Source organism: Dryas octopetala, chromosome 3 (genome assembly GCF_963921425.1).
Source record: "Dryas octopetala chromosome 3, drDryOcto1.1, whole genome shotgun sequence".
NCBI lineage: Eukaryota > Viridiplantae > Streptophyta > Magnoliopsida > Rosales > Rosaceae > Dryas > Dryas octopetala.
Window position 1 is genome coordinate 18866403 of NC_141368.1, and position 136262 is coordinate 19002664.

Genomic DNA, 136262 nt, shown 5'->3' on the forward strand with positions numbered 1-136262 from the left:
GTTGGTGACGGTAGCGGTTCCGAATCTGGTTATACCGCCGATGGCAGTTCGGTAGTAGATGGATTCCACCCCTACATATATATAGGGAGTGATAAATATTTTTTTTAGAAAAGGGGCGAAAGCAATCAACGGTTGGAATTTTCAAATTTTTTACTGTTGGTTGCCACATGTCCTTCAAAGATTGGCTTGATAAAAAAATCATCCACCAACGATCAAAAAGCACAAAAAAAAATGTATTCACACGAGCCCAAAAAACAACCAGCCAACTGGCCCAAAAAGCAGCTCAACATGTGTTGCTGTTGTAGTAATCCCGCGGGGCCTACACACAGTGAAACAACCATTCACACACAGACATTTGGCACACTCTCTCTCCTCCTATCACTTTTGTCCAATGGTAGATCCCTCCACTACTTTGATTCAACTCTAGATTAATTGGCAATTGTCAATTCATATTTTTGATCCCTCATTTGCCATTTCAATTCATTTATTGCTAATTGACACTCCATTGCAAACTATTTTTGTTTTAAATTGTCAAATGATCTCCATTGCACATGCTCTAAGGCCTTCCACTATTATGCTGGAAAGGGTAGCTCATACTCATATCTTTGGGCTTGGTATCACCCACCACCTATAAGCCAAAATTTGATACCCAAAAGTTCTTGAAACCCAAAACTATGCCATATACTGGCTACACTAATACTCAACCCCAAAATAAAGCTGGCCCACCATGTTAAGATGTAGAGTAGAGGTGTACAATGGGTTGGGCCGGCCTGGATCCTGCATGAGCATGACTTGCTTAAATTCCGCTTGGCCCGTCATTAAGTGGGCCGAGTTGGGCCAAGATTTTCTGTCCAGTAGGGATGGCTCGACACAAGTTCGTCTTATTTTGGGTTGGCCTGTTTTTGAAAATTTTAAAAACTAATTTTTGTGTACATAAATAAAAATATTTGTTTATATTCAAGAATTTCCCAAAAACTAAATACACACATTATATATTATATTCCAAAATTATTCATTGTTAATTGCTATCATAATAAATTTTTTTTTATCGTTAACATTTTTCTATAAAATTGTTTCTTTATGTGAGAATATTTCAACTGTACAACTAATACTTATAAGTGAAATATTAATTTCTCTCTAATATTATTGATATGATGTTGATCAACTTAAAATAATTAGCATTTATTTTGAGTGAGGGTAATCATTCTTTTAAACAAGTGTGATTTAGCATTTATTTGTAGCTAGCTAGACGTGTGCTCATTTCACTTAGATGTCAATCTTATGCATGTTGCTACTCTCACTTTATGTAAATAGTCACATACTACATTTTATCATTAATGCCTAAGTTTTGAGTAGTATAAATAGATAAATGTACCCTAGTCAGAAACTACAAAAATAACAGAAAAGAAGAGTGAGAGGAGAATTTGAGAGAGAGAGAAAGAGAGAGAGATAGATAGAATGGAAGAGAGAAAGGGGAGATGTTATTGAAAGGGAATTTTTTTCATTTACGACACATATTTTGGTGTCAATCATAACTTAGGACACACATTTAGAACTGTATTGATATTGGACACTTATTAATAGTTTGTATCAATGTGGAACATTATGTCACTTATGTCAAGACTTCCGTTAAAAAAAGACCACGTGACTTTTTTTAACGGTTAAAATTGTCATTTCCATTAAAAAAATTACATTTAAAAATAAAAATAAAAAAGATTAAAACTAAAAATAAAAAACTAAACGAAAAAAGAAGAAGAGGAGGTGCAGATCCCACCCCTCCCCAACCATCCCTAACCTACCTCCATCTCGTTCATCTCTCCTCTATTCTTCTCTCTCTTTCTCTCTCTATCTATCTATCTATTTATCTATCTCTTTCACTCTATCTCCATCTTTGTCTCTTTTACTTTTTTTGGGGCTTAGGGATTTGCTTTTTTTTTTTTTGTTGGGTTTGATCTGGGAAATTGATGGAGACTCAACCGGAGCTAAAAAAGCGTCGTCGCTGCTAGGAGTTCGTCCATGCCACCTTCTTGATGTTGGGTCTCTTCCCACAGTCAACGTTGAAGGTGGGTTAGGTGGAGTGGGGAGAGGGGTGCGATAGAGGGAGAATGAGAAAGGGAGAATGAGAGAGAGGAGAGAGAGAGAGAGAGAGAGAGAGAGAGAGAGAGAGAGAGAGAGAGAGAGAGAGAAAGTGAGTAATAAGAGAGATGGAGAGGGAAAGGTGTCGCTGGCGGGTAAGGCCTTCGTCGAAAGTGGGTTGGGGCAGAGTGAGGAGATGGGTGCGATCTGCATCTCCCTCTTCTTTCTTTTTTTATTTTTGTGTTTTTAGTTTTAACCTTTTTTTATATTTTTTTGGTTTTAATCTTTTTTGTTTTTCTTTTCAATTTTAATCTTTTTTAAATTTTAATTTGGTTTAGTTTTAATCTTTTTTAATTCAATTATTTTTTAGGTTTAAATGTTTTAATTTATTTTTAGTATTAATCTTTTTTTTAGTTTTTAGTTATAATATTTTTTAGGCTTTTTGGCACAAATAGCACTTGGACTATAGGAGTGTGCTCCCGTACCACCCAATCTTTTTTTCTTGCCAATGTACTACTCATAGTTTGTTTCTCATGACAATCTGCCACCTCCCGTTAGAATACATCCATTTGAGCATTAAAAGCAAGGACATTATCGTAAAATCAAGTTAGATTTGTGTTTCCCTCACTTTTCCTTCCACCTCAGCCATTTGAGCGCCAAATTTGGTGATCCCTCCAAAAACAACAGTTATCTTTCCCTCTTACCTCTTGTTGGCTATAAAGGTAAAAGGTTTTAGCTATTTTATGGCTCACCAAGAGATAAATAAATTGGCCAAAAAAAAAGAGACAAATAAAAAAGGAGCATAGAAGAACCATGGTTTTGCAGCACTTAATGGTATATTTTATCTATAATATAACAGAGAAAATAAAAGCAAACAAATTCATACAGTACCATATGTTATCAGAAGAAATCAATTCATAGAATATGTGCAATACAACCCAACTAAGGTATTCAAAGCAAACAAATTTCAAACTCCATGAAAGGACCAAAACATTGCAGAAACAAGTGTCAAACTCCAACACTAATATGCATAAACAATTACATGAAAGGACCAAAATAAGGTAGCTATACCTGTTAATACATCAAGTTCCAAAAGAAGTTTACATAATTAAACTCATTCATTAGATCCAAAAGAAGGTCCTAAACCTTGTGCGCGCAAAGGACCAAAATAAGGTAGCTACGCCTATTAATACATCAAGTTTCAAAAGAAGTTTACATAATTAAACCCATTCATGTAGATCCAAAAGAAGGTCCTAAACCCTGTGCAAAGTTCCATAAGGGCCTCAACAGCACCAAATTAGATCATTAACAGCACCAAAATACAATAAATTCAGCTCCTATGGTTTCCAAATCCTTATTTTCTTTTGCAGGTGACTTTATGATCATTTTCTTCAATCGAGTGGTTGTCATGTAGGACTGTGTTGGAAATGACATGTAGGCATTTGGTTGGCTGCTTGAGGCAGTTGGACTGACTGGATGGCTGCTTAAGGCAGTTGCATTAACTGGTGCACTTGGTCTTGCATTGACTGGTGCACTTGGTGGTTCATTACTCCCTTCAACCTGAGAAGTGGCATGCACCCATATAAATTCTTTATTTAATCAAGTAATGGCACACCACATGTATCACAATCAATTCATTAGTTAATTGAACTACCTGTGGAGTATGGTAAGTTGCATTGGTAGGCTACACAATTGAACTTGATGCTTCTGAAACGCTACCATTCACTTGACCCTGTAGTTAAAAGTTTAAGACTATTAAATTAAATTAATATAATTTAATTGCTAAAAAATCACAAAGTGTAGATAATATTCCACCTGAGCACTTATGCCTTTTCTCCTCCCACATGTCCTTTGATTGTGACCTTGTTCCCCACACTTTGTGCATGAAATGGTGATGTGGTAGGTTCTTGGCAGCTTGTTCCCAGTGGGTGGTGCAGGTGGTTCACCAGCCTCTCTTATCCTATTTTTTTTAGGCCTGCCAGGTTGTTTTTTGTAGTGGGTATTATTTCAATCCCATTTTTTTTATTTTTCCCATTGATCATTATTGGCCCATATGCCCTTTTCCATGCATCCTTCTTTTAGCAAGAATGGACATATAGAACATGGTCTTCATGTCTTCTTCCAATGCATGCAATTGCATGTCCACAAGGTATCCCTATGAGAATCCATCTTCTGGAAGAGCAATAGTGCCTTGCCAAGTCTACCTCATATATTCTATTATGCATATGCTCCATTTGATATTTTTTCTCACCTACATAATATGCAATGCACAAGCTACTGTCAACCCTATTCTTCTCAATGATAGCTCGAATTCTTGGTCCAATCTCACCTACCCATTTGTCACAAAGCTGCTCTCTGATTTGCCATCCTTAACATCAAATACATCCTTATCCACTCCAACATACTCAGAATTGGCTTATCTCTAGCATCCAAGATGGATGCATTAAAAGCCTCACACAAGTTGTTCAACAAAATATCACATTTTGGATCCTCACCGAAGTGTGATATGCTCCAATGGGAAGCATTGGTATCCCTCAACCAATTGGCAGCAGGTTCATCTAATTTCTCCATTTTCTCTAACTCAGTGTCAAACCATTTTATAGTTGTAGCCCTTGCAGCTGACCATAAGATTTGTTTAAGCTCCAAACCTTGATATCTCCCTTTGAAATTGTTATAAAGAGGCCTAACACAATGTCTATGTTCAACCCTAAGCATTAAGGACTCCACAGCTCCTATCAAACCCTTTTGATTGTCACTCATAAACACCCAGCCATGCGCATCTTCAATATCTAAGTCCTGCATCAACAAATTCAAAAACCAAGACCAACTGCTCTATCTTATTCTCAATTTCAACTACAGCATAAGCAATGGAAAACATTCCATTGTTTCCATATATGCCAACTTCTATTAGAAGCTGTCCAGGATGAGGTCCCTTTAAATGACGCCCATCTACTCCCACAACAAGCCTACACCCAAGTAGAAACCCTTGCCTAAGGGCTGCAAAGCATACATATAGTCTCTGAAACCTAGCCTTTCTACCCTCCAATGTTGTTTTCATTTTGATTGTACTAGTAGGGTTATACTTCCTAAGAACAACAATATAGTCCCAAAGCTTCCTATACTGCTCCTGATAAGAACCAACAAGCTTTAGATTTGCCTTTGACCTAGCTTTGTATGTCTGCCATCTAGATATGTCACTCATATAATCTTTCCTCACCTTAGCTTTAATTATGCCAACATCTATTGTAGGGTTCATTCTCAAATCGTCTTCATACCTTTCAGCCAACTAAGAACTTCAAATACAATTCTTGTTCTCATCCCTATTACATAAGTGAGTCCCAACAAAAGTCTTCACGCACAAAGGCTTGGTCCTACTCGGCTTCCCATCCATTGATGCATGGATAAGCCAAGGGCAACCATCTGCCTTGCACTTGGCCTGTACCTTATAATAATCATTGATTGGAAACTTGGACAATCTACTTTCATTAATGAAGTTTTCCTTCATAGCTGCTCTATAATCATCTGCACAGGTATATGATTGACCTAACTCAGGCTTCACTATTCTTAAATTAGTTGCTCTCCTAAACTGTTTGAATCTTCTTCTTTTTTTTTATTCACAACTTGGTTAACCTCATCATCACTAGAGCTATCATTTAGGCTTATAAGCTCATCAGTGTTTGCATCATCAGACAATGGATCCTCTAGTGGGAGCTCACTGTGAATTTCTTCCCTACTAGTAGCTTCAACATTCTCCTCGAATGCAAAATCATCATCCTCCACATGTATAGAAGTATCTGCAGGATGCTGTTCATAATCAGAATCTACAAATTCTGAATCTTCTTCATCCTCTCTCATCTCTATATTCACCAATTCATCATCCTCATGTGTAGCTTGTGGTTGAGGCAGTGGGGATTGATGTCGCTCAAGTTCAAGCACTGGTGAGTGAGGTCTCTGGGGTGGTGGGTGGTGTGGTTAAGGTATAGTCATAGAAGTCAACATCTCATAAACTTCAGATGTGGAAAAGTGAGAATATTGACCAAAATAAACAAGTTATACAAAGTGCAACTCATGGTAAAATTTATACAAGTTATAGGACAAAGAATAAAATGAATTAAAAAAATACAATGTAGACTCTAACATTAATTTTGTGATTAATTGAACAATAAGTTTTTGCTGATAGTTGATTTTATTTGCTAATTTTGTGATTAATTGAACAATGAGTTTTTACTGCACCATTTGGTTTTTGCTTATAATTGAATCAAAGGTAGTTTATGTTATTTGTTGCATGCAGACTCCAAAATTAAAATAGCATGTTTGGTAGATTTCTTAAACAAATACTAACTTCTCAAATCTCAATGTAGATATTTCTACACGGTTGGACTTTAGCCTGGTGCCAATAAAAAATAGCATGTTTGCTGCATATAGTATTTGGACTTCTCAAATACTAACTAGCTTTCATTTTGGACCATTTGGTTCTTTTCAGCTTAGTGCCAATAAAAAATTTACCAATCACGGTTGGACTTTAGTTTGGGCTTGCATGTTCTTCACTCCTCTATACTAGCATGTTCTTCCTATACCACTCATCTTTAAGCTAACGTAAATATGCCTTAAGCCTAGACTTTTAACACATAAATTAACCAAAACTCAAAGTAAAAAGCTTACTGTTAGCGGCAATTTTTTTTTTTTCGCAGCAATTTAGGCAATAATAATAAAGAACAAAAGTTTATATTATTGTTTAATAAATCAAATAGTCTTTGATGTCATTCTATTTTTTACTGTTTTCATTTCATTTTCTATCCAATTTCACTACCAAAATCAAAATTAAAAATTAAAACAAGGCTAATAATATATATTTTTTAGTTTTAAAATACTAGTATAAACGGGCCAACCCGAACCTATTACCGGCCAGCCCGAACTTGTTACGGGCCAAACCCTAAACCCGTAACGGGCTCAAGCCGGCCCGGCCGAACGAGGTAAAAAACATTGGCCTAGCCCGGCCCACTTATTAACTGGTCGAGTCGTGCCGGGCCTACTTTAAAGTGGCCAGGCCCACGCCGGATTCGGGCCGGCCTGGCCCATTGTACACCTCTACATGGGAGGTTGTCAAGAACAACCATGTGTCGATGAAGAAATTTTGGGTTTGTGATTATGGAAAGGAAATTCTTTTTGTGTAGTTGAGTCTAACTGTTCTAAGGGGCCAACATTGAGGGAGCCCATTGTGCACTAAGGGCTATTCCGACTGACAACCAACTGTTATAATAAGATGACTAGCAAAAGGGGAATATGGGTTTGTTGGTTTATGGATTAACGGGAAGGGCAATACTTGGACCAATAAAACACTTACACTTCAGTTACACGTGTCAAATGACTAGCAAAAGGGGAATATGGGTTTGTTGGTTTATGGATTAATGAGAAGGGCAATACTTGGACCAATAAAACACTTACACTTCAGTTACACGTGTCTTTTTTTAAATGAAAAAACAAATTTACCAAACAACCAAAAAAATCAACTTTAGACAAATTATAAACTCAAGAGTCATTCATTCACCTTCAGGAGCACGCTTTTGTTATTGTATCTTTGTTATCGCACCTTCACGACTTCACTCCTGACCGGAGATCAGAAACCATCGACGACGACTAAAGCTCATTCAAACATTATAGCAACTTCATCATGTACCTTCGTCTTATGTATCATTTTTCATTTTTAATTTAATTTTATGCTAGAAAAGGGATGATAACATCAAATGGGTTATTCTTCTTCTTTTTGTGTCAAGAATAAAAACTTATTTTGATCTCTAGTTTTTTCACAAATGGTAAGCACTATCACCTCTATTGCACATAAATTTTTAAGGGTTTTTTCTCCTAATATCGTAAAAGTCTAATTTGGGAATTTTTTTTTTTAATTTCCTAGTTTTTTAACTGCTGGGCAAAAAAAATGTTTTTTTTTTTTTTTTCAATTGATTCTATGCTATGATTTACTATGACATGTGTAACTGCGTATTTTTTATTTATAAAAGTAAGGATAATATTTGAACAGTGAAAACTTGTTTTGAGTAAACAATATAAGGGCTTGTTTGGATGGATGTATTTCATAGGAGGAATTTAGATTTGGAGAGTCCAAATCCAAATACAATTGTTTGGATTTAATTTAAAGTAGTAATTTGGATTTGGCTCAAATCCATGATGGATTTGAAAGGGCCAAAATCATGGATTTCAAATACCATTTGTAACTAGGTATTTGAAATCCCCCACCCCACTTCTCTCTCTCTCTCTCTCTCTCTCTCTCTCTCTCTCTCTCTCTCTCTCTCTCTCATATCACCTCCGGCGACTTTTCAGACAATCGTGTCCAGCGACTTTTTCGACCACTACCTCCGACGAATTTTTCGGCAATCCTCTCCGGCGACTTTTTTGGCCACCATCAACCAACTAAGCTAAACCTATATTTATGTTTGATTGTCTATTTTGAATATATGAAAATTAAAATTATTTTTTTCTTAATTATATGTTTAAGTTCTTAAACTGTCAAAAACAATTCTTAAATTAAAATCCTCAATGAAATCATCACTTTTAAATTTTTGTATCCAAACAATAGAATTTCAAATGCATAGATTTGAAATCCAAATCCAAATCCAAATTCAAGAATCCAAACGGGTCCTAAGTTTTACGAGGATCAAATATTTCCCACTGTGGTAAAAAGCTATATGTTCTACAAGGAAATCCTTTTATGCAATGTTCATGAACAATCAATTGTTTTTATCAACAAAATGCTCACTTTATTAAAATAATCTACTTAATTTCTTTCAAGATTTGAATTGCAACATAATTTGTAGTCAAGCATACTTAGATTATAAGCTGAAATTTGAATGTAACTTTTAGTCTAAAGTTAACATTAGTTAAAAGGAGGCTTATTAGTCATTTACAACAATATTTTTGGACTATATCACCTTAATTTCAATATTGTTTGAGATATTAGGATTGGATAGTTTCTAAGCACATGTGAGTGTGGACCCAAGGTGAAGAGTCTAGGGATAAGGAATTGCAGGCTTACTTGCTAGAGCCAAGGAGACCATTTCTTGCTAGAGCTAATGGAATCATAAACAAAAATCCTAAATTCCTAATTAATGATTAATCCTATTTTTTGTTGGATGATCTCATTTAACTTTAAGTCCTCTCAATTTCTTATTCCTCAGCATGAACAACATAAATGATTAGTAAAATAGGATTATAAGTACTAAATTTAAATAATTTTGTCTAGACTATAATATTTATAGGCATAATTTTTTATGTACTTCATATCAGCACTTAACACCCTCCTCATGATCATTGGTTAAACAATTAAACTTGTTAAATTATGTAATTGTAGTATTATATTTTTTGTTTCATTTTCTAACATTACTTGCTTACAAATTAATAATTTGTGATCCCTAAGAGATATCCATTAATATGTATAAAGTATTGTTGTTGTGTAGAATACCAAGCACTAACAATGAAGTGTGATGAAATTATACATGTTGAGACATTGTGATTGTGGTGGAATTATGCATCTAGAGACATTGTGTGTGTGGTGGAATTATGCATCTCAGAACGTATACAAGAGAATGAAACTCAAATCATCAATTTTGGAACTGCTTGAACTATGTGAATGTTTCATTTGGGGAGAAGGAAAAAGCATTCTATATATCTAATGAAATATGTAATTATCCTATTTCCATGTGTAATTTAAAAGAAGTCTTTTTTTTTTAAATGTATTTTTAAGGAAAATGTCTTCTGGCTTTTTTGTATGTAAAAGTCTTTTTTATGAGATTGTTATTTATTAGTCATGCAATAATTAAACTGATGGGTTCATATCTTGTAAATTTTTTTTTTATGAACTATATTGTCATGTTATTAATTTTGCTTCAATTAGGTCATTGTGATTTGTGTTGTACGAAAACTATTTAGCACTCTCTAATGATCAGTATGGAAGTAGATAATGGAAGAGGCACTGATATCTATCTTGTTTAGAATTCATTCATTGCATATTCACGATGAGTTTTCAAAATAATAGTAGCACCAATGAAAAATTCATCCTTTTACACACAAACATGGTGGAAAAAAATTTGGAAATTGACACTATCAATATAAGGTCAACTCTAAAAACACTATCCTTTCAAGATTACATATGTGAAGTGACAGGACCGCCCCCGGATTCCACCCTGAAACCCGGAGAGGTCCTACGGGAATCCAAAATCAAGGAAAATCCTACCGAAAATTCGGCAAAACCTCCCCTGAAAATGGATAACCCAGAAATTTCAAAACCTGTTAAAAAACACTTCTAAATAACAACCACCTCTACCACAAACAAAAAGGGTCTCATACCCAACAATTTCACAGAGAAACCAACTAAATATTTAAAGTGGTTATCAGAGCCTCTATTCTATTACAAAAAATTTTACACCAAAAAAATAAATGACGCCTACTGGTCCGAGTAGGAATATGGATGTGACTGCCTCGACGTGATTGGCTCGACCTCCACCAAAGCTACTACCTGGGGGGACAATTTAAAACAAACAAGAAAAACCCTGAGATAACTCAGTGAGTGGACAGTTAATAAAAACGAAAACAAAAGTAAACTTCATGTTTCAGAAAATCCTTCAAAACCACGTTTAGCTCTAAGACCTCACGTCACTCTTTGAAATCCCCCAGTTTAAAACCATAAGGTTTATTTAAACTTAAGAAATCCCATAAAACAATATATATTTCTCAAATAACAATTTCTTAAAACAAACGAACTGTAAAACATCGTAACAACAACCTTGATAGAATTCAAAAGAAATCCCTCACTTAAAAACATATTTAATAATTTCTAAAAATAACCAAATTCATTTTCCACCATGCTATATACCCTGAATAACCTGGCCATACACCTGTGCGGAATTCCTGCATCACACAGGCAGGCAATATCCTGGCCATACACACGCGTGGAGTAAATCCAACACGTGCAGACAATATCCTGGCCATACACACGTGCGAATAAAATCAGCACGTGCAGGCAATCATGGTCATTCGTGCACGCAGAGCAGCCCCCAAAGGGCGAAGCATCCTAACACACGGCCTAAAGCCTATATGTGTGCCGTGATGGGTCCCAAAGACCTATGTATCTGATAACCTGGAGGGTACTGCAAAGGGTGGTTTGAAAACCATTTTTACATAACCCCAAATAAATCCTTTTTCCACCAAGAATAGAATAATTGTACTTTTCCAAGAAACTTTAATTTCCATAAAAACTTATTGCATAATTCCAACTTAATTTCAAAATACATAAATCAAGTCACTCTTTTCGACCAAAAACTGAAATAATAAAATAAACCATATGTATAGAGTAAGAAGCTGAAGTAAAAGGACTTTATCAACTCCAATAATCCATCAAGTAAAACCATATTTTAAAATTTATATACGAGGGAAAATGAAAGATCGAAATCCGACATTTAATACCAATGATCAAATCCCAAGATAAAATTCCCAAAGTATTTAGTGTGAAATGATTGATGAAATTTTCATGAATTCTTTAGAAAACCAAAAGCCCATTCAAACTTCAATTTCACAATTAAAATTTATATAACTAGAATAAATCACGAATTTTATAAATCATTTAAAGAGACAAGAGTCCACTCACAGAGATAGCCCTAGCTTCGATCCTCCACGGGATCGTCACGAGTCACAGCCGTGTCGCCTATAGGATAAACAATCAATGAAATATAATTAGTTCCGACTCAAGGCACTGAAATGTAAATGTGTGCTTAACTTAACGTCACACCCGCCTCCCATTCTAGCTCGACGATTCCCAACCTCCACTCATAGACCCCAAACCCCTATAAACACTCTGGAAGCTCCCCGGCTCAGCCTAACCAAAAACGTCCTAACCAAGATCAATAACTTACTCCACCATTGCCCAAAATTAATCCTTTATTCACGAATGGCAGCGGGAGTTCGGACTCACTGCAGGAGCCGTCCAAAGTGGCTGCCCCAACTCCAAATTCAACCAATTTTATTTAATTTCAACCAAACCCATTAATTTTCTCACTCCTAAACAACTATTGAGTTTCCTAGGGAAGGAATTTGTCCTAGCCCCCAAATCCGAAAACCCAAGCTAACCCGAAATGGCATCAAACCCCCAACTCCAACTTCCCCAAAAACTCATAATTTCACAAACTTTAACTTAAAATCTTCAATTGGAGTCAACAATTCTCCAAAAATAATCCCAAAAACCAGATTTCAAAAAAAACCCGAAAATAGCCTTAAATCCCATAAATTCAAGTTTCAAAATTTCAAGATTTCTGAGCTACAAAACCAGAAGAAATGAAAGCCCAAAGAAAGAGGAACAAAACCCACCTAAGATGGAGGTGATTGGCGCCGAAAAACTGGTCGGAGAAGGGAGGAGAAGCCGGCGGTCAAGACTGCCCTTTCCAAGCTGGATTCGCGCGCAGAGGTGGCTGGGCTGGCTGGAGGAGCGCTGTGGGAGGTCGCCGGTGGTCGGGGTCGATGGAAAAGTCGCCGAAAGTGGCTGGGTTGGTCCGCACAGAGAAAAGGGAGAGAGAGGGAACTCGGGGAGAGAGAATCATGAGAGAGAGTGTGGGCTCAGGAGGGTGGTCGGCGCTTGGAGGGTGTGCTCGCCGGAGGCAGAGGCCGGGTCGGCGAGGGGTGGTCGACAGTGAGCTGGGTTGTGGGCGCAGAGGAAGGGTGCCGGAGTGGAGAGGGAGAGAGTGCGGGGAGAGAGAAGAAATAGAGGGAGACAGAGTGTGTAGAATATTCTAGAGAGAGAGAGAGAGAGAGATCCTCTTAAAAATCTGATTTTTAAACCCAATTTGTCAATTTTACAAAATTGCCCCTCGCTTCAAACGTCCATATCTCTCAAACCGTAACTCGGATCAACGCGTGCTACATGTCTATGAAATCGTGGGATCGAAACCTATCTAATAGACCCAAAGTCAAAACCAAAAGCCCATTTATTTTAAAAGTCAATTTTTGGTCAAGCTTAAATTAAAACAAAAATAAATAAATCAAAACCCTTTTTATTTTCCAAATAAATATCAAAATCTTTAAAATACAATCCAACATCCTTAAAAAAAATTTCTAGAAAACATAGTTAAATAAAAATTTAAATTTCTAGTGGAAATTTGGGTCAGGTCGTTACATGAAGCACTAACAAAATCAAGCATATTAATCCTTTCAAAAGTGCTACACCAATTTGGCATTTTTCATGTGCTTAATTTTTCAAATTATATGCCTCCTTCATTACTTTCTAAAAGGTCCATAGGATATATTAAAACTTTCTACAAAAATTACACCGAAATTTAATATAGCACAACTTAGATTAAACAATTTTCAACATATTTTCAATTATGCAAGTTACATGTAGTAGTTGAGTGAAAGACATATTATCTTGCAAATTTGTAATTGCACTAAAAGTTTGATTTGAAAACAGTACTTGGCTTCCAATATCAATTTATATAAATATTATTTCATATCATTTTAAACTAAATACCTGCATTGGTAGCCGTTTATTGGATGAAGCTCTCATGGCTTTTGTATTTGGTTTGAAAAATGCTTGCCTCAGTTCGGAGTTGGAGGAGTTCCTTAGTCCGGGCCGTAAAAACTTACCGTTCGGCAGTGCCGACTCAAGATCGAAACCATTCAATTTTTAGATCACCTATTCGAGATCATCTCTGCAAAAAATCAACTCAATCAAAAATCTTTTGGTCATATAACTGTTAATGAATAAATAGAATAAATGGACAGTTTGTATTTAAAGAGTGGTTTATTCTCCAAACCGTTCATTTATTCTATTTATTTGATAACAGTTATACGACCAAACGATTTCCGATTGAGTTGATTTTTTACAAAAATGATCTTGAATAGGTGATTTAAAAAATGAACAGTTCTGATCTTGAGTTGGCAGGGCCGAACGGTGAGTTTTTACGATAGGGACTGAGGAACTCCTCCTACCTCGGACTGAGGCAATCAATTTTGGTATATGCTTATGTTTTTTCAGTGGGCCTTTGAATCTACCTTGTGGGCACCCAACAAAAGCTTTTCTTTTAACTCGTTATAGGTCTTTCATCTTTTCCACTTGCTCACTTCCATTGAGTAAAGTTTTCTTTTATGAATATTGATTAACACATGGATTATTTTGAAAAATATATTTCTTCATTTCTTTCCAAACTTTTAAGCAAATCAATAAAACCCTTATTTGCATATGTTGTTAACTTTTCATGCTATGCAGCAAAGGATGCAATCTCATGAAAATTATTACATAAATGGCTATACCTCTTCCTAACAGATTCTTTCGGATTTTCGTTTATCTCAATTTCATGGTAATTAGAAATGCTCCTAGCCTTTGCATCCCTCATCCATCTGCTTAATATTTATATATGTTGAAGCTTTTTAACATCCTTCTTATCTAACATTTTTAATGCATGTAAATGAAAATTTCAACAAAAGAGAACTTCATGCAGCTACAAGTGACTATTTGTGTTGAAGCATAAATTTTAACCAAATTCTTGAGCTTTGCCGTTATAAGATACCTTGTACTCACAAGCTAGTCATCCCAAATTTAATTATCAACTTTATAGATACTACAATTCATAATGCCCATATACTCTTTTTCGAAGAGTTTAAAAACTTCTGGGGTATATACCTCAACTGCATATTGCAACATATCTGTATGAATTAGTTAAAACTGCATTTGCAGTGCACGTGTGAAGAAAATTGTCCTTATGATCAGTGAGTGACTAGTCAAATAGACACAAAACTATTTTCGTGAAATACATAAAGTGCATTATACCTTAAAGACTTTTGCATGTAATGGCTTTGGCAACTTAAGCTCTTTATTCCAAGACTGATCTAATATTGTTTCCATCTTAAATCTAGCTTAGAGCTTGTAGTGTGATTGACAAATTCATAATTTATACAATGTTTTAGTCAAGGAAAATGCCAATATTGAAAAGCCTAAAACTAATAGAAGTTTCCTTATTTTTTGTATTTCCTTTTTGTCCTTTTGTCTCCTCATTCTCTGTATTAGGTGGCAATCGACTGTTTTAGTTGCTATTTGGGCTTGGGCCGGTAGGCTAGTCTCTTTCCTTTTTCTTGGCCCGTTTAATGAATTTGCATTTGACAAAAAAAAAATTCATTTTGGGCAGGAATATTATACAATTAATGGAGAGGCTTTGGTAAAATCGTCTATTATGCTTGGAGTTATTTTTCCTATGTTTTGTGAATGATTCTATTAGATCATTATGCTTGTTTGGATTCCTATTTAATCTTGATGATGTTGAATTTGATATCTTTATAAATGATAATTATGTATGATGACAGTTATTATTATTGTTTAGGTATATTATATTTTTTATAATTTTGTGTATTATAATATTTTGATGCTCGAAAGGCTTACGCATAACGCGTCAAGGCCTACGCCTTGCCTTATGAGACTAAAAACGCCTCGCGTTCGTCTTTTGCATCTAAAAACACTGGCAGGCACCATATATGGATCTTGGAGGATGCCATGTGCTTGCATCTAAGACTAAAAATGGAAAACGTGTGCATGTTTTCTTGTTGATAACTAATTAACCTTAACCACTTAAAAAACAAAAAAAAAAGTTGTTTCTTTCTCTCCAATCGCAAACTTGTTTCTTCATTGCAATCTCACAAAGACCAATAGTTAATTCCAAACAATCTCAAACAACCAGATTTTAAAATATCAACAGATTTTCTAATTTTAGGACTATCATCTATACCAAAAGTAAGATTGCATTGGGTGTTGAGAAACTTACCCTTACTATGTGGTCTTCGTTGTTCTCCAAACGTCAGCTACTGGTGTTAGAATTTGAGATGCTAAGTTTGACTAGAGAATGGAATGGGCCGGTTTGCTCGAAAGAAAATATATACCAAAGTTTGAGTAGCTGGAATGTTTGGATGAGAGTTAAATATAAGTGGAGTCATCGTCAGCGGTTCCCGCTCTCCGGTCGTCGTCATTGGGATTAAAGTCATGAAGGCGCGATAGCGAAGGCACAAGAACGAAAGCGTGCTCTTGAAGGTGAACGACTCTTGAGTTTCTAATTTGTCTGAATGTGATTTCTTTGGTTGCTTGGTCAACTTTTTTTCCTAAAAAAAAAATATAGATGTAAGCGTTTTATTGGTCCATGTCAATTGGGGGTGATTAGGAAGTTCCCCCTAGGTGTGACCCAAGTATTGCACTAACAGAAATAGAAGAAGAATTGGGGTTACATTCATGCATTGTTATTATTATTCCGACTTGTGATTAAATATTAAATGATTGCTTGTCACTTGGTTTAATTGATCAAACTTTCTCTATATGAAGAATCATCTATTGAGTCGTGTTTTTGCTCACCTTTTTTTTTTTTTTTCTAATATTGTTAGTTTTTAGAATTTTGAATTGGTTTTTCCTTGTCAAAATCAATGTATTTATTTTTAATTATTCATTCACAAGCTCTAGGCAAGAATTAAGGTTAAGAACACTTGGAATGAAGAAATTAAGATTGAAGTTGTAATGCAAAAGGCTCTAAGGTAGAATGCATTTCATGCATTTCACAAAATCAGTTTTGTGTCTGTTTGACTAGCCACTCACTGATCATAAAGACATTTTTCTTCACACGAGCACTGCACATGCATTTTCATCACTTAAATAGCTGTTGATACACTACAACAAAATCTAGTAAAGGCAACCAATTTTTTTTGGTAGGAATAGATGCAACTGCCACTGTTATTAGTTTGTATTGCCCATTGCCACGTACCATGCAGTCACCATAGAGCATGTTGGAGGTTGGTGTTGGGGTGGCAAGAGAGCTAAGCCCGCCCACATGTAAGAATGGTGGAAGAATTTGACAAAAACTGTCATGACAGTCTGACAAGGCAGCTGCTCACTAATTCTGCAATTAGTTGGTTTTTTCCCTTCACCATTAGATGTAAGGTTGCTGTATTGGTGTTAGAATTGATATCATTAAACAATGTCTCCATGAAGTTTTGTGACTAATTAATTAGAATTCAAAATACATTTTCCCAAACATATCCTGCAGTGGGATTGAATCTTACATTAAAACTTATTTCATGCAAGACAACATTTCTAATAAACAAAACAATACTAAACATGTGTGGTTTGTGGGATAAAGAACAAAAAAGAAATGAAGAGGATGGGGTTATTGATTAAAAAAGTGAAGGATGAAAAGGAAGAGAGAAGAAAAGTGCAAATGAAGAAGAAGGTTTCACACTTTCAAGCTACTGGAGGTTCGGTCTTCTCTCATGAGGTCCGGTCCTCAATCTTCTTCTCAGCTTCTGGAGGTCTGGTCCTCTCCCATGACGTTTGGTCCTCAAGTCTTCTTCTTGATCTTCTTGTCCTACATCGCAACCAAGCAAAACCACAAAGTATAAACTCACAAGGAAAAGGAACATAAGTTGAAAATGAATTTTGTTTGGTCAAAGTTGAACATAAGCAAAACCATATTTTGGAGTTAGAAACATGACATAATCGAAGTTATAATTAATAGAAGTGAAAACATACCTTTCACTACAACAAACTCAAATAAGCTTGCAAAATGTAAAATATAATGAACTTTGATAGCACTGACAAAATGCCTCATGCCTACTGAGAGGCAATAGAGAAACTATTACTTAATCATGTTGAAAAAAGAAAAAGAAAGACTAGTTAAGAGAAACTCATGCTAGTATTCAAGTCACATATGAGGTTTAGACAGATACCTTCCCCATATGCATGTTTGAACCCCATATGTGACTCATTCTCCTGTTCACCAGTGAACTTGAAGGCAATACATATAGATTGAAAACACACACACAAGGCATAGATTAAAAGAAAGTTTAAGTTAGTACAAATTAAAATAAGAAACTATAAGTATGCTTCCCAAACCCAAATAATGAGCAACTAAGAAGCACACCTTTTGTTTGAAGGAAAGTATCAAAACTTTCTCATATTTTTACTTGGAGAATACCTTGACAGCAACATCCTGTAAATAGCAAAGATATAACTCAACGACACATGAAAATTATATATGCTCACAATACTTTCATGCTTCTCTCACTTCCATAACCTAAAGATAATAAATAAAAAACAAGATAGATCCCACGATGCACTATCATTGTTACACTTGTTCATATAAATAAAAAAGTTGTTGACTTATGCTGCAGACACATAAATTAGACTTTTGAGTAGTATGTTATACACTGCATTTCTCTTCATTAAGGTCATTGAAAATCATCACTAGAGCATATCACTTTGGTTAAATCGGGAAATTTCATTTTTATGTATCCACTTAAATTTGAAGTTAACTAAAGAAAGAGTGAAATAACATATTGATCCATACCACAGAACATGGTATTTATAGTTCCACATGAACCTGCAGAAGGTTGGAAAATGGCAAAAAGATATCAGAACAAATATGAACCAAGCAAAACCACAAAGTATAAACTCACAAGGGAAAAGAACATAAGTTAAAAAGGAATTTTGTTTGGTCAAAGATGACCAATTATGCAGTTACTGAACAATGACCATTTGATGGACATTTTGGTTATCACTGCAAACAGTTGATGATTCAGGAAAGATCAAGTACATACTCGGGACAAAACTATGTCAAACAATGCAGTATGTCAATAAGAAAACCATTGAACTATATTGCTTGAAGGAGTTAATGAATACACGAATCAAGAATCACAGCTATATATTGACTGCTAACAGAATATTTAAACCAACTAACTAATCTCTTAACAAATTACAAGCCACATGGCACACAACTATAGGCTATAGACTAACTAGCATAACTAATAACCATAATCACTGAAAATACAGACACGTGTACAATTTAGCACAACCATGAAGCAGAGGACCAGACCTCCACCTTGAGGACCAGACCTCTAGGAAGCCACCATGAAGCTGAGGATTGGACCTCCACCTTTGAGGTCCGGACCTCCAAGACCTCCAGCAATCAACACATTTTACAGGTTACTTGTTTTTATTTCTTGGGTTAAATACAAAAATGGTCCACAAATTTTATAGTGAATCTCAATTTAGTCCACTAACTATAAAAAGTGTCAGTTTGGTCCACGAACTTTTCAAGTTGTATCAAAGCAGTACAAACGTTAACTTCTATCGAAAAATTTAACGAAAAGTGATCATGTGCACAACAAGTGACCATATTTTCAGAGGTATTTCAGTCCGTTTATCACATTTTTATGTGACCAATTCCGTTAATTTTTGGATGAAAGTTAGCGTTTGTACTGTTTTGGTACAAATTGAAAAGTTTGTGGACCAAATTGACATTTTTTATAATTAGTAGACCAAATTGAGATTTACTGTAAAGTTCGTGGACCACTTTTGTATTTAACCCTTATTTCTTTATGTCCAAAGAAATAAAAACAAACCAAAAAATAAAACCTAAAATTAGTAATTTCTCATATATATATATATATAGAATGAGTGAAAATAATTAAGATATATATATATATAAGACACCAATTAATTAGTACCCCAGCCAAGCGTAACAACTCCATCAACATGGCCGTCATACACCGTCAGAGTCGCCAGAGCTTAAAACAAAGCTCACATGTCAGAGCTTAAAACAAAGCTCCATATCAAAGCTCACATGTCAAAGCTTAAAACAAAACAGTGGACTTATTCTCTAATTTGTAATTTTCATTACTCCTATCCTCATTTCCTATTCATTAATAGGTCTAGATAGTGAGATGTCCTCTAGTAAAAGCAAATAAGTCTATTTCTTTCCCTTTAACATATTCTTAAACCACATAACCTTCTAAAGCACTTGGATGCATACCTTTAGGGGATTAAACCCAAGGATAAAGGTAAATTTATCCATTCATCTCTAATTAGGAAGTCTAAACACTCAAAACACATTACAGTATATATTTTGATTCAATAACAATGAATGTCAATGTAATGAATTGGAAGATTCCTTGGAAAGGAAATCTGCCCCAAATGAATCATTTAATCATTATGCATAAGTATTTATGTAAAGGCAATTTCATATATGCAAATCTAAATTTCACGAATAAAATAAGCATGCTATAAAAATAGACTTAAACACAATACTAATAGTGATTTAAGATAATAATCTAATTTTAATTTGCTTCTATCCCGAGACCAGTAAGATTATTTGATTACCACTTGTTTCAAATACAATTTTCTAATTGTAAAGCAAGTTGAGAGCATCAACATATTTTCACATATTGATTCTCTTACTCAAAATTAGAAATTGATGTAATTTGTAAAGAAAGAAAGTGGAAAGTTATCAACTAGAACCATGCATTATTCTAGCATGTTATCTTGGTGCTTAATCATATAAAGGTCATGCAAATGTTAAAATCATTCAAACCAAATCAAATATCAAGCATTCCACATCAAAAGTCATACAAATGCACATATACATATAAATATAGATATATCAAAGCATAGGGTTTCGAGTGGACTACTTCCCTACCTCAAATGTAGTCCCTGCCCTTGCTACAACTCCAAGCAAGTTGTTTCCTTAGTTCATGACATAACAGAATCAGAATTTGCATCCTGTAAACAAATTTAGGAGTTTCTAGGGTTTATTAGCTTATTGGACAAGTTAAGTTGCATCCGAGATTTCAAAATCCAAAAACAGTAAAGGACTGACTTCTCAAAAGTATTAAATCATGTATTGAAACATACTTGGAGGTTTGAAGACATCACAAAAGCCATAACAGAAAAATAAGTATGTTGCATAAACTATTTTCAAGGTTTTAGTTGAAAAACAAGGGGTTTGATAACCCAAATTTCGATCCATAGGTAATTGGACTTTCTCCTTAACCTAGAACATTCTCAGGGGTATTTTGTGACAAGCATTTGGAGTTGTGCAAGTATGGTTTTCAAAGTGTCAAATCTCACACCAGAAATTGAAAAGCATTTGGAGATGTCTTGTCCTCTGCAAAGTTTCAGCATTACTGACAACTATTGCAGGTTTCCTACCCATGTAATTAACAGGTTATTAACAGCTGTAGATAGACTACTTTCATTCTTTCCCATGGGTTGAGGTTGCAACCAAGGAGTAAAATTTCGGTTTCGAGGAAATTTTCGATGGAAATTTCGATGGAAATTTTCGTGGAAATTTCGATTAAAATTTCGATTTCGACATAATTAAACAAAAACGACGGAAATTGCTATCAAAATACATAAATTTTGAATGAAACTTAACCATATGTTTATTTAACATATTATCTACTACATTGATAAAAAATATTGAAAAAACTAAATTATATAGTAGGTTTCATGTGATATAAGGTGAATATAATGCGCGCTGGAAGCAAATATTATTAAATAAAATTAGTATAATAAATAAATAAAATTAGTATATTCTTTATACTTTATAATCTATAGACTAAATCCTAATACTAAACCCTATATATTCTATCTACCTTAATACTCTTTATACTCTATAATTTTTCACTAAACTCTATATACTCTATAATTTATATTCCATATTGTTTAAGATATTAGTATTTAGGTCCTTTAGGGTATTTTAAATTATTTTTTATATAAAAATATATTAGGGTTTAAAAACAACTAAACGAAACATTAAAACGGCCAAACGAAACCCCAAATCTTTTTTTTTTCCAATTGCCCAAAGGCCCCAAACCCCAATCAACCTTAAACTTTTTTTTTTCTTTTCTTTTCTCTTCTTTTTTTTTTTTTTTTTTTCTTTCTTTCCTTCATTTTTCCTTTTTCCCCCCGTGACCTCTCAAGTCTTCTCTCATTAATCATTAATAGTCTACTCCATTAATAAAAGGAAAGAATCAAAGAAATGATTAGTCTTTTTTCATTAGTATTACACTATTAGTCTATTACTAATAGTCTACTCCATTAATAAAAGGAAAGAATCAAAGAGATGATTAGTCTTTTTTCATTAGTATTACACTATTACTAGTCTACTGCATAAATAAAAGGAAAGAGTCAAAGAGATGATTTGGGCCACTGTTCAATGAACGTGATATTGTGATATTGCCTTTCTTGGAAAGCCAAGCTGTCAAATGTCAAACCTCCAACAGGGCTCCAAGTTCCAACCCAACGCGAGGACTCTCCAAGTCTCCATCACTCCAAGGAAGTTCAGAAGGAGCGGAAAACTTCTCTTCAACTTCAAGTATATTCCAATTCCAGTAACTTATTTGAACTCAATTATTTCTCAGTTCTGCACTTTGCTTAGACAGTTAGATTTCTCACCTTTTCTTTCTCTCTCCCAATCCCTCACTCCCTCTTCCCTCCGCCTAATCTCTTCTCTCTCCTCCCTCTCCCTCCCCGATCTCCCTCTCCGATCTCTTCTCTCCCTCCGGCGACGGGCGGCTCTGGTCTCTGCCTCCCCTCTCTCCCTCCGGTCTCTGGCGAAGACTGAAATCGCGGGGAGGCTGGGAAATGTTCTGAACTTCTGACTTCTGGAAATGGAAAACGAAATTTAGCCAAAATTTCGGCGAAATTTCGTCAATGTATCGCGAAAAGACAACAGACTTGCACATTAGTAGGCTTCGAAATTTCGCCCGAAATTTCGCCCAAAATTTCGGCGAAATTTCGGCGAAATAAACGAAATTTTACCGAAAAAGTATGGAATTGAAATAAAATTTCCCCCTACTCAAAAAATGAAATTTTCCTCCTTGGTTGCAACTAATATATTCAATTACGAGTTATTTACACTTCAAAGGCTCCCGTTCCTAATTCAAACATAACCAAAGAAATTCACTCATTATTACTGCAAGTTACACAAGAATATAATACCAATTGTTAAAGATCATACCTCGTTGTTCCAAATGTCAGCAGCTACGTGAGTTCCATAACTCCTCAGCAGGGACGTGTCAATGGGACCTCCCGGGAAAGGCGCAGCAAGCTCGTTGGGATTATCCTCATTGTAATCCTCAACCGGAACCTCAGCTTGTTCAGGAACTGCCTCACGACTAGCTCGTGCTTGTACTAGCCTTCTTCGCCCAGAAGCTGTGGGTCGTGTTCTTTGCATATCATCGGCAACATCGAGGACTTCCCCTCTGGATGAAGATGCACCACGTCTGATTCTTCTTCTGTCCATCCTATAATTTCAAACAAGAAATTGAAAATTGTTTTAGCTAATATATGATTTTTTAAAAGCTTAAAAAAAAATATATATCAACACAGGTGGTTCGGCAGTCAACTGCCGAGCAAAGTGGCAACTGTTCGGCAGTTGACTGTCGAACACAGTTGCCACCATTCGGCAGATGACTGTCGAACCAAAATAGGGAAATTCAAAATTTTGCATTCGTTCGGTAGCGTGCTGCCGAACCAATTCATTTCATTCGGAAGGTAACCACCGAACTAATATTCATTGTTCGGCAGTCACCTGTCGAACCAAAATATGGAAATCCAACATTTTGCATTCGTTCGGTAGGGTACTGCCGAACCAATTCATTTAGTTCGGTAGCTGACTGCCGAATGAAATGAATTCGTTCGGCAGACCAGTGCCGAACGAGCTGCGAAATCAGAAAACTAAAAACCCCGAAAATGCTCACTCCAAAACCCGAAATCCTCCCTACAAATCATCTCAAACAGACGAAAACGGTATTTGGGATGGATTAACTAATTCAAATTAGATAAAAAAGTATTAGATTTACATTTAAATAAACAACATTTACATTTACAACTAATTTATTCGAGAAACTCACTTCTAGTGGCTGTGGTGGGGATAGGAGTGGCAGAAATTTGATGAGGCCACTGATGGAGTTCACGGCGGTGCTGACGACGGCGATGACGGTGGTGATGAAGCCGGAGGTGGGTGTCGGCAATGGTGGGTGCTGGTTAGTTGTGAGGTGAGATGGGGTGAGGTAAGGGGTGTGTAGTGTAGATGTGTTTGTGGGGGTGTGTAATGTTTGGGTTGAGAGGGTGTGTAAAGAGAAATTTAGACATATTAGTGAGATTGGGGTATTTTGGTCATAATAGGGGTGTGTCAAAAAAAAATTTTATGTTTGACAAATTAATAAGGCACCGGTGTGTAGGAGAAAAGTGTGTGCAAAGAGAAAATTAGGGGTGTGCAAATATCAGCTCTCTTGTATAATAGGGAAAATAAGAAACTTGCACCAACAAGAAGATCCAAACCCTGCATATTCGCGTTTGTTATAATAATTATTACGCAATCCGTAGTAAAATTTACTACGCAATATGTAATAAATATTTTTACCCCCGGTCCACTTGATTGACTCTGTCTCTATCTCACTCTCTCTCTCATTTCTCTCTCGTCCATTCTCTCTTCTCTCTATTCACTGTCTGGATTGCCTAGATAGTGACCTCAAATGCGAAAACCCAAAACATAAATGTTATTCGTCATAATCTCACTTACAATATATTCAAAATTCAGAGCAACCAGACTTTTATGGAGAAAAATAAGAAAGAACGAAGTGAGCTAACTCTATTCTTATTGCCTGGTAAGATGTACATTCTTTCCCAGTGAACATACTATAGCGTGTTACAGTAACAATAAGGTGATTGTTACTGTCTGACAGTAATAATAACAATACCTGATTGTTTTCTAATAGATAGTAGCAAGTTTTTAATTTGATTCAAAATGTGTTGTTACTGTTCAACAGTGACAATTCTCTAGATATTGAAAAGAAAAAAATAACGAGCTTTATTTTTTTGTTTTATCTATTAACAATTGACATAGCAAAATAAAATGAACATATATTATAGCATTCACAACTATCCACATATCTGCACCTTGTTTGGAGAAAGAGAAGAAGATATGATTAAATAACATTCACAACTATTCAGATCATAGTATTCACAACTATCCACATATCAACCAATGTATTAATATTTATAGCCATATGAGGTAAGAAATAAATAAAAATATCTCAATACAAAGCTACAAGCTCAACAAGCTCTCAGTATTCATCAGAGACAAAGAATGGTTGTAGGCTCGCAACTTTCATCCATTCTTCTCTTTTTAACATTATTTCGTTCCACACTGACTGGATCCTCATATTTTGTTCTTCAGCATCGTCATAGACCGAATCCTCATATCCATCAAACACCGAACCCTCATTAAAGTTTAATAAAATTAATTCTCGATTTTCTATTATCATCTCTTTTTCCACCTCATTAAGAATATGAGGATAATCCTCTCTTTTTCCACCTCATTTTCTTCTTTTTTCGCAATATAATTTGTCTGGTGCCGAAAAATAGCGAAAACGACAAACTCTTTGTTTTTACGGAATTCAAATACACGTACTTTATCCTTTACACGTAAACAAATTGCCCTACTAAATTGCCTTGTTTTTTAGTTTTTTTGTAAATTAAGAATTCTTACAGGTACTGTAGCATGCTACAGTAGTACCTGATTTTTAAAAAGTGGGCCGGCTCGGAATTGGGTGTTGTAAAATTTTATTTACTCGCAAATATACGAGTCTAGTAGTATATTAACGAGGTCGAACCTCAAGGAGTGATGAAAAAACGATACACTAAGCTTAAACTTAAGTTAATTTAAAGCTAACCTAGTTTGGAAATTTTGTTGGTTTGTGAGTCAACTTAAAATAAAATGCAACTAAATTAAAAAGCAAATAAAGTAGATGGAAAGAGAATAAGGTAAATAAAGGTGCAAGAATTGAAAAATTAAATCTAGAAAGGAAAATAACAACTTTTTTCTTTGGTTATAGAAGCTAAACAATGGTATAAGAACCAAGGTTAGGGTTCCACACCACTTATGAACATATTAAATGAGATTTTTAGTAATTTTCCCAAAAGGAGGGCACCCAAGAGTCACTTGATGCCCTCTTACAAAGATAAATATGAATTAAGCACAAGAAATGAAGATTTATATGGTAGATCTTGATTTTGCTTAGAAAGTACAAATTTTAAGCAACTCAAGTGAAGCAAAACTAAGGAACAACTAGAGTTCAAAAAGTTTGTGTTTGAAACAATTAACCTTAAAGCTAAAATGTGGAAAGAGGATCTAACAACCCATAATATATGACATTATGGGTGAAAGAGGATCTCTATCTCATTTTAATATCAAAATCTAGAGCTTGTAGGATCTTTAACAAAGGGAAAATTAACATAAAGACCTCATTTAATAATGTTCATAGTGGTGCTTCCCCCTTACCATGATCTTATATCTTAAATAAAAACAAAGAAAAAAGTAAATGAGCATGGAATTTAAAGAACAATAAAATAAATAGCACTACTAACAATAAAGTAAAGAACTAAATAAAATAAAAGACATAAATAAATAGAGGATTAGGGAAGAGAGAAGAGAGACATAATATTAAAGTTAACCATAACATAAAAAACTACATAAAATAAATAGCATAAAGTAAATAGAGGATTAGGAGAAGAGAGACATAATATTAAAATTTCATTAATTAAAATGCAAGAAAATTACATCCTATTCTCTCTCAAATATCATAGCTAAATGACTTGAGAGAGAAATCCTATGAGAATACTAGAAAAGGCAGCAAATTAAATTCTAGACTAAAAGATATGAAGAGGGGACTCAATGTTCCTATTTATAAACAAATATTAGGGCTAGAAAATATGAGAAGGGGGGAATGATCAATTGTTAAAGGAGAGAGGCGGAAGCAAAAAGGCTGGAGACAGCTATAGGGGTGCCACGTGGCAACACATGAGTGGATGGAGGCTTGATTAATGAAGAGGCGGAAGAAATGAGAAGCAAAGGCATGCGGCTCGGCTACGCAGCTGGAAAGCTGGAGCAACGTGAGAGAGAGAAAAAGGAAGGTGGCTGATGGCTCGGCGGCTCGGCTTGGCTTTGCAGATCCGACTCACATGGGTGAGTGTTGCTTTGCTGCTGGGCGGAAGAGAAGGAAAGGCAGCTGGGAGGAAAGAGTGGCTGGCCACGTGTCGTCGTGGTATTGGCTGGAGCCAATACTAATCAAATCATTTGATTTGGGCGGAAGGAAAGGGAGCACGGGCTGGGCTTCTGTTTGACTTCCAAGAGGTGGGCTAGGTCGGCTGCTCCTCTTTTTCTTTTGGGCCTCCCCATTTCACATCCCACAAAATAAAAATACACTACTTAAAAATAAAATAAAATAAATCCTAATAAAACATTAAAACATGAAAAACTAATAAACCCATTAATTGACTAAATAATAAAAACAAGAAGTAAAATACTAAAAATGCTAAAAGATATAGACACAATTGTATGGTTCTAAGGATAAAATATGTATATAAATTAAGCTCAACATTGAGCTTCCGCTTTTGGGTTTTTTAAATACTAATTTTGTTCAAATGGACTTATTAAAAAAAAACTCTTATAGAAATCCGTAATAAAAATCATTATATGTGTACGTAATAAATATTATTACGGTCCATCCTTCTTTCTTGTAGCTCATGCGCATGACTCATCTTCCTTGTTTGCTTGTATTGAGGTCCAATAATTATGAGAAGCTTTTAGAACCTTTAACTTGTGTGTTGACTTTGGCCAACTTCTCCTAGTCCCACTAGAATTCCTTATACAACTGGGATTCCTCATCTAACTTGGATTTGACTTCGACCAACTTGCCCATAGTGACTCCCAATTTGCCCATAGTGACTCCCAATAGGATTACGTTTCCTAGTCCAACTAGGATTTCCTGGTCCAACTAGGATTTCCTGCTTCTACTAAGATTTTTCAAATGTGACTTGGACAATGATTAGTAAACACATTTATGGAAATTAACTTTATTTTTATTCTCATTATTAACAATTAGTAAAAACGTTAATAAAAATAGTTGATTCTGACTTCTGTTCATTCTGATTCCTTCTCATTCTTACTAAAACGTTAATAAAAATAGTTGATTCTGACTTCTGTTCATTCTGATTCCTTCTTATTTTTGTACATTCTGATTCTTGCTTATTTCAATTTTTCTCATCCCAATTCTCCTCATGCCCTATTGAAAGTGTGAAAGTGAAACCCAACTCAAAAAAAAAAAAAAAAAAAAAAACCCAACTCTCTTTCTCCCCTAACTCCACCTCCTCCAGCCCATCGAGACTTCGCCGTCGCCCAACTCCACCTCCTCTACTCATCTTCGCCGAAAACGACGGCGGCTCGGCAAGGACTTCGCCCAACTCCATCTCCTCTGCTGGCGAACTGCAGCAGAGCTTTTGAAGCAAATTGCAAACACCAAAACCCACTGCTCCAAATTGAATTGAGGTGAGAAAAGATTGAAAAGGCGAGGGATTGATCGAGTTCTTGTATCAGTACATTTTATGATTGGAGGCTTTCTTCTTACTTTGGGATTGCAAGATGTTATGCAGTTGGGTACCTGGGTTAATATACTGTTAATTGGGTATTTGGGTTTCAATTAAAGATAAAAGATGTGGTTTAATTGAAAAGTCAGGAATTCCATTTCTGCCCAGTTGCCATCCCTATTTAGCATTTTAACATGCCCTTTGACGCTCTCTGTTTAGCTGTGCTATTTGTGTATGTATGTGTCTTCTTATATGTATCTCTATATGATGGGTTAAAAGTTGGCACCATTTAACGGTTAAATGGTGGGATTGTGTGGGTTTTGGGTTAATATTGATTCTATGTTATGGGCTTTGGTTAATGGGAGGTTTTGAGCATGCCTATTTGTTTGGTTTGTGAGAAAATCACGGGAAAGGGATAGAAAATTAACTAAGGGAAATTTGCTCTGCTATATCTATATGGTAGTGTCGGAAAAAAAAAAATAGAAATTTGCTATACAATATGTTTGGCCATATGCATTTTACCTTTTTGCAATTTTTCTGGATTAAGCTCTGTCCTTATTACTATTTTTGGTATATTTGTGTTTTCAAATTTTCTTTAGGTGGATGTTGTTTCTCAAGTGTTTTGGGCTTATTCATTTGTTTGATTGAGGAGAAAATTGTGAAAACTTAAGAAATTAACAAATCATCCATTAAATGAAGAGAGAATCATTATATTTAATATGAGCTTGACTTGGTTCCACATCCATCCTCTTCAATTTTATTGCCTGGTATATCAGATTTTGGAATTAAAGTTAGGATTAAGGATAACAAAAAACCCTACGAATTCGGGTCCCCTCGAAGACTCGAACCGATTAAAACAATGAGGATGCTAAACGAGGCCTCAAGTCAAGGATATTAGTTCCTCTAACCCTTAACCCTCCGCGATTATATATATATATATATTATATTTTTAATATTAAGTATATTAATATTATAATATATATTATTTTCTATTAAATATTTTAATTAAAATTTTTAAAACCTTTTTGACCTACATAGTACAAATTAACACCCTTGTGACAAAAGATAAAATTTTTTTATTTTTTTACATCATAAATGGTCCCTCAACTTTCACCCAAATATCAATTTGGGCCAAGTTCATTTTCATTATGTGGTCCTTCATCTTTCTACCGCACATTAATGTTATCCTTCTGTCTAAATTTTCGAAAAAAATTGTCATGTGCAGTATACATGATCATTTTTTAAGGGCCAAAATGGTCTTCACACGTCTCATAACCACAAAAAAAGACCCAACAATTTCTTTTTGTCACTCTTTAATTCCAAGTTTACCCTTACAAATACTAAAAAGATTAAAATTTAAAAAGACAAACGAAAAAAATAATCAACCTCAATCCTAGTCTTAAGTTCTTAATAAACCCTCTTTGAGTGTGTTAAGACATTTTTACCCTTGAAAAAAGGTTTCATGTAGCACACATGACCATTTTTTACGACAATTTAAATGGAATTGAATAGAAGGACAACATTGATATGCGGTGGTAAATATAGAGGACCACATTAAGTGAAAATACACTTTTAAAGACCAAATTAATATTTTGGTTAAAGTTGAAGGGTGATAAAAAGCCAAGAAAAACAACGAACTTTGGACTCGTAGACTTGTAGTTAGCAAATGGATGAATAACTAAAAATATTAAAATTGTGAATATTAATAAATACAAATATTAAAATTGTGAATATTAAGATTATAAAAATTATAATGGATTAATAAATAGTTGATAGAAATATAAATAGTAGTAAATGAATATTTATCATTTACAAAATTGTGATTAATAAATAGCATCTAAAAAATATAATAGATGTTGTATAAAGACATTTTAGTAATCAAATTCATTTTTATTCTGATTCCTACTAGTTAGTAAACAAGTTTTTAGAAATTAATTTTCTTTTTATTCTCATTCCTAACGGTTAGTAAACACGTTAATGAAAGTGACTCATTCTATTTCCTGTTTATTCTGATTCCTTCTCATTCTTGTTCATTTTAATTCTTTCCCATTCCGATTTTTCTCATTCCAATTCTCCTTATGCCCTATTGAAAGCGTGAAAGTGAAACTCAACTCTCTCTTTGACCAAAAAAAAAGAAACCCAACTCTCTGTCTCCCCTAACTCCACCTCCTCCAGTCCATTGAGACTTTGCCGTCGCCCAACTCCACCTCCTCTGCTCATCTTCGCCGAAAACGACGGCGGTTTGGCAAGGACTTCGCTCAACTCCATCTCCTCTGCTAGCGAACTGCAGCAAAACTTTTGAAGCAAACTGCAAACACCAAAACTCGCTGCTCCAAATTGAATTAAGGTGAGAAAAGATTGAAAAGAGGAGGGATTGATCGAGTTCTTGTATCAGTACATTTTACGATTGGAGGCTTTCTTCTTACTTTGGGATTGCAAGGTTTTATGCAGTTGGGTGCTTGGGTTAATATACTGTTAATTGGGTATTTGGATTTTAGTTAAAGATAAAAGATGTGGTTTAATTGAAAAGTCAGGAATTCCATTTCTGCCCTGTTGCCATCCCTAGTTAGCATTTTAACATGCCCTTTGACGCTCTCTCTGTTTAGCTGTGTTATATGTGTATGTATGTATCTTCTTATATGTATCTGTAACGACCCGGCCCAAATTTTACTGGAAGTTTAATTTTTTATTTAACTTTGGTTTTAAGAGGGTTTCAAGGAAGTTCAGTTTTTGCGACTTTGGAAATTTTTTTTTAAATTACTTTGGGAGTTTTTGAGACTTTATTCGACGTTTCTACTGAAATTGACTTAACGTTATTTAAAAGTTTAATTTAGATTTAACATGTTTCGTTTTAAAATCCGTAAGACCCTGTATTTTTCTAAATTTTATTTTGAAAAGTATTTTAAAGATTTGGAGAATTTATTGTGATTATTTTGAGAATTTATTGAGAAATAAAATATTTTAGATTTATTTTAAATTTTCGTTTTAAATTAGACTTGACCTCAAAGTTGATTTTTAAGACTAGTGGGCTTTTGATTTTGACTTTGAGTTCGTTGGATAAGTTTCGAGCCTACGATTTCATAGACTCGTAGCACGCGTCGATCCGAATTACGGTTTGAGAGATATGAACGTTTGAAGCGAGGGCAATTTCGTAAAATTGACAAATTGGGTTTAAAAATCCAAAGGCTTTTTTACCCAAATACCACATGAACTACAGGGGGTGTGCTCAAATACTACCTAAACTTTTTTTCTTGCCAATTTACCACCTGAAATTATCAAAATGTGCTAATTTGCCACCTAACATCTATTTTTCTGTTAAATCATCAAAAAATTTTCCAAACTTCCCATTTTGTCCTTGAAAACAATAAAAAAATATTATTATTTTAAAAACTTTTTTTAAAATATAATTATAAAAAAACTTAAAAACTAAAAAATAGAAAATGAAAATACCCTTTTTTTTAGGGGGTTTACTTAGATTTTTTTTTTTTAATATTTAAAATGCTTTTTTTATATAAATGACGAAAATACTTTTGAAATAAACAGAAAATTTAACTAAAGTGACGGTAGGTGGTAGATTGGCCAATATGTGAAAGTTCAGGTGGTAAATTGGCAAGAAAAAAAATTTGGGTGGTATTTGAGCACACCCTCTATAATTCAAAATTTCAAATGATATTTGAGTAAAAAAGCCAAATCCAAAATCAGATGTTTTTTAAAAAGAGGATCTCTCTCTCTTTCTCTAGCATTTTCTAGAACCCCCGCGTCTGCACCCCACCCTCACTCTCTCGCCTTCTCTCTTTTTCCCTGAGCCCACTCTCCCCCTCTCTTCTCTCACCGGCGTGGCCATCTCCGGCCATCTTCACGGCGACCAGAGGCCGGCGACGGGTCCCTCTCCTCGTCGCCAACACCCCCTCCAGATTTCCCCACTTCTCTCTCTCCCTTTTTCCTGCACCCACCCCTGCGCACACAGTAGCTGCCACTGCAAACCTCGCCGCCGGCCACCCTCTGTCGACTAGGCCACTGCGTGACCTTCCCTCGCCGGCGCAGAAACCACCCAGCAGCGAACCTTGGTCGCCCAGCCCCGCGTGCACAGAGATCAGCCAGAAACCTAGCTGCTGCCTCTCCCTCGATCTCGCCAAATTTCTGGCCAGCTAGGCTCACCGACGACCTCCTCATTGGCCGACCAACACAGCCAGCCCTCCTCCTCGCCGAGCAGCTCGCCTTGCACTCTGAAACATGTCAGCAACCACCTGAAACGCCGCCCCTTTCTTTGCTGATTTCGACCAAGCCCGACCCCCAACCATTGAATTTTTCTGGTGGGTTTTCTTTCCCTCTTGATGGGTGTTAATCTTATTATGTTTTTGGTTGTCTAATTTGAGTTTTTGTGGAAGTTGGAGTGTGGGGGGTTTAGGGCCATTCGGGTTTACCATGGGTTTTTGAGTAGGGGGTTATTATTGGTGTGATTTTCGACAATTTCATATCTAGGAAACCCAAGTTGATGTTAGAATTGGAAGTTTGAGAAGATTTGAGAAATTTTTATATATTTGGTAAAAATTTGGATTTGGAGCAGCCACCTTGGGCAATGATTTTGAACCCCACTGCCATTTTGTGATTTTGGCTAATGTTGAGTAAGTTGTTGATCTTGGCCTTGTTGAATGTGATTGGGGAAACCGAAGTTGTTTTGGGACGAAATGTGAGACTTGGTCGATACCAATTTTCTCTAAACGAGCTTTTCGGCCGAAATAAGTCTTGTGCTTATTTTCTTTTAAGTTTAGGAATTATTTGGATGGTTGGTGATGTTGGTTAGAGCCGAGAAGCTTTGGGGTATTTGAGGAGGTGTTTGTGAGTTTAATTTGAACGTCATAAACCGTCGAGTTAGAACGAGAGTCGGGTGTGGCGTTAAGTTGAACACACGTCTACATTTAAGTGTCTTGACTCGAAACTAATTGTATTTCTTTGATCGTTTATTTATAGGTGAGACAACCGTGGTTCGTGACGATCCGGCGGAGGATCGAAGCTAGGGCTATCTCTGTGAGTGGACTTTTGTTTTTAAAAGCATTTTTAAACTTTATGAATTTATTTATTTGATTATCTTGAGTTTTAATTGAGAAATAGTAAATTCGAGTAGACTTTTAGTTTCCTAAAAAATCTATGAAAATTTCATTAATTCTATCATGCTTAATATCTTAAATTGATTTTGGATTTAATATATAGCGACGGATTTCAGTTTTCAAATGCTTTCATAAATAAGTTTAAAACATGGATTTACAGGTTGGTTTTTCTGAGTTGTTGGATCTTGGAAAGGAAATCTAGTTCCTTATTTTATACATATGGTTTGTTTAATATTTTGGGTATTATCGAAAAGTTTGGATATATTTGGTTTATGTAGTTTAAATTTAATTTGAATAATACATTTTGCGTTTATGGATTTAAATTTGTAAAAAGATTTCAATGATATTTATTCTTGGTGGAAAAATATTATATTTGAGTTATAGAAAAATGGTTTTCAAACCACCTTTGCAGTACCCTCCAGGTTATCAGATTGGATAGGTCTTTGGGATCCATTGTGGCACACGCATAGGCTTTGGGCCGTGTGTCGTGATGCTTGCACCTTTGGGGGTGGCTCTGCGTGCACGTAAGACAGAATTTGTAGCTCTGCATGCGTATGATAGATTCTTGGCTCTGCGCGTGTATGACAGATTTTATGGGTAACTGACTGGTGTGCATTTTCAATTGTTAAGTATTTTAAGTGATGAGTTTATGGCAGCAAAGGTTTTTAAGTGTGACAGTTTCAGTTGAGCAGTTTTATTGATTTTCAGTATATAGAGAATGGTTTGAAATTTATTATTTATTTATAAATTGACAGTATCGATTTCAGTTTGAGAACTTACTATTTTCAAAGATTGATTTTCAGTTAATTGATTTGTGAAAAAGATTTGCATATGAAGAGTTTTTTTTTTTTTGTTACTGCATGACTTCCTTTTAAGGTTCTCACATATTTATTATTTTACGAGTTTTCTTATGCATTGGGCATTCTGAGGATTTGAAATATTTTCATGTTCATATGTTTTTCTCATATTCTAAGCATGATCGTGGTTTACAAGGAGATTTTGAAATAGACTTGTGAAATTGTTTCAAAACTAGGGGATTTCAAAGAGTGACGCAAGGTTTTAGATGAGTTTTGATTTTAAAGGAAATTGGAAGAATGAATAACTTAAATACTTGGTTTCTATATTTTGTTCACTCACTGAGAGTTTTCTCACATTTTGTTTTTGACGTTTCTCCCAGGTAGTAGCGATTACCGAGGTCGGACCGTACCACTTCGAGGCATTCGAGTTTCTCATCTCCAGCTTATTGGTATAATAGGATCAAGGTTTTCCCTTGAAATTATTAAAATGAGATATGATTGTATAGTTGATTAGATATGCTCTGATTAGATTTGTGTTACTTGTTGTGGGCCTGAGACTTTATTTTTGATTGTGGTAGAGGTGGTTGATGTTTTAGAAGTGTTTTATAGGTTTATAATTTTTGGGTTAGTCCATTTTCAGGGGAGGTTCTACCGAATTTTCGGTAGGATTTTTCTTGATTTTGGATCCCACAGGACCTCTCCGGGTTTCAGGGTGGAATCTGGGGGCGGTTTTGTCAGTATCTCTATATGATGGGTTAAAAGTTGGCACCATTTAACGGTTAAATGGTGGGATTGTGTGGGTTTTGGGTTAATATTGATTCTGTGTTATGGGCTTTGGTTACTGGGGGGTTTTGAGCATGCCCATTTGTTTGGTTTGTGAGAAAATCACGGGAAAGGGATAGAAAATTAACCAAGGGAAATATTTTATTTGGAAATTTGCTCTGCTATATCTATATGGTAGTGTCGGAAAAAAAAAAAAAAATAGAAATTTGCTATACAATATGTTTGGCCATATGCATTTTGCCTTTTTGCAATTTTTCTGGATTAAGCTTTGTCCTTACTACTATTTTTGGTATATCTGTGTTTTCAGATTTTCTTTAGGTGGATGTTGTTTCTCAAGTGTTTTGGGCTTAATCATTTGTTTGATTGAGGAGAAAATTGTGAAAACTTAAGAAATTAACAAATCATCCATTAAATGAAGAGATAATCATTATATTTAATATGGCATTTTTTATGTACTTTTTTGTTTTTTCCTTAAAAATTTATTTGGGGCTTAGAGGTCTGGCTTTGTGCAGGTGTTTATTTCTAATTACTGCTGATATGCAACCGGAAACCATGGAGGAGGCGCAGAAACCTAATATGTCGCTTCTCCGTGATTCTGAACAGAGGAGGCCGCAGCCGCCGAAGCGGTTTGTGAGGAGCCAAATCCCGGACTCAATCCTACATGACCCAGCTCTCAACGCCGCCATAGCCCTCCTACCCTCCAACTACAACTTCGAAGTTCACAAGTGCGTCTGGCGCGTGCGCTCCACTCATGCAATGTGCGTGGCTCTCCAACTGCCCGAGGGCCTCCTCATGTACTCACTGGTCCTCTCCGACATCCTCTCCACCTTCGGAGGGGCCTCCCAGTGCTTCGTCTTGGGTGACGCGACCTACGGTGCGTGCTGCATCGATGACCTGGCCGCCAAGGCCCTCCAGGCCGACCTCCTCATCCACTTTGGCCACAGCTGCCTTGTTCCCCTGCACGTCACCACTGTCCCTTGTCTCTATGTCTTTGTTGAAATCTCCATCGATGTGGGCCGATTGATCCAAATTGTCCTTCTCAGTATTGAAAACCCTGCCTCTAAAACCCTTGTCCTCGCCGGGACCATTCAATTCGCTTCCGCAATCCGTGCGGCCAAACCCGAGCTAGAAAACCGCGGTTTCAAGGTCCTCATCCCACAATCGAAACCGTTATCAGCCGGCGAGGTTTTGGGTTGTACGGCTCCGAAAATCTCCCGCACTCACAAGGATGTGGAGGAGGAGAGTGTAGTGGTGTTTGTGGCTGACGGGCGGTTTCATCTTGAAGCGTTTATGATAGCGAATCCAGGTGTTAAGGCCTTTCGATACGATCCGTATATGGGAAAACTGTTTTTGGAGGAATATGATCACAAGGGAATGAGAGAGTCCAGGAAGAGCGCGATTTTGAAGGCCAAGGAGGCCTCCAATTGGGGCATTGTGTTGGGGACCTTAGGAAGGCAAGGGAATCCCAGGATTCTACAAAGATTGGAGAGGAAGATGAGGGACAAGGGCTTTGCTTATACTGTGGTTTTGATGTCGGAGATTACTCCTGCAAGAATTGCTTTGTTTGATGACTCCGTGGATGCATGGATTCAGATTGCTTGTCCTCGCTTGTCCATTGATTGGGGCGATGCCTTTAAGAATCCCCTTTTGAATGCTTTTGAGGCTGACATTGCTCTTGGCTTCATTCCTGCTTGGTGGGAGAAGAATAAGAAGAGTGATTCGGGTTGTTGTGGTTGTGCTAATGGCAATGGGCCCGGCCAAGACCTGGTCGGGGATTATCCCATGGACTACTATGCTCTGGATGGAGGGGAATGGAATTCTTCTTATGTCAACAAGCCCTCCCGCCCTTCTCGGAGGGATTCTGCATCGGCTACTGCTAACATTTAATAAGTAAGCTTCGCTTCTTGGATTTGTATTTGGAGTTTGAACTAGAAAAAAAAGTTATTCTTGTTTTGCAATCTCTATTGGTTGATTCCCTGAGTTTAAACACTTACACACATCTTAATCTGAAGTAGTTGGTACCAATGTTTTATGTTCTCCTCCTAATGTGTTCATTGTTTTACCCAAAATTGAAACTAGGTGAGCTATTTTATGTAAAGTTTGCTAGTGCACCACAACTAACTAATGCTTCCCAATATTGTACTCTGGAAGCATAAGCCAAAGAAATTTGTAAATTTCTAACTTAGCTTGTACAGTTCTCATTTAGTTTCCACTTAGTCTTATGTCTCATCCTTTTTTTTAGACAACTTATACAGTTCCAATGCTTTTCGTTCTAGATGACTGTGTTTCTATGTAGTTCCCTCACGTTTCTTGGATTCAAAGTTTTTGTGTTAATGGCAAGAAGGCCTGTATTCAGTTAATAAATTGAAAGAAACAAGGAGCATGCTAATTCATTGCCCATATGTTTATTGACATTTAGGGTTTTAGAATTTTACCTGAACTTATTGAATTAAGAAATGGGGAAATTCACTGTTCAGAGTGTTAGTATGAAGGAAAGTGACAATCTAAGTCATAACGAGTTGAGAAACTGCTAATTAGTTTATAGAGATTGTACCATATTCATTAAGATCTAGCACAAACATCAAGTCGTCTATACAGATCAATCAAATACAATAGATTATAGAACTAGGTATTAGAAGTATTATCTTACTTTAGTGTTTTATAAGAAGCTGGAGGAATATACTTGGGAGTTGAAGATTATATGCATAATATTCAAAACTGAAGAGTCTTTTAAAAGTATGAATTGCAAGGTCATGTCTTGTTTCATTCACCTATGATCTGGAAGATCTGTATGTGTGTATGGTTGTGAATTTCTAACTGTTTTAACTTCTCAGGTTGCTGTTTTTTATTTTCTGGTAGGCCGTTGCATAGATTGTGCTTGGAATATTTTCTCTACTAAGGTTTCAAGCTGATTATCTCCTCATCAGCATTGCAAATATTGTTGGCTTTATATGATCGCAATTCATTTGACTGGGTCAGTATATATAGCATGCTTTTGCTTATTGTGTGTCATTGAAAGGATGTCTAAACTCAGCATATCTAGGCCTTCTGACATTGTGTTATGTCAACTATTTTAGTGAACATTCCTATTGAAAGGCGTGCTTTAAATCTTTTGTGGTAGATTACACTGAAAACAATATGAGAGTACATGAAGTCAAGGATGTGCTAGATTCAAGTCATGTTACCACACACATGGGTTACTCACTTTACATGTTGCCGTTTGTAATATACTGGAATGATTTCATATTTGTGGGAAAGTGAGTGCCTTGGTGATTGCACTAAAGCTGGATTCATCCATCAACAACAGATTGCCTTTATGTTTTGCTTGTGTCAAAGCCTTATTCTCTCTCTCTCTCTCTCTCTCTCTCTCTCTCTCTCTCTCTCTCTCTCTCTCTCTCTCTCTCTCTCTCTCAATAGTAATGGGATATTTTGTTTTCGTGTGGCTCAATTGTTAGTGTAATCTTTTTAATTAAATTTAAGAGCCATTCATGACACTTTGATGTTGCTTTCAGACCCAAAAAGTAAGATCCAACAATTTGCCTCGCAGATCCTTGCATCCTGGGTCTAATCTACGACCCAATCAGCATTCAGTGTCGTGTCAGTCCTGCATGCTGGAAGATAGAAATAATTGGGAAGAAATGAACTTGTGTAAGAATAGTGTGTACATGATCAACCTACCGACTGGCATTAGCCTGACATCCTATTGAGATTTTGTAGGGATACCAAAGATTGCACATTAGGAATTTTTTGTAACGAATTTCTGATATCAATGGGTTTGTATGATAATACAGTGATATTCAAAATTAGAGCAATGACCGTCTTTTGTTATCAAAATTTGTATGATAGAACACTGTCCAATGACCCCCTTTGGTTTAATATGCACATGTACAAAATTGATACCCTCTCTATCTCTTTAACCTAACAAGTGATGAGTGACCAAAGCTTTATAATACATCTTCCAAATATTGAATTCTTGTGGGATTCAAGTGGTGGACGTGGCATTGTTCCATCTACAAAACCTATGGGATGTAGTTGATAGATTGCAGATATATAGTTGAATGAAGATGAATGGGTGTCTGAGAGGAAGGCCATTTCTTGATTGAAAGCTTTCAAAAAATGCAAGAAAGAAAATGAAAATTGGGGCAAGCTGACATGAGCAAGTAAACAAAACAAAGGAAGAAAAAAGAATTAATTTAGAGGATTGAAGAAGAAACAAAGAGTTTAGAAGGATTAAAGAACAATCAAGATCGAGTTGTGACACTTCGTCGTGGATGCTTTGATACCCTAAAAGAAATCTTAAGAAGGGATTTGAGAATAACATGAATTGCTGAATGAAATTGTTGTATGATATTGTAACATTACATTATATAAGCAATTAAGCATATATAGGCCGAACACATAAACAAACTAACATAAGCTAACCACTGCTAACAAAATTTCTTAACTAATCATAGCTGAGTTGACACTGATGTGGTTGTTGACTCGGCGTCTCTTTCATTTGTGTCACAAAATGTGTGTATTGTGAGGCTTTGTCATAGTGAAAATGTAACACATTTCTTTAGCTTTCTGTTGTCTTTTTTAGTAAATTATATTCCTAGAAGTGTTTAATGGTTTACTTCAGATACAACACATTTAAAGTTTATGTTTTTGTCCATTTTAGGCATTATCTTTCTTTCGCATACAGTCATCTAGTTATAGTATATATATATATTTTTTTTTCTAGAATTTGAACTGAACTTGTTAAGTATGTCTAAAAAGAATTCATTTATACCTAAAAAAATCAGTACCAAATAAAACCCAAAAAACTGATATTGTGCTTCAATCAGTATCAGATCCATGAAACTAAACAAAAACTATAGACACGTGTCACGTACAATAGGATAATCTTTTAGTGTTTTGTAATTTTGGTAACTTAAACACATTGCTTATATGTTTCAGTAACTACCATAGACACGTGTTACTATGAAATTTGTTTTGAGTTTTTTGTAATTTTTGGTAACTTAAACATGTTGACACGTGTCGGTATGAGATTAATTTTGACTTTTTTGTAATTTTTGGTAACTTAAACACGTTACTTACATTAGTAATGAACCAGTAGTAGTGGTTATAATTTATGGTATTTCTTATGTCTGGTTTTGGAGTGTTTATAATTTCATTTAATTTATTTTGGTCAATGATTATTGTTATAATATTTTAGAATTATTTATTGACTAATGTGTAATTTAAATTTTTTTTATTAATTTATTTGTAATTGGCCCAGAAAATTAACATGCAAATATTGAAAGAAAGAAAAAAAAAAAAAAAAGGTAAATAGAATACCCAGTAAGAGGACCCGTCATTTGGAGAGAGAGAGAGAGAATTAATTAAAAGAATTTCTGACCACAAAAGAAAACAAAGATTAATTATCAGCCGTTGGATTGGATGACCTAGGAGCATATCACCGACTCCTCCGCTGTATATATATCGATCACTTTCCAAGCAATTGATTCTTACAGTCGACTACTTTCTTTCCTGGTTGAAATCAGAACACAAACACGAACTTTGCATACTTGGTTTCTTTTTCTTTCTCTTCAAGAAATCGAGAAAACCCTAGCTAGCAGTACGTCTGATTTCTTGATCGATGGAGATGTACTACTATTATCGATCAATGGGAAGTGTAGGCGTGCCAATAGGGTTCAAGTTCAACCCCACCGACCAAGAATTGGTGGGGTATTACCTACTGCACAAGGTCACAGCGGCGGCACCACCACCCTACGATGTGCCTGAGTTCGACCTCTATGGGGAATTGGAACCGTGGGATATATGGAAGGACCCTAAACTGAAACTGCACCACGGCATTGCAGAAGACTGCTTGTACTTGTTCACAAAGCTCAAGAAGTTGAGCCCTAAGCGCTTTGACCGCAAGGTGGGTTCGGGGACTTGGAGCGAGGGCGAGCCTTCAAAACTGATCTATGATGATGAAGACAAGAAGGAGGCGATGGGGCAGAAGAGGAAATTTCGATATGAAAATAAAGGGTCGGAACACCATGGTGCTTGGTATATGGAGGAGTACAGTAGCCTTAATGCTAAATATGATCATGATCAGTATGTGATTTGTAGGCTCAGGAAAAACGACAGGTCGTCTAGCCATTCTGAACCAACGCTACCTAGACTACCTAGTACTAGTAGTGCCACTGAATCAAAGAAGAGGAAGTCAACATGCCAAGAAATTGATCATGAAAAACCCACAAAGAAAAAGGCAACAAGAAGACGAAAAGCAGTAGTGCAGGAAGCAGTTAATAATATTATTGCTCATAATCCACAACCCCATGGCCCAAGCTCGAGTACTAGTACTACCACTACTGCTTATGACTATCAGGATCAACAACCAAGTGAACTTGTGGCCATCCCAGATGATGATGACCAGCAACTCTCTGATTGGATTGCTTCTGTGATATCGTTCGACGACCCCCCCGATTGCGGCGGCTTTGACTATAATATTTATCAAGGCTTAGAGTCACTACCCATGAGCGATATTTACGACAACAACCATAACGTCGTCTTTGAAGTCCAACCCCACTATTTTCTTCAGGGTGATGCTACGTACTTGTGATCATCATGGAGATCAAGCTTGGCTGCTGCAACCAACCCAGTGGCGGAACTCATGAAGTGCCCCTGCAAACTTTTGAAAAAAAAAATATATATATCAATCTAAGTTTTAGAATACCAATGGGTATTGAGCATATTTGTTGTTTGTAATTACATATTTTCTTCTCTTCTATTTTATTATTCTTGGTTATTAATTTTCTGCAGTTCATTATATATCTATGCCAATGTACAATCGATTAAATTTCTTCCTTAAAATTGCTCTGTATTTTTTATTACTATGCATCAGCTCTCTTGATAATTTCCCCTAATTGCCAATTTGGTTTAGATTTTCCCTTTAATTTGCACCCAAACCAAAAAAAAAAAAACAAATCTTGCCAGCTAGCTAGTTAAAAGTCAAGTTAATCGAATACAATGTAGCATGCAATATTGCACAACACAGGCTACACAGCTTAGCTGCAGACTATATATAATACTTAATTGGTGGGTTTAAATAAAAATGATGGTGGGCTCAGGCTGGATTCAAACCCAGCAGGTTGATTGGGGGTTGTGGACCAATCCTAATTAAGGGCCTCAAGGCTGAGGAGATTCTTTTGTTCCAGTTTGGCCCACGTTTTAATAGAGAGACTCCACACATTTGTTATTATTTCACAAAGAAGACATACTCTGTTTAGAAAATAGGAAATAGTTTTGTCAACCTTCCATTAAGTTGACCCATTTTTCAGTAAACTCAATGTCTTGTAGATAAATTTTGTTTCAGTTCAGCTTCAACACTAACTAAAATATTGAGAAGAAAAAAAGATTACTTTACAAAATGGGGGCTTACAAGGTCAAAATATCATACAACAAGGGTGATTATGTAGATATGTACACTGACCAAAACTGGAAAGGAGGATGAAAAATTTACAAAGATCATCTCATCATCATCTCATCGCTTTTCACGTTGTCAATTTTCAGTGTACAAATAGCATTATTGATTCTCTAATATCATAGATGACTCCAACATGACAGGCTGACAGCAGAAGAAATAGATGGCTTTAACACATTAATGGGTTATAATGCCAATCGCAATCATTTACAATAATCTCATGATATTTTTCTGCAACTAATTTTTCATGATTTTCCTTTTATGTGATTTTTCACAACCTTTAACAGAAAGAACACCAAGTTCTGGTTGCATAATCATGTTATACAGAGAATACCTTTAGCAATTCAATGGATTTACTCTAGAAAAACTTGAATCCTATCACCGATTGTGTCGTTAAAATCTAACAATAGCTTCCCTCCCATTTCATCAGCTGCACCATTCAACAGTTCTTTGATGTTTACACCCCCGAGAGCTGTATGGAAACATGTGTGGACTTTCAGTTATACTATACTACTAGTCTGAAGTAATTACTCATTTTCAATAAGTTTGGGGAACATGAATAATACCTGGAACTATATTTGTGATTCCTTCCAAGAATCCAGCCTGTCAAAATGTTTTATAACAAAGAAAAAAAACAGCATTTCATAAGACAATCTGAAGTAGCATAACTAGCATGCAGAGGATTCGTGTAGGCAATATTTTGGAACCGGTGATTTTCAAATTTTCAGCTTTTGACCGAAAAAGGACTTGATTTTCAGCGTTCTACAAGTTGTGCTCCCTGGGAATCTGCATCTATGCGAGAGCAGTGTTACTTTTTCTATTTTGTGATTTTTTTTTTTATTCTAATACTTTTACTCTTTCTTCCTACATAGCAGGAAAAGGTTAACTTTATGCACTACAAATATATGCCATGATAAATTTTTTTGAAAAGTTTATTAAATTGGAAATAGTTAATAAAATACAAAAACAAAGTTGGTGGTGTCATATAACTGTACACAGTTATATAAAATGGTTCACGTGCTTTATCAAAAGCGACTGTGTATACTAAACATCAACATATGTCCATCGCAAATTACATTGCCTGTTCTATTCTGATTCATCTGCCAATAAGTTAGCTGAATTTTTGTCATTTTTCAGAAATCTACTAGTTTTATAGAAACAAAAAGAAATGGTGTTTATAGTACATTTCCCAGAGATGCTTTTCTTTTTATAAAACAGTTAAGGCTTCACCATTAAATTACTGGGTTTTTTTTTTGTTTTTCCTTTTTCTAAAATAGTTCAGTTCTAACAGCAGAAGCACAGTAAGGGAATCTAAGTTATACAATTTCCAAACTACTGTGATATATATGGCCAAGAAGGATAGATGACTTACAGGAATCCTAACATATCAAGTTTCTCAAATCCATCTCTTCCAGTTATTTTGACTCTCAATGTCCGAGACCAGATCTGGAACCATCTGCACCATAGTTATTGGACATGTCAGGTGTTATAACTTCAACAATGGGATCTTGAGGACTCTGATCTTTCTGCTCTGCATCCCTCCTTTGAAGACTGTATAAGAACTAAGAAACAGGAATTGCTTATCTATATCTATAAAACTTTGGGTGGGAGGCTAATTACCAACACATGAAAAATTGGCCAATCTTAATGGAAACATGTAGAAATTTATCTTCCAAAGAACCATTCATCCTGTTATGTTAAATCCAGATTTAACTCAGTTGTGATAAGTAATCAACTTTCATCGAAACAGGGAAAAGACATTGGATTTCAGATAATAATCTAATTTTAGACAACTTCATGTTAAAGGCCAAGTGAGACATATCGTACGTGATCGCATCTGCGGTGAAGTAAACAGTAATGAAGTGTGTCATATGACAAGTAACTCACATCTTGTCGACGACTGCTGACTAATGCTGGTAGAATACCGCTTTTCTTTTTCATAATAATTATTGAAACCTAGGATTTCCTTAACCTCATCGAAGGATGGCATGCTTCCAGAGGGGAGGGATACGTCCTCCTCTGATACATCACAAATTGTTACTCTTTCACTTCATAGATTTGTAGCAGCCATAACTAGCTATATGAAAAAACAATGTTATACCTCAAATTGATGCAATGGAAAACATGGAACAAAATTGTCTTTTTTCATTAATATATTGAAAACAATTCCATTTCCATGGAGATTGACAGAAAAGCTTCAAAAGATACAGAAAATTTAAAGTTCTGGCGCAACTTAGACACTTCCAGATTGTACATCTAGTGTATAAGAAATTATTTTGTTGGCTGTTGCTATGTTTTCAGTTTTGAACCACATCATTATGTCATGTAAGAAAATCAGACAGATCTATAGTCATAACTGTTTTAAACCTTTTTATAGTAGCATAATTATAGCATGTCCAAGAAATTTGACCTTTTCTTTCATTCATGAACTTAATTTGAAAAGAAAAAGGTGTAGGCATGTTACCTGCATTGCTTGAATAGATACCCTAATCAGGGAAAGCGGATACGCCACAAGTCTATATCCAATATCCTCAAGTTCAAGAAGATTGAGTATTGGTGTTTTTCCTCCTCCTTCAAGCATATTTGCCTGAAGTTACAAATTGAAGCTGGTGATTGTTTGTTAGATTACTGCTTGACATATCTTGACAAGTATACATCACACATGTTCATATGTAGGCAGTGAAACTAGCTAATGTAAAACTAAACGCCATTGCTAGTACCATAAATGGTATTCAAAATTGCATTCTTCTCTAAAGAATTTCAAGACAAACACTATTTCTATCCATTATCAATTTATCATATATGCTGCATCAATCAAATTCTATTAGAGTAAAGCATTCAGTTTTGTTTAACAAAAGTGCCGCAATTTAACATTAAATAAAGAAGTTGGCTCTACTTATTACATATTTAGGAAAGGACTTTAAAGAGAAACAATTTAAGTAAATTAAAGTAGAACTTAAAGTGTAAGTTTATTGCGAAACTTTGCGAAATAACCCAGTTAAATTCAGGTTACTCTTTTTTGACCCTCAGCTCCCAAAATAAACATTTATGACTCTTTTGACACTTTTAAGTCAATAAATTGGTCGACATATGAAAAATCGACTTTAAAAAAATGAAAAAAAGTGGGAGAATGAATATGATGAACGAAAAACCTAGATCTAAAGCTCCCTCAGACCCGCTCAGCAAATATCATGAACAAGATGAACTGGCTGCAGCACCATCTAAAGTGGCCCAATCGACTAGAATGTTATCAAATCCTCAGTCCTCATAACCATTAACTTGCTTCTTTAACAAGTCACAAGGTGTGCCACCAATTTTGGCACTGTATAAAAAACTTTAAAACAAAAACCAAAGACCAAATAAATAAATATCCCAGAAAGCAGAGTGATGCTGTGGTAGATGGATCAACAATTTCTACATATTTCTTACACATGTAGCACCAGCTGACAAAAATCATTTAGACTTCCACCATTTCGTTGAGTGCTCCATTCAGAATACAACTTAAAGTTGTGCTACAACAAATTTTTCAACTAACATGTTACGATATATCTTAATTTTCTTTAGTAGAAAAAACTGTTCTAGTCCAACCTACTACACAGGAGAGAACCAACGCGACAAACTTTAATAAAGAAAATTTTCAATTATAGATATATTTGAGGTTATTTTCGTCTTCCAACACGTGGGTCATAGTCAAACCCAATTGTTTTTGGAATAAAGGGTTAGTTGGGTTGGGTTTTGGGCTGTGTGGGCATGCACGCACACATTTAAAGGGTCTTCCATACCATCACTAGGGTCCAACTTCACCAAACAGAATAGAACCTACTGCAATCAGGTTATCCTTAGATGAACTCAAGATCATAAACATCAATGGCTAATCAATAAGGCTTGACATAGATGTTTTAATGGAAAGTGAAATATTGTAATAACTAAGATTAATGCTAGCAATACTAATACTTTAATGGAAAAAATACTAAAAGAAGAGGGGGAAGCTTCAAATTCACAAGCACTTACTATGTGGCACTAATTTAATTTATCACATGTGGGAAAATAAACATGAGACATTAAAAGTAGCACCTCGTCACCAAATTTATAATAGTAGCAAAAGGTAGTCATTTGCAACGCCCGGTTTCCTTGGGCAAAAAGTATAAAGAAAAGAAATGTGATAAAACCGAGGTCTTCAAAACATTATATTGCTACTTTCTATTCTACCATGGAAAATGTGATGTACCATTTTTGGAACTAGGGGAGATCTTCCACAGAACGCTTTCATCTCTTCTTTTGAAGTTAGTGCATCAATGAAAATAACATCTGCTCCAGCATCAGCAAATGCCCCTGTCCTCCACAGTGCCTCATCCAAAGACACAGCTTGACGACAATCAGATCGTGCTACAATGACAATGTCAGTGCCACTCTCTTTCCGAGCATCAACAGTTGCTCTTATCCGCATCACAGCCTCCTCTCTTAACACCACTTTCCTGCCTTGCGTATGACTGCAAGCTTTTGGAGAGACCTAAAGATGACAGTATTATAGAATGCATAACAATGAACAAAATAAGGACAAAGTTAATCAAATTAAAAAAACTGTAGCAAAGGAATATAAGAAAGTGCTTCAGATAAGGCCTGACTTATGAAATCTACAGCAAGGTTATACAAAGCTGTACCAAAAGTATACTCAGAAATGATTTCACCTTCCATTATGAAATCACACATGTAAAGCAATGAAAATCAAAGGCAAAATACGGTATATTTTGTCATTCCAACCATCAAGTTCCCAGGCATACCCAGTCTCAATACAACACTAATTTCACGAGATCTCACTGGATAATCAACCGTTCCAAGATTCCCAAGCTAACATTATACATATGAGCTATTATATATGTATTGCTTCTCTAAAGTTTAAACTGAGGAAACAAAAAGGAAAGCATTAGAAAAAACAAAAATTAAAAATTATTTTAAGGAAAGATTCATAGTTAATTGGACTTGGACCAAACTTACTTTTCGACAAATAATCCAATTGTCTATTTGGCAGCAGATTTCTGATCCAATTTCCTTAGTTAATCAAAGTTTTTCTTTTTACTAAAAAAAGACATTGTATCTCTTAATGGTCAGGGGAAAAACCAAATCACACCTAAAAACCCAAAAACCAAGATTACAGGACATATGCCAATTAAGAACTCACAATATTTAAGAAGTCTTTTCATTGTAAAGTATGCCAGACAATGCCAGACAACCCATTCTTTTAGTTTCTCAGATTTGATTCTGACATTACTGTAATTGGAATCTAAGTCTTTTCATTCTAAAAGGATTTATATTCATGATCTTATCAAAAAACATTTTTGGCTAAGTATGACAAATTAATTTTAAAATTGTATGAATAAGAAACATCAAGAAAAAACGAAAAGAAGCAAACCCGATTTCAATCTAAAATACTCTCTAATTCCTCCCCCCTCTCTCTCATTCCTTATAATTGTTATTTGTATAAAAATCAACAGCCAGACTTGTGTGTGTGTGTGTGTGTGTGAGAGAGAGAGAGAGAGGGAGAGAGAGAGAGAAGAAGAAGAAGAAAACAGGAAGATTAACGGATGCAAAATTATTATTTCAATAATATAACCTGATCTTCAAGCAAAATTCCAGCTAAACCTGCTCAAATATATCCCCTGACAGTTCTCTTGACATTCATTACATTCCCGTATCCATTATCGCCATCTCCAATAACAGGAATTGACACAGCTTGGGTTATTTGTTGCCCCTGATCCACCATTTCTCCATATGATATAAAACCTGTATCTGGCAATCCTAATCTTGCAGCCGATATTGAAAATCCTAATGGAAGAACAAAATGCATTAATAAACTTGTTTCTCTGTTTGATACACTTAGACAAGATTTACCAGCAAAAATGACCAAGAACTCAGATCTATATGCAGTAACTCAACAGCAATTGCATTCAAATTTTATGATTTTTTTACAAGAAACAAAATAATTCAATTCATACAACAAAAAGACAAGTACACATGCAGAGAACAAGATGCCCACTGAAAATACAATTACAACCATTAAGATCCAGTTACTGAACAGCTAAAGATATATCTAACTAACTATAGAGAACATGTAGAATAGACAAGATTTTAAGAAACAACAGCCTAGAAATGCTCATAAAAAAAAAAATAAAAAAAAGAATAGACCAAAGGATTTTATGATTGATATAGTGTAGATAACATACAATTTTATACTTTGATTAAACAACTTTCATTTCAATTTCCTGTTAGCTTGATGTATTGCTACTTTGTTCAACAATACAGTCAGCAATAAAGGGCAGCTGCAAAAAAAAAAAAAAAAAAAAAAAAAAAAAAAGAATAAAGGGAAGAAACCTAAGAGCAGGCAGCTTGCATGCAGTGAACAAAGTAACTCCCCTTGAGAAGAAGAGAAGGGTACTTCTAATAAAACATGAACCATACAATTTGGAAATAAGGAGTCTTGTTGAACAAGAAGCATTTCTAAGAGAGGAAAAATTCAGCATATTGCATTTCATATGAAGTATGGGTGTTGATAAATGACTCAATATGTATAATCTGCTCTAGAAATTAGCCTTGGATCAAGACAAGAACTAAGCTACCAGACCATAAGCCTTGAATAAAGACAATCTCTAACAGGCTATAAACAACCTATACCAATGACTCCCCCTCAATCTGGAGAGTAGATATCTACAACTCTCATCTTGCTGCAAATAGAATCAAAAGCATGTCTTTTAGGGGCCTTAGTGAGTATATGGGCTAGCTGATTTTCAGAGGGCACAAATGCAGCCACAATCTCATTTGATATCACTACTTTACACCAAGCTCATATTACTTTAAAGCACTGTATATTGCGTTGTTTTTGTTTATTCTAGAAAAGATTAATGGTACCTTGTTATATCATAAATTGATTTTGCCTAAAATTAGAATTTTGAACAACAAATATCACAAATGTCAACAAATGTCACATTGAAGTAGAACAATTATCACTGATTTTATTGCTATCAAGGCTTTTTCTCTTGTGGATCCTGATCCTCTACTAGACTAGCACCTGCACTTTTCTTGTATATCCCCTGGTCCTGTTTACTTGCCCTTCACTTAACATGGTTGCAAATCTTGGAATTTGCAGATTATGCATATCCGCGTCATTTATAGAAAGTACTGCATGATAATGGATATCTGCTGACAGATAACACTGATGATGTTAGACAATCTGGACAAAACATTCAGATGCTAACACTGCTGCATTTACCATCATGTCAAAATCCCAAAACACTTAATCAGGACTAACTGCAACTGCAGAGTTCAGCAAGGATCCTGATTGGTTATTCCTGATTTCATCTGAGTCATAATCACCAAACAAATTGTCATCTAACTCCTCTTCAGAACTGTATTGGTTATTCCTGATTTCATCAACATAGACATTTTTGGATGGATCCACTTCTAGACTGTCACCTGTACTCTTCTTGTATAAACCTTTGCTCCTATCGAGCAGCCCTTTTCTCAACAGTCCTGCAAATTTTTCCCTGAGTTCTGCAGTAGGGTGCTTCTGCAAGAGTTGTTGACGATCATAGGCTTCCCTTAGAATAACGGTTTGAGTGGCACACTTATTTGAAATGTAGAAAATCCCTGGATGGCGCTCAAACACTTTAGTGAACTTTTGGGGTAGGGCCAAAGGTTTACGGAGGTTGCTCACATTCTTACGCTCAGTTTTCTTTTGTATAGTTAGATGAAGAAGCTCATGAAAGACTCCAACAATCCTCTTCTCAGATACATCCGTACGAGGATCTAAATGGGAGGCATCAGAATATGGAGAAGTATAAGGAAGGCTCTGCCACTCTTTCAACCACTCCGTGCATTTTCTCTTCAATCCAAAACCCCTTGTAAATCCAACAGGAAAAGCTAAACAGCCACTTCTTACATCTTCTTTCTTCTGTTGTCTAGCAGAATTCTTTTGCAATTGGGAGACAGCAAGGTCATCATCCCAGCATAATAACTTCAAGCCAACACGATCATCAGGGAGGCGGATGAAAGAAAATAGATCAGGGTGACGTGGAATTACTGAATGCTGGTAATCATACGGCAAACCCAGGTCCCATTGCAGTTGGTCAAGGGTTTGTAAAGGAAGAGTCCAACCCCTAGTGAGCATGAGCAGTTTTCGAAGCCTATTAAGGAGATCCATCTGATTCTGCCGAAGAACATTGAGTCCTTCATGGTGGAGTTTTAGGGCTTCAGGAGTCAAGCTAAAACATGGAGCACGAGCGTCTCCGCCCTCAAGAACGTGGGACTCAAGAAAAACAGATGGGTACCTCCTAAGAAAAGTAGAGACCTTGAGGTCATGAGGAAGACTGAGTTGCCCACGATGACAAGAGAGGTGGTATATGGGGAGGCAGCAATGAGGTGAGGAGAAGATAATGGAAACAAGAATGCAGGCAGCTTTGAGATCCCTCTCGGAAGTCACAACAGCGTCCAATGCACGATCTTTCACCCATTTCAACTTCACATTTACTAGACCACGCTTGTTCTTGTAGTTAAATCCTTGTTGACATTCACGGAGGAAACCAAAGCCAACAACCTTAAAAAATAGCATCCTTTCTTGGAAAATTGATGAGTAGCATTCTTGTGTTTGATTACATTGCAGGTATTGCTACCCTGAAGGCAAGACTTTGTGCCAAACAGTAGAACTGCAAAAGGAAAAAATAATACTGGAATGAACAAACACAACAATTCTTGTCATTGCCACTGGGAAGGAAGCCATAAAAAATTATAAACTTATTAAAATAAGTACTTGGGACTGCTCTATAGAACTGAGAATTAAGATTTGTTTCTTTATTATTTCGCTAATTAATTTTGAATACAAAACATAAGAAAATCTCACAACAAACAGAATTCCATTGTTTCCTACAGTCTTAAATAACAAAGAGAAAATAAACCATTCTAACAAAATAAATTTCGGCAATGCTATTCTGTGTAAAATAACGAAAGACATTATATCAGCAGAATCTGAATCAGACATTATATCGAACACCGTATCAGCAAGAAACAAAAGACATAGCCAAATGAAAAAGTTTGTGAGCGATGGAGCTATAACCAAGAGAAATTCTCAATTTCAATCTTACCTGGTTTATTATGGTGACAACGAATAATAGTTAACTCTGTTATGTTTGAATCCTATATAAAAAGTGTACACCACTCATTCATAATTCAATATAGTGATCTCTTCTCCCTTTTGAAAAGTAGCTCAGTCAATATTAATCTTAATTGTGTTAAGCACATACAGAGTAATAAAAGGCATTGCCTGAGTAATTTGAAAAAGAAATTAGCACACATATGCAAGGAAAAAGGACAAAGAATAACCCAAAACACTCCGTTCTTATTTAGCAATTCTTTTCGCTGAGTTAATCCCTCTATACACTTCAACCATTCCATGTCTGTTCTACAATATCAAGAACAACCAAACAAGAAGAAGAACAAACTAAAACCATAATTTAATGAGATAAAACCCAGTTCTCAGAACAGCAAGAAAATGAAAACCCATAAACAAAATCACCCAAAAGAGAAGTTCGGAAAATGCTGCAATCTGTAAACATTTGCAAAAGGTAAATCAGATTTTTGTTTCTTTTATCTCATTTTCCTGCACTTTCTCTGAAACCAAACACTTCATTCACGAAAAAACACAATAATAACACTTTGATGCACATCACCAATGTTAGTGGTATTGGCATCTAAGCAAAGACATAGCTTGTATGTTACTTAGTGTTCAAAATATCGGCCAACTTTCCGAAATCCCCGATATCGCTGATATTTTCTACTAATGAATGAATTAACACAAAATTATCGAAACCCAATATTTGAAAAAGAAGAATCTGACATACCTTTAGCCTTTACATTCCCATCTACTTAAACTCTCTATAAATTGCTTCAATTTTTGAGCAGGAACCTTCAATCAGCAGCTGTGAGCTTGTCACTGTGAGTCTTCTCTCTCTCTCGCGCGCGCGCGCGTCTGGTCTCTGTGCGAAATAGCAGAGACGATGCTCTCTGTTTGTTATGGGCAAAACGTCTTATTTGGGACGCAGGGCATTGGTTTGGACTTCTGTTGGGCATTAATTGATTAGAGGAAGGCTATTCTTTTTTTTTATTTTATCCTTTATTGTAAAAACATGATAAAATTACTCAGATTCATTCGGTGGTCATCTACCGAAACATCCACCAATGCTCGGTAGATAAGTGTCGAATAAATATAAATATTTCGACAGATAACTGTCGAATGCCTTTTTCATTTTCATTCGGTAATTATCCACCGAATAATTCACTAATGTTCAGCAAATAACTGTCGAATAACCATAAATATTTCGGTAGATAACTGTCGAATGACCCGACGAACAAAATTAAAAATTTTTGTTTTAAGGGTAAAGTTGAAATTTTAAAATAAGGTGGTCAACTCAGCAATTTAGGGTGGTCGGAATAGCACTGACCAATTAATTATTAGGTGTTGGGCTAAGTTTCTGATTAGTGGGTTTGGGCTCATATTTTAAAGGAATTATTTGGGTTTAAACAATATTAATCATCTAATTAGGGAATAACATTCTAATAATAAATAAAAAATTAATATGAAAAGAGTGATGTTATTTCCACCACCCTAAACTGCTAAGTTTACCACGCTATTTTAAAATTCCAACTTTACCATTAAAACAAAAAATTTCAATTTTGTTCGTCGGGTTATTCAACTTAATAGTTATCTACCGAAATATTTGTAGTTATTCAACAGTTATCTGTTAAATATTGGTAGATTTTTCGGTAGATAACCACTAAATGAAAATGAAAAAGGCATTCGACAGTTATCTACCGAAATATTTGTATTTATTACACTTATGTACCAAACATTGGTGGATGTTTCGGTAGATAACCACCGAATGGATCTGGGTGATTTCTTCATATTTTTGCAATAAAGGGTAAAATAGGAAAAAAAAAATTGAACAAAATATGTTAGGATGGTCAACTCATCAGTTGAGGGTGATCTGCATAACCTCACTCCTATAAAAACATCTTATTTGGGAGGAAGGGCATTGGGTTTGGACTTCTGTTGGCTGGGCATTAATCGATTATTCGGTGTTGGTATTGATCTAGGTTTCTTATTAGTGGGTTTGGGCTCAAACAACCATACAATATTAGGGCAACACTCCAAACCCTCTCCTAGGAACCAGCAACTCTATACAAATACAGGGGGAGGTAAATGAGTGAATTCCCATGTATTCTCAATACAACGGATCCACCATTATGGCAAAATGTGCACGTTCATTGTCTGATGTCTCAACCGATATCTTAATCATAGTCGCCGAACGTCTCTCATTTCATGATCTTGTTCACCTTAGTACTGTATGCAAGTCTTGTCGGCGAGTTGTTGTTGATGTGGTTCAACGTCGCCGTTTAAATCAGCTGCCATGGCTAGTTAAGAAAGATTGTATGTATAGGCTTAATGGAAAATTGTCCACCAACTTGGAGCTCTACAATTTTGGGTTCAAACAAACTTTTCCTCTTGCAAAATTCTTATGGTATGAAGAGGTAAGTGAATTATTTGTCGACGCCATTATTTGTACTTCAAAACATGGTTGGTTGCTTTTCTCAAAGAAAGAAAGGGCTTGTGATAAATTGAACAAGAGTACCATATTCTTTTTTTATAACCCTTATCGTAATGAGATTATCCAGGTACCTCCATTAGCTTTGGACTTTGAATTTTGTGTAGAACTGGCAACGTTTTCGACCCCTCCAACTTCTCCAAATTGTGTTATTTGTGTGATACGCACGGAACTTTATCCAAGTAAAATCTGCATTGTAAGCACATGTAATCTCAGAGATAAAAGATGGAGCAATCATACAACTAATGTTCCTTTCAAGAGTGATGTTTTGGACATGGCCTATATGGAAGATGGAACTCTTGATTGTCTTTTTAGTGTGGATGATACCAAATCAATGAAATTGGGTACCATCAGATTCAGTAATAGTAGTGTTGCACTTGAAGACTGGGCCATGATGGAATTGTTTGCCTCCCTTAGACTCTTAGAACCTAATTGCAGTTGTTTGGCTAAGTCTGATGGAAAGCTTCTAATGGCAATTCTGAAGAATATTGGTAAGAAAGATTATTGGTATGTTTATGAGTATGATCCGTCACGAAAAGATTTGACAAGGATTAAAAGTTTGGGAAATCGAGTATTGTTTTTGTGTAGCTCAGTAATTGGATCATCAATGGTGGTTTCAGCAATGGGGGAGGCTACTAAATTTGCAAACATGATATTTTGTTTTGATGACAGGTTTGATGGCTACAATTCTTATACTTGCCGAGTTAAACAAGGCTATTGGAGTTTTCATGGAAGCTATGGCGGCAAGAGATTCGACAATATTTGGATTCAACCACCCGGCATCAATTAATTTATGGTCAATACTCTTTTTCTTTTTTTTTTGGACAGGATTTAGGGTCATACTAATATCTTGAATTTTCAATGCCTTTTGCTTTTATATGTGTTATTTTGTCAAGTAGTTTTGTGACTCTTGTTAATTTACTTTCTTTTTTACCATTTGTGAACAAATAAAAGGAAAAGAAAAACATAGCTTGTTTGCTTGCATAGAGAAATTATAGTACTCTAACTAGAAAAAAAAAGATTGATGTTCTTTTAGCCGTGGATCGAACAAGTCTTCTAGTCACTTTCCCCTTTTTTTTTTGTTGGGAAGGGAAGATCGAACTTGGTACATTGTATAGGTAATTTTATGACCTTTCCAACTGGATTACCCACTTTCTCTTTTATTTAAGAGAGCTTTGACTTAATAATAAAATAAGTGTACAAATACGTGAGGGATGGCAAAGGAGGGTGTAACTAAGTTTGGTGCAATTTCCTACTCAAGGTTATGGGATCCGATCAGTGGTTGTCTGAGGTATATGTATGTTTGGTATTAATATATGTTTTTTTTTTTTTTTGTGGCCGGAGTTTGTAATTTATGTTTAATTATTCAATATATGTATAAGTAAAAATTAACTAGGAGGCGATTTTCATTCTCTCATTTTCTCTATTTGTCCTCTTTTTTTCATATATATATATATATATATTTTTACTATTTATAAATTCCAAATCTACGTTGTATGGCTTTTGACTTTTAAAATAACTTAATTTCTATGCAAAATAAATCCTATGGTTGTAGGAGTTTTGAATGTTTTTGGCTTTACACTTACGACTCCTCCTTTCATAACTCCTCTAAGAAAATAGGTAAATAGAAGATTCAAAAGGCCTATAACGATCAATACCGAGATGGTTTTTGTTGGAATCTTTTTTACATTAAAAAGCACTATAATCCTCTCTCGCCCTTGCCCCTTGGCGTCTTCTTTATATAAATTGAATTTCTCTTTGCTAAGCCACCATGGATTTCTTATTTTGTCAACCTGCATGTGTTTTCAATTCTAATATTCATGCTTTTAAATTACATTAGAGTTAATTGAATGAAAAATGTAGCTTGTGTATTTGCATTGAGAAATTATAGTACTCTAACTAGAGAAAAGGATTGATGTTCTAAGCCGTGGATCAAACAACTCCAATTTCTCCACCCTAATTGTTTTATGTTTGTCCCATGCATAAATCTTGATGCAAGAGGAGTTTGCATCATAAACACATGTAATATTAGAGATGGAAGATGGAGTATTCATTCAACTCAAATCTGACGGTCAAATGGGACGTGGCCTATGGATTATGAAACTTTTTTATTGCGTTTTTGCTTTGGACTTTATAAAATGTTACTGAATTCAAATTAAACATTTATTAACATATAATAAACTCTACAGGAGGCATACAGTTCATACCAACACAAGGAGACCATGTAGCTACGAGTACTTATCAATTAATGTGTAAACAAAACTAAAAGCATTTACTATTTTTCAGTTTGCAAGATTGCTAATTTGAAATTGTATGCCTATAGATGTATACGATATTTACGCACGCTTTCACGCATTTTTTTTTTTGGACAATAATTTCATGTAAAAGAAAAAAATAAAATTTGAGATGGCCAGTTTGGACAGGGAGATGATCTCAGAAATGCTATTGTAACAAAAACACAAACTATATTTAATACAGTAAATACAAACATATCTCAACGCTTCACTGCTTGCTACAAATTCCATAGGTATTACATGCTATAAACATTAAAATGTCATATCAAAAACAATACATACACATTTTTTGGGGGGATGGGGATATGGTATTGTGGTTGAATTTACATATCCCATTTACTACCCACATGAAGATATGCACATGATGGATGAAGGCTTGTAGACCATACTCAGGGCAATCTGTATTAAAAATTCATGTATTCAATTTTGACGCAACACTCTGTCAGGGATAAAGAGCATCTTCATATAACAAACTTGACAGAAGTTTCTAAAAACTTGAGATTTTAAGTAATTCATTTCTGAAACAAAAACGGGTTGTCCAACTCCTAATCTTCAACAGGATGAGAGTTCACGATCTTCTAAAAGAAGAAAAGAGAAAGCCAATAAACATTGCTCTTTAGATAATAGTAAGGATGAAAACTTCATACAAGCCCATTATGAAAGGTCTGATGCACATCTCAATGGAACTCATTCACCCAAAGAATAAAGTAGACATATTACTCAATACTCTGAACAATAATTTGGTTAAGGTCACCCAAAGATCAAAACCTTTCTTTTGAGACAGGTTCACCAATAACAACGGTAGTCAAACAACCATCACACCTCTCATAACGGGGTCGGTTAAACTTTACATCCTTGCTACCATCTGAAGAACGATGCTTATCAACTTTCTCCTTTCTTCTCGTAGAAGATTGGTAACTCACTATGCTGTAAATTAAGAGTTTGATTGTCTTCTTCAATCTCAGAAAGCATAACTTCTTGCAGCAATCCCATAGAAACTTCTTTCATGTTTGCCACCATAAAGATTAGATTCATATTTTCGGGGAGACGTTTTGTCAAAGTCTTATGAACATTAAATACAAACAGCCCTAAACATCAAACAAGCCTCCACCCACTATGTGCAAAACCAGCATCTACATGTAGTCATGTGGGTAATGAAATATGCAAATAATATTACAATATTTCTTATGAGAAGAACTTTCACTCTGATAAATCTTCAACACCAAACTACTGTCTCTTAAAATCATAAAGACCAAACCGGCGAAGCAAATATGGTTGGATGGTACGACTCTTACCAAAACTATCACCCCCACTTGAGAAGGCAGTAGCTCAAAGTGCATACAAACTGCTAGTCTGAATTTGTTATCTGACAAATTCTCAACTGTGAATCCACACTTGCAATAAAAGCATTGAGACAATAAACCATAGACATGCCATTTCTAAAGATGATCCTCATGACTTCAATACCAGTAAATACCGTTAAATGTGAACAACCTTGTGGAAACCAAACTTCCAATAAAAATCTTACTTGTACTTCCTCGCCTTCGTCCAGCTCATCGTTCATTTTCATATAGTGTAAGCACAAGAATGAGCACCATGATATTGGCAAACTTTGATGGCTGCACCAAAGTATATTTTATACTTTGGATCAGTGGTACATTCTTTCTTATATTCATCCAGGGACCATCGAACAAAAAATTGACCATGTACATCCATTACCTGAAATTGAGTACATGCATCAAAGAAAAGTAACAAATTCACAATTAAAAAATCATACTTCAAGCCTCGTACATGCGAAGCCAATTCAAGAACCATGCATAAGGGGGCAAGTGTTGAAACATATGTTTTAAAACAACACAAATTAAGATTTTACCCTCACAATGAATGCGATGTAACTCTTTTCTCCCTAAAGCAAATAATAATAATAATAATAATAATAATAATAATAATAATAATAATAATAGTAGTAGTATTAATAAGGAATAAGGGAAAGATTTTGCCAAAAGAAAAAAATGGAAGCCAAATAAAGGGCACACACTTCAAAAGGAGGGAGGGAGGGAGGGAGAGAGGGAGACAGAGACAGAGACACAGAGAGAGAGAGAGAGAGAGAGAGAGAGAGAGAGAGAGAGAGAGAGAGAGAGAGAGAGAGAGAGAGAGAGAGAGAGAGAGAGAGAGAGGCAGAGAGAGAGAGACAGAGACAGAGAGAGAGAGACCATCTGTCTCATATAAAAAAAGGAAAAAAAAAAAAAAAGAGTAAATTACAAATAATTCCCTCAACTTTAACTTGTGTCTCAATTTAGTCCTGAACTTTTAATTTAAACGATGTCAACTTTAAACTATAAATTACTGTTAACTAAAACCGTGGATGACAAGTACAAGATTTCAAAAACAATTGTTTGGATACTTGGATAGCTGACCATGGAAGGGTACATGTCAAAGCCCTCCCTCCTCCATATGGAACTATAAGGATCGAAGCAAAGCTCTACTGTATTAAAATGAACCATATTAACATATAGCATAGCAACTGTTTTACTCCTTGGCAGTCCAATTGATCTATTTCTGTTGTCCCAACAAAACATGATTTATCATGAACCCAAGAAGCAGACTTACGGAAAAAGTATCTCAGATAACAAACATACCCAATCCAGAATTGTTTACTACCATGAAAGCGAGGTTTCAGATGATCTAATAAATGATTTGGGTAAATAACTTTGACTCTATAGTCTATATTACTCAGAAAAAGCCAAACACTGCCGCCAATGTACCTATGCCTCTCTATACTACCTAACTCTTCCTTAGAATTCATATCTCTAGAGGTCATAACCAATTCAATCCTAGCAAGCAGAAAAAGCAATCCAAGAATCCCAATACGAACAAATTAAAAATACTCACAAATGAACTCCCAAACACCAATGCAAGAAACCAAATCCCAAAATTACAACCAAAGTACGACTCCAATCCCCTAACTGAGACTTCCCAGCAAGCCCACCTGCTCCATGGCACATTCGCATTGCTCCAAAGCAGAGGAAACAAAAAAAAAAATCAGACTTCCTTCTTGCTCCTCATGGTATCTTCATTCTCTTTCAAAAAATCCCATAACCCTAAGCTTAAAATTTCTCCATCACAATTTACGAGAGAGAGAGAGAGAGAGAGAGAGAGAAGGGTGCATTTCAACACATTTGATGCGACAAAGGAAGAAGGATGCATTGTTGCTGTCTGGTCTGTGGCATGAACATACGGTTGAAGGGCTGAGATATGCTATCCAAGCATCCAAATAAATGTCTTTTTTATCCATCATGTGAAAGATAACATTTTCCATCCAAATTTAACATATCTTCATAACAAAGGGTTCTATTTAACACTAATTTATAGTGTTGACATTGCTCAAAAGCCTCAAATTAAAGTTCAGGGAGTAAATGGAAACATGAATTAAAGTTGAGGGGTTATTTGTAATTTAATCAAAACAAATAGAAAATCTGGTTATCAACAACAAATCTGTGATGTTTGCAAAGTGACACAATATATCAATGACAATTTTTAATTGTAATTTAATTATCAGTTAAGAGATTAGTTGGGATTACTTTTTATCTATTGTTTTTTTTTTTCGGTCGGTTTTATCTATTGTTATTAGATTTGAATACTTTAATAAAATGTTACTTTCATGACACATTATCCAATTTATTATCCATTTTAAACTTTAATTGATAAATTGTTTCATCTGAAAATGATGAAATTTAAAAATGTTTTATTGATTAAAGTAAAGAAAAATCTTTAGAGATATATATAATTCATTGCTGAAGAGTTTTTCTTTAAAAAAGAAGCCAAAATAGTGACAAAACAACTCATTGCTACAGGATTCCCATTCTCTCATTCTATAAGCGACTAGTTTTTCAAGCTTAGTGACAACTAATCGTCACCACACATTTATAGTGACAAAACAATAAATTGTACACGTTGTCATAGAAAACCTAGCCTGAAAAATAATAACATCTAAAGTGATAAAAGCATCAATAAGGACCTTTAGTAACGAAATTTTCACTTTCTATGATGAAGGATTTTGTTGCTAGAGGAATTATAGTGCCAGCAACTTTAAAGTTACCTCTGAAATTGTTCCAAACCCAAAATTCTATAGCTCTGAAACCCATCCTTGGGATGACAAAAGGGGGTTTGTTTAGTGGGTAACAAATTATATCCTTCTTCATTAGTGCAAATCTCAAGACCACAAGCTTTGCAAAAAGATTCCAAATCTGATTCCTGAAATACCACACACAGCTATCAAAAAGCTCAAAAAACATTAAATAGATAACTAATAGATATCAGTAAATTCCAATTATTAATAATCTACCATCATCATCAAGAGCTTGGATAAGTGTGCCAGCGGATATGGATGAAGCTTGTAGCCACAATTATTTATGCATGACACAGCTAGCACTCGAACCTTTTGTAGTTAAAAAATATAAGAAACAAAGAGGGTCAATTTTATCCATTACAAGCATTAAAGCATTACAGAGATGGTTAATCCAAACTTAAACAAGCATCAATGTGAATTAAACCTTGAAACAAGTAAATGAGATTTGGACTTGGGATGAACAAAATCAATGCTTCCAAAAGATCTCCTCTCCCTCTCCCTCTCCCTCTCTCCCCCTCACACACACATAGAGGGGAGGAGAGAGGAAAAGAAATCAATAATTTAATTTATAAATAAAAGCATAATGCCTCAGCACTAAAGCAAGTGAATTAAGCATTTAAAAACTAAATTATCTGTATGTGCAAGACCAGCCAAGTGATCCTTTCTATAGAAGTCAAAATTACAAGAACCCAGATTGAAAAGGTCAGGTTAACATTGTAGCTATTTATTTACCTCATTGACATAAGGTTCAAGAATGCAGTATTGAAGATAAGATGCCTCAGCTGCTATGGTACTTAAGAAACACTTATAGTTGCCCATCCGAAAAAATCTGTTACAGAAACAGACAATCTTCTCATAACGAGAACACTAATGAAAACATTTTCACTTAAAGAAAGAAAAAGAAATTTTTATCATTCCAATTAACTTTAAATAAGCAAGTCACATATAAGGAATGTGGAAATTACCGTAAAATATTTCGGGAAAAGCACATTTCCTTCGACTTGATTAATGAAGAAGGCACATGACTAAACCACCAAGAAAGTGACTCCCCCTGGGACCAGAAAAAGCTACATTTCAAATATATACAGGACCCATACAAGATACCAATAAAGAATAAAGAAAATGAATAAACACAGAAATGCTATAGAGATGAACCATTGGTTGGCTGTTAGGACTGAGATGAAGTAGAACATAATATGAACAAAACTCAGCTTCATTTTCATATGTAGAATTGGAATCCCGATTTGCATCATACAGATTAAATAGAGATGTCAGAGTCTTTGCAAGCTGCTCCATGTTCAGGTGATGCATTGAAGAAGTATTTTGACTGCTACAACCTCGAAGCCTGTGAAGAGATATGATATGAAATTTGACCTGTAAAATGGACACTTTAAATTATTAAAGCTTTTTTGCATCTCTAAGATTAAGAGCTCTGAATTCACAACAATTTCAGTACTACAATTCTAAAATTGCGTGGCTGCACCAAGTAGAAAAAAAAGTGCATTCCATGGTTGAAACTTCAAATTAATAAATTAAACAGCTACCAGTATACTTAATATTGCATGCCAAGAGCTTCAAATGACAAGGGACCTATTTTGGCCTCCTAAGGCAACTTGGCACATTCTTGTACAAATTTTATCAGGCATTGCCATGATTTTCCCTTTGTAAGTGTACAATTCAACTTTTACCTTTTGATGAAGAAAAGACCCTTAAACTAGATTTAAGTGTTGCATTATGAAATTCTAGAATTAAATAGAAAATTTGAATTCCTATAAGCTACTCATTGAGCCAATTCACGGATATGAATCATTTTACAATGTTTTCAGTTTAAATATATTGAATTGATGAATATACCTTAATACTTTAAAACTCAAAGTGTGCCTACATGGGGTTGATTCTTAAAACAATTTTCATGCACAGCAGTCCCATTATCTTCTTGTTAAATCAATGTAGTTCTTGGACAGTGATGAGCATTAGATTCAACAACTTATACAAAAATAATAATATCTAAAGGAAGAAAATAAGATAAATTAATGGGTTTCATATTGTATTTTTAATCCAGCAAAAAATCACATATGTATCTGCATAAAAATCTTTTCAACCGGAAAATGACTGATGTGAAAATGCTATGAACCCCTCATCCCCCACTCACACCCCGACACAAACTCTGTGTGTGTGTGGGTAACACAGAGAGAGAGAGAGAGAGAGAGAGAGAGAGAGAGAGAGAGAGAGAGAGAGAGAGAGAAAAAAAAAAAACCTGTGTCTGGCCTGCTTTTGTTTACAGTATGAGGATTGCGCCATTAAGCTAGGCAGTGAGGCTCAAACTTGAGACCAACCATAAGGCCAATAGAATAAACACCAAAAAGATACACTGCAATTTATGCTTTGAGTGCCACAAGCTATGAAGCATGGATACCCCAAAAAAATTTCTATGTAGTATCGGATGCCAATACCCCCCCGATATGTCCTCAATACACCCTGATATGTAGCCAAGACTCTAAATATGCATCGGTTGACTTTTAAGAAACTTTGAATTTAAGATACGTCATCAATAGGGAACCGATACAGCCAGAATACTGTCCATTTTGCCTTTAAAAATAAATGGATACTTTTGTAATTTTACAAAATTAAGGTTCAGAATTCTGACTGTATCAATTGTTGGCAATGAGGGCAATAATGAGGCTCAGTATTCTGGCTGTATCAATTGTTGGCAATGAGGACAATAATGAGGCTCAGTATTCTGGCTGTATCGGTTCCCTATTGATGACATATTGTTGGCAATGAGGGCAATAATGATATAAATGAAGTTATTGGGACATGGGGTTCTTAACCTCTGACTTTTTTTTTTTTTTTGGGTGGGGGGGGTTTATTGTATGTGGTATGACGAAAGATGAAAACGATGCATGGACAAGGAAACAAAAGGTATGATTGTTATTTAACTTTTATTTTTTAAAAGACATATATAATATGATAATACAGGGACCTTCTACTATGGAATCCCTAACTTCAGCTAAAATAAGGGACATAGTGGGTCAACTTTGCATTGTAGCTCAATGATCTAAAGCTTCTCGATTTAAATTCTCAATTCAAGGATCATCCTCGCGAAGAATTAGCCAAACTGAAAACCATTTAGACATAGAATTGTGATCAAATAAATAGAGATGTTTCCGATAAACACTGAAATGATTGTAATAATAATCAAAAGGTTACCTTGTTTCTAATTCGGTTGATTTTTCCAGGGGTAATTTTTTAAGGGAAACTTAAAGAATATATGGTTTAGATAATTGAAATACAATGCAGAGTGGCCCCACAATGTGTCCCTTAGTAGAAGCTCCTTGTATGATACTATATGTGTGACTGTGTGTGTATACATATATTATTTTTCTGTAACCTTGCCGTATTTTTATTCTACTTTTTTTGTTTCTACTACTAAGTAGCACTTCAGATATTCAATCATATAATATTGTATCGCATATTTTGTTTCCATATCCGTGCAAATAGCCCACCAAGCCAGTGTCAACACACGTGTCTCATTAGCTTCAAAGATGTAAGTTGATTGTTCTTTATCAAGTAGCAGCAATAAGGACCAAAGAACCATCATAAAATGTCATCACAAGAACCGTCACAGATAATCACTGCAGGGCAGTGGCTAACTATTTTCTATATATATATATATATATATTAAGATACAAATGTATCCAAGCTGAAATTACATGAATTGAAGGGAAGAAACTTCACAAGTAAAGACTCAATTGCACAGCATATACAAATAACTAGATCAACAAAAAACCATGTTTATGAAATGAAAATATTAACAGCATATGGCATGCCATGAAGATGAAGCTTCAAAAGATGGAACAATTAAAAAGGTTTTGCAAGAAAATCGTACCATCTTCTCATACATGCGGATTGCTTTATCATTGACAATATTCTGCATGCTAAGATCCTGCCTTATGGACCTTGTTCGGTCAAAGAGGAAGTCATGAACCACTTCAAAAGGATATTCTCTAGAATCAAACAAGTTTAAAAGGTAATTCAAAGTATCTTCCAACACAGGGAGCGGCCGAACATCTGATGCTTCAACTTGTTTGGTGGACATAGTTCTGAAAAACTAGTGGAAGAAGGCCAGTGTTAGCTTCAACTTGCATTACATATTGAGTTGTGCCATTAAAGTTAATAGTTACAAATGGAAATTTAGAATCCCGTTAAATTAATCCTCACCATCTATCATGCATGAAAAATTAATTCTTATTATGATTTTTCCAACCAACATAACCTAATTATGGAAATCCAAATCCCTTCTCTTAACCCTTGCATCCAAATGATACTATGGACAATATATATACACATATATATACAGCTAAATCCCCAGTCAAACCCCAGTCCCTTGACCCTCTCCATTTTCTAGTTCTAGGACTGGTCTGGTTTTCAAAACATCAATAAAAGCAAGGGTTAGTTTCATGCGAACCCTTAGGTTTAAGCTTATTACACTCAAACCTTCGGGTTTTGTTTATTCCTTGCACACCTCTTAATTTTAGCATAAGTTAAATCAAGTTAACTTTCAAGGGGTCGGACTCTCTTTTTGCCACAAATTATTATTTATATTCTTTTTGAAAGAAACCTAAACCTAAACCTTTCCCCTGAAAAAAAGGATATTGAACAAATCACTTAATGTTCGCTGTGAAGGAGCTCACCATCGCCTCCATCTCCAAGCTTTGGCCATCGAATCCATCTTCATCTCTTCTCCCCAATTAAATCTGACCTAAACCCTACAGACTTCCTCAACCATGCCATGGTCTCAGAACCCTAGCAGGCAGTCTTCATTCTCTCAGAAAACATAGAAATCTTGGCCTTCTCTCTAAACCCAATGCAGGAGAGAGGAGAGATAATGCACTGAGAAATAATTGCAGCATCAGCCACTAGAGTGCAACAAAGGATGGTTGCACACATGCAAAAAAGGTGATGGTGTGTTGGGTATTATGATGGAGGACAAAGAGAGCTTGGCCAATAGAAAACCCAAAACCAGACATTTGCCACCGATGAAGAGGAATGGCAGACAGCCTCAACCGACACTAGTGCAGAAGAAGATCGATGGATAAGAAGAAGTCCTAAAACGAATGAACCTTCAGTAAGTACTGGGGTTATAGAAGATGACAACCATTTATCTACAAATAGAAGTCCAACTCTGAAAATGAATTCATTTTGGTACATCTAACGCTCCTTTTCTTGCCGACCCTTCTCTTATTTGTGTGTTTTAGTTACTAGGCCAGCTTTGGTGTATGGATTTGTGTAATAATGGTTTATTTGTGAAATAAAATGAATAGTGATTATAAGAGAATATAAATTTCCTTCTTTTTTTTTTTGTAATTTGGAGTTTTTAGTCTCCAATTTTCGTCTAAAAAATCTTGCTCTTATTTCTGCTATTATTCAATCCGATGCCAAAACCGTTTCTTGGTTTTGATCTTGTTTTTCTGAGCAAATATCATATTACAACTGGTATGAGCAAAGTCTAACAAAATTACTGATGACATCACAAAAATTAATTTTTTTCGGATATTATTGATTTTTATTTCCCTTTATGGAAATTGTTCAATACCCATATATATTATTAAGTAATTACAAAAGAGAATTATTAAGGTAGAGTCTTTACCTTTTTAACGGCAAGGGTTGGAGATGATTGAGCTGGATTTCCATTTAGCCTCTCAAACACTGCTAAATCGCGAAGCCGCTCCCGCCGGGCCCTCTCTCCTCCTGCATAAATCACATTCACATGGATGAAATGAGCATCAAAATCATAGTAGTAATTACTAAAAGCCAAATGAATACAATTAGGAGGCGATATGGAGGTTGAACTGACCTGGGCACATCAAAGAGCAAGTACCCACTATGGCGGGGTGATCAGACGGGTCATTTACGTCGTCGTTTTGTTCTTGCTCACCACCACTTGCAGCTCTGCTCGACGATTTGGCAGTTGTGGTGGGTTCGGTGGGTTTCGAAGCGAACTTGTTCGAGCGAGAACGCGTTGATTCTCGAGAGGAAAGGTTTCGAGGCGGAAGACGGCCTCGCCTCTCCATGCCCTCGTCCCAGTTTTAGCAACGAAGCTAAGCTCTCATCAAAAGGGAATCTCTATCAAGAGAATGAAGAAAAAGAGGGTGAGGGGTTGTTAGGGCAAGGCCCAAGGGCGAAGGGATTGTGGGTCTCTCAGGCAATCGAAGTGGGTATACGCTTAAAATCCTTGTCTAGGAAAGAAGCTGGAGAAGGGGTAAGGGTTTTGACTTTTCAGAGGAAAATTATGCAGATTGGGGATTTCTGCGGTAGGGATTCTCTCTCCAGGGAATAGGTATTTGGCCTATGGTATATGGTATACTAGACAATGGCCCGCGCTCTATTGTGGGTGTTGAAAATTTATAAAACGCAATGAAGAGTTATAAAATTTGATTGAAAGCTTAGTAAAATTGTAAGGAAAAGGTAAATTTTTTAGATATATATCAAAATGTCAAGAAGTTTGCTACATTGACGTAAAGATTTGTTGCCATGCTTAAGTTACAAAACGTGGATAGATGAGAAATTTAATATGTTGATTGTTATGTTAAGATATTATTCATATCTTCAGAGATAAATTCATGATTTTAAAATGGGGTGGGCTAAACTTAGCTTACGAGTGAAACTTGACCGTATGAGTGAATTTCATTAATAAAAAAAAGTTATATCTAATTAAGGGGAACATAATGAGTCTTATCCATAAAAATGTATATCTAAACAAAGAAAAAAACCGCACAAAAAAAAAAAAAGGGATAGCAATACAACAATAAAGCATGCAATATAAATACAATATAACACTATCTAAATTGGGCCCTACGTTTCTTCACATAGTAAAAATCATTATGTCGATACTATTAGAAAGTTCTTTTTTAATGTGGATGATCATACAATAATAACTTGTAGACCTATGAGTATGAGCCACTTAGTTAATACCTTGAAAATGAATATAAGCACATAAAGACATACAACTTAAATTTAGAGTTGCATGTCTATTGTTTTATATGGTTCCAATTTTTCAAATCCCAACTTGATAGGTTCCCAATTTAGAATTTTATAATTTTTTATCTGTTTCCAATCAAGCCTTAATTTAACCATCACAATAATCAAGCTATAGTTTAATCATAAAAAGAATCAAACCCTAATTTAATCATAAAAATTTATCAAAGCTCTAATTTTAAAATTGTAAAAATTTCTAATTTTAAAATTGTAAAAATTTCTAATTTTAATAGATAGTTAAGCAAAAAAAAAACAGAGTATAGAGATTGGGTCTAAATACATATATAATACCTTGGCGGCTTGGCACCCCTTAGAGATTAGAGGCTTGGGCTATTTGTGTAGGGTTGGGAAGATGAATTTTGGAGCTGCAGAGGAAAGAAATTGGAGCAAGTGGGGATCTATGGATTGTTTTCGGGGGGAGTGGAAGTAAAAGTAATTTTTTTTGCTTAAACAAAGAGGCAATAGCAGCAGCATGTGAGAAGTTGCTCCTCAACAGAAAAAAAAAAAAAATACTTAAACTGTGGGCAGTGAACTACTGGGCTTGGGGATGGAAATTGGGTGGGTAGCTAAGCTACCTAGGTAAGATAAAAAAACAAAAAAAAAAAGAGCATGAGATGGGTAGCTAAGCTACCTAGGTAAGCTAAAAAAAAAAAAGAGCATGGGTTGCAGCCCATACTGCCCACAATGTGCATTCGTCACTACATATCTTAATAAACCAAACAACACTTAAAAAAAAGTTCAAAGACTTGGTGGAACAATTATTTATTTGTCTCCATAAAAAAAAAAGATTTACAGCATGCAACTGCTCATTGTTCAAAAAATATATACATGGTTGATGACAGGTTTTTATCCAATGGTTTGATCTGCACTACTGATAGGTTTTTAATTTGCTTTTGGATGTTCTGTTGGTACATTCTTTTTCTCTATGCTCTCTGAACTAGCTTCCTTGGTTTCTGCATTTTTTTTTTCTGTTTGGTTGAAAATTAAGAAAACACAATTCATTAGTATAAATAAATGGATAAAGTTTATATGATGTAAATTAAAAGCATGAATAATTGAGATTAATAAAATGGAAGAATGTAAGTGTAAAGAAAGTAAATGAATTGAATGTTTAGTTCATTTTTTGAATTAGAGGTTGAGAGGCTTATGTAAATAGAGGCAAACATGTAATGCCAAATATTATTGAGTGCCTAAGTAGGTAGTGTGAAACCTAAATGTAATTGAGTAACTAAGGTAATAAAAGACTGTAATCCCAGCTTCTTCTAATTTTTTTTTTTCATTTTATATGAAAAGGTTGTACCATAGACGTAGCATAAAAGTTCAACTCTATCATCTGCAGAAATGGAATAATCATATTATTCAAAGGCCCATCAAGCCATCATCATCATTTTCCATGGAGATCAGAAATGGTCATACTACCTATTTTGGGAGAAAAAGAAATAAAGAAAACCTAAATGAGCCTAACTTTATAAATCTCAAACCAAAAATTAGCACAAACCAGTACCATGTTGTAATCAAATAAATAGGGTCATAGACCAAATGAGGTCAATTGCATAAACTTCAATCTTAAACTGCTAAAATCAACTACACAAATCTTAAATTGCTAAAATAACAAAAAAGGCTATTTGACCCTTAGTTTATTAAATTGACTTGCTGAAGGTCTTTTTTTTTTTTTTTTTTTTTAAGTGAGGACTGTCAAGGCATATAAATTTTGAAACAGATTATAAAGCTATAACATATATGTATAATTGGGCTCAACTAAAAAATAAAACCCAATAAAAAGTGAAAACATCATAAACTAGGATTTCTTATACCTACTTTAGCATTTTTCTCTTCCAGTTCTCTCACTTTGTATTCTGGTAATGAAATTTTTTTGTTGGGGATCATTTCACCTTGCATTCTGCTGGCACTTTTATCTTATGAGTTTAATTGTCTGTTTTCATTCATCCTAATCTAGCGAGTGAAAACAAAATGACTCACCAATTGGAACTCACCAACAAACCATATAAAAGACTATGAATTAGAACAAGTGACCATATAACTGATGAAGGACTCAATCAACTCCCAAACATATATTAAGTGAAGCATATATATCACAATTATATTTTCCAAACCTTTCACTTTTCTCATGCAAATTTTGATTCTTCAACTTTAAATCCATGTTCTCATCTTGTAGTTCCTTCAGACTCTTTAAAAGTTTTATGTATGATGACGTCTCTTTTTCATAATCAAGTGCAATATCAAATAGTTGTTTCACTTTCAGCTCATGAACATGAAAATCATTATTTCTCCAGTTAATGATTTCATGTCGAGGTTTCCAATTCTTATTGTGCTTCATAGTTTGCTCTATGTGAGTCTCCATGAGCTTCACTATTTTCTCATATATGTCATCAATTTTTTCAAATTCCTCAACGGTAGTATGTCTCCACCACTTTCACTTCCTTCTTTTCCCTATTCATTTAATTTCTCTTTCTGCAAAATTTGAATAAATAAAAAAACAGATTTACTGAGAACTTAAAATCCACATATAATAATGCAATCACTCGTATCACTTAGAACTCATCAATGTCACGGTCACATATATGTTTACTCATATGTGATTGTGACATAAAACTTGTATAATTACGAATAGCAGTCATAGTTTCTGAACAATAGTCACAATTTCTAAACAAAAGTCAGAGTTTCTAAACAATAGTCACGATTTTTGAACAATAGTCACAATCTAGAGAATCCCCAGTTAAAGAGATGTCATTTGATTCCAAGCATAAATGTTGTAGAAGATTACTATTATCACTCTAATTCAAATTTCAAAATCCCTTTAAATAAGAGGAAATATACATATGTGGTTTGAGGTTGGTTTCTATAGGTATGTAGCTCTTAGAAACTTAACTAAATAGGTAGTTAATTTTAGATTAGTCATATAAAGTTAAATATACATTACCATGTTTGTTATTTTTTCTTCTATTGCACTGTCATCACTGTCTTGATTATTAGAATTTTCACCTAATTGTCCACCATCATTTTTGTCAAAATCTTCATCATCATATCCATCTGATTCCCCATTATGTTTTTCATCACTATCTTCTGCATGACTTTTTCTTGTTTCTTTTCCTTTTTTATTTAATTTATCATTCAGCAGAATTTAATAAAATAATGAAAAGTTAATACTTAATGAAACTAATGTAAATTAGAAAACAAAACTCATATTTGAAAAATAAAGCCAAACTCATATATGTGACTGACATAAAACTTGTATGTTTATGAATAGAAGTCACAGCTTCACATTCTTCTAGTTGGTTTATATGTGAATTTTGAGGGTAAATTCTATTATTAACCAATTGTCTTACCGTCATTCTCATTCACTAAGAACTTTTTCTATTAACTAACCTAACTTTGTGTAGATAACACTCAGAACTCAAGCAAGCATTGATATATATAATGAAACTATGAGTTTAATATTATAAGATCATATTTCCCTAATATACATTACAAACTTAATTAAATGTGTAGTTAAAGTTAAATATACATTACCCGCTTGCTAATTTTTCTTCTCTTGTATTGTCATCATTGTCTTGATTATCAGAGTTATCACCTAAATGTTCACCATCATGTCTCTCAAAATCATCATCATTGTGTCCATCTTGATCAGAATCTTCATCAGTATATGTGTCTTATTCTCCATTATTGTCATCAGAATCACCATATTCTTCATAACTTTCAAAAGAAGTGTCATCATTTTGGTTTTCAAGGATCGAATACTGCCAATTGTTGTTAAATATACATATTAATATTTAGTGAATAAAATTTGAACTTCAAATAGTAATGAGTTTTATGAAATTACTACTATTGCTTTATCATTGTAAATATCAAGACTTAGAGTGCAAACTTGGCACACTCCACTTCACAAAATTTGGTATCTTCTTTTCAGGTCCTGGAATTGTGTTCATTTTTCCAATTTCAGTCTTTTGACATATTATGTATTGCATATTTAAAAAAAATACAATTATTATAAAAAAAAAATTAAAACTGTGACTAATTGTTAGTTTATGATGGTGTGACTTACCAATATCAGTACAACACAAACATTAACATTTCTAAGAGCTTGTTCTCTTGATTTTCTTCTTTTTTCCTTACTTCTCATTGATTTGTAAAGATAATTTTGAACGCTTTCGCCCAAGATTATATTGAAAGTTAGCTTAAATTCTCACAATACTTCATTGGTTTCCAATGTATAGTTTGACTTGAGTTTTTGAAAATAACTTGGTTGAATAAGATGCACAAAATCAATCTGACAACATCCTTGTCATAATCTTCATCATCACCGGCCTTCTCTGTTTTTTTTTTTTGTACTTTGCTTTTTCATCTTTTGTTGTTGTTCTCACCTTCTTCCTTTGTGTTTTGTGTTTTATGGCATGATCAAATGCATCTTGAAGTACAATATACAACGTGACAAGAGTTGGTCTTTTAGTTGACTTAAAATATCTGTCAAGAAATGATGACTCGTGTCTCTTTTCAGATATAAGCTTTGGTAGTTTTCCCTTTACAAGTAGGCCAAATATGGTAGAGACATCTTTTGCTTTAATCTTCAAATGTTTCTTTTGAAAGCGAAAACTGTTTGTTTGTGCATCAAAAGATTTTAATAACCTTTTAATATCTGCATCTGACTTTCACAAAATTTTCTTGTTCATCAAGCCATTGTAAAATGGGCTTATAAAACTCCAAAATGGTGTCTCTTTCAACACTTTAATCTACCTTCCTGTTAACTTTTACTTGATTGCATCCATTTTTTTTAAAAAAGAGACCATGTTACATCTAAATTGTCTAAAAGAAGGTCTTCTCCTTACGATATTTATATCTTTACTTTTCCTTCTTTTTCTTTTCAGTTCGGTTATTTTTCTTTTTGCCATTTTCACACATGAAAAACAATATTTCACTAAATTTAAAAGAAAATATACATATGCTAAACATATTAGATTCAATCTGTAAAGTAAAACTAAAGATGAACCATATCAGCTTACCACATCTATCACATTAATATAATAAGTGTTCAATCACAGATAATTGATGTTCAATTATGATAGAGACCAAATACTTTAAGATTTAGGTTCTAAATAAGCATCTACAATGCTTTAAATTGTGATAAATCTATAATGAAAAGTATGATATGATAAATCTTCAAAACTAAATTTGGATTTTCATTGTCAGTCACAAATTTAGGATTGGCTTTTAATACACCTAATTATGCCGATTTGGGTTTGGTTTTTACATGTCAGTCACAATTATGTATTTGTTATTATTAGTCACCTATTAGATTCAATCTCTACGTTATAACTAAAGCTGAACCATTTGCTTGCAGTGCAAATGTTCAAATGTGTGATTGTCATGCATCTACAATGCTTTAAATTATGACAATAATCACAACACTTATATTGATTAAGAAACAAAACTCATATTAATTAAACAACCATAAAAATAAAGAAATTAACCTTTAAGCCGTATGTTTATTAAGATTTCAAGTGGTCTTTAAGGAAATACCTAAATCAAATGCAAAAAGTGTAAATTAGAAAAGAAAACTCATATCAGACAAAAGAAAGAAAATTCATATTTCAAGATTAACATTGGTCAAAAAATGAGAACGATCAAGTTATTTTGAAAAAATTAAAAATGCTAAGATTGACCGGATTTTGATAGAGAAATAAAATAAAAATTATTTATTATATGTTGAGTTATTTTCAAGCGATAATGGCCTTTGAAATAAAGTGTCTTTCTAAAATGAAAACAATCGATTACTTTTGAGAAACACTTAAAAGATGGTATAGACAGAGTTATTCATAAAAGTTAGACCAAAATATTTGATTATTAATAAATTCGGTCTAGGCTGGAATTTGAGGTTCTAACACCATTTTCAAACCAATTTAAGGCCAAATTTTTGTGAAATTAAGCGGCCTCACTCATTTAAGTGAAAAAAAGGTGCAAGAATTAAAAACAATCAAATTCATTCAAGATTGAATTTTGCCCCAGAGATAGAAGTCACCTAAAGCCCAAATTTCACTCAAAGGTTGACCGTAATTCATCACTCGAAGTTTGAATTTAAGTCACACAAGGAAATCATCTTGTATTAAATGTCATGATCAATGCCAACAATGTCAATCCTCAACTTGATCATTGTTCCATTAGTGATCGGGAATTGATTATAATTATTGAGTGATTCCAAATGTCACGCCCCAAAACCCCGACACGTATCTTAAGGTTCCCAAGAGTACAACACTCACTCGACAGAGCATTGTAAACTCAAGTTTCTTAAAATACGTTAGGCTCTTTATTTAAAACTGAGTTGGATCAAAGATAAATAAGTAGCGGAAATTAAAATTTTTCTTATTTTAAAACTTGATAAACAAATATTAAAAGAATGCAACCTCATAAATATTTAAATTGTTAATGAACTAATGAAAACAAATGATTTACAAATCGAATACCAAAATAAAAAGAATAACATTAAACTTCTAGCTTTCCCACTGCCACTGCCATGTCATCCTCACGCCACCTCCTCAGTTTAGCATTCTGCAAAACAAACCCCTGCACTGTAGAATAGTGCAGTGGGTCACATGAAAAACCCGGTAAGTTATGAAGCTCGTATGGGTAAAACCAATTCATGCACAAATGAAATCGATTCAACATGACACTCAGTCACAGTAATAACCACCAAGAATATCATAAGCCACTATACAAATAAATTTCATATTCAAGCACCTTGGGAATTTCATTTTTGTAAATCAACACTCAAGTCTTCACAAATAAGATAGTGGCAATCATCAAGACATATTTCACATTCAGCATATATATATATATTCAATGCTGATAATTAACCATCAAAAAATACAATAGTGAGCAATTAATGGCACCTCAAATCACATGACAGTTCACGCACATATACAAGGCGTACTTGGATTTGTTGAGGTAGAATTAGAGTGCTTGTATCACCAAGGCACTAACAACCCGAGCCCAAATGGGTCCAATGAGATCTTATTCTCTCAAATATCATCCAACGACTGATATCCAATGTGGCCAACTACCATTTCTCAAACCATCAGTAAAAACTGAACCGGTCGCGAAAGTATCCTTTACACTAGTTATACCGCCTAGACTAGACTTCCTCTTAAGACAATCGATCTAGTCTGTCCGTATAACCCCTCCGGAGGTTAGGAGATCGAAACTCAAGGTCATCATAACGTGACCCCTTATTCTCAGGTCATTAACTGATCCCATCATTACTCGATAAATCAAACCGTCTCTTGGCTAAAAGGCCTACCAAACTGGACCACGGCCCAACTGGTCCATCAATCTATATTTCGACTGCCAATCGGCTATCAAGAACACAATCATAACAAATAATTTTCAAACAGACAATTATTATCGTCTTTACCGAATAACTATTAAATCAAATTATGGTATCCGATTATAAGATACAGTAGGGTCACACATCAAGCAAACAAGAACTTACGTGAAGTCTTTAGAGTGTGCTGTAGTTCATTACAATTAATTAACAGTACACCAAATAACCCTTTTTATTAATTCAGTTATTAAGTGTCTTATCCAATACTCTTTCCAACTCACACTCCAAAATAAGGTATACACTAGAGGCACTTGCCCTGAGAATACTTAAAACCTTAACGCCCGTTGCGAGTGTGTTAAAACCCCAACACTCCCAAAACAAGTACATTATGCATCCAAATTTTGGAATCCAAAAAGTATTTCATCCTTAATTAACTTTATCTTGCAAGCCTTATTAAAATTGATTGCTTGCCTTTCATTAAATAGATTAAGAAACCTCAACATTTATCACCCTCGAAATGAGGAATTCAATTATATAATTCACCCACGGTTTGCAATGCAATCAGTCAAATGCCCAAAATAATGACCAATATCATCACATATAGAAAACTGCTCAAAAGAGCATAACCAGAAATTTATCATGCCATCACATCCAATTCACATACCGTTCAATTATGATATTATTTCATTAACATATATGATTCACCATTCGGATAACAATAATACAATTCATCATGCGACTTGAAAAAAAAAAAAGTTAAATGCCAAATCAATGGCCAATATTAATACATACATAAAATGGCTCAAACGAGCTTTCATCTAATATTCTTTACCTCTCACAATCCAAAACAAAGTATGCATCAGAGGCACTTGCCTTGAGAATACTTGAGACCTCAACGTCCGTAGCGAGTTTGTTAAAATATCAAATAATCCCAAAGCAAGTCCTCTATGCATCTAAATTTCAGAGTTCGAGAGCTCTCTACGTGTTCACTTCAATTAACACAACATGTCGTAATTAATCTTACTGACTCAATAAGAATGCATCACAAAACAAATATTCCAGTGCTTGAATAATAATTAGCATGAATACAATTAATAACTCCAACTGAGTTAAATCACCTATTCGGGTAAGCATTCACTCAATACACGCATTATTTGATCATATACAATTCATCAAAACATAGAGGTCAAGGCAAGATGTTACCCACCTAAGTTCCGAGCAGATACTCTAGTTCGCTCGTACTACACCACCAGCTCATAAGATCGACAGTTAAACGAACCGTTCCTTGAGGGTCATGTAAAATGACCATTTTGCCCTTGTAAACAAACACAAGATAATGAATTAACAGAAATTCTAACCAAGTTGAAAGCACAAAGGAATAACGATGTGGACAAGTCAAATGGACTCTAACCTTTTCTGGTGTTATCCGATTCACACCTCGGAATAGGTTTCCCGTTTGAAAATCAAGAATACCTGTTTCGTATATGGACTATGAAATGACCGAAACGCCCTTAGATTCAACCGAGGATATCGAGTTACTTTCTAGGGATACTCTTGTTCCAATCTAATCTGAATGCAATGGATTAGGTTAAATTAAAAGAACGAGGTTAGACCCATTCGAAAATCTATAACATGAGATTCAGTAGCAAATGACCAAAATACCCTTTTGATTAAACGGGGGTCTAAGTTCACTTCTCGGGTACCACTCCAGGGATTAAACGAATTGGGTTTAACTAGGCCTCACCAAAAAGCCCAAGGCCCGAAGCCCACCCGGCCCATTAGGCCCGAAGCCCGATTTGGCCCGAAAATTGGGCCGGCCCGGCCCGGCCCGAAAGTTTCTTGGGTTGGACTTGGGCCATCCCCTTGAAGCCCATGGGCCGCCCGAAGCCCGCCCGTTTAGGCCCGCCCAAAGCCCGGCCCAAAGCCCGACCCAAAGCCCAATTTGGAAATCATAACATATTTAATAGGTTTTTTGTTTGTTTACTATAATAAATTATTAATATGCTTATTAAGTTATTATATAATACTATAATGTTAGTAAATAGTAATAGTGTAAACTATGTAATACCATAAATAATAAAGTAATAAACTTTTAAAATTATATACAACATTACAAGTATAATAAAATATAAATGTATATGTGTATATACAACTTTTATAATACAAGTATAATTAAAGTTATTAAACCACAATTGTCATTTCATTAATTAAACGATCTGAACCGTTCATTTTCTATTTTCATAGTCAAAGATCATCCTTACAAAAAATCGGCTAAATCGGAATTCATCTACCCATTCGATTATCATTAGAAAAACCACGATCGTTCATTAATTCGACCACCGTTACATTTAGAAAAATCACTTTTACATTTTCGATTAAGCTAATTTTTTGCAAGAATTCTCTTTGAGTGGAGAACTAAAACTTGAACGGTTCGGATCGTTGAAAACAAGATCGATATGTGAGCTTCTACATATAAATACACTTGAAGAGTATAATTCTAATAATTTTCCCGTTGAAACCTTATTGTTTCCATAATTATGAAGACCACAACGTGATTTCAACAATCTGACATGTTCATTTTCTATATTCATAGTCAAAGATCATCAGTACAAAAAATCAGCTAAATCGAAATTCATCTACCCATTCGATGATCATTAGAAAAACCACGATCGTTCATTAATTTGACCACCATTATGTCACTTTTACATCTCCGATTGAGCTAATTTTTTGCACAAATTATCTTTGAGTGAGGAACTAAAATTTGAACGGTTTGGATCGTTGACAACACAATTGCATCGTTTGTTTATAAAAATATGTAATAAAATATATAATAATATATATGTACATTTATGTTTTATTATAGTTGTAATGTTGTATATAATTTTAAAAGTTTATTATTTATGGTATCACTATTACTAACATAATAGTATTATATAATAACTTAATAAGTATATTAATAATTTATTGAAGTAAATAAACGAAAGAGCTATTAAATATGTTATGATTCACAAACTTGACAAATAAACTAGTCAGCTCAGTTGGTTGAGAGTTGAAGCTTGTTATGTGAGGTCTCATGTTCAAATCACAATATAGCCAAAATCCTTTTTTTTTTTTGAAGATATATATGTGTCTAAATAGGCTTTGGGCCCATTTTGGGCCGCCCGTTCGGGCCTAGCCCGGCCCGGCCCTCCAAGCCCGCAAGCCAAAGCCCGATGGGCGGGCCTTGGGCTTGTGTATTAAAGCTCAAGCCCGGCCCGGCCCGGCCCGAAAGCCCTATTGGGCTTCTATAATTCAAGCCCGAGCCCGGCCCGAACCCAAAAAATTTGGGCCGGGCTGGCCCATTGCCGACCCCTAGGTTTAACAAGTGAATAGGGTCGATTTTGTTCGTGAATTGTTTAATTAGGGTTTCAAATTCGGTTTAGTGAACCATAAACGAAACAACTTCAGATTAAAGATTTCTGAGCCAACGTAACTGTTCAAGACAACAAACCCACACCAATACAACCAAGATTCACACAAATTATGAACATGGCTATGGAATGGCCGAAACAAGCGGCAGCTGCCACACACAATGGTTGTCTAACCTGTTTCAATACAGCAAAACACAACAACAATCAAAACATAGCTGAGAACTGACTTCTGGAGCTTCAAAAAGGCAAAACAAAGGCAACAAACATCCAAACCGTTGCCACAAGTGGCGGAGCTCATGGTGGCAGTGGCATCAGTGTACCTGTCACGCCCCGAAACCCAGGTACGTAACAGAGGCACCTATCTTGAGAATACCTGAGACTACAACAACCAATCCCCCGGTGTTATAATCCCAAATATCCACAAAATATGTTAAGCCTTTTGGTTTAGTAAAAATGGGTTGGATCAGAGTGCTTGAGTTTGCAGCGGAAAGTTTATTCATAAATAATTAATTCATAATTAAACCAACTCTCGGAGCTACTATTGTTTAGAGTAACTTCAAAGAAACTGTTTATATAGACTCGATAATTCAAAAGTAGACAACCCAATGACTCAGTGTATATACAAGATATGACCAAGGGTATATAAAGATAGTAAAAGGACACCAAGGACCTGCCCAAGGAAATATATTGACTAAACAGGAACACAGAAGTTGACAAGCTCGAGACCGCACCACCACCCCCTTAATTGAGGCCGTCAAAGTCCACACGCGCAGCACCTGAGAGGGAGAAAAACAACAATGTAGGGGTGAGCATCACATACGTTCATTGCTCCCCCTCAGGGAACTCCCTGCTAGGTTTGAAAAATAGTTTGAGATAATTTAAAATCAAATGCACAACACAAACCAGTTGTCAAGCTTTGTAAAACGAGTAGCATGCTCATACAATTTTCAAAATACAGTTTTCCGGGCCCAATTTCGGAATTATACCTGTTGACCAGCCGTTAGGGCTAACTACCCTCTCACAAAAACATAACAAAGTCCTGCAGTCATTTGACCGGGACAGGGTAGAGAAAGTGGCCATTTCATGGTTATACCGCCTAGACTGGCCTCCCAAGAAGGACAATCGACCAGTCCGTCCGTACAACCCCTCATGAGGTTTTGGGGATCGAAACCCAGGGTCTACCGTAAGGGACCTTTCACTCTCAAGTCAAACACAATAACAATCTCACGAGAATATGCATAACAGTCATCATTCTCATCATCATAAAACCAAGCAGATATGCCAATCAAAAACATGCATCTTTATCACACAGTATTTATTATATAGTACATGCAGGAAATCCACTAGTCAGAGTGTGTTGTCCCCCTACCTAGCGTCCAAAGCTTTTGCTTGTTTTCGAGTACAAATCACAATTTGCCACGTCGCAACGATCTCCTTTAGGTAACTGGAGTTCATAGTTTGACAACAACTGGTGTTAAAAACGGTCTTCACGTAAATCGATGACCTTGTTTGTTAAGACCAGGTATAATTCAGAGGTTTGGCACTAGCGTAACTGCTAGGCTTCTCTGAATTCTTAATCCGATATGACCTTGCACCCCGAGGCAAACAGTCATGTCAGACCGTGTGGTTTCTATATCTATTTTAATTTATTGTCGAGGAGGTTGATCAGATATGAACCTACAACGTGACCAGGTCAGTGCATGGGGAAACTGAGGGAGCTCTGGCTCAGTGCCCAACGCCTGTATGCTCATGGACTGACCTTAGTCATCACGTTATTTGGTTACCACTGATATGACCTCAATATTTATTAAGTTCATTTGATAACAACAGTTAACAGCGTTCCGTCTATAAGGCCTACTACTATGCAGCCGGAATGTGTGACCCAAAACCCATTTTGGGTCACAAATGGGTCACACCTTAACACTATGGGCCGGAAAATGTGACCCAAAAGAGGGTGTAACCCAAAGTGTAACCCAAAAGAGGGTTTCAGTGTGGGCCATTTTGTGTGTGACCCAAAATCAGCAACTCAGCCCACGTGAAGAGAGAGAAGCAAAAGCTGGGCAAAAAGCTAGGTGGGCCCCGCGCCTGTTGCTGCTGACGCACGCCTGCTGCTGCTGACGCAAGTGTCGGCTGACGCCTGGCTTCCTCGGTTGCAGCGCCTGGCTTCCTCGGCTGTTGACGCGTGGCGGGCTAGTTTGGTCACCAACGGTCCAGATGAGATGACCGTTGATGATCAACGGCTGCTGCGGCTTGTAATTTTTTTTTTTTTTTTAGATGGGCCGGAAATGGATCAAAGGCTGAGATTAATGGACCGTTGATAATCAACGGTCCAGATCGGCCATATCCTTTTTTTTTTTTAACAAATATTTAATAAATCATTTAAAATAGATATAATATCCGAAAAATTGCCAAAAAATTTCAAAAAAATTTTAAAAAATTCCCCAAACCCTCCAACAGCTATATTTTCAAATGGGTCTATATATATCACACAACACTCATATGGTTTCATCACAATTTACAACCTTTGTTTACCAAATTTACACAAATTTTTTTTTTCTTTGTCATGGCTCCAAGAGGAAGTGCTTGGGTGGTAGCTGAAGATGAAGCCCTAGTGATGGCATACCTAGAGAGGTCTCCCGACGGTTGTCTTGGTGCCCAAAATAGAACCGCCATGCTTTGGGAACAAATTTATCAAATTTTCAAGCGTAACATGGGGGGTGAAACAATTCGTAAGGTTGGCAGTGTTAAAGCACGATTCAAAGATATTGCGCGTGATTGCAACAAATTTTATGCTTGCTTATTGGAGGCCGAGCGAATGCGTGCAAACGGTGCAAATGATGCCAATGTGGTAAGTTTTTATGCATTTATATATTTGCATGATTATTTTTTGTTTTATCCAATTATCAAGCATATTTATATATTTGTATAATTATTATATGTTTTGTTTATAAATGAAGCATATTTATATAATGGTATTACTATTTTATTGTTTTGTATATGTATCAAACATATTTATATATCTGTATGATTATTTTTGGTTGTGTTTATAAATGTAGCATATTTATATAATGATATTATTATATTGTATTTGTTTATCTATCAAGCATATTTATATATTTGTATGATTATGGTTTTTGTTTTGTTTATAAATGTAGCAAATTTACTATTTATTTAAGTTATGTTTGCATTTCCACAAGAAAATTTATATATTTTAATTTTTATTTTATTATTGTAGTTTACGCAAGCACTTAAAGGCTTTCGAAACAAGACTGGATTCAAGTTTCCATGGGTGCACATTTGGGAAAAAATAAAGGAAAGTGCAAAGTATGCTGCGGTTCATGCTCCTGTTCGGGTTAGTGATTCAGAGACCCCCGCCACCGACGATGCCGACACTCCCGCCGATGATGATCCCGAGGAGACCGATCCAGTCATACCACTTGGCGAGGACGAAAACCCACCACCATTCCAACCAATAGGTTCCTCGCGGCCAAGGCCACTAGGGAGAAACCATGCAAAACGGGCCAAGGCAGCCGAGCCCGTCCAAACTCATATGGTTGAGGCAGTAGATCATTATAATGAAAATTCAAGGATTTTCATACAAACGAGACTTGACAGAGAGCGTGCAAGGAGTGAAAGAGACGCCGCAAAGGAAGCAAGAGAAAGGATGAGGATCGAGAGGCAGCTAGAATGGGAAGAACAAAATATTATGGGCCAAGAACTCTCCAAAATGAATGATGGGCAACGGATGTATTGGGAGCAAAAGATGGCTGAAGTCATTGCAAGGAGGCAAATGCGTGCTGACCACCATTCGGAGTGCACTCCATCTGGATACTACCCGGATCTTTCCAACCTCAATCACTCAAACCAGGGGTACCCGCCTAATAATTAGAATTAGACCTTGCTCTTTAATTGTGTTTTTTAGTTTGAATGTTAATCTTGTTTTAAATTATGTTTGCTCTTTAATTGTATCCTTTAATTTGAACGTCAATCTTGTTTTAAGTCATGGTTTGCTATTTATTCAATTCATGTTTGCATTTCCACCCAACATTGGATTCTCCCTTATTAACCACAGACTGATGCATGCTTTACAGTAGATAAGACTGATGCATGAAATGACTACACCATCATAAAGCAAATGAATGTGGACCATTCATTCCTTATCTCAAATGCAAGTGGTTTCAGTATAAATACCACTATATTTACCATGTTACACTCAATCTTATTTCAGGATCATTTCTCATTCCATAAACACCCAAATGAATACTTTGTATGTGTATTCATCCTCCTCCTCATCTTCGGACTCTGATGCTGAATGGGATAGGGAAGAGGATGGAAGGGAGATGGTGGGTAAGTTGATTGTGTCAATGGGTCATACCGTCGTCGCCGGTACACCAAGGCATGGCGGTACTTCTTCAAATTGCCGGTACACACACCGGAATCGAGAAGCCGCCCACGAACGTCTCATGGACAACTACTTCATCCCCTCGCCAATCGAGGACACCGTGACTTTCCGCAGGCGATACCGCATGCACCAACTGCTATTCAATAGAATTCTCGAAGCGGTTTGCCTCCAGGATGAGTATTTCCGGCCAACAGTTGATGCCGTCGGTAGAGTGGGTTGCACACCTCACCAAAAGGTGACTGCAGCACTGCGGGTGATGGCATATGGCATTCCATATGATTTGGTCTCAGAGTCAATGACCATTAGCCAAACCACCATACGACAGTCATTCTTGAAGTTCGTGAGAGCCATCACTGACGTCTTCGGAACAGAGTATCTCCGGAGGCCTACCCCGACCGATTTGAGGAAACTTTTGCGAAAGGGGAGCCGTAGAGGATTTCCAGGTATGATTGGTAGCTTGGATTGCATGCATTGGGTATGGCAAAATTGCCTAATGGCCGAGCAAGCTGTGTACCGTGGGCATTATCGTGTCCCAACAGTTATCCTTGAAGCCGTTGCTGGGTACGACACGTGGATATGGCATGCAAATTTTTGTATACCTGGGTCGAATAATGATATCAATGTGCTGGACTGTTCTCATCTTTTTGATGATATGATTTCCGGCCGAAACCACAGGGTGAAATTCACTGTGAATGGGATAGACTACACCATTCCATACTTTCTTGCAGATGGGATCTACCCTCAATGGTCAACTCTTATCACTACATTGCACAGTCCCGTTCTTCCCCACCATAAGTTGTTTGCCGCTCGACAGGAGGGATACAGGAAGGATGTGGAGAGGGCGTTCGGAATTTTAAAAGCCCGGTGGCAGATTATAAAACGACCTGCTCGTTATTGGCGTCCGATTGAGCTTGGGTATATCATGAAGGCGTGCATAATATTGCACAATATGATCGTGGAGGATGAGCGCCCTGAGGATGACGGTAGGGATGACCCAATAGACCCAGAAGCGAGCACTAGAAGGGCAGAAGCTGAATACGAAGGTGTAGAACCATGTCCGACCGGTGCTGCTCCATCATCATTACCTGAGATGAATGTTGGTCGGAATTTGCTTAGGGACCGAAATGTCAACGAATCCCTAAAAACTAATTTGATTGAGCACATCTGGATCCGAGAAGGGAACCCACCACTTGCCCCAACATATTGACGACCTGGATCATGGTTCGTCAATATTGTTCTCATTATGATTTGTTAGGTTAATCTTCGCAGTTGATCTTGAAGTTTGTTATTTGTCTTTGTATTTGTCGTTTAAGTGTGTTTTTGTTTGTCAGTTGCATTTTGTGAAATGAAATAAAGGCATTGATTTCTCTTAGCTGACATGACATGACACAACCATCACATATAGCAAAATAATTCACCGAACCAATGACAAGACTATACACTGACTCCACACTCCATCACATGCATAACACTGTTGCTTCACATGTGAGATTCGAGTATTTATGAATCCATCAGGGAATCCAATGGGCAAGTTATGCACATTTTTTCCCTATAAATACCAAGGTTTAACTATAAGGCCAACACATCCACATAACTATCATTTATAAATGGCTTCCTCTTCCAAGCAAAGTGTCGATGAGAGCTCCAAGCAAGGCGTCGGTGAGATCTCCAAGCAAGGCACCGGTGAGAGCTCCAAACAACAGTGCGATCAAAGCTTCTGTAAGTGCCTCCCTAACTGTGCTGCACCATTGTGCGATTATTTTTTAATGATGGAGCGTGCAAAAGAACCAGACTGGAGGTGCTGCAAGTGTTTGGATGATATTTTGGTCCCTTTGTGTGCATTTTGCAAGAGATTGGAGCTCAAGGATCTAGCCAACCACCCAAATCTTCCCCACCAATGGTTGAACCACCTGCCAGAGCCCAAACCACCCGTGCCATGCACATGCGGGAAGAACCCTCTGATTCAACCATGTGATGAGTGTGAAACCGAACAGAAGATCTCAGATTGGTATAATTACGGGGGTGTCAATTCTTCATCATCGGACTCCGAATAAGAAGTTCGATTCATTTTATGTCATGTCGAATGCAGTTGTTGTTGTTGTTGTTGTTTTTTCTTTAAATCATCGTATTGTTCTTGTTTTTTCTTTTAGTGATCATGTTGTACTTGTTTTTCCTTTAAATCATCGTGTTGTTTTTCTTGTTTGTGGTTGTTGAAGTCCCGATGTTGTAAGGCTTATGTTGTCTAATTTATGAAATTTTCTTATTTTAAATATATTCAATATTGACCTTATTTTAAAGATCTCCTTAAAATAAGATCACTAGAATCATTTTTATTATACTTTAAATTTAAAATTATCAATTAAATATCACTTAATCAATATTAGGCATATTTTAAATATGTATAAAACACTGTGACCCAAAATGGGTCACAGCACCATAAATGTGAGAATTGGGTCACAGCACTATTTGTGACCCAAAATGGGTTTTGGGTCACAAAAAATGGATTTACCATAGTGGAAGGCCTAACCACAACTTAAATAACTGCAGATTAAATAAGCTGGGTTGAGGGTATACCTGTTGAAGACTTTCCACGGGCAGAGTCTCGGTACTACTAGACTTGCTAAATAACAAGATTAAAAGAGCCTAATGAATAAGAGATTTATCAAAATTTTAGCAGAAGTTCGATAGGGATCAAGAAATTACCTATGGAGCTCAGAAATGATTTTTTTAAAACTTCACCAAAACATAGCCTTCACACTACTAGAATTGAAGAGCTCGTCGCCACGATCGCGTAGGCGAAATCGGATCGTCAATCGGAGCTCCAGAACTCAAGATAAACTCAAAACAAGATTGAAGAAGAGAGAGAAAGGAGGAGAGAGTAGAGAGAAGCTCTCTCTTGGGAAGCGTGTGGCTGAAATGGGATGACGATCAGCTGGGGTTCACGCGAGTGCAGATCCCTTACCAGTTTTTTGGTACCTGTTTGGTACCAGGCTAAAATCTTAGCCATTGAAAACAGAGTGGAGAGAGAAATAGTAAGGAGAGAAAATGAGTTCAATGGCTAAGATTTTAGCCTGGTACCAAACGGGTACCAAAAAACTGGTAGGGGATCCTTACTCGGTTCACGCCACTATTTATGGGGAGAGTGAGAGAGTCAACTCAGTTGACTCATCCGAGTTGACTGGGTTGACTCAAGTCAACCGTCACAAAATGGGCCAATGAGGAAGTGACACGTGGCATGTGCACTAACACTTGGCTGCACATGCAGCCATCAGATTTTGCTGCCATGTAGCGATGGACGCTCCAGATCGTGCCACGTGGCGCGATCTGGTGATTTCCTATTTTATTTTTCTTTTTCATATAATCCCCAACTTCAAAAATTAATTAAAAATAGCTCGGGACTCAGAAAAATACCCCGAAAAATACTACGGACTCGTATCGACTAGTACTAATTAACTATGAGGTCAAATTACCAATTTGCCCTTTAGAAAAATTTTGAAAATTTCAAGCTCCACAAACTAAGAAAAAATGCTTTAAAGAAAAAGAAATTTTGGGAAATTCATAAAATAATCTCCCGGACTCGGAATAATACGAGACTTGCACCGTTGGGTTTGTGAGTAAAAGTACTATCTTTTAAAGGTCTAACTTGGGTTAAAACCCTAGTCAAAGTTGGTCAAACAATTAAAGCTCAAGGTGGAAAAAAAATTAGATTTTCCGACAAATAAATTCTATAAAATTTTTAGAAAATAAGGAAAAATCCCAAAATAAATTTGGAAATTTCCGGGTCTCACATCCTCCCCTACTTAGAAAAAATCTCGTCCTCGAGATTACCAAGGGTGCTCGAACCAAAAGTGGGTACGTGGACTCCAGTTCCTGTAGAACGTTTTCCCCTTTACGTTCTCAATCAGTCATAATCCAACTTTTACTTGAGTGATAAAGCATGCATAACAACAACTCTCGAGAAAAATACCTCTATTGATCAAGTCGAAATACTGGAGACTCATTTTTAAAAAGATAAAAAAAAAACAAGCTACGGTTGATATCAGTCCCCAAAGACACTTCCGTTGATCTGACGATACCGTAATGTCGAGGATCCTCCTGATAACCAAACCCGTAAACTAAAGCGAAAACGGAGACCTCCATTGATCTCGACTATAAGTGATACTAGAGATAATTTCTCCTCACAACAGTCGTTCGCCCAATGTTATCCGTTGACCTTGCATCGTTCTCCGCTTTGTCGAACACGTTCTTCTAAACCGGTCCTAAGAGTTAGTAAGTTAAAAACCCTAAAATTCATAAGTTTAGTTTTTTTTTTTTTGTTTTTTTTTTTTAAGGAAAATAGTTAAGGTAAGTAAGATACCGTCGGGTTCAGCATCGTCATCATCTCGATGGGCTCTTACAGCGAACACTCTAGCTCGACCTCCTCCTCCACGTCCTGGACCACCTTGGTTAGCTTGACGTGGTGCTTGTTGGAGTGGTTGAGTTTCTGGAAATCGGATTCCGGCTCTCGGTCGCGGACTTAATCCCACCAACGATCTGCTTCTCCTTCGAGAACATGAGTTGCCAACCAGACTTGGTATTCTGGCGGAGCATTGATTCCTTCCAACTTTTTCAGGACATGTTTAATCCAGACCTCAGCTTTATCTTTTTCAGAATTATCATAAAATTTCATGGGCTTTATCTTAAGAAACCGGTCAAAGTAATGACCACGGCGCTGTTCCTAGCGCTCAACTTCAGTTTGAGGATTTTGGGCAAAGTTACCCATAACAGCTTGGAAAACCTCAGCAAACTGCTGTGCGTTCATTTGGTTTGGTGGCTGAGCGCGGTTTTGACGTCGGGGCGGCATCTTGTCAACAGAACTGACAGACTAAAAGAAAAATGGGCAGACTTAACAATGACTTTCAAGAATAGAAGAAAAGGATGATAAACAAGAGAATTTCGAACAAGACTCTTGGAAGAAGAAAGAATTTCAGAATACTCTATTTTGAAAACATTTTCAGGAAAACAGCCCTGATACCATTTTAACTGTCATGCCCGAAACCCAGGTACGTAACAGAGGCACCTATCTTGAGAATACCTGAGACTACAACAACCAATCCCCCGGTGTTATAATCTCAAATATCCACAAAATAGGTTAAGCCTTTTGGTTTAGTAAAAATGGGTTGGATCAGAGTGCTTGAGTTTGCAGCGGAAAGTTTATTCAGAAATAATTAATTCATAATTAAACCAACCCTCGGAGCTACTATTGTTTAGAGTAACTTCAAAGAAACTGTTTATATAGACTCGATAATTCAAAAGTAGACAACCCAAGGAATCAGTGTATATACAAGATATGACCAAGGGTATATAAAGATAGTAAAAGGACACCAAGGACCTGCCCAAGGAAATATACTGACTAAACAGGAACACAGGAGTTGACAAGCTCGAGACCGCACCACCACCCCCTTAATCGAGGCCGTCAAAGTCCACACGCGCAGCACCTGAGAGGGAGAAAAACAACAATGTAGGGGTGAGCATCACATACGTTCATTGCTCCCCCTCAGGGAACTCCCTGCTAGGTTTGAAAAATAGTTTGAGATAATTTAAAATCAAATGCACAACACAAACCCGTTGTCAAGCTTTGTAAAACGAGTAGCATGCTCATACAATTTTCAAAATACAGTTTTCCGGGCCCAAGTTCGGAATCATACCTGTTGACCAGCCATTAGGGCTAACTACCCTCTCACAAAAACATAACAAAGTCCTGCAGTCATTTGACCGGGACAGGGTAGCGAAAGTGGCCATTTCATGGTTATACCGCCTAGACTGGCCTCCCAAGAAGGACAATCGACCAGTCCGTCCGTACAACCCCTCATGAGGTTTTGGGGATCGAAACCCAGGGTCTAACGTAAGGGACCTTTCACTCTCAAGTCAAACACAATAACAATCTCACGAGAATATGCATAACAGTCATCATTCTCATCATCATAAAACCAAGCAGATATGCCAATCAAAAACATGCATCTTTATCACACAGTATTTATTATATAGTACATGCAGGAAATCCACTAGTCAGAGTGTGTTGTCCCCCTACCTAGCGTCCAAAGCTTTTGCTTGTTTTCGAGTACAAATCACAATTTGCCACGTCGCAACGATCTCCTTTAGGTAACTGGAGTTCATAGTTTGACAACAACTGGTGTTAAAAACGGTCTTCACGTAAATCGATGACCTTGTCTGTTAAGACCAGGTATAATTCAGAGGTTTGGCACTAGCGTAACTGCTAGGCTTTTCTGAATTCTTAATCCGATATAACCTTGCACCGCGAGGCAAACAGTCATGTCAGACCGTGTGGTTTCTATATCTATTTTAATTTATTGTCGAGGAGGTTGATCAGATATGAACCTACAACGTGACCAGGTCAGTGCATGGGGAAACTGAGGGAGCTCTGGCTCAGTGCCCAACGCCTGTATGCTCATGGACTGACCTTAGTCATCACGTTATTTGGTTACCACTGATATGGCCTCAATATTTATTAAGTTCATTTGATAACAACAGTTAAACAGTGTTCCGTCTATAACCACAACTTAAATAACTGCAGATTAAATAAGCTGGATTGAGGGTATACCTGTTGAAAACTTTCCACGGGCAGAGTTTCGGTACTACTAGACTTGCTAAATAACAAGATTAAAAGAGCCTAATGAATAAGAGATTTATCAAAATTTTAGCAGAAGTTCGACAGGGATCAAGAAATTACCTATGGAGCTCAGAAATGATTTTTTTAAAACTTCACCAAAACATAGCCTTCACACTACTAGAATTGAAGAGCTCGTCGCCACGATCGCGTAGGCGAAATCGGATCGTCAATCGGAGCTCCAGAATTCAAGATAAACTCAAAACAAGATTGAAGAAGAGAGAGAAAGGAGGAGAGAGGAGAGAGAAGCTCTCTCTTGGGAAGCGTGCGACTGAAATGGGATGAAGATCAGCTGGGGTTCACGCCACTATTTATAGGGAGAGTGAGTGAGTCAACTCGGTTGACTCATCCGAGTTGACTGGGTTGACTCAAGTCAACCGTCACAAAATGGGCCAATGAGGAAGTGACACGTGGCATGTGCACTAACACAGCCATCAGATCTTGCTACTATGCAGCGATGGACGCTCCAGATCGTGCCACGTGGCGCGATCTGGTGATTTCTTATTTTATTTTTCTTTTTCATATAATCCTCAACTTCAAAAATTAATTAAAAATAGCTCGGGACTCAGAAAAATACCCCGAAAAATACTACGGACTCGTATTGACTAGTACTAATTAACTATGAGGTCAAATTACCAATTTGCCCTTTAGAGAAATTTCGAAAATTTCAAGCTCCACAAACTAAGAAAAAATGCTTTAAAGAAAAAGAAATTTTGAGAAATTCATAAAATAATCTCCCGGACTCGGAATAATACGAGACTTGCACCGTTGGGTTTGTGAGTAAAAGTACTACCTTTTAAAGGTCTAACTTGGGTTAAAACCCTAGTCAAAGTTAGTAAAACAATTAAAGCTCAAGGTGGAAAAAAAAATTAGATTTTCCGACAAATAAATTCTATAAAAATTTTAGAAAATAAGGAAAAATCCCAAAATAAATTTGAAAATTTCCGGGTCTCACAGTACCTGGGTAGAGAATTTCAATCCAAATCAAGCTTAACAATTTACAAAAGTAATCAAGTATGAAAAGGAAAAGAAAACGAGACAAAGAACACCCTGGCCAGATGCCAGAAACGCTAGGAATGGTGGAGATAACATCGGTTAGGGTTTGAGATTGGGGTTTTTCACTTACTATTCATTAGACCTGAGACACCATTGATGTCTTCTGTGTTTTCAATGTACTTTGACTGCATAAATGGACCAATCTAATTAAGCACGAGTTACATATACAGGTTGGGTGCATTGACACACATATGGGGGCATGTGAATGTGAAATAATGAATCTCTCACCTTTTGCAAAGAATGAGATGTCTCTGTAAAGGATGGCACACAAAGTCTCTGACTAGAGCATCAAATTCATGAACTTTTAATGATGAAAATACCCTTAGGCCTTCCACTATGGTAAACCCATTTTTTGTGACCCAAAACCTATTTTGGGCCACAAATAGTGCTGTGACCCAATTCTCACTGCAATGGTGCTGTGACCCATTTTAGGTCACAGTATTTTATACATATTTAAAATATGTCTAATATTGATTAAGTGATATTTAATTGATAATTTTAAATTTAAAGTATAATAAAAATTATTCTATTGATCTTATTTTAATGAGATCTTTAAAATAAGGTCAATATTGAATATATTTAAAATAAGAAAATTTCATAAATTAGACAACATAAGACATCGGGACTTCAACAACCACAAACAAGAAAAACAACACGATGATTTAAATAGCGGTTGGTGCATGCGGTATCGCCTGCGGAAAGTCACGGTGTCCTCGATTGGCGAGGGGATGAAGTAGTTGTCCATGAGACGTTCGTGGGCGGCTTCTCGATTCCGGTGTGTGTACCGGCGATTTGAAGAAGTACCGCCATGCCTTGGTGTACCGGCGACGACGGTATGACCCATTGACACAATCAACTGACCCACCATCTCCCTTCCATCCTCTTTCCTATCCCATTCAGCATCAGAGTCCGAAGACGAGGAGGAGGATGAATACACATACAAAGGATTCATTTTAGTGTTGTGTGATATATATAGACCCATTTGAAAATATAGCTGTTGGAGGGTTTGGGGAATTTTTTAAAATTTTTTTGAAATTTTTTGGCAATTTTTCGGATATTATATCTATTTTAAATGATTTATTAATTATTTGTTTAAAAAAAAAGGATTTGGCCGATCTGGACCGTTGATTATCAACGGTCCATTAATCTAAACCTTTGATTCATTTTTCGGCCCATCTTATAAAAAAAAAAAAAAAAAAAAAAGGACAAAGCACAGCAGCCGTTGATCACCAACGGTCATCTCATCTGGACCGTTGGTGACCAGCCAAGCACGCCACGCGTCAACAGCCAAGCAAGCCAGGCGCGGCCCACGAGATGACCCACGTTCCGGAGCTGTTCTTCTGTTCAGCCGACAACCACAGCAGCAGCTGCAGGTGCGGGGCCCACCAACCTTTTTGCCCAGCAATTGCTTCTCTCTCCTCACGTGGGTTGGCTTTGCTGGTTTTGGGTCACACACAATTGGGGTCACACTGAAACCCGAATTTGGGTTACACTTTGGGTTACACCCTCTTTTGGGTCACATTTTCCGGCCCATAGTGTTAAGGTGTGACCCATTTGTGACCCAAAATGGGTTTTGGGTCACACTTTCCGACTGCATAGTAGTAGGCCTTAAAAGGGGACCACTTGTGCAATAGTTATAAGGCCTAATTACACAAATACCCTCTGAGATTTGACGTACTTGTGTTCAAATAACCTTTTTCATTTTCAAATTTCACACTCTAACTACTTCAAGTTTAATTTCTTTGCACATATTCCCTCATGATAAAAGTCAACTAACAAATTGTAATGAAAAGACTACATTGTTCTTACAATGTTAAAATATTGTTTGATTATAGTGACAGGACCGCCCCCGGATTCCACCCTGAAACCCGGAGAGGTCCTGCGAGAATCCAAATCAAGGAAAATCCTACCGAAAATTCGACAAAACCTCCCCTGAAAATGGACTAACCCAGAAATTTCAAAACCTGTTAAAAAACACTTCTAAATCATCAACCACCTCTACCACAACCAAATAGGGTTTCAGACCCAACAATTTCAAAGAAATCCAACTTAAAATTGTAGAGTGGTTATCAGAGCTGCTATTCTATTTCAAGGAATTTTTACAAGAATAAAATGGCGCCTGCAGGGTCCGACTAGGGAGATGGACGTAAATGCCTCGACGTTATTGGCTCGACCTCCACCAAAGCTACTACCTGTGGGGACAATTTAAGACAAAACAAGAAAAATTGTGAGAAGACTCGGTGAGTGGACAGTTTAATGAAAATGAAATCAAAAGTAACCATCCTGTTTCAGAAAAACCTTAAGAACCCCATTTAGCTCTAAAACCTCACGTCACTCTTTGAAATTCCCCAGTTTTAAAACCATAAAGTTTATTTAAACTTAAGAAATCCAACAAAACAATATATATTTTCTCAAGATAACAATTTCCTAAAATAAAAGAACTATAAAACATCGTAACAGCAACCTTGATAGAATTCAAAAGAATACCTCACTTAAAATCATATTTAATGATTTCTGAAAATAACCAATTTCATTTTCCACCATGCTATATACCCTGAATAATCCTAGCCATACACCTGTGCGGAATTCCTGCATCGCACAGGCAGGCAATATCTTGGCCATACACACGCATGGAATGAAATCTAACACGTGCAGGCAATATCCTAGCCGTACACACGTGTGAATAAAATCAGCACGTGCAGGCAATCCTGGTCATACGTGCACGCAAAGCAGCCCCCCAAGGGCGAAGCATCCCAACACACGGCCCAAAGCCTATATGTGTGCCGTGATGGGTCCCAAAGACCTATCCAATCTGATAACCTGGAGGGTACTGCAAAGGTGGTTTGAAAACCATTTTTTCCATAGCCCAAAAATATCATTTTCTCATCGAAAGAAAATTTTATTGAAACCTTCCTTCATACCTTAAATCAATACGCCAAAGTGTATTATTTCAAATAATTTTAGTATACATAAAACTATTCATAATATCTCAATGTCACGCAAAATAATTTCTTAAAAATGAAGAATCCCAATGAGATTATCACACATTTCGCTATCAACTCAAGGCTTACTCAAAACTTTGAAATCAATTTCCTTTCAATAAATTCTTGTATAAATCACGTTTGAAATCGTATATCTCTATCGACTCTTAAAACCAAATTAGTTCATCAATCTCGTATGAAAAATCATTTAATAAGACTTAAAGTAAGGACATTAATCAAACTAACGAAAATGTAAACTTTGAAAATCATAATCATTTATAACAAATTCAACCCCAAATTATTTTAACTCAAACCATACTCAAATAAAACTCGGGATAAGCAAATAAATTCAACCATAAAGTAAACGAAATGTTTTTAAAACAAAAGTCCACTCACAGAGATAGCCCTAACTTCGATCCTCCACCGGATCGTCACGAGCCACGGTCGTCTTGCCTATAGAACAAACAATCAACGAAATATAATTAGTTCCGACTCAAGACACTTAAATGTACATGTGTACTCAACTTAACATCACACCCGACTCTCGTTCTAACTCGACGGTTCACAACATCCACGCGTAGACCCAAAACACCTACGTAAACACTCCGAAAGTTCTCCGGCTCAGACCACGACGCCTAAGCATCCAAATCAACCGCAAACTTAATAGAAAATCTGTCCAAGGCTTACTTTGATCGGAAACTTCGTCTTAGGGTAATAATGGTATCAACAAGGCTCACATTTTAGTCCCAAACACTTCGGTTTCTCCAACCACATCCAATGTAGTCAAGGTCAAAAACCCACTCCACCATTTCCTTAAAAATCATCCTACATTCACTAAAATATAGTGGGGGTTCGAAATCCCCTTGTGTGCCGCCCAAAGTGGTTGTCCCAAATCAGAATTTTATCCAAAAATATCAAATTCCTCAAATCCAAATAAACCCTTAAATCTTAAGCAACAAATGGGGTCCCCAGAGATGGAATTTTTTTAAGAAAAACATCAAGAATAACTTCCAAATCAGAAAACCCAAGAGAAACCGAAATGACAACAACATTCCCTAATTTCAAGTTTCTAAACACTCCAAATTAATCAATCAAATTGTAGGGAAAAGATTATCCATACCTAGAGGAGAAAAACCCACAAAAATCTTGGAGAATAGAGTGAAAATTGGTCAGAATTTTAGAGGAGAAGCTGGTGGCCAGTGGAGCTCTTTCTGACAGCAACCGCGCGCAGGGGGTGGCTGGGTTGGCTGGAGGAGGGCAGGGCTGAGCTGATCGGCCAACGGGGGAGGTCGCCGGTGGTCGGGGTCGATGGAAAAGCCGCCGAAAGTGGCTGGGTGGCTGGGTTGGTCGCGCACAGAGAAAAGGGGGAGAGAGAGAATGAGGAGAGAGAGAGTGGGCTCGGGAGGGTGGTCGGCGCCTGAAGGGTGTGCTCGCCGGAGGCAGAGGCCAGGTCGGCGAAGGGTGGTCGACGGTGAGCTGGGTTGTGGGCGCAGGGGAAGGGTGCGGGAGTGGAGAGGGAGAGAGTGCCGGGGAGAGAGAAATAAAGGGAGAGGGAGTGTGTAGAAAATTCTAGAGAGAGAGAGAGAATTCAGAAAATTTTTCTGATTTTGGGTATTTAAAAACCCACTTTTATAAATTTACAAAATTGCCCCTCACTTCACATGTCCGTATCTTTCAAATCGTAACTCGGATCGACGCGTGCTACGTGTCTATGAAATCGTGGGATCGAAACCTATCTAACGGACCCAAAGTCAAAATTAAAAGCCCATTTATTTTAAAAGTCAACTTTGGGTAAAGCCCCAAATTAAAACAAAAATAAATATTTAAATCAAAAACCTTTTTATTTTCCAAATAAATCTCAAATCTTTAAAATACAATTCAACATTCTTTAAAAAAAAATTGTCTTAAAAACATAGTTAAATAAAAATTTAAATTTTTAGTGAAAATTTGGGTCGGGTCGTTACATATAGTTTAATTCATATTCCATACTTGTAATAGGAATAGCAATGTGAGAAAAAAAAAAAAAAAAGTAGCAAGAACGGGTTCAATCACCTAAAAAGAATCATAGTCCATATACTACTCCATCGAATCATACAAAGAAAAAAAAAAAGATGTTAAAGAATCAGAACCATAAATCCCCACATCATCGATCACCAAATGCATCTTTGGAATTCGAAAGGAAAAAGAGCTTCTTCTCAGTCTCTTTTCGCCAACATAGAGCTTCACCATCATATGAACACACGTTGCATGATTTTTCTTCTCTTTTTAGCAACATACAACATTAATAATTCTCTTATCATTAGTGAATTATTAAAGCATCAAACAACTAAAACTTAATGGAAGAAATTACTAACCTAACTTGATAAATACATTTACACTTTGCACAGTGGTTCGAAAATTTTGTTAGATTATGGTTGATAGCGTTCGACAATTTTATTTGAAGAATTAGGGAATTATTGTTGGTGGTTGGACCTACAAACAATATGAATATATTAGTCTTGGTTATGATTATTATTTAGGATTAGTGTAGTCATTTAAAATTTTTGTAATGATGTCAACATTTTTGTGTGAATATGTGCAAATAACTTATATTTGAGGTAGGTAGAGTCTGAAATTTGCAAATGCAGGGAGTTATGTGGAAACATGTTAAACCTCAGGGGAGTTCATGTGCAATAAACCCATACAGACTTAGATTTCATTGGATTTTAAAAGTCCAATGAAATCTAGGTGTCTCCAACTCAAATTTTAATGGATTCCAATGAAATTCAGGTATCCTTAAAAGATCATGAATTTTATTAAGTGAAAGATTTTAATGAATTTGGATGGATTTAGATGAATTTGAATATATTTTTTACACATAACAAATTTCATGCGAATTCCATCCAATTCCCTTGAATTTTGACGGATTTCATGAATTTAAAATCCATTAAACTCCTTTAACATCTGAGTTGGAACACCCTCTTATAAATTTGGAAGAATACTAGACAGAGTTGAGAAGTAAGACCATATGTGCAAATATTAGACGGGTCAATGTGCAACGTACCCCAGAGTGAGGGGCATAGGCGTAATTTCCTTATAATCAAGCTTATTGTTTTCCTTGGATTTTTTTTGCCCTGCTGAAGGCGGGACTTGCAAAACCCAAAACCCTAGCTGAAACCCTTGTTAACTATCCGATCCAAGTATTTTTTGGTCTGACTGTCCGATCCCAAGTCACATTGGCTTCCAAATGGCTAACATTCTCCTTAGAAATCTGCATTCTTTAGTCCAAAAACGCCTTCTTGCAACATCACCAACGCCTACATCTCTTTTATCTTCATCTTTTACAGCTGAGTACCTGGTGAAGTCATGCGGGCTTCCTTTCGAATTTGCACTCCCAATCTCCAAGAAGCTCCGGATTGACAAGAAGCAAGTCCAGAAGCTCGATTTTCTGATCAACTTCTTGAAATCTCACGGTTTTGATGATACCCAAATCGCCAAATTGATCACCAAGCGGCCCACAATCCTTCAATACAAGGTAAACGACAATCTCAAGCCCAAATTTGACTTACTCATTGAAAATGGCTTTGTGGGTCAGCATCTTCCAGAGCTCATTGTAATAAATCCAGTCATTCTGACTCGAAGTTTGGATTCTCACATAAAACCAGCCATTGAATTTCTCAAAACATTACTTACAACGGATGAAGTGCTTGTGGCGCTTAGGCGCTCCTCATGGCTGTTAAACATTGATAGTAAAGGTACAATTCAACCCAATATTGCCCTTTTGCTAAGCGAAGGCGTCCCCGTTGACGTTATAAGGAAAATGATAATGATGCAGCCAAGAACCATAATGCAAAATGTTGATAGAGTGGCTTATGCTGTCAAAACTGTACAGAAGTTAGGTCTTCACCCGACCAGTCCAATGTTTGTTCAGGCTCTTCGAGTTATGGTCTCTATGAAAGAGTCAACATGGAAAAGTAAAGTGGAGGTTTTAAAGAGTTTTGGGTGGTCTGAAAATGATGTTCTGTTAGCTTTTACGCGCCAACCATTTTGTTTAGCTGGTTCGGAGGAGAAAATTAGGAGAATCATGGATTTCTATCTCAACACTGTGAAGTTGGAACCAGAGATTATAATGTCTAATCCCAAGCTTCTTATGCATGGATTTGAAAAAACAGTTCTTCCGAGGTATAATGTTTTGAAGATTTTGCTTTCCAAGGAGCTGCTTAAAAAGAGCCAGAAGCTTTCTTGGATTATATCACAAAGTGAGAGAAGGTTTATTGCCCATTATGTTGTTAAGCATTTGGATGAAGTCCCAAACCTACTGGAGATATACCATGGTTCTGTGGAAGAGAAGACAGAAATTCCATAGTACAATCGTAAGTGGACCTCTGAAATTTGTATTGAAACATTGTTTCTTTGCCCTGGATCTAGAGTTCTTTATTATGTATAATCATTTAATTTTTTTTTGTGACTGATTTTTCTCCCTCTTCGATAAACATATTTATGTAGTAACTCTTTTTCCTTATATCAGACAAGTTCTTTGGTTACAGAATTATTTTTAATATGAAAAAATAAGGCACATAAATAACAAAAAAGGAAACTCGATTGGCATGGCTAAATGGGTTTTGGAGCATGTTTGGACTGTAATTGCTAGTAGCTATATGTTTTATTAGTATCGTGAAGTCTTTGCACCAAGTATCTATTTAGAAGGGAAGGAGAACACAGATTGCACAATTTAAACTTAATCAATTAGTTTTTGGTGGCCCATTGTTCTTCACTAAGAATTTTATTTTTCAAAACAGACATTTATGATTATATTTGTAGAATCAAACAATATCTAAGACTCCATGCTACTAGAATCAAAGGCATTATATGTTAGCGATACACTGGGGCTGCTTTCTTTCTCCCTCTTCCATTTTAGTTTGTCTTGTTCCAATGTTGCTTTCTATTTGTCCAGACGTTGGAAATTCTTTTAATGCTTGAACAGTCTTGTTACTGAGAAATTGTTAGTCATTTCAATTCTGGTTTTGCAGCGGATGAGGCTGCTGCTATGGATGTTTCTGGACTGAGACATTACTGGAAACAGAAAATTGTGGTCTTTGCTCTAATGTTTTTGCAATAAACAGTGTAGAAAGATTTCATTCAAGTTAAGAAAACATCTAAGAAAAGACCTCATATTAATCTAGCTTGAAGTTCAGTAGGATTCCTTTACTAGAAGATGTAAAAAGATGATTGCTCCTTGACCTTTGGTTTTCCTGATGCGGTTGGTACTTTTAAGATATCTTGATTCTATACTAGGCATTTTTGTGTATGTCCGTCTCTACAGTGGATTTCTTTTCTTGGACTGAAAACAACTTTATTGCAGTCAGTAAATGATTTTGCTATAAACTGTAATGTTTGTAAAATGAGGACATAAGAAAAAGATCTGAGCCACATTGATAAATCCTCATGATCTCTTTTAAGTTCATTTTCATGGCATGCAGAAGCTTTTTACGTACTATAATGGGGGCTTTTGTATGGGCTGTATATGTCCAAAGACTGCAGCCGTTATGCTAGTGCTGGTAAATTTTAAAATAGGGTCATCCCTATGCAGGGTCATCTTTGTTGCATGCATAGATCAAAACAGAGAGCTATATGGTGCTAGGTGCAATGGCTAGATCATGATTGTACATCACCAAGTGCATGAATAGTATGTAAATACATGAAACAAAGTGAAAGTATTAGAATATCTTCTCTGTTATCTTAACTTGTCCAAGTTACTGTTGCCATTAACACTATTTTGTTTAAGAATATCTTCTCTGTTATCTTACTTATTGAATCATATGCATTGCATTATCTCCTGAAGTTGTTAATCAGCATCATTTGCATACCCAATTTGATTTCATTTACGCCAGGTTCTCAAAAAGTCAAAATGCTTGGATGCATTAACACTTGTATGTGTTGATATGCAGGTCCAATTTCACCAACAAACTAGGAAGCCATTTGAAACTGAGGTCACTGTTATTACTTGCTCTTAATTAATATGCTTACTCTTACAATGTCCATGGTTCTGCATGTTTTGTCGATATGATTTCGCCCATTACTTTCATCATTGTGAAACTTGTCAAGGGAGTAGTCATGGTCAAAAGTGCATGATCTTTCATTTGGATGTGTTTTTACACAGCACAAGCTCCAGATGACCTAATTTATGCAGATGAAATGAAACTTGTGACACATTCAATTTATTAATTGATTTTTGGTCTGACTAAAGATATAATGGGTTGATTCTGAACAAGAAATTTGTTGAACAGACTGCCATATGCACCTGGAAATTGTGAAGCCTATCTGGATGAGATTGTGAACTGATTCTTTCCCATGAGTCATTCTGATAATAAAACAGGGAAACATGCCTTGGGAAGAACCTCATGGTAAATTCCAATTATGTTCTGACTTTACAGCTTATGGAGTTCAGCTTATCAATTTTGCCTTCGCAGTCCAGTCCTGTACAAAAATGTGGCAGACATACTATATCCCAGTCTTTTTCAATCCTAATACACCAAATAGTTTTACTTTATATTGTCTGTAGACCATCAACTTCGGAACTTGAATTTAAATGGGCCTCTCTGTTTCTGGCATATGTATAAGCTTGTGATTCCGGACCTCTTTGTACTGTTCTTTTGTTATTTGTACTGTGATGCCATTAAAAAGAACAGGAAAAAATAAAATAAAATTTAAGCACCATATACTGGTGTAAAAATGTTCAAAATGTGTGGGTAAAACTCAGGTAGCTTCACTCTTTGGTCTGCTCCTTTCTTTTATGCATATGCATATAGGCAATGACTTATTGACATATTTGATAATTGATACAAAACTTAAAATTAGCATAAGCCTGACGAGTCACACAATTCTTTACTATATACTTGAAGGGTCAATTCCTATATTTCATAAAACAGTGATAAACTTGGGAACTGAAATTAACCAAATTGGACTCGTGCGGTTGACTTAGGTGCCCCCCAGCAGTCTTGAAATTAACCTCCAAATAAACGAACCAAACTTTGGATTGGTTGGGCTCACAGAGCTCTTAACTACAAGCAGCATCTAGTTGGGGACATGGGGGCGGCTTCTCCAGCTAAGCACCACCTACTGCTCTATTAAACTATCACGAGTTGTGTTTGAATCCAAGTCACTCTTTCCCCACTAGAAAATCAAAATTCAAATGGAATTTCATCTTTAGGTCATGAAAAATTATTGTGAGACGGTAACACAACCTTGTGTTACGAACTCACTCAAATTATTACATTAATTGGTGAAAAAAAGTACATTTACTTCTAACCCTAGCCTCTAAAATCTATTTTCTCTAAGCAATCCAATGGCTGGACTGTTAGAAGTTCTTACAGACACCTACTAATATTCTCCAACTCCAACAACATGCACTCTGTTGTACTTGTAGAAGCTGAATTGTATGTTTCCAATGGAAGATTTTAACTCCCAGACGTCTCCCGAACTCAGAAGTTACATCCCTAATCAGAAATGGCCCTCAATCTCACGCCCCATTAATGCGTAGGCATAAATGAGCTTCAGCCAACAAATAAAAATCAAAATCAACATTCAACACTTGAACCCAGTGCAAAACGAAATCACCTTCTCACAGAACCTGTCATCAACCATAACAACAAATTTCACTAGTCCATGAAATCACATTTGCCAGATCCGGATGCCAGTCATTTTGCCAAAGCTCATGAGATGACCAGCTTTACCTAATTCCGAGTTCACAACCTTCAATGTACCCGCTTCAACTGAAATAGCCATACTTTTTGAAAAACCGGTCAAGATTTTGGAAGCAACAAAACTGCATACATGAGGAAAAGCACAACTGCTAAAGTTCAAATAAATATGGATTCAGTTTTACGCAATTCTCAGTTTGTCACTGATACAACAAGGTAGAGAAAAAGACAACTAAAATTGGAAAGAATCCAGACCAACTTCAAGCACACAAGATCTGGACAACCATAAAAAACAAAATACAAAACCATTAGATGAGAAAACATATCTAAAAAACTCTTCAGTTGGTAAGCTCCATGATGGCAGAAACTATGTCTCCATCTGCAGCCTTCAGTGCCTTTACAGCCTTTGATCTAGATACTCCTGCCTGTGTCATCACCAACTCAATGTCCTTGGGCTCCACCCCGGTCTCATCTACATCCTCATCATCCTGAGCAATGGCCGAGGTCTCAGGTTTGGAGATCACATGACTGAGATCAGGAGCCTTAAACTGCTCTGCAGCCTGAGTCTGCAGTTGCGAGCTCAAGTCCTCAATCTTTGCCTCACCAAAGATAACATATGTATCTGAAGTTGGACTCTTGAAAACATCCGGCTTGGATATAACAAATAAGATCTGAGTTTTTCAGCCAAAAAATATAATATAATATGTTAACAAACAAGCCAAATACTAATGCAAATAGAAAAAGTTAAAAGGTAAGCAAACACAGTAGTAAATGCACTAACATTCTTGCTCTTTTTGACTGTAACCCGGCTAACACCTGGAATAGGTTTCATTCCAAGCTTCAGCATTGCTTTGCGGCTTTTCTTTTCACTTCTGCTTTGCTTTGACCTGCCACTTGCCTCTCCATCTTGTTGTCCTGATCATGTAAGAAAAAGAATGAGAAGATAACCAGAAATTTACATGTTAAAGTCGAGCAAAGTAGTATCCTTGTTGAGATAGTCTATATGTTTTAGGCAGGTTCATAATGAATCAAACAGTGAACTAATAAACTTGGTTCATTTCTTCAACCATTGGCCTCACTCTAATTTCATTGTTTTTTAAGAAAAAACCTACAAGTATCACTAAAGTATTGTGGCTTAAATTGAAAATTATAAACTAGAGTAACCCATTTTGAGTTTTTTGAAAAATTTAAATGTAAGTCACAAAACACAATCTCAACAGCTCACAAGTTGCAATGATGTGACAGGTATCTAATAAATGCCAAAAAAAGATGAACAGATATATTTTGTTAGTCTTAATGTTAGACGGTTCATGCATAGATATCATTTTAGGAAAATAAAAAACAAAATCAAGGCTTCAATTCCAACTTTACATAAGCATCCCTAGAAATAAAGCTTCAACCAAAAAATTCGGAAGCTGTTAGAGAAACTTCTAAAATTATCTCAAAATGAAAAAAAGAATATTAATAATAAGATCAAGGCTGCAAATCCAACTTTACATCAGCATTCCTTCACAGTGCTACTTTGACTACATAAAAGGTAAAAATAAAGTAAAATAAAATAAAAGGACACTGATAAAATCATCTGAAAAAATAATTACAAATTACTAAGGGTGTTCAGAGAAGATTCAACACAGAAAGAAAGATAATTTACTTCTTAACCATGCCTCTCTTCAAAGTATCATCTATTGTAAAAGACAACTCAAAAAAATATGACTTAGCAGTCTATATGTCCATATACCTAATGCTAAACAAAGTAATAAGAAATGCATGTATCCATTTAAAAAGGGAGATAGAGATGCTGAGACGAACAAACTTTACAATAAACTTACCCTCTGCTTCATCATCGTCCTTGTCATCATCGTCATCTTCATCATCGTCGTCATCCTCTTCCTCTTCAACTGTAGGCTGATCAGGCTGCCAACAAAAGGTAATAAATTAAAGACACCCAACCTATTACCAGAAAGGTAAATAAGAAAAGAAATAACAAAAAAAAAAAGCATTCAAATTTTCATATCCATCACCAGCTAATTCTAAATAAGCTACAACCACGTGAGCGAACATTTAAAGACAAAAAAGATGTTAATTGAAAAATAATAAATATGTCCGGACATGAATCGTTAAAAAAGTCTGTAATGTCCAACAGAGAGAAAATGATACAATTGCATCAATGAAAAAGCAAAAATTTGTTTAGGTGAAAGACTGACATAAAAAGAGGTGGTTTTATTTATATTTATTTGCATTCCTTCTAGAAAGTTCAAAATTTAGTGAACCATTCTTTGGCATCTTTGCAACTATGTACCTTCATTAAAATTAAATTAGGTTGAGTAAGTATTACCATATCAAAAAATCTTTGGCCATGAAACTTGAAGTTATATGCTAACTAAGTAAAACAGGGATCGAACATATATATATAGAAACAAAACAAAACAAAATAACAGAGAATTTATGTTTTCATTCAATACCCACATGAAATTTTCATTTGAACTACCAAATCAGTCCTAGAATAACCGAGAATTTATGTTTTCATTCAATACCCACATGAAATTTTCATTTGAACTACCAAATCCGTCCTAGAATAACCAAGAATTTATGTTTTCATTCAATACCCACATCAAGTTTTCATTTGAACTACCAAATCAGTCCTAAAATTCACGAAATGATGTTTTTCAGTGACAAAAACAACCATAATTAGAGCAAATAACTAGCATTTACAGTACTCACCCACCCATTCCAACATGTAGATATACAATTATTCGATTTCTCCAGTCAAACAAACACACAAAGATGCAGCACATATCCATTAACCTTGAAAGAGAGAGATAGAGTTAAAACTTACATCGATGGTTTGCTGTTCGAGATGGGCAGCGAGGAGCTCCTCCTGGGTCTGAGCAGTCATGGCTTGGTTTTGTGAGTTGAGAGAGTTCGAAGAGAAAGTGAGAGAGTGCGAAGTGCAAAAACCCTAAAACCCAAAAATCGACTCTGCAAAGTGATTAAAACCGACTCTTTTAGTCTTTTATAGTCTCACGCTCACAGCTGGGTGTAGTGAAATGACCAATCTGACATTAACCTTGTGCAGTAATTGCCAATTAGTGCTTACTGTTGGGCTGGGCTCACTTTTGGCTTCTGCTGCAGCCCATTACTGCTTCTATGCATTGGATGAAAATATCCACCGTATCTGCCAAGGTATTCATAAATTCATCGATCAATATTTAAATAGGTTGTAACTGATATTTTTTTGATATTGATATATGTCAACAGAATATTAGTATATGTCGATAAAATATTAGTATATGTAGGCAAAATTGTATAAAAATTTCAAAGTAAGCAAAGAAGAGAAATAAGATGAAATCAAACCAAATTCAACCCTAACTAGATCAAAACTCATCCACTAACCCTAGTCAATCAAAAATACACCAACAAAAGAACAAAATCTTGTTAGAACCAATTTGTACATATCATATAATTATGAAGATCATACAATAATATATGTGATACCTTGGAAAAAAAAAAAAAATTATAATCTAATATGGTATAATATTGTTATTAATATTATAAAATAAAGGAAACCTAATTATAAGGACATTAATAGTCCTAATTGATATGGAATAAGGTAGTTTGCCACTAAAGAGACATATACAATATGTGGTTAGGATTCTATGATAGGTGTATGATCCTACCATATAGGTTCCTACTCTCACAATACCACCAGGTCGTCCTAAATCTAGCCCCATTGAGAGATAGAACATAAAGATATTGGAGAGAGTAGAAGACTTTGTCTTTCCCTATTGCTTATTTGACATGGCTTCATCAGGTACACATCTTTAATTTCTAATTATTGGCTATATATTTTTATCATGATTATTGTGTCTCTATCAATGTGTAGATTACATGTTTATATGTGTTTGATCTAACAAATCTAACTCAATTTTCTTTACACCCATATCTACTGAAATTGATTTATCAGTTAATATATCTATAAATTTGAATTCTGATATTTAAGAAATTTCTGATATTTTTATCCTTGCTTCTATATACCCCTAATGGATAATTCTTTAAAAGAACCTCCTTGTCCACTTTCTAAACCCCACAATTTTTTTTTATTACAGCTATTGTCACACCCTCACATTTCTCACCTCATTCTGTTTCTTATTTTTAATTTATAAAATTTTTCACTACACACCTCCTAATAACTTCAAAATACTCTCATTTAAAAACAAATCAAAGGAAAATCAAAAACCCACCATCCCTCACCCTAACACCACCCATCTCGCAGGCATCCCTTCCCTTACTGCCATCTCTATCTTTGTCTCTCTTTTTTTTCTTTCTCTCTCTTTTCTTTTTTCTCCCTCTCTCCGATCTGTTGCAAAGGGAGGCCGCCAAGGTTGTCAGCCTCCAGATCGAAGGTCGTTGTCCACTCATATAGAGGCCGTAAAGGTCGCCGCCCTTTCTTTGCAACAAATCGGAGAGAGAGAGAGATAGAGAGAGAGGTGTTGTTGTAGTTTGAGAATTGAATCCAAATTCTCACTGTCTCGACAAGTAATAATTCGATGAAAGAAAATAATCAAGCCAATAAAACAGATAAATTAACCAAGGACACACAAACACACCAAGGTTTTATGTGGCTCAACAAAATGCCCACGGCCCGAGAGACATCTTTTTTCCTCACTCTTCACTATGGAAAACAAATAGTGAAGAACGAACATCTTAGGGGTATTAGGTGGATCAAAAGCGATTGGAGAACATGAATCGAAAATCGTACCCTCAATTGAAACTTTTTCGATATCGAATCAATCCTCGAACGAGGCTCAAGTTCAACCCATCACACACTCTCTTGTAACTCGTAGGGTGATTTAGTTATATGCTATGTTCTTACTTTTGTTTTGCAGATCTAATGGAAAAAATCCAAACCAAATATTTAAAAAAAAAAACAAAAAACTATTGGAAATTTGTAGAGAATGCTTAGGTCTTTGGGTGGACATTGCAGAAATTAGGTCTATGGGTAGACAATTCAAACAAATGTAAAACCACTAACCATAATCTTAAATAGAAGAAACCCTTTAGTTTTATCCAAGGAGTAAAATTTCAGTTTCGAAGAAATTTTCGACGTAAAATTTCGGTTTCGAGGAAATTTTCGACGGAAATTTTCGTGGAAATTTCGATTAAAATTTCGATTTCAATAAAATTGGACAAAAACGACGGAAATTGCTATCAAAATATGAAAATTTTGAATGAAATTTGACTATATGTTTATTTAACATATTATCTATTACATTGATAAAAAAACATTGAAGAAACCAAATAATATAGTAGATTTCATGTGATATAAGGTAAATATAATGCACGCTGGAGACAAATACTGTTAAATAAAAATAGTTCACTAATTAATAATTACATAAAAATGACCTCTTTTTAAGGGATATTTAATCATTTTGAATCCAATTATCCTTAAAACATATGTGGACAAATAAGAAAATGACATGTATTGTTATTTTCTAAACCACTTAATCCAATAACCAAAAACAATCTAAATAGATTGTGAGATCCTGAAAAGTTGGTTTGTAATTTATTTTGAAGTAAATAGTGATTTATTGATAATTATCTTGTTAATTCGGAGATATTAGAATTTTTCTGAGGAATTTTGGAAGGAAATAAATGAATTTGAAGTCGTAGAAAAATAAAATTTATCAAGACGAGCTCACGAGATTTTACAGAACGTTTTTCAGCCTCGAAGTTAATTTTGGTAAGTTAATTGAATTTTAAGTGATTTCGGCGAGTCATTGAGGAACAATAAAAATTAGGAAAGACCCAGTCTTGATTTTAGTTTTGTTGGAAAAGTCTCGGGTCAACGAACGCATAGACCCAAATGAAACGTGTTTTTTTTTTCTTTCCTTTCCTTTTCTTTTCTTTTCTTTTTTTTTTCTTTTCTTTTTTTTTTCTTTTCTTTTCTTTTCTCTTCCTTTTTTTTTTCTTTCCTTCTTCCTTTTCACTCATGACCTCTCCTGCTCTCCAATCTTCCATTTCTCTCTCCAGTCTTCATTTTCTTTTCTTTTCTCCTCCCTCAGTTCTCACGCAGACAACTCTTTTCTTTCTCTCTCCAATCCCTCCCTCCCCCTCACTCATCTTTCCTCTCTCCCTAATCTCTTCTCTCTCCTTTCTCTCCCTCCCTCTCCCTCCCCTTCCCTTTCCCCGATCTCTTTCTTTTCCGAAGCTCCTCTCCCTCCGGCGACGGCGGCCCGCTCTCTCTCTCTCTCTCCAGTCTCTGCCTCCCTTCAGTCTCTACGCCAAATTTCAGCGAAATTTAGAGAAATTTAACAAAAATGTGCTTGGAGCATTTTAGAAAAACAAGGGTTTAGGCTAACGAAAATGTTTTTCTATTCACTAAAATATGAATGTGTTTGAGTGTGTTCTAAAGTTTTCACAAATTTGTAAACCCTATCATTTAGATTTTAGATCTAGGATTCTTCATTAGCCTTTTCATATTTTTAGCTTGAGAAAGTTGATTTTTAAAGAATCCAAATCTGCATTTCATATTCATATATTGAAGAATCTATTGTCCTTGGTATGTATTGGTGCCATGGGTTGATGAGCTTGGAGATTGAGCTGTCTTCTTCATGATTGACTGATAGCCTTACTTTTGGAAGTTGCACAAAAGGGTAAGAAGCTGCAATTTAGTTTAGGACTTAGTGATTGAGCTTGTTTGTTCTTTGCTGCCTTTATATTGAATTTCCTATATAGTGGATTGCCAGGTCAGCTGAAAAAGACTCCCAGTTTTTACCCTTTGTGGTTTTTCTGGGTGAACATCTTGTGTGCCTTCATCTTCATTCTGTGTTTTAATGTTTGCTGACTTACTTAACTTTTAAACACAAATATATATTAAATATCTATGCTTGATATTGTTATATGTCATATGGAACTATCTAGTTAATCACACATCACTGTAGTTGTGGATAACACTGGGATGTCTACTGTGATGGGTCATTTGAGTGTATAGGTTGTCACTTAATCCTTATATGTGTTTGATTTGTGTTGGTTATAAAAGTTGTATTTTGTTTTACAAGTGTCAATCTACAACTTCAGATTTAAGTCTGTTTAATTAGTCTCTGTCATCACGTAAGCAAAAACTGGGGTCCGATTAGTGACTGTGATTTTAATCAAGTTAATTAGGTAGATAAATCACCTAATGCAAACTTTCAGAAACAGTCACAGTTGAGTCACAACTGTATAGCAAACCAATTGGTGACCTAATCCAAAATGTCTTGCTATAGGTTAATACATAAACTAAAAAAAAAAAAAAATAGTATCTTACTACTTTACTGAAAAACTATTGATATTTGGTATTTAATTCTAACTGTCTAATACAATAAACCTATTAACAACAGTAAGGTTTATAGTATGTAATTGTAAAAGTCAAATAAAAAGAAAACATGTCCAATATATCAGTAAATAATTAAGGGTTAATTACAATTTAATACCTCAACTTTACCTCGGATTTCAAGTTAGTACCTCAAGTTCAAAAAGTTGCAATTTCATGTCTCAACTTTCATTTTGTTTCAAGTTAGTACCTCCGTTAGATTTTCTGTTAGTGAGCTGTTATCTTTGATGACGTGGCATTGATATTTTCGCCTTTTCACTTTAATTTGATCCATTTGAACTCTCATTAGCCACCTAAGCTGCCACGTGTAAAAAAATATTTTTATATTAAAAAAACAAAAAAATCATTTACAAAAAAAAAATCTTTTTCTTTTCTTTGGTAAAAAAACACAACCCTCATCCCCTCCCCCTAGCCCGACCCACCCCCTTCCCCCTCCCCCTCCCTGCAACCCATCCCCTCACCACAACCCAACCCTGCCGGTAACCTCTCTCTCTCTCTCTCTCTCTCTCTCTCTCTCTCTCTCCTCATCCTCCTTGGCCGCGTTGACGATATGCTGCCTCTCTCCCTCGCTGCCGCTACCACGTTCGAGATCTCCCTCCCGAACCATCGCTAGTCGTTCCCTTTGTTCGGCGGCAGCGTCACCTCGAGTCAGAGACGGCGGCATAGTGGTCCACTGCCTCTGCGAAACTCTGGAGAAACACCAGGTGGTTGTGGTCAGCTTCTCGTTTCGCCACCGTGACGATCTTCCAGCATCATCCAGCAGAAATTGAAAAAAAAAAAAATACCCATCTCGCCCACCAACCCAAAATAAAATGGAAAAACCCCATGATCTAGATCTTGAATAAAACGAAGAACACTGCATCGGTAACCAAGATCAACCCCAAAACCATTCTCTTATCATTTTTGCCCATTTTTGTCTTTTTCTTCATTTTTTGTGGGGTTTCTTCAATTTAATGTAATTTTTTTATCTTTTATCAAAAATTGTTATTTTTGTTGGATGAATTTTGATGGGTTTGAATTGTTTGGGTGTACTGCCAATTTGGAAGCTTGGAAGCACGGAGGGGGAGGGGCTGGGTTGTGGGGAGGGGTTGGGTTGCGGGGAGGGGGAGGGCCCGTGTTGCATGGAAGGGTTGGGTTGTGGGGAGGGGGAGGGGTGGGTCGGGCTGGGGGGAGGGGATGGGGGTTGTGTTTTTGACCAAAAAAAATAAAAAGAAATTTTTTTTTTTTTTTGTAAATGATTTTTCTGTTTTTTTAATAAATTTTTTTTTTTTACACATGGCAGCTTAGGTGTTTAATCAGAGTTCAAATGGATGAAATTACGGTGAAAAGACGAAAATATCCATGCCACATCATCAAAGATAACGGCTCACTAACAGAAAATCTAACGAAGGTACTAATTTGAAAGAAAATGAAAGTTGAGGCATGAAATTGCAACTTTTTGAACTTGAGGTACTAACTTGAAATCCAAGGTAAAGTTGAGGTATTAAATTGTAATTTACCCACTAATTAATATAACTTAAGTTTAGATAAAAAAACATAGCTATTATAAAAAACAATAAACTATATAAATACAAATACAAATATTATTAGATAAAAAAAACGTCTTGTCAATATAATTTTTTTTATTATTATTGGAATGTTATTCTCTATTAAATGTAGAATTGAGATTTTTAACAAATAAAAAACTCTTAAAAAAAGGCTTATTTGCACATTTGGCACCTAGCTTTAAGGTTTTATCTAAATTTACCCCTTTACATTTTTTTTTGTCTCACGTAACCCCCTGAACTTTTATGCCATGTCTCACATTGCCCGATTCCGTCAACTCCGTCTATACCACCGTTAAAAATGCTGACGTGGCGGGGTAATTTCGTCTTTTCAGCCACATCGGTGCCATGTTTGTGCCATGTGGTAATTTGTGGGACCCAATATGCCATGTTCGCAATCCTCTCACATTTTTTTAATTAAAAATATAATAACTGAAATTTTAATTAAATAAAAAATTGTATTTAAAAAAAAATTCTGGATTGTGTGGGGTGGGTTTGAGGTGGGGATGGGGGCGAGGGAGGGGTGGGAGGGGTTTGGGTGGGGCGGGGGAAGGGCTAGGTGGGCTGGGTTGGGGGGAGAGAGCCGGGGAGGGGGGTTGATGCTGGGTAGGAAAGAAGATAAAGGGGCGAGGAGGCTGTTGCTGGGTGGGGGTGCGACAAGGCTGGGGGTAGGGGTCGATGGGGTTGGGTGGGCGGGGGTGTGGCTGGGTGTCTGGGGCTGGGTGCGGTTGAGGGCGAGGCAGGGCCTGGGCCTAGGGGGTGGGCCGTGCTGGGGCTGGGCGGGGCAAAGTAAGGGCTGGTTGGGGGTGGGCCGATATGGGGTGGGGCTGGGCTGTGTGTGGAGGATCGGGGAAGGGTGAGGATGGGCGGGGCGGGGCTGGGTGGTACGGAGCTTGGCTGGGCGGGGAGGAGTTGGGGCAGTGGGTGGAGGTGGGGTGAGGCGGGGTTGGGTTGGTGGGTGGACATGGATAGATAGGCGGGGAGGGAGGGAGCTAGGTAGGTGGGGTGGATGAGGCTGGGTTGGGTGGTGGACATGGATAGGTAGGCGGGGAGGGAGGGGGTTGGGAGGAGTGTGGCGGGGTCGGGTGGGTTGGGTTGGTTTGGGGGGAGGTGCGACACTGCAACGGTGGAAGGGGTGGCCGGGTGGGGAGGGGGTGGGGGCTGGCATGCGTAGGGAAAGGAGGGGGAGGGGGCTGGCATGCGTAGGGAAAGGAGGGGTTTGGTTTTTTTTTTTTTTTTTAAATTTAATTGATTTTAAATATTTTATTTTAAAAATATTATTTTAATTTAAAGTTTTATTATTTTATTAATTTAAATATTGTTTTAAAAATATTTTACGGCTGAAATGACAAGATTACCCTTCTACGTCAGCATTTTGAACTGTGGTGTTGACGGAGTTGACAGAATCGGACAAAGTGAGACACAGAATAAAAGCTTAAGGGGTTATGTGAGACAAAAAAAATATAAGAGAGTAAATTGAGACAAAACCTTAAAATCAAGTGCTAAATGTGCAAATAAGCCTTAAAAAATATAGTAAACAGCCCACAATTTAGTGTGTTCATCTATTTATTGTTTTAAACCCAATCTTAAGCCCAAACCCACTAATCAAAAAACTATAATAGTCAACACCTATATTCTTTTCGACAAAAAACAAAAAAACACTCATGCTTTTCTGCAAGAGTTTTTGCCGATTCAAACAAACACAGAAGTTCCTATACTAAGACACCAGACGCGCGATAGAGAGAGAGAAAGAGACAGACAGACAGACAGACAGAGACAGACAGAGAAAGAGAGGACTCACATTCTCAGCTGCTGATTGAAGGTTTATGCTCAAGGTTTGGTTGCTGATTGAAGGTTTGTGCTCAAGGTTTGGGTGCTGATTGAAGGTTTGTGCTCAAGGTTTTAGTTTGGGGTTGAATGGTAGATGGATGGGTATGGAAAATTAGGGTTTCTTTGGCTTAATTATCATTCTTCCATTTTTAACACCTTTTTCTTTTCCTCTGAAAATCGGTGATTATCGGTAGAATGTCGGAGATTTCCGATATTTTCAGAAAATATCGTTGATTTCGGCGAAATATCGGGGATACGCCCTAAGGTTGATTTGCATTTTTGAATTCTAATCTAGTAGGAGTATGGGTAGGAGGGCTAAGTGGTAGCTATTATCCATATGTGCGTAAATATATTATCAATTGCATGATTTCATCTGTGACTAGTTTAGTGTACTTTTCAAATTGAGATATTGGGTGCATGATGCAGAAGTAATGCAGCAGGGAAGAATCTGTTTGTACAATTATTTCCCAAGCCAATGGATGGAGAATATAGATCTGTGTATACTTTTCCAATCTAATATAGAAGTGTACATGGAATTTGTAATCTTTACAATGGATTTACAGTGGTTAGAGCTACCATAGTGGGAGTGAATTTTCTGAACTCATATTCATTATGGTTATGAGTTTGTTCTTTAATTGGCTGTCATGACCTGAGGCAGATATGTTTCATTGAATACCTTAAGACTTTTTGGTTTTCTTTCGTATATTTAAGCATTTATTAATAGTTGTTGATTTTGTTATACTACTTTTACATAAAAGACCGTAGAAGTTGGTATGTTACTTTTACATATTTGCACATAAGTCACAAATTTGTGTAAGTGTGAAATTTTGGTGGCTGAGAGGAAATAGTGCTATGCAGTAAATGAATGGTAAGATGTGGAAGCACAGGTCATAACCTCAGTAACTGTTAAGATATGCTATAAAAGGTTATGAATCTAAAAGATTTGAAGCCTGTGTAGTTTTTTGTGAGATTTGACCTTTACAAAAAATTTTTTTAGCCTATGTATACTTTATTGTTAATGCAGGTTCCCCAGCCAAAAAAATGAATAACATAAGTTGAGGTTAGGTCTTTAATGGCATCATGATGGCCACTTCAGGGGGAATATAATGTTGGTTGAAAACTGCAAGTTGTTGTGGATCTTGACAAAAATTATGCATTTTTATTAATTTCCTTTTCTGCATTATTCATGTTGATACTTACTATTGGAGTTTGTGAGGACTGCATTATATATACTTACAACTTGCGAGTTTATGTTCTCCATATGCTTTCATATAGCACAAAACTAGTTATTGGTCCATTTATTTATTATTTATGTTTTTAGGAGTTGGAAATGAATCATTATGACCTGCACAGACAGAGAAGGGATTCGAAGAACAAAGGAAGGAATGTTGTATGGTCAATGGCAATGGACAAGTGCTTAATTGATACCCTTGCCATTCAAGCTAGAAATGGAAACAAAATTGACAAGTGCTTTAATGAACATGCCTACACTGCTGCTTGTATTGCTGTGAACTCTCGTTTTAACTTAAACTTAAACAATCAAAAAGTCATTAATCGTCTTAAGACCATAAAGAAGAGGTATAAGGCAATGAAGGATGTGCTCAGTCAAGATGGGTTCAGGTGGAATCCAAATACAAAGATGATCGAGTGTGACAATGATGAACTTTGGAAGAGATACATTGCAGTGAGTCAATATTTTCTTTCATGTTTCTCCTTGAATTTGTCGTGCTTTTGTTTACAGTATACATGCTGGTGATTGTCAATTTATTAAATAGGCACACCCTGATGCAAGAGGGTTTCGAGGAAAGCCGATAGAGATGTATGATGAGCTAAAAATTGTCTGTGGAAATTATCAAGCCCCTAGTCGCTGGGCAAAGTTGAAAGATGGAGGCCATCCGAGTGAGATGAAGAATTGTGAAGATGATTCTGCCTCGTTTCTTTCTCCAAGCTCAGATGACCTCAGTGAGACAGATGGAACGGAGTCATATAGTGGACCGGAAGAGTATAGCAAGATGCCGGATGGTAGTCAAGACCCTCCTCTGATCCAGCCCCTTAGACAAATTCCAAAACGTCCTCGTGGCTCAGAAGCCCTTCAGGATGCAATGATGGCTGTGGCATCAAGCATTCGTCGCTTGGCTGATGCAATGGAGCAAAGCAAGTACTCTATTGACGCCTCTGAACTATTACAGGCTGTGATGGATATTGATGGTTTGGAAGAAGCTAAACAGATGTATGCATTTGAGTATTTGAATGCTGACCCTGTCAAAGCCCGAGCTTTCATGACATACAATGCTCGAATGAGAAAAATATACTTATTTAGACAGTTCTGGTGGTGGAAGTAACTGTCAATCCCAATTTTGGGGCTCTTTTGGTATATAGTTCTTAAGATTACAAGAAGACTTGTTTGCTGGGTGTTTACACGTTATGAAATCATCTTTGGTCTGTGTTTTGGGAGGTGTTTGTATAGATATTAGATGTCCGCAGGATCAAAATATAACATGGCTCGCAGCCAGGGCTGTAGAGACATTTCCAATTTGCTGCTTCTTCTAGAAGTTTAAGATTGCAGTAGGCTCAAGAAGATTCCTTGCTGTCACCATTTATCTGATGTATTTTGTAAACTTGGAAATAGCTGTTGTAGTTTTTCCCATTTTCCCCCCATTCAGCTCTGTCATGAATCCAATGTGGTCATTATCACCGCAATTTTTTCTCTCTAATATCTGCTTCTTATAGCATTTTTCACTTGGCCGTTTATTTTTTTCTTTCAAACAAAAGGTCTATTTATATTTATGGACACTTTTGTCCATTTCTGCGAAATCTAAATTATCTGCATTTTCTAATCAAATAAAAATCCTAAAAATTTAGACCCGTTTAATATGTCAGTGTTTAGAGAGGTTTCAAGTTTCAATTTCTCCTACTCAAATTAGAAAAACAAAAGACTTAAGAAAAGGTACAAGCTAAGGGCTTAGCCATGGAGGCATTTCCTCCATCCGTACAACCATCTCTGGAACAGAGAATGCATAAGCAGCCAATTCATGAGGTGCAGTGTTACATTGTCTAGTACTATGAGCTACAACTACAGAAGGAAAATATTGGAAGGTACCTTACTGGTTAGGTAGTTGTGTTCTACTGTTTGTATTGTAAATCAGTCATAGCTCTATGGCCTTAAGTTGTAAATCAATCATAGCTGTATGGCCTTAAGTATGGGCTCCCCTTCTTTTCCTGTTACCTGCTGTGTCTTCATGTATTTAGTCTGGTCTCCTTGTAACCAAAATAATCAATACAATCAATACACAAACTGTGTTTACATTTTCAACATGGTATCAGAGCGTGATCCATAATAGGCCTGTCCTTGTTTCTTTTTCCTCTCTTCATTCTATTCTTGAATGGCAGAGGCAGAGGGTAATCCCTTCGGTTCTGAGGCCGAGATCTCTCTCGTTCCTTCTACAAGTGTTCATGAAGCTGATGTCAACCCAAACCAGCGATTGTGTTCTGTGCTGCTGAATGAATTCAACTATCTTCCATGGTCCAGAGCTATTACTCTTGCTCTTGGAGGAAGGTCCAAGCTTGGGTATGTCAATGGAAATTTAAAGGTTCCTGAAACTTCTTCTCCTTTATATGAAGTCTGGCTGTGTAAGGATCAACTTGTGATGTCATGGCTTCTCAACTCCATGGAATCCAAGGTTGCTGAAATTTTCAGTTTCTCTGAGTCATCTCGTCATCTCTGGGAAGCAGTTAAAGAAATGTATGGTAATCAAAACAACTCAGCTCGTGTATTTTAGCTTAAGAGGGATATTGCTAGTCTCCAACAAGCAGGAAAACCTTTTGTCCAGCATCTTGGTAGCATGAAAAGTATGTGGAACGAGCTTGATATGTATCGACCACACACTGCTGATTCAACTGAGTTGTTAAAAAGAGGTGAAGAAGATAAGATTTTTCAACTATTGGCAAGCTTAGGTTCTGAATATGAGGACCTTCGCAGTCACATCTTGATGAGCACAGATCTTCCATCACTTTCAAATGTCTGCACTACTATTCAGCGTGAAGAGGTGCGTAAAAAGGTTATGAATATGGAAACCAGGGCCAGTGTCTCTGAAGCTAGAGCTTTTTTGATCAACACCAAGCAGCCTGAAGACAAGGTGTACAGGGGCAAAAGACCAGATCTGAAATGCACATATTGTAACTCTGTTGGCCATGTAAAAGATCGATGCTGGAATCTACATCCTGAATTGAAACCCAAGTTTTCAAAAGACTATAAGGGTTTCCAGAAAGGTCCTCAAAATCACATTCACAAAGCAAATCATGCTGCTGCTATTTCTACTGATGGATTGTTAAATTTCACTGCAAACCCTGCTACCTTAATCAATGAGTTTGCAGCTTATCTCCAACAAAAGAAAAAAGGAGATACTAAAATTGAAGGGATGACTGGTGCTTGCATGAATAATGACAATTCAACTGCACTTCTTGGTAAATTTACAGGATTCTTAGCAGAAGCTGAAGGTATATCTCATGATGAGATTCCAGGTATCTTGAATGCTTTCTCAACTGCTCTTAATGTTAGTCTCATGCATGATTTTTGGATTATAGATTCAGGTGCCACTGATCACATGACAAATCAAACCACAAATTTATATGATTTTGAGACATTATCCCAACCATCTCAAGTTTCTGTTGCCAATGGTAGAGATGTTCCAGTTATAGGTCGAGGGAAGATAAAACTTATCTCTGAAAATGTTGAGTCCACAGCTTTATATGTTCCATTTTTTCCCTTTCAACTGCTGTCTGTTGGAAAAATTACAAACTCTCTAAATTGCCTTGCAATTTTCTCTCCTCATAATGTTGTTTTTCAGGATCTAGTCACCAAGAAGCTGATTGGTGAAGGTTTCTACCTAAATGGATTGTATTACTTGTCAAAAGATTTTAAAGCTCCAAAAGGGTTTCAAGTCAGTTCCAGTTTAGCTCAAGATCATCAGTTGTGGCATCAACGTCTAGCACATCCATCTAAACCTGTTTTGTCCACTTTATTTCCCAGTTTATGTAAAACATCTCTCAACTGTGAAACTTGTCATTTGTCCAAATTTGCTAGACTTCCTTTTGATTCTTCTATGTCTAGAGCTAGTAAACTTTTTGAAGTTGTACACTCTGATGTTTGGGGTCCTACACCTCTAGAATCCTTTGATGGTTACAAGTATTTTGTGACTTTTGTTGATGATTTTTCTAGAATCACCTGGTTGTATCTATTGAAATTCAAAAGTGAAGTTATGATTGTTTTCAAAGATTTTCATAATATTGTCATGAATCAATTCTCATCTCAAATTCATACTCTAAGATCAGATAATGGCACTGAATACATGTCAAATATCATGTCACAATACCTGAGCACACATGGCATTATGCATCAAACAAGTTGTGTAGGTACCCCCCAACAAAATGGGATAGCTGAGAGAAAAAATAGGGATCTACTTGAAAAAACCAGAGCCCTTATGTTCCAAATGAATGTTCCAAAAAAATTTTGGTCTCAAGGGGTACTTACTGCCACCTATCTCATAAACAGACTGCCAAGTCGTGTTCTGCATTCAAAAACACCTTATGAGGTCATGAAGGGTAGGAAAGTCAATCTGTCTCATCTAAGGATTTTTGGATGTACATGTTTTGTTCACATACAAGCACTTCACCGAGACAAGCTGGATCCTAAGTCTGTTAAGTGTGTTTTTATGGGGTATTCTTCAACTCAAAAGGGGTACAAATGCTACAATCCCAGTACTAGGAAGCTTCTTGTTTCAAGAGATGTCAGGTTTGATGAAACCACACCATATTTCAACAAGCCATCAGAGTCAACCATTCAGGGGGAGAATTTCTTTGATTTCTTCCCCTTGCCAAATCTAGCTGCAAGCCATGATGGTATTCCTTCAGTGTCTATCAACACCAATGTCTCTGTTCCTAACAATGATGATCTGATAGCTGAAGAAGAGGTAGAAGCTTCAGATGCACAAGTGCAAACCAATGACGCCTCCATCTCAACTGAAGTTGCTGAACCTGACATGCCTTCAGCTCCACCTAGAAGAAATCCTCCTCGTGATCGACGTCCACCATTGAGGATGCAAGAGTATGTGACTTACACTGCCAGGTATCCAGTTGCTAATTTCATAAATTACAGCAAAGTGTCATCCTCTCATGCAGCTTTCCTTAGTAAGATATCAAATGAAAGTGAGCCAAAAAACTTTCACGAGGCTAAACTTCAAGATGTATGGCGAAACGCTATGCAAGAAGAACTACAAGCATTAGATGCAAATAAAACTTGGAGTATTGTCAGTCTTCCAAAAGGAAAAAAGGTGGTCGGCAGCAAGTGGATTTATAAAATAAAGTTTAACTCTGATGGTTCGATTGAAAGACACAAGGCAAGATTGGTGGCTCGCGGTTTTACTCAAACATTTGGAGTTGATTATAAGGAGACATTTGCTCCAGTTGCCAAAATGAACACAGTGAGGGTTCTCTTGTCTATTGCTGTTAATCATAAGTGGCCCTTGTATCAAATGGATGTAAAAAATGCGTTTTTGCAAGGGGACCTGGAAGAAGAAGTATACATGCAACTTCCTCCGGGTCATCCACAAGAAACTGATTCTACCATGGTGTGCAAACTCCACAAGTCCATTTATGGATTGAAACAATCTCCTCGTGCCTGGTATGCTAAGTTAAGCTCAGTCCTAGAAGCTGTTGGTTTCAAAAGAAGCAATGTTGATTCATCTCTATTTGTTCGTAATGGCACAGCTGGAAGATTGGTTGTTCTCATCTATGTAGATGATCTTATCATCACAGGTGATAATGTTGATGAAATTGTCACTCTTAAGCATTCTCTTCATCAAAAGTTTGCAATTAAAGACTTAGGAGTGTTGAAGTATTTTCTTGGGATTGAGATGGCAGCATCTAGTAAGGGATTGTTTTTGAATCAAAGGAAATATATCATTGATCTGCTTCAAGAAGCTGAGATGATGGATAGCAAACCAGTTAGAACTCCTCTTGACAGTAAGCTCAAGTTAACCTTGGAAGGACAGCCAGTCAGCGACATCAGTTATTATCAAAGATTAGTTGGCAAGCTTATTTATTTGACTATTACAAGACCTGATATTACATATGCAGTTAGCCTCGTAAGTCAATTTATGCATGCCCCCACTGTGAGACACTTACAGACTGTCAAAAGAATTCTCAGGTATCTCAAGGGTTCTATTGGACGAGGAATTCTCTTGAAGAGAAATGGTCACACTCAAATTATGGGTTTCACTGATGCTGATTGGGCAGGGAACCATCTTGATAGAAAATCAACCACAGGCTACTGCACTTTCGTTGGAGGAAACCTTGTCACTTGGAAAAGAAAGAAGCAAAATGTCATTGCTCGCTCAAGTGCTGAAGCTGAGTACAGGGCGATGGCTTCCACTGCCTGTGAACTTATATGGCTAAAAGGTCTCCTTTCTGATTTAGGGTTCCTAGAGTCTCAGCCTATGTATCTCTATTGTGACAATCAAGCAGCTATGCACATTGCTTCCAATCCAGTGTTCCATGAAAGAACAAAGCACATTGAAGTTGACTGTCATTATGTTCGTGAGCAGGTTCAATCAAAAGTAATTCAAACTGCTTATACTCGCAGTCATGATCATCTTGCAGATATCTTCACAAAGTCTTTAGCCTCATCTCAGTTTCAACGACTTCTTTCCAAGCTTGGATCAATCAATATACTTGATCCCGCTTGAGGGGGAGTATTGGAAGGTACCTTACTGGTTAGGTAGTTGTGTTCTACTGTTTGTATTGTAAATCAGTCATAGCTGTATGGCCTTAAGTTGTAAATCAGTCATAGCTGTATGGCCTTAAGTATGGGCTCCCCTTCTTTTCCTGTTACCTGCTGTGTCTTCATGTATTTAGTCTGGTCTCCTTGTAACCAAAATAATCAATACAATCAATACACAAACTGTGTTTACATTTTCAACACAATCAATACACAAACTGTGTTTACATTTTCAACAGAAAAGAACGCAGTAGAGCTTCGATATCTTCCAGCAGCCCTCCTGCCAAAGCATAGTTGACTCCGGATTCATTTTTGCTCGTTATGGTGAACATTACCACTATGGTGGATGGGTGACACGTGTCACTTAACCACTTTTTTGTGACACATGTCACCCATCCACCGTGGTGATAATCCTCACCACCACTTTTTTGTGGTGAGCAAAAATGGACTGGTTGATTCCACCATTCTTTAGCAGAGTAATCACCTCCTGAGCATCCGTTTCAACCATGAGGTTCATAAAGCCACACTGTATAGCGAATAGAAGTCCATGGAAAACAGCCAGAAGCTCCATAACTCGTGGAGAGAAATTCCCAACAAAGGGGCAGTGACTTTAGAAATTGGTTTGGTTGATTCTACAATTATTAATAAATTAATCAAGCCAATACTGGAGTTGATCTTGCTTACCTAATTTTCCATGAAATGAGGCTCTTACATTCCTTTTGTTTTTTTTTTCAGTCATTTCGAACTCCACCAATTAGCTTGTGGTGTACTTTTCTCAACGTTAAAAGTGGTTCCAAGTTCGACTCCCCCTTTCCCAGATAAAAAAAAAAAAATTGTTTCAAGCTCCACCTTGCAATCTTGTATTGTGTTAGAATTGGCCTCATGTTGTACAACAAGAAAAGTTAGTTTACTCCACAAATATATGAGATTATTTCGTGGACTTCGTGAACTTGAGCTAAGCTCAAAAATTAAGAATCAAGCTCGAGCTTTCATAGTCTTAGGGAAGATCAATTCTTAAGCTCGTAAATTAATTCTTTACTTAACTAATTGTTTAGTTTCAATTTCGGAATTTTATCTTATTTATAAAAAAAAATTAATCGATTAACTAATTCTTAAATTATTGACTTCCTGCCAAAATAAAATTTGCATATACACATGATATTTTATGCAAATTATAAGAGAAAAACATAAGTTTGCATTTATAGTTTACAAGCTTGTTTGAGTTTTTTTTTTTAGTTTTTTTTCTAGACAGATTCATAATAAGCCTAAATGACTAACGTGGTGTTTGGTTGGTGAAATAGAAATGGCGATGGGATTGGAATGAAATCGATTCCATTGTTTGGCTTTTATTCATTTTTCTTTCTTCTCGTTCAGTGAGCATTGCATTAACAAGGCCCAAAGCGCAAAAATAAAATAAAGTTCAGTACATATGTTTTATTATAGTTGTAATGTTGTATATAATTTTAAAAATTTATTATTTATGGTATTATACTATTACTAACATAATATTATTATATAATAACTTAATAAGCATATTAATAATTTATTGAAGTAAACAAACCATGCAAAGAGCTATTAAATATGTTATGATTCACAAACTTGACAAATAAACTAGTTAGCTCAGTTGGTTGAAAATTGAAGTTTGTTATGTGATGTCTCATTTTCAAATAACAACATAGCCAAAATCCTATATATATATATATTTTAAGATATATGTGTCTAAACAGGCTTTGGACTTATTTTGGGCTGCTCGTTCGGGCCTAGCCCGGCCCTCTTAGCCCGCAAGCCAAAGCCCGATAGGCAGGCCTTAGGCTTGTCTATTAAAGCCCAACCCGGCCCGGCCCCGAAGCCCTATTGGGCTTCTATAATTCAAGCCTGAGCCCGGCCCGAACTCGAAAAATTTGAGCCGGGCTGGCCCGGCCTATTGCCGACCCCTAATCTTAGACACTCCTCTTGTATGAACGCAGAGAGTGAAATAAGTAATTGTTTGGAGTGCCAAATGTTGGAATATTAGCCCTCAAGAACATTTTTTCAATGATTTAAATGAATAATTTGAAGATTATTATTCATGAGTATGAATAGTAAATCATGGTAGAGCATATAAAATAAAGTCATTTGTTAATGTGATGTTTGACGTTATCTATGTGAGATACAAAGTGATGAGTGCACTATGCTACAAGGTTATCACAACTCATTAAGACTTGGAAAATCTTAATGTGGAAGATACTGTAGCATGATCAATTTCTCTCGAATCTCGAACCATTAGAATGTTCGACTCTAGATTAATGTGCTACTGCATGAAAGTACATTGTTGTCAAACATTGTATACCACAATGCATAAGTTTCATAATCACTAAGAGTAAATTAATTGCTATAAATCCTAAGAGAAGAAGTTGACGCATGTTATGGACTTGGTCTATTAAAATCTTCAATGGCCACATAGTTCGTATGAATTCTTGTACACCGATTTGATTTGATAGACTAATTAAGGATAGGATTATGAGAACTACCTTATCAAAGATGGAATCTATCCTCTGTTATATATATACTTAATACAGAAATATCCATGTTGATTACAAGAGCCTGGCTAGCAGATTCAGTTAGTACATCGAATTGTTTTTGTGATCAAGGATGAAAGATGTGAATGGATTTGCAATTGCATTCATGGATATTTAAGGTACATGGGCAATATTATATAATGACTAGGGCTTGTAATTCAAATTGTACAAATGTTCCTTATTATATTGACGTTCAACTAAGATCACATAGTGATGATGATCTTAGTTTAATCTCATTTGTTATTAGGCCTAAAGCTTGTGCTAGGATAATAGATGGATTAGTAGCCGATGATAAGTGACCCTAGAAATTTCAACCTTGGCTTACAAGAAATTGAGAACAAATTGGGAAAATCATCTATGTAGAAATGAATAAATTGTTGGTCAATTTATTTGGAAGCATATAAAGTGACAAGTGAGAACGGATCATGGTCCATGAGTATGACACATGATTAGCCTTAGGAATTAATCTAAGTTCTTGGACACATATAGGGCTAGATTAATGCATCATATTTTATAAGATGGAAGAGTAATTAATCGATAAATTAATTATTTGCTATATATCTATATTAGTGGAAAAAATAATTTGATTATGCAAGTATTTTATTCCAATAAAAATCTTAGCGAAATATTTAGTTCCATAACCACCACACACTTCTCTGTAGAGAAGGCATATTGGCAACATCATGACAACAAAATTGGCAACAAAGTCTAGCACAAAATTAACTAAAAACTCAGCCCCATTGTTGCATCATTTCTGCACAAAATTGTTCTACATCTTAGAAAGAACTTTTGCTCTTTGCCATTTCAGGTCTCCGCTTGTTTAGATTTTGTTTGTTATAGCTCTACCAAGGAAGCATTGTTGTTCTTCTTGCAACAAATCCATATACCGATAAAATTCTAATTTGGGCCAAACTAAGCCCAAGTTGGTGGCACGCCCGCTTAAGCCCAGACAAAAAGGTCCAAACGTAGCCGATTTTTTGACCAACTAACCAGCCGAAATATTTGAGGGGGGCTATTCAGACCACCCAAATCCACTCAGTTGACCACCCCATTAATATTTTACCCCTTTTTGCCCATTTTACCCCTGCATAAAAAAAATCACCCCTCCAATTTTGACCGGCCACCCCTCCCCACCGCCGGCGCAACCCCACCCTCCCCATCGCCTGTGCGACCCACCCAGCCCTCCCCTGGCCCGATCTCCCTTCTCTCTCTCTCTTCCCTCTCTCTGCCATCTTCTCTCTCTCCCCTCTGTCTGCCTCCCTCCTTCACCGGACCATATGGGGTCGCGCTGGCCACCCATGGTGGTCCAGTGAGGGAGGGAGGCAGACAGAGGGGAGAGAGAGAGAAGATGGCAGAGAGAGGGAAGAGAGAGAGAGAAGGGAGATCGGGCAAGGGGAGGGCTGGGTGGGACGCGCAGGCGATGGGGAGGGGCGGGGTCGACCGGTGAAGGGGAGGGTGGGGTCGCGCCGGCGGTGGGGAGGGGGTGGGGCGGCGGTGGCAATGGGGAGGGGTGGCCGGCCAAAATTGGAGGGGTGAGTTTTTTTTTATGCAGGGGCAAAATGGGCAAAAAGGGGTAAAATATTAATAGGGTGGTCAACTAAGTGGATTTGGGTGGTCTGAATAGCCCCCCTCCTCCCAAATATTTTAAGCTACAAGCGTACAACACATAGTTATGATGGAAATGCCGATTTAATTGTTTTGGGTGAACGAGAATGCTCATTTTAATTGACCAGAAAACAAAAAAAAAAAAGTACAAAGAAGAGAGAGAATGCTCATTCTCATTCGCGAACCAAACATTGGAATTGTTCAAACATAATTTCATTCCACTCAACAAAATACCACCTAAGATCTTGTTAGGTGACCTTGTTCTTTTTTTCTTTTTCTATTTATCAAACGATAAACCTTACGAGGAAATAATGAGTTACACTTTGAACATCAAGCAATAAGTACGAAACCAACCAGCTTGGTTCTAAATCTATACATTCATATGCAAAGGTTGGCAACCACATTTATATTCTTATGAAATTATTTGCTTCAGATTTTTCTTTTAATTATTCTTTTCCAACTTACATGACAACCATATATTGATTTCTAAAGGTAAACACTAAGAAAACAAAAAAAAAGATAGATTCTATCAAATAAATTGATGACATGTAAGTTAGGAATCAAAAATTGAAAAAAAAAAAAAAAAAAAAAAAAAAGCTGGGGCATTCACAACTACATCTTAAAATAGCCCATAAATTAGTTGTTTTGCATAAGATTCGACCACTTAATTAGTTAGCTTGCTAAAGTGACAGACACATCTCTAACCCATTCCCCATTGTCACTGCTTCAGCTACAAGACTTTCCAATCTTCCAAACAATTCACCTGCCTCACAATTAAGTTTCATCATTCCTCGCATTGAACACTCTCATCTCAAATACCTATTTCATGTTGAAATCCGCTTGAAGCTCCAATACTTACATCATTGGATATTCACTAAACTATGGAACTCTAAACTTCATTCATTGCACAAGTCAAATGGAATTGTCCCTCAAAAGATTCATCACATAGCCTCATCCTAATACTCACGTGCTTATCCCTGCCTTGCAAGAACTCATAGTTTCGCAAGTACTTGTGTTTAAAACACACAGAGAAACAATCATGTCCTATTAATCAAGGGTCTCCAACTTTGTTTTGATAGCAAAGCCAAATTAAAGCAAATCAAGTCCATAAAGCCTAGGCCACCATGCAATTTGCTTTCATTAATGAGACTTCACCAAGTATTCCTGGGAATCTTTTCTTACTCGTTAGGGCTTCCCACTGAAACTAATCCAAAACTTTTTCAATCCCATCACACAAAGTAAAAGGTAGTTTGAAGCATCCAAAGGTATGGCTAGAGCAGCATCCTAAAGTAAAACCTCATTCCCTATATGAGATTGAAATTGTACCGCCAGAACTAACTTGTGTCGAGCCACCAAACTCCACTTGTAATTCAGGTATAGAGAAGAAACAAATAAGATGATTAGGTTTTGAAGAAAGCCACATGCTCCCACACCACTTAGAGGCATAACCCAACTTCTACCTCCAACAGAAAAACAATTCAACCTAGTCATTTGGTTTTGACCTACCAATCTTCATAGGAACCTCGAATCTCCTTCCTTTTTCCGTCATTAATTTTAATCGCCAATAACAGCTCATGGAAAATAAAGTAGTATGAAATCTGCCTTCTAGGAAGGAAAAAACACTCTAGTGTGAGACTTGGGTTGGCTTGACTCCATTCTCCACAGAAATGGGTATATATATGATCAAATCCCCATTGTTATGATATGTGAGACTCTTACCCGTGGAAGTGTGTGTATCAGCTCTCAGAGGCCAGAGCACAGGACAGTCTTTCCTTGACAAGGTGCCTGCCCAAACGCTTTTTGCTCCATGTGAAAGGATATCTACATACCCTAAGTCCAGTACTTACCATCACAAATAAAACTTTTTAAGTCTGTCATCGTAGGCATTACCACAAACAGACAACCTTGTACAAAGAGCAAACTCTGCATTCAAGCCTAGGAGTCTCACTGATCAACTTGTACCTTGCTATGGCCTCTGCATTCAAAAGCCTCCTTAGGGAGAGAGAGAGAAAGAGAGAGATGGGTTAGTAAGTTTGGGTACAGAGTAAGTTGATTACCACTAATTAGTTTAATTTAATTTGTTCATAAAAACAAATTAATCATAAATTTCAAATAATTCATCGTGTCTCATTTAAAATTTAAAATATTACACTGTATTGATAACTTCAAAACCATAACAAAAACACTGTATCAAGTATTTTTATAATGCTTTCAACCAATGTAGCTTTAGTGTCAAATCTAAATTTCCTCTTTTAAATCTTTCCATCCAAATAAATCATAACTGTATTTTCCTCGGTTGATCATGTCATGAATTTCATTTAATAAAATGTATCTTACTGACGAAAACATAAATTTGAATAAATATAATAAAAATAAAATTCCAAATATTGGTATATAATGATTGTTCTCCTCTTTCCTCGAGCCTTGAGTTTGGTCCCTTATATAACTCTTATGTGAATCATCTTCGCATTTATTGAAAAGGCAGTTCCTCTTTATTCCTCTGAAACCTTGAAAAAGGTATAGGACAAAATTATGTTATTGATACCATCCATTCTTGGATCTGTTTCAAACTCAGGGTCGATATAAAAGAACACCTGCAAAAGAAAGATGTTTTTAAGTGAATGATCTTGCTTCTAAAAAAATTAATGATTTAAAGAACACTACTTACAGGCATGTCAATCTGCTCCCCAGGAAGAAGGCGCTGCTCCTCAAAGCAAAAGCACTGTATTTTATTGAAGTAAACTGCAGCCTAAAAAGAAATATACATGAAGCACTTAAGAATAAAATAAACAATTATCAGAATCCAAGCATTCGGAAGTAAAATGCAGTGAAACTTAAGCAGGTATTTAACTTATTATAGTGGAAATTCAAGCATAGATGTCTTTAATTTTTCCTTTTATTTTTTTCAATTAAACTGCATGCCCCTGATATCTCCCAAAGTGAGCCACTACAAAATTTATAACTCGGACAATTACAAAGCTAAATATTGGATTATTTAACTGTAATACCAAAATGGTAGGCATGATTTTTGAGCAGATAATGTTAACATATGTTTAAGCTAGACACTCCCTCAGTAGCATGGATACCACCTTTGCTATAATCGTGTACAAACTTATGACCAAATGGATGGACCAGTAATCCTTTACTCACAAAGACCGGGTTTTCTGGAAAATCTTCAATAAATCGCCCTAGACCATATCCAAACAATCTTGGAAAACTGCCGTTGACAAACCTTGTGGCTTAGGAGATTTCTCCCTAACACAAACAAGCACAACCCTTCTAATTTCTTCCTCATGATTTCAAGAGCTATTTCTCCCTAAACCATTGCCTTGTGATAAGTGCTCTTGATTTCAGGAGCTGTTTCTCATGATTAGTCAGTTTCCATACTCAAATCTGCTTCCTTCATTATGCTCAAATCCTGGCAGTTGTTATGCATTATGATTCACTTGAAACACCAACACTTTATAAAGGCGTTGCTTCAAATGTTTCCCTGGGCTGGCATTGATTTCATTACAGTGTTTGTATTTTATTTCTTCATTATCCCTGGACACTATCTCAAGAAAACATGTCAATGTTATAAATTAAATGTTCAAAGCCAAGGGAAATGAAAAATTGCATGACACTGTTTAGAGTTATCTCAATTCACTATTGCTTAACCTATTACAAATCTCTAGTTCATCTCATAATCATATTCCCTTTTTCCCAACAGTCCATCTTGTGTTACAATCTGTACCTGGCTACAAGCTTATAAGTGCGACCAGGCCCCAGGAATAACATTTAGAATGGTTGTCTTCAAATAAGACTATTCAATTATGGTGGAACGAAAGAAAATCCTACATCTCCGAACTGACTAATTGTTAAGTTTTGGGAAAAATGTAGATGATAGAGATTGAAAGAAATGCTGAAGGTTTTCCAGGTACTAAGGCAAAATAAGAGGTATTCTTAGCCATTTTAAAATAAATGAAAAGTCAGTATCAATTTGTGAGAGAGAGAGAGAGAGAGAGAGAGAGAGAACTGCTTGAAGTTCAAGTTTGGGCTAGTACTACTTAGAACTCGACTAATATCTTCAAGAGCAACTCACCTGATAACTAACATCATTCCTTAGAAACAACAAAGACTAACCAGAACCTCTTTTTCATTTTTTATCACTGGACATTGTTGCTTTTATTTATTAACTTGCAAACGAGACCACAAAAAGCAAAAGAACAAAAATTTAGAGTGTAAAAAGATATGACAGTCCATATATCAACATATCTTTCCAAAATAGTTAGCTCAAAACGCGCCATCTAAAGATAGTCACACTCCCTTAATTTTAGTCAAGAAGCTTAGAACATCAACCTCCAGACATAACCAACATCTAAAGTAAAAATAAGTCAACAAATTATTTACAAGAGAGCCTGATAAGTGATCATCATGATTTTTGAAACCAAATAAAATAATACATTGCAACACTGTTCGTCTTAAAATCAAGAAATCCAATTAAAACCCACATGACAATACACTAAGAGAAAGACTATGAAGCAGTACCTTCATAGGAGTAACATTATATGTAGAGACACCAACTATTGGAGTTGAACTTCGATTTTCAGCGGTATAAAAAGCAAGTGCACTTTCTCCAGGTTTGACCCTTACCTTTCAGAAATAAAGCAAGACTATTACAGTACATCACCAAATAGTAGAGAGAGCCTTGGCCTTAAAAACTCTGATAATAACAATGATAGCACATAACAAATAAACAAATACAGAGTACAAGGATAAACCTCTCTTTGTGTAGGAATAAACTTCCATTGCATTCCATCGGCCACGTCAGCATTGAACTGCACCACAATCTCCCTGCAGGATATCATATGGAAAATGCGCAGATGGAAAACTAAAAGCTGGGAACTTCATTTAATCTTAAGCAGAGAATGACACATCTTGAAAGATTACATACATCCCAAAATGAATCAACTAGTTTAAGTCAAATTTAAAACTAGAATAAGAATAATATTTTTCCATAAGACAATAAATAGGAATGATAACAACAACAAACCAAAGGTTTGCATAGAAGTTTTGAAATTGAGTGGAACTAGTGTATAATTAGGACATGGGTAGTCACCTAGCAAACATCCATTTATGAATAACTTAGGTGCATTTCAAGAGAGAAGGAATAGATCTCTAACCAGAAAATCAGTCAAATAGAAAGCAATATATATAGATATATAATTATATATATATATATATATACATAAATTCAAATAAACCAACAAAACAATGAAATAGCTACTATTAACTTCTATATTGCCCTCCAAGCAATTGAGAAGACAAAACTCAATGATTAATTTTTAAAGAAGCAAGAAGAGAATGGGCTCGTTATAAGTGAAATAGATATCACATCTTGAAGTGGAGAGGAAAAGACAACTGAACAAAAAATTATAAGGATTTAAAATTGCGAAAATATAAGCAGAGGACAAGCTCCATTACTTTAGAAGCAGAAAGTAGACCTTGTAGTGACTGTGCCATCCTTAGAATGCCGAGCGATCTTCTGTTCAACACTCTACAAAAGGCAAGACCACAAGGCCTTATTGTAATTAAACAAATAGGGAAAGAAGAAATAAACATCAAATCCAAGTAAGTGAAAAATAACCAGACCTCACGGCGTTGGACAGTGCCCCCATAACCAGTAGCTTGGCAGAATCTTCGGTAGAGAGGAACAGCTGCATAACTGCTTGCCACCATTGCAAAAACTAAACCTGTAAGGTACAAAAGTGTCTTGCGGGATTTCTGTTGTGTGGCAGCCTGAGAAGAATAGGGTCGCTGGATTCTCAACAGAGATTGAGAAGCAAGAGGTTGAAGCTGACCACACTTGCCAAATGAGCCTAACTTGGAGCGCCACATACTATCATGGCTGAAATGCCTCTGATATGTACTACTGCTACTACCTCCAATGAAATTATAATTTGGAATGAATCTGAAACATCAAAAACAAAGATCCAAATTTCATGCCAAAGATAGATGCAATTTACCAAGTTTTCTTCTCTAACAACATTTTTTAAGCGAACAAAATACCTGGATTCAAGAGAGAAATGCTGCGAGTTCTTTAAGTAAGGCAAGAGGGGAAGGGCTCTTTTACAAACCCTAGAGCATGACATGTTTGAAGAGAGCGGCTTTCACTTTACATTCATTACTACTGGCAGCATACCTGCAACCAAGAAAAAAGTATGTGGAGTGACTCTGCAAGCCCTAATCTTTAACAAAGGATTCGTCTCCACTATCGAGGCAAAATAAAATAAAATGAAGAAATCTGGTCTTACACATAGGATAAATTTAGTAATTTTCTGTATTTTCTGTATCTGGTAGAGTATTATTATGGTTATGATTAATTTTTTTTTTTGCTATAAAAAGAAAACAACTTTGGTAGAGTCAGCAGCAGAGCCATGAATTTGTTGCAATGGAGGCATGATAAAGAAGCTCCCAAGCAACTACAAAAAAGAATTAAAAGCAACTAAACAAGGCTAAACTTCAACCACAAAAACCAAACCTGGGATAGATTATCAAGCATATAAAATACCATCAACCATAATTATATTAATCCAATAAAAAGTAATCCAACTATTAATCAATATGGGCCCATTTGGTATCCAGCTAAAAAATTAATTTCAAAATTTAGGATCTTTTTCAAACTTTTTAAATACAATTTTTAGAATCCATAAGCCTGTTTGGTATAAAATTGGAAAACAGTTTTTTAATTTTAAAAATTGTGAAAACTTGTATGGTTAATATTCTTGAAAACAATATTTCGTTTCAAAATGTTCAGATTACTAATTTATATCAATCCCGGAGACCGGGGACTAGGGACTGAATACCTAAGGACCCAGGACCCGGAACCCCATCCCCAAAACCCATAGCATGAAGGACGCCATGACATGAATAAAATAATTCAACATTTGGCATATTTTTATGGGTAAAAACAACAATATGTCATAGATTCCCCTCCTAAACGATACATGAGAAGATACAAATATATCTCATAGCTAAAAAAGAATCTCGTAGATAATATTGACATGAGCAGCAAAATACTAACTAGTATAAATGACCAAACCTTTGGTTAAAATTTTAAAACAAAGGCATGAGTTTTGCATCAAAATCAAGAAGAAAAAGCCCAATGATACATTGTCTTGTTATATTGATAGTACCCCTTCCAGTTTCCCACAGAGACTCCCCCTCAAGCCCAAGTCCTTCCTAAACTAACTGCAAGTGCACAAATTTTAACCATTTATTCTCCACAAGTTGTTTCTCCTATTAATTTATATGGAAACACACACACACAGCAACATATACAAGAATTTCTTTAAGAGCTGATTGGAATAGAAGTATTATGAAGACTCAAATCAAAAGCCAAAAAAAAAAAAGGGAGCAGATCATCTATTCAAAAACCAAATGTAGGGACACCTCAATGAAACATGTACTGCCTATGTCAACCAGAAGGAACTAATCAAATATCACACTCTCAAATACAAAGTTAAAAAAATAAAATACACAACAAAATTAGCAAAAGCAGAACTTTATCCTTTGGACAAAATAAATCAAATCTACAAATTAATCCTGAAAATGTATAGAATAAGATTGTAAATTGGTCAGAGTTTTCATTTTGCGCTCTGTACATTAAAACTACTACATTAAATTGTCACTTGGACGTGATCACTTACTATGCATCTTTAAGCCGTAAATCTCAATACTAACACTATGATTTATGAAGACAGATTTAGGAAGAAACATTTGCCTGAAAAATAAATAATAATGATCATAGCACAACCAATGCAAATGGCCAAGTATCTTTAACTTAATTATAAATCAAAGTATCTTTATTACCTATGCAAATGCCAAGAATAATTAACCTCGTATTAATTGCTGCATAACATATAAAAGCTAATTAATAGTCGCAAGAGCCCCTTATACACCCAATCGAAACCTCATTCTTATACTCAAGTGAAGGTAACACCACAAGCTTGTCGCACAGAGAAACACTTAGCATGATAATGATGTGCATTGGCCAATTCAAACTCATAACGCAAAAGTACAGGCATCAATATCTATGTCTTAATATCTAAGAATCAAGCAGCTGCTAAATTTTACCCAATAGGTCTCCTATGTATATATAAAAAATAAATAAATAAACGCAGGTCCTCTAAGAGGAATGAAAATTCAAGATAGGAAATTCAAAATGGAAACGCATATGGGAAATCATAATGGAAATTAAAATTAACTTGGAGATAATTAATCCATTAAAAATAATCAGAATCATATTCAAAATAAAAGCAGCTAGCACTATGGTCGAATATAAATGGAGAGAAGAAAAACAGGGAGGTTGAGAGGCTGTAGCGTACCGAAATGGGAAAGGAAGAGGCAGAGCCGCAGAGCCAAAGCAAGAGTACTAATCTGTAACGTTACCCATCAAATTCAATGAATCAAAATACCCAAAAACACCAATAAACCAAGTTGTTCATTCAATCTAAGATGAGAAATAATAGTACCGAGTATGGAGCCCTTGCGGTGACGACGACCAAGAGCGGCCGGACGGCAGCTGAGTGGCTGACGGCGAAGGGAAATCAACGGCTGGATGTGGAGTGGAGAGGAGAGGGAGAGCAAAGTAGAAGGGGGAAGAAGTGAAGCAAAGTAGAGCAGGGGATGGTTGTTGGTGCGAGTTTTTTGAAGAGTACGAAATTAAAAAAAAAAAAAAAGAAGACATAATGCTTGGCTCCTCTTACCTCATGACGTGGCCTACTCACAAGTCAAAATATATATATACTAGCCTCTTCATATTCTTTCTACCGTGCAAATATCAATATTTTGATAAGTGTAATCAATTTAATAAATTACAGAAAATAAATTTGAAAAAATTATTAAGAAGAGAGAAGCGGCAAACCAATTCTCATGAACAGAAAAATAAATTTGAGAAATGGATAACCGACCATTGGATTTAAGTCGAAACAATCTCACTCATTTGGATCCGGAGATAATTAAAAAATCGTTATATTTTATCATATCGATGATTTTTTCTTTTTGGCTAAGGCTTTTTTTTTTTTTTTGGCAATTGGCTAAGGCTTAATTAGACCAACTATCTGCCAATTCTATTCCGAGTTTCACTTGAGTTTATAAATTTTACTTTTAAATTATTGAGTCCAAAAACTTTTCCCCATTACTCATTTCAGTTCGCTTTGCAAATCTTTTAAAAATTTGCACATGACATGGACCTCAAATTTAGCACTTTTTCTCTTTAAAAATCAATCATGTGCTTGTGACATGCAAATATTTGACGAAAATTTGAAAAAAATCTAACGAAGTGAATTGAAATGACTAGAAAATCGCAAAGACCCAACATTTTTTTAATTCTTCTACACAAAGACTAGAAAATCGCAAAGACCCAACATCAAGAACCAAGCTAAGTCATGCCCCAAAATGACAAATCAAGCATTTGAGGCCAAATTGGTTTGACCCATTTCGTTGAATTTTCAAAGGAAGAGAAAATTATAGAGCTGATGAAGAGGAAATCAAGAATTTTGGGTTAGACCCAAATGCGAGAGTGCTCAAGAAATGCCTGGTTATGTAGTTGAAAGTGTAAGTCTCTTGGTTGATGCAGGTCATGTCGCTGTTTTAATGAACAACCATTGTCAAGCTTGGTCCTTGAGGGTTTGAGAGAGAGAGCAACACAAATTTTGGGGAAGTAAAAGAGTTGAATAGAGCGGCTCTGATTGCATTGTCGCACAACACCTTTCTCTGCGACGTCTGGGATTAGAGCACCAATGTTGATTGTGAAGGACCAAAGAAGGAAAGAGGGAGGGAGGAGAGGTGAAGAGAAAGAAAGGGAAAGAGAGATGAGAGAGAAAGTGAGAGAAAGAGAGGGATAAGGGTCGCCGGCGGTGAGAGAGGCTGCCGGTGTGTTGAAGCTGAGAGGAAAGGGTGCGGGGTGAGGGGTACTGGTGCCGTACTGCATCTGAAAATTTTTCTTCTTTTAATTTTTTAATTAAATTTAATATTTTGTAAAATATAAGAATTTTTAATTAATTTTTATGTCTAAGTGGATGAAATTGAACGAAAAGACCAGAATACCCAAGCCACGTCAGCTTTTTTGACGGCTGCAGTGACAGAATTGACGGAAAAAGGTTAATTGGGACATGGAAAATAATTTTAGGTGGTAAACCAGGACAAATAAAGTTCTGGATGGTAAAGTGGGAATCAATGTAAACTTTGGGTGGTAAAAACACAATTAAGCCTAATCTAAAAGTAAAGTTCGCAAACTGTTACTCTTTTTTTTTTTTTTTTAAATTTTAGTTTATTGATATGGCTCCGAGTGGTGCGGTCAGACCTTAACAATTTCTAATACCTACGGAAATGTTAAAAACAAAACGTGAAAATCTTAGTGAGTAGACAAAAATAAACTTTAAAACATTTCCTTCGAAATCATTTTATCAAACATCATTTTTTCCTTGAGCTCATTTTCTTTTGAAAACTCACTTCACAATTCATCTAAAATGTCTTAAAGCTGCTAATACATATAAGGAATTATAAACGTGAAATATTTGAAATTGCTCAAATGCATACTATAAAATATTATTAAATAAATCCTTATGTATACATGTTTCTAAATCGAATAGCTGGCAATTTAAAATCTTAACGAAAACATGCTTAAACTGAACACAGCTGTAACTAGTATATATATATAAACAATCAATAAACCTGCTCAGGTTGAAAATGAAATTGTCAAACCATTTAAATATCTGAATAAGCTGAAATGGAATTTAATTCAATCCAAATATGCTCAATAGGATTAAACTTATGGTAACTTTGATAATATGCTCAATAAGCTGAAATGGAATATCACTCAATCCAAATATGCTGAATAGAATTTAAACAAGAGTATTAAACTTATCCTAACTTTGATAATATGATTTTCGGTGCAGTTACAAAAAATGACCGAAATACCCCTCGACCTAACCGGAGGTCTAGGGTTTACTCAATGTCTGTCTAAACAAAGTCAAATCAAATGTGACCATCCAAAAATCCAGAACGGGCTTATACCTTTTTCGAGAATTGTCCAGAACGTTACCTATAGTGTATGAGACAAATGTATGCATTTCGATTAGGGTTGTATTCTATAGTTACGATTCTACCATATATGTCTTTTTCATTCCGTCAAAAATCGATCTATTTTACGGTATAGACACTAATGACCCCCTCTCTATGCCCATTGCAATGGAAACTTTATAATCTCTTTTCATAGTTGTTGATGTAACTCTATCAAGTCCTTGGTTTCTAAGCAAGCATGTGGTTTTTTTTTTTCCAACCTATTGGAATTTATAAGCAAGGTCATTCCTGGAGCAGAAAACACTTGGGGAAAAGCAATGCATATTCAACAACTGGCAGATAATTATTATTTTAAATTTAATGTGAATTTTATTAGTTTGTTTTATATTTATATAAATTATTTCAAATATAATTTTTTAAGATATTATATGATTTTGGCGGTTATATCTGCCAGGAATGAGTATTTTCATATATTTATTACTTTTCCTGTCGGTTTAGTCTGATGCGAATAGTAAATGTGATGGCGGTTTTTGTCGGATTTAAATCTTAATGCCTTGTTAGCACGTATTTAATTTCTTGGCGGATTTAGTGACCTGTTCGCCAGGAATAGTCTTTTCACTACGCCTTCAAACTCGTTGAACACCCTTTCCACCAAGAACCCCATTTTATTGGCGAATTAGGACTGTCATAAATGAGGTGTTTTGTAGTAGTGGAATATGACAACGAATAAAAAATTGGATATTAAAACAATTAATGTTTTATTTTAAAGAATTGAAAAATATATATTTCAGTAATAATAGGGATGTTGAATTATTATAGAACATTTAATTTGAAAATAAAAACAACCGTCTAGCTTAAGAGAATAACTTATCTGTCCCTGTGGTATCACACTTAGAGAGAGAGAGAGAGAGAGAGAGAGAGAGAGAGAGAGAGAGAGAGAGAGATACCACATGTCCTATCATGGGGACAAATAAGTTCTTCTCCTAGCTGAATCAAGAGTATATCGCATATATAAACTTTGTACAAAGAGAACCTTCAATTCGCTTTTCATAGTAGACATTGTATCGTATGCAGGCCACCCAAAATGATACTACTACAAAAATAAGGACTTTGATAATTTCAAATGTAGTGGCAAAAAAAAAAAAAAAAAAAACAAGAAGAAGAAGGTACTCTTGGCTATCTCATATTTCACCTTTAGGAAAGATCATAACTTTACTTTTAAAATCTTAGAAAAATAAACAAACGAAAGTAAATATGTAATCATGGCAAAATTGGTCATTCTATACTCAAATACACTCCTTCAAATAATTTCCTTGTAAGTTCTTTGAGAACTAAACAAAAGGAAAAAACAAAGTCCAAAGAAAGAGAAGGCTTCCTCAATGCATTATTGTTAAACGCATATTCATGGCTTTTATTATTTTCTGATGT

The 136262-nt window shown here is 36.1% G+C and overlaps 8 protein-coding genes, 1 long non-coding RNA gene and 1 pseudogene across 24 annotated transcripts; 3 read left to right on the forward strand and 7 right to left on the reverse strand.

The window, feature by feature from the left end:
* Positions 1–4416: 4416 nt before the first annotated feature.
* On the reverse strand, positions 4417–5931 carry LOC147291574 (uncharacterized). The gene is made up of 3 exons (XM_086235980.1): positions 5707–5931; positions 4934–5362; positions 4417–4872 (listed from the first exon to the last, which is right to left on the reverse strand). The coding sequence occupies exons 1-3, from the start codon at positions 5929–5931 to the stop codon at positions 4417–4419; spliced, it is 1110 nt and encodes a 369-aa protein (XP_086092106.1).
* A 4571-nt stretch (positions 5932–10502) lies between these two features.
* On the reverse strand, positions 10503–12776 carry LOC147291575 (uncharacterized). Its single transcript, XR_015121540.1, has 3 exons — positions 12448–12776; positions 11732–11788; positions 10503–10603 (listed from the first exon to the last, which is right to left on the reverse strand). It is a non-coding gene; the product is annotated as an uncharacterized LOC147291575 (long non-coding RNA).
* Positions 12777–32049: 19273 nt separating this feature from the next.
* LOC147291576 (diphthamide synthesis DPH2 family protein) lies at positions 32050–38884 on the forward strand. Of its 9 annotated transcripts, none has more exons than XR_015121442.1 (6): positions 32050–32622; positions 33281–33337; positions 34595–34663; positions 35510–36887; positions 37857–37971; positions 38510–38884. XR_015121442.1 is itself a non-coding variant. In XM_086238506.1 (5 exons), the coding sequence occupies exon 4, from the start codon at positions 35535–35537 to the stop codon at positions 36882–36884; it is 1350 nt and encodes a 449-aa protein (XP_086094632.1). In that variant the 5' UTR covers positions 32050–32622; positions 33281–33337; positions 34595–34663; positions 35510–35534; the 3' UTR covers positions 36885–36887; positions 38545–38883. The 9 variants fall into 9 exon arrangements, 6 of the variants coding, with proteins under 6 accessions (XP_086094632.1, XP_086094633.1, XP_086094630.1 ...); XR_015121440.1 differs by having other exon boundaries at positions 37832–37971; positions 38510–38883; XR_015121441.1 differs by lacking the exon at positions 38510–38884 and adding an exon at positions 38119–38366 and having other exon boundaries at positions 37832–37971.
* A 3419-nt stretch (positions 38885–42303) lies between these two features.
* LOC147291577 (uncharacterized) lies at positions 42304–49632 on the reverse strand (annotated as a pseudogene). The gene is made up of 7 exons (XR_015121194.1): positions 49514–49632; positions 48062–48273; positions 46679–46960; positions 44915–45037; positions 43823–43906; positions 43017–43053; positions 42304–42922 (listed from the first exon to the last, which is right to left on the reverse strand). The product of XR_015121194.1 is annotated as an uncharacterized LOC147291577 (transcript).
* Positions 49633–49738: 106 nt separating this feature from the next.
* Positions 49739–52504, reverse strand: LOC147291578 (Ubiquitin carboxyl-terminal hydrolase family protein). The gene is made up of 2 exons (XM_086236879.1): positions 52338–52504; positions 49739–51146 (listed from the first exon to the last, which is right to left on the reverse strand). The coding sequence occupies exon 2, from the start codon at positions 51050–51052 to the stop codon at positions 49739–49741; it is 1314 nt and encodes a 437-aa protein (XP_086093005.1). The 5' UTR covers positions 51053–51146; positions 52338–52504.
* Positions 52505–56543: 4039 nt separating this feature from the next.
* On the reverse strand, positions 56544–66854 carry SAC3C (SAC3/GANP/Nin1/mts3/eIF-3 p25 family). Of its 3 annotated transcripts, XM_086237193.1 has the most exons (9): positions 66379–66853; positions 66172–66272; positions 64411–64632; positions 61677–61895; positions 61487–61572; positions 61254–61350; positions 60738–60830; positions 60492–60646; positions 56544–58111 (listed from the first exon to the last, which is right to left on the reverse strand). In XM_086237193.1, exons 1-9 carry the CDS (start codon positions 66593–66595, stop codon positions 58108–58110), a joined length of 1194 nt encoding a protein of 397 aa, XP_086093319.1. In that variant the 5' UTR covers positions 66596–66853; the 3' UTR covers positions 56544–58107. The 3 variants fall into 3 exon arrangements, with proteins under 3 accessions (XP_086093319.1, XP_086093321.1, XP_086093320.1); XM_086237195.1 differs by lacking the exon at positions 60738–60830 and having other exon boundaries at positions 66379–66854; XM_086237194.1 differs by lacking the exon at positions 56544–58111 and having other exon boundaries at positions 60488–60646; positions 66379–66854.
* Positions 66855–96538: 29684 nt separating this feature from the next.
* Positions 96539–100014, forward strand: LOC147291580 (uncharacterized). 2 transcript variants are annotated; one of them, XM_086237855.1, is made up of 3 exons: positions 96539–97760; positions 99336–99377; positions 99675–100014. In XM_086237855.1, the coding sequence occupies exon 1, from the start codon at positions 96635–96637 to the stop codon at positions 97751–97753; it is 1119 nt and encodes a 372-aa protein (XP_086093981.1). In that variant the 5' UTR covers positions 96539–96634; the 3' UTR covers positions 97754–97760; positions 99336–99377; positions 99675–100014. The 2 variants fall into 2 exon arrangements, with proteins under 2 accessions (XP_086093981.1, XP_086093980.1); XM_086237854.1 differs by lacking the exons at positions 99336–99377; positions 99675–100014 and adding an exon at positions 98418–98949.
* Positions 100015–101240: 1226 nt separating this feature from the next.
* Positions 101241–104085, reverse strand: LOC147291581 (Nascent polypeptide-associated complex (NAC), alpha subunit family protein). Its single transcript, XM_086235387.1, has 4 exons — positions 103924–104085; positions 102917–103001; positions 101869–102002; positions 101241–101758 (listed from the first exon to the last, which is right to left on the reverse strand). The coding sequence occupies exons 1-4, from the start codon at positions 103981–103983 to the stop codon at positions 101426–101428; spliced, it is 612 nt and encodes a 203-aa protein (XP_086091513.1). The 5' UTR covers positions 103984–104085; the 3' UTR covers positions 101241–101425.
* Positions 104086–111654: 7569 nt separating this feature from the next.
* Positions 111655–114572, forward strand: LOC147291582 (Myb/SANT-like DNA-binding domain protein). 3 transcript variants are annotated; one of them, XM_086237372.1, is made up of 3 exons: positions 111655–111935; positions 113155–113517; positions 113609–114572. In XM_086237372.1, exons 1-3 carry the CDS (start codon positions 111921–111923, stop codon positions 114173–114175), a joined length of 945 nt encoding a protein of 314 aa, XP_086093498.1. In that variant the 5' UTR covers positions 111655–111920; the 3' UTR covers positions 114176–114572. The 3 variants fall into 3 exon arrangements, with proteins under 3 accessions (XP_086093498.1, XP_086093499.1, XP_086093500.1); XM_086237373.1 differs by having other exon boundaries at positions 111655–111889; XM_086237374.1 differs by having other exon boundaries at positions 111655–111857.
* Positions 114573–126066: 11494 nt separating this feature from the next.
* LOC147291583 (cytochrome c oxidase assembly protein COX11, mitochondrial-like) lies at positions 126067–132447 on the reverse strand. 2 transcript variants are annotated; one of them, XM_086235728.1, is made up of 9 exons: positions 132284–132447; positions 132137–132188; positions 129819–129951; positions 129402–129720; positions 129254–129306; positions 128531–128603; positions 128298–128402; positions 126439–126512; positions 126067–126364 (listed from the first exon to the last, which is right to left on the reverse strand). In XM_086235728.1, exons 3-9 carry the CDS (start codon positions 129899–129901, stop codon positions 126301–126303), a joined length of 771 nt encoding a protein of 256 aa, XP_086091854.1. In that variant the 5' UTR covers positions 129902–129951; positions 132137–132188; positions 132284–132447; the 3' UTR covers positions 126067–126300. The 2 variants fall into 2 exon arrangements, with proteins under 2 accessions (XP_086091854.1, XP_086091853.1); XM_086235727.1 differs by having other exon boundaries at positions 126439–126519.
* Positions 132448–136262: the final 3815 nt, after the last annotated feature.

Bases quoted from the DNA above. Each gene is read 5' to 3' on its own strand.
- LOC147291574 (XM_086235980.1), bottom strand. From the start codon at position 5,931: ATGAGAGAGGATGAAGAAGATTCAGAATTTGTAGATTCTGATTATGAA. The intron at 5,363-5,706 runs GTTAACCAAGTT...TGAAGTTCTTAG, and splicing joins ATAGCTCTAGTGATGATGAG to TTGGCTGAAAGGTATGAAGA. The intron at 4,873-4,933 runs GTAGTTGAAATT...TTGTTGATGCAG, and splicing joins TGTTTTCCATTGCTTATGCT to GACTTAGATATTGAAGATGC.
- LOC147291576 (XM_086238506.1), top strand. From the start codon at position 35,535: ATGCAACCGGAAACCATGGAGGAGGCGCAGAAACCTAATATGTCGCTT.
- LOC147291578 (XM_086236879.1), bottom strand. From the start codon at position 51,052: ATGCTATTTTTTAAGGTTGTTGGCTTTGGTTTCCTCCGTGAATGTCAA.
- SAC3C (XM_086237193.1), bottom strand. From the start codon at position 66,595: ATGGAGAGGCGAGGCCGTCTTCCGCCTCGAAACCTTTCCTCTCGAGAA. The intron at 61,573-61,676 runs GTTCATCTCTAT...TTCTGGTCCCAG, and splicing joins GTCCTAACAGCCAACCAATG to GGGGAGTCACTTTCTTGGTG. The intron at 61,351-61,486 runs GTAATTTCCACA...TTTCTGTAACAG, and splicing joins TTTTCCCGAAATATTTTACG to ATTTTTTCGGATGGGCAACT.
- LOC147291580 (XM_086237855.1), top strand. From the start codon at position 96,635: ATGGCTAACATTCTCCTTAGAAATCTGCATTCTTTAGTCCAAAAACGC.
- LOC147291581 (XM_086235387.1), bottom strand. From the start codon at position 103,983: ATGACTGCTCAGACCCAGGAGGAGCTCCTCGCTGCCCATCTCGAACAG. The intron at 103,002-103,923 runs GTAAGTTTTAAC...TTTTGTTGGCAG, and splicing joins TCGAACAGCAAACCATCGAT to CCTGATCAGCCTACAGTTGA. The intron at 102,003-102,916 runs GTAAGTTTATTG...TTACATGATCAG, and splicing joins GGACGATGATGAAGCAGAGG to GACAACAAGATGGAGAGGCA.
- LOC147291582 (XM_086237372.1), top strand. The intron at 113,518-113,608 runs GTGAGTCAATAT...TTTATTAAATAG, and splicing joins TTTGGAAGAGATACATTGCA to GCACACCCTGATGCAAGAGG.
- LOC147291583 (XM_086235727.1), bottom strand. From the start codon at position 129,901: ATGTCATGCTCTAGGGTTTGTAAAAGAGCCCTTCCCCTCTTGCCTTAC. The intron at 128,403-128,530 runs GTTTATCCTTGT...TATTTCTGAAAG, and splicing joins TTATTCCTACACAAAGAGAG to GTAAGGGTCAAACCTGGAGA. The intron at 126,365-126,438 runs GTAAGTAGTGTT...TTTCTTTTGCAG, and splicing joins GGGAGCAGATTGACATGCCT to GTGTTCTTTTATATCGACCC.